Source organism: Diuraphis noxia, unplaced genomic scaffold (assembly GCF_037042655.1).
Source record: "Diuraphis noxia isolate RWA-SAM2 unplaced genomic scaffold, SU_Dnox_SAM2 contig0002, whole genome shotgun sequence".
NCBI classification, from domain to species: Eukaryota; Metazoa; Arthropoda; class Insecta; order Hemiptera; family Aphididae; genus Diuraphis; species Diuraphis noxia.
The window spans coordinates 28,998,569-29,142,747 of record NW_028301712.1 but is presented as its reverse complement, the minus strand read 5'-3'; the positions used below and the strand labels follow the sequence as shown (position 1 = coordinate 29,142,747).

Genomic DNA, 144,179 nt, shown 5'->3' with positions numbered 1-144,179 from the left:
TTGAGAAGAAGATTAGAATCGGGAGAAATATAGCCAAAAGAAGAAAGAAAAGAGAAAAGGAGTTGTCTACAGTCTACTAGTTATGAGAGAAGGGCATTTGAAAAGGATGTGATCAAAATCGCATATCGATTCGCCGTGATGTAGTGTACAGAGATGGGAAGAGTTTAGATTAAGTTTAGAAGAATGGTGAGGAAGTATGCTATGACCAATGCGAAGACGAGTGTAGGATACGATCTATAATCGTACCTAGAAATCTCGAGGCCTTTAAACCGTGGATGTTTGGAAATAGAGGAAACTATATGTCTATACCATACAGCATAAGTCAGGTGGTAGAGAGACCCAATTTAATATTTTATATACATATAATACAATATACATATTTAATGTTCACGTTATGTTTATCAGTTTTATTTGATTTTTTATATTGATTTAAAGATTTATGATTGTACAAATGTAATTTACATGTATAATAGCTAACATAAATTTTAAAAATGTCATCCGAGAAATTTACCAAATTAATCAAATAGTTTAATTATGCAAATTAAAACACATTTATGTTATGTTTATGTGTATACCTTATTGGGTGTGTATGTAATACCGTAGAATTATACTGTTATAACATAATTATTTATCTAACTGACAAATTGAAACAACAAAATTACATATATTATTATCATAATAATGTAAATATTTTAATTTATTATGTTGAATGTTTTTAGCATTAAATAATATGACGTAAGTACTTTTTAATTAGCTTTTATGCCTACTCAAAATTAAATTTTAAACAACTGTAAAAACATAACATAAAAGTATTATACTATTATATTTAACCACGTAGGTATTATTATATTACGCGTCTATGCGATGTAACTGGTATTTGACAAAAATTAATAACCGTGTGCGGAGTCGATTGTCGATGTATAACATTTTTTAATGTTTTAAACACAGAGGATGTTCTGCCGGAATCAATAAATCCTCTCTGAAATATATTTTTATAGTTGTAAAGCCGTTAAGGTAGCAGATAATGATATATGTTTATTATTTATGATTATGATACAAAAAACACTTCGTGAATATTGTAAATATAGGAATCAAGTAAAACCAATAACCCAAATAGCCAAATTTTGTTACAAAACTAGGCGTAGTTTGGAATAATTATCTGTGGGGCCAAATATTACTTATAAGAAAACTCCCTGTGTTTAACTTGAATTAAAGGAAAACAAAACATTTTCAAGAAAAAACTTCTTATCGTGACATATTTTTGTACGGTATATAAAAAATTAAACAATTAAAATTGTTGATCTATAAATAAACATGTTTATGATAAAAATAAATAAATAAATATATTAGTACAATAATTGTCAATAAACATTATACAACTAATATTAGAAGCCTTGATGAATTTTAAGAAAAGTTATAAAAACATTTAAAATTATAATTTCGGATAAAATGTTTTAAATAAATTAAACACCGTGAGCAGACTTCATAAGTATTTCTGACTGTAGTCCCATAACCCCTGAAAACTACGCCAATGGTTCGTAGTTACAATTATTCAGCTACATATACGCGTGTTGCAATAATTAATCAAATAATCAAGTCTTTAATACATCGACACCTACTAAATTGAAAACTTATCTTCTCGGTTTTACTTAAAACTCAAATGGCGGTGTTAAATAATACGCAATTTTTCTCGAAACTAAAAAAAATATTAAAAATCAGGAAATTAAAATTTTGAATCGTCAATATTTTCAGAAAAATAAACTCAACAAAATGGCTATCTTTAATTTTTTTTTGAAATAATTAAAAAAAATAATATATTTTTTAACTTTTTTACCAAAACATTAAAATAAATTAAAATTTGAAATAATTGTAGTTCTTATCCCTGTGAGTCTTATTACAAAACCAGAATTTCGATATCACCATTATTTCGGGAGATATCGCAATGGGTAAATCCTCACGGGACACCCTGTATAGTCTGATACGGCTCTTTTTACCGTGATGGCATTTTATGATGAAAGAAATTATAGGTAGACAAATTTAAGTTTGCGTCAGTCTTTAACAATGTATAATAAATAACACCATATACCAGTGTCACCACTATTATCGCACAGATCTAATATAATCATCATGGTTTGATTGCTCGTTGTTTCATACTGGGCGGTACTTCGGTTAAATGGATGGTGCCTTTGTAAAGAGCTAATAAGGTTAGTTGTGACAAATTTCACTAGGATCGCTAGAAATATTCTTGTTGGGATCTGCAGGAAATGAGTTTGAACTAGTTCACATCGACAAATTCAACTGATATCTAGCCTTTGTAAACCATATTCATACCAAGTATTTATGAAAAAATATCATTTGTTTTTAGTTTAACAACAAATAATATAAAATGAATCTCTTAAAAAAAGCTTATTTTGTTTATTTTATTTTTATATTTTCGTTATTGTATGGAGATTCTTATGAAAGTGATGAGAAGAGGGCCAAGTATAATGATGAGGATAAAAATAGCGAAAAGACTTGCAACGTTCCATGGTCCACTTCTGTCTTTCCAGAACCGATGACATCCTGTTACTTTTTTTGTAAAAAAAGATGCCAGGCGCTTAGTTTTACCTCTCAATGGCGTTGTGAAGAAATAGTATCATTTGCAATTACAAAATGCCAGTGTTGTAAAGGTGAGTTTTCAAATTATATATATAATATGTACTGTGTACAAATCAAAGTTTAATGAATACTTTTTTCCCTTTTTTTTCAATAGATGATTACTGAACGGGTCGGATGAATTTTATATTTCATAGCGGATACCGGTTAACAATTAAAATTTTCAACTCATACAATATTTTACATGCTGATAATATAAATATAATATGTAACTTATAGGTATTTATTTAAGCCTGGGTTTATAGACTTTGTTTCCAATTAAATTCAGGTACATTATTATTATATAATTAATATTATGTTTACAGTACTCGGATTCACTTATTTTTATTCATGTGTTTTAGGTATACCTTCTTTTTACTACCTAACCATTATAATTTTAAATATTTGTCAAACTAATATTAATATACTTAAGTTTATATTATGTTATATTATCTTATATCATATTAAGATTAACTTAAATGGTTATTGCCGATTGGCGTTTATTATTCTCAATATATAAAAAATATATTATTAATGTATTTCATGCAACAATTGTATCCCAAATTTAAAATATTATCCAACTTATTATCCACTTACATATTAAATAAATTGTACTATTATTATTATTATTTTTTTTTTAAATATAGATATTAGATAACCCATACTCGTATGGTCATTAATCATTAGGAAGGCGGAAAAAAAGCCCATAGAAAAAAGTCCACGGCCGCAACTCGTACGTACCTCTTATAAACCCGGGCTGCAACTCGTACGTTATTTAGGGTTTGGGCCACAACTCACCAACACTGATACTTACTGACTAAGCTTAAAATTATACTAATTGTTATTGTATTACGCCATTACTTAATTGTTTACCAGTTACATATGATTGTTTACTTAACCTAGTTAATAGTTCTAATTGTAATATTTCTTATATATTATATTATTATGCATGATACAACACACCCCTATCTTACATAAAATATGTCCTCATATTTTTAAATCATAATTTCAGTTGAGAATGAAATTTTAATGATAGGTATGGGTTTTGTATATAAAATTAATAGAAGTTAGATGGAGTTGCGTGGTACACAAAAATAAATGATTTTATGTTTATTTCTCTTATTCTTTCAAAGAATAGTGGTCGCTGGATATAGATTTAGAAGTCTTCATTCCAGTTTTATTTTAGAATAAAAATTCTTACTTTAAATTTGAATTTACATATCTATACCTATATTATTTAATAAAAAACGAAGGGGGGACCTTTTTTTAGTTTTGCACACAGGCCCATCTTTGGGATAAACCGCCACGATATCGTCTGACCAGTAATATGATTGTGTTATTTTGATAACAGCAATCTCGGCGTCTTTCTTCAGGTTGAATTGGACCAAAAAATTTAAGTTTTTTGACACGAATTTTAATAAAGCGTATAGAATGGGCAAATATCCGTAATAATTTATTCTACGATGAATATTTTTTAATTAGGTTTTCATTTATAGGATCTACTATAATAGAACAATTTTCTCTTTAGCTTCCGGTATCGCACTATATTAACGTTAATTTTTGATTTGGGCCACTTATCGGAATTGTCAGTGAGCCAGTGAAGGCCCTCCCATCATAACTTATTATTTATTATTTGATTGGGACGATGACAACCGCGAGATATTAGATCGGCTGGATTATCTTGCGTGCTCACGTGATTTCCATTCATTTAAACTGGTAATATCCTGTATTTCACATACTCGGTGAGCTACGAAAGTTTTCCATTTTGAGGAAGGAGATTTGATCCAAGCTAATGTTATAGAGTAGTCCGTCCAGAAATATTTATTTTTTATATTTAATTTTAATTTAGGTAAAACTTTAGTTGCAAAATGCGCGAGTATTAAGGCGGCACATAATTCGAGTCAAGGTAGTAATATTATTTTTAAAGGTGCTATTTTTGATTTTGCACAAATAAGTTTAGTAACGTGTACATTATCTCTACTAGAACAACGAATATATAAACACGCCCCGTATGCTAATAAACTAGCGTCAGCAAAACCGTGTATTTGTAGTTCGTAGTCAATTTCGGTACCGAGCACTATGTAGATAACTGTGGTACCGAGATATCTAGGTACTTCTAACTCACGCAAATAATTTAATGAATTTAAATAATTTTTCCACTCATTTTTTACTTCAATAGTCACAGGTTTATCCCAATCGCATTGCAATTGCCATAATTTTTACATTAATATTTTTGCGCGTATTACTATTGGTCCAACGAGACGTAGTGGGTCAAACAACGAAGCGATTTGTGATAATATATTTTTTTTTTGTAACTGGTAGATCGTTTAGCTTAATGGTTTCGATTTTGTATTTAAAAACTTTGCGTTCTGGATACCATAATAAACCTAAAATTTTATTTTCAAGTTCCATTATGGTCATTGATTTATTTCCTATATCTGGCATATTGTTAGGTAGTTCGGCACTATTTGACATCAATTTTCTTAATGGAAAACCACCGCGTAACATAACTTCCATTAGAGAATTACGTAACTTTAACGCTTTATCTTTAGTGTCCCAACCTCCAAACCACCCAAATAATCGTCCATGTAAAAATCAGATTTAATGGCGTCGCATGCCTCGGGAAATATGTGGTATTCTTCCTCTGCTAATTTAAATATGCACCCTGAATTTTAAAAGTGGGCATGAAGTTCCCTTCAGCAATTTCGTTTGATCCAAACGACGTCATTTGAAACAGAGTATTATACCGTCTAGAATATTATCAAAGAAATGTTTTGATATAGGGTGAGAATTATCAATTAAACTTTCAATTAGGTCTGGAAGATGATCCTCAAATTGGTGTAAGACAACTCTACCGTCACGGCAGCAAAGTCCATGGGTTTCATCTTTAAATTTTTTTGCATGGCACTTATATTGCATGACATAATATAGTCTGTAGCCACGGTCAGCTCTTATTTTTTCTTTGTAAATAAGTAGTGCCTTCACAGCTGAATAGGTAGGCAACATAAACTGATGCACTAAGTATATGAGTATAATTATATTATATATTAGAAAAAAAAAAGGTATAGAAAAATATGATATAAGTTCAATGTTGTATAAATGTGTGTGCTTTATTAGCAATAATCATAATAACAATAATATTTTTTTGTATGGTTTTATAATAAATATTGTAACGGTAATGACAACAACTCAAGTTTATATTGTCATATACATTTACTTTATTAAGGTATTCATAATATATTACATTTTCTTTTTTTTTATAGATTATAGGTATTAATTGCTTTTTGGAGCATACAAGTAAAACATGAATATATTTACAATAACACAAGCCAATAGTACAATATAATTATATTAGTAATACTATAATAGTTCGTAGCCCGTGCATAATAAAAGGATAGGGACAGTGGGTATAGTTGTGCCGGTATTACTACGATAGCTCGTAGTCGTGCACAATAAAAGGATAGGGACAGTGGATATAGTTGTGCCGGTATTACTACGATAGCTCCAGTGTTGCCATCCTATTTTATAAGTATATCGTACAATATCCATAAAATTATCGTACCCAGCGTAAAAATTATCGTATAAAAAATTTTTTTCTCGCTACGCTCGAAATGTTACAGAGAGGGTAACACCGTCATAACAATAAACAACATTTTAACATTTCACACATAGATAAGAATATACTATGTGAATATGTGATTTTTTGTGATTGCATAAATGCATAATGCACATTAGCACTTCACGTCTTCAACAGTTAAACTTGAACGTTATAATTTTTAATTTTATTTTCATTGTTGACACATTCAACGTTTGAATGAAAAATGAGTGATGAAGATAATACACCTAGACCAGGGTGCAGTACGCCAAAAAAAAAATGGATATAGTTGTGCCGGTATTACTACGATAGTTCGTAGTCCGTGCACAATAAAAACTTACAGTTTTCTGCTTCCTGGGCACTGGTCCTCCGGCACTGCCGATGATTCCTCAGTGATGTCGTTGTACTGGGCGCTGGTGTTGTGGGAAGTACTGCTATTGACGGTTCCTCGACGACTCTGTTATGACTGCGGTCCTTGGTGGCACGGCGTGGTTTCGTCACTAACTGTGATATCTTGTAGACACGGGTACAGGGCGTTAATACAGTTAACCTGTATTCCTCTGTACCGTCTATTCAATATCACGGCAGGAGCGGTGTGTCTGAGTAGTCGTCGACCAGCCGTACTTATGTACTTCTCGACTCTAATGTTTTTGTAGAATCGGGAGTGTGCATCGTGTTACTTTTATGATTTTCTCATAACCCGTCTTTATTAATGGTGCCGTTGACATTAGTATGATATTAGAGACCTCGTTTAGTTACTGATTATGTATTGTTAAGTCCTTTTTCGTGACTTTAAACCGTATAATTCGCGCTGGCCACACCGTGGTTTTAATACTGTTGCCGGGTAGCGCGCTCTGTTGCGTCCACTGAGCGTTATCTTTTCGTTCCTCGACAATATTAACTCTGCGATACACCGCTATTAAAAAAAGTGCGGCCAGCGAAACTAGGCGGGTGATCGCCGCGCGCCTGGTGGCTGTTTTCATGTGAACCAGGGGTTCTAAAAGTATTGCTTATTAAATGAATAGCTGATGCAGTTGTGTTTCAGCTGTTTTATAAAAAATTTTGGGTGTCCTTACAACACAAATATTTTATTAGCGTATAAGCATTGAACAGTGAACACTATATAATGTAGTGTTCCATGGTATGAGGTACATCGTTTATACAATATATATAATATAATAATATGGGTACTACATACTGCCGAGGGTGAGGGTAACCGTCTAGCGCGCCTTTTTTCTATTGAAACTGGACATCTGGCACTGGTGACCACATTCCATTGACTTTATTGTACCTATTGTAATTTTATTGAAACCAAATTGTGTACAAGAACCATTTTTTTCTTCATAATGTGTTAGTCTTCGATCCTCTGCCCTTCGTGTATCTGTTGATTGCTATCGTTTAAGTTTAATGTGATTTTTTTACACGGCTGTTTTAATATTTTACAATATTTGAATTTTTTTTTGTGTTTGTTTTTTTTACTGATCGTTTGTGTAAATTATTTTTTCAAAATGTCAATTAGACCCGATATACATTCCCAAACGAAAAAAACAATATACAACGTATATACATTTTTTAAAACCTTAGCCAACTGCAAAGATAAGCCGGAATTAGCAGATTATTTTCGACAATCACAGGAGAGGACGGCCGAAGCTTGTGCGGTGAGTCTGAGAACTGTACAACGGATATGTCATGAAAGTAAAGTAACTGGAAATCGAGAAGAACCATTATGTGTCGGAAGTTCTAATGACCTTAAATTTCAATCGCCACGAAAAAAATACTGTCGCGAGAAATCTGTCACTGAACTTGATGATTTTGACAATGAAGTGGTCAGAAGAGTTGTCCATAGCTTTTACGACAAAGGTGAATTTCCAACGAGTGCTAAAATATTATCGGAACTGCGTGAAAAATTAAATTACCGTGGATCAAAATCGTCGGTAAAAATAATTTTAAAACAACTTCATTTTAAGTACAAAAAATGTAACGACGGTCGCAAATTCTTGATGGAACGGTCCGATATAGTAGCTGCGCGCGTTAAATTTCTTAGAAAAATGAACGAGTTTCGTAGGAACGGTGATACTCGGCCGGTAATCTACTTAGATGAAACCTGGGTTAATCAAAATCATACGCGTGGACGTATTTGGCAAAATGAAGAAAATACGGAAGGCTTAAAAGTACCTACAGGCAAAGGCAGCCGCCTCATAGTATGCCACGCCGGATCTCCTTCCTTCGGATTCATTAAAGAATCAAAACTTATTTTTCGATGTAATTCTGGTGACAAGGATTATCATTCACAAATGAACGCCACAATTTTTGAAAGTTGGTTTTCACAAATGTTACTTAACTTAGAAGAGCCGAGTATTATTGTCATGGATAACGCTTCATATCACTCTTCTTTGGCCGAGAACTATCCGAAGTCCAACAGTAGAAAGTCAGATGTTCAACAGTGGTTACGGGATAAAAATATAGATTTTTCTCCTGTAGAAACACTTGACGAGTTACGGGAAAAGGTGAAACTTTCGATGCCGCGCGGAAAAAAATATAAACTGGATGAACTAACTTCCGAAATGGGTCATGAAGTGGTAAGGCTTCCCCCTTACCACTGTCAGTATAACCCAATAGAACTTATTTGGGCGCAAGTTAAAGGCAGAGTGGCTGAAAAAAATTCAACTTTCAAAATTGCAGATGTCGAGAAACTTGTGCATAAAGAGATCGATGCAGTTACTTCGAACGATTGGGCCAAATGTGGTGAGCATTGCGTCAAGATCCAGGAAGAGGACTACGTCAAGGCGGGACTAAGGGATGAGATATTAGAACCAATAATATTGACCATTAATCCTGACGAAAGCAGCTCAAGTGAAGATGAAGACGACAGCTGTGAGGACTAGAATATTTCAATTCGGAAAACCATTTTTCTATGTAAATATTATTATAATAGTTTTAAGTTTCATTACTTAGTTATTAGTTTTTAAATGTACATACATATTATATAATTGCGTAAAAAATAATGATATTAATATTATAACTTATTAGCGAATGTGATAATTAATAAATAATAAGTTTTACGTATAGAAATATCGAACGTTTGTCGTTTAGTTTTTATTACAACTCCAGAGCTTTTTTAAAATTATTTTACGCGGGAATGAAGTCTTGGAAACACTGACGAAAATTGGCCACCAGGCGCGCGGCGATCACCCGCCTAGTTTCGCTGGCCGCACTATAGTAACGCGTGACTGCATTTACAGGCGGTCGATGCTAACCGCTATATTCAGAAGTAACAATATCTCGTTACATTGTCCCCTTTTGGTTTTGTAGTTTTTGTTTTGTGGAACATTTTGAAATAAAACAAATAAATATAAAATCAAAACATCGAAAGAAACAAAATGGTGTGTCGACTTGACTGGCGTGGGGTATCCTTCCTCCACGGTAATAATAATAATAAAAAAAAAACATACAATTAATTTTTTTCCTCTACTCTATTTGCTACGGTGAGCCCTCATTCGGACCATATTCCGGCGGGTCTTCCATTCCTCTTTCTTGCGTTTGCGGTTGCTGATCTGCAGAATGGTTTTTTCGGCAACTGCAATAGTGTCCTTGGTAGCCATAATTTCTGTGACCTCTGCAGGATCAATATTCAATTCGAGGCCCTCCTCCGGATCTGGAGCTCTAACACACTGCATCGTGGGTGGGAAACTAACTGTAGACCCGGTTCGATATTGTGTTACTTCAGCCTCTAGCTCACGCCTATACTCGGCCATGGCCTTCTCGTACTGAATGCTTATAGGTATGCTGGATACGTTGAGCTTGTTAATTTTCTCTGTACGTAGTTCACGCATGTCTTCATATATATATTCGTCACCGAATAATTCGCGATATCGAGTTTCGAGTAATTCGTCGAGCCAACGGCCTGACTCTGGGGTGTTCGTTGGTGTGCGGCTGGAGCGAGGAGTGTCATCATTGCCCATATTTGTTATGCTCTAAAACAGATGTTGATAAAAATACAGATAACACATGTTGATTTTAACAGTTAGATCTACCACCGGCACAACACGAAACGAGGAGGGTTAGTTAGTTTTGCGACTCTTCAAATTTTACTCTACTCTTTCCGGGATCAGGAGGGATGTAGAGTTTAATATTTTTGAAGTTATGCGTGACTGGATCCCCAATTCTATTTGTGATCACGGCCGTGTTGTTTTTCCCAACTTCACTGATAGTGTATGGTCCGTGGTATAGCAAAAAGAATTTGTGAATTTCCGTGTCTGGTGCTGACGACAGTCGATGCTCTCGAACTAATATCTGTTGGCCGACTTGATATGATGGAAACCGTTTTCCCTTGTCCTTGGCCTGAGTTCTTTGTTTTGCTCGCTTCCGGAGTCGACTTCTTGCCAATCTTCCCCATCTTTTTCTGGAGTCTGTATAGGTAATGGAATTAATTTATCAATGGATAGACTACATTTCTTCCCTGTCATGATTTGCATAGGAGTGAATCCGGTCGATTGGTGTGTGGTGTTGTTCAACCAAAACTCGATATTATCGAGCCATTTAACCCAAGTGGTGTGTTTCTTGTTACAATAGGTCCGTAGGAGGTGTCCTATTTCCCGGTTAGCCCTTTCCACCGGGTTACTTTCTGGATGATACGTGGTGGTGTAGACGGCTTGGATGCCCAGTAGTTGTAATTTGTTGGTCCATTTGTGGCAGACAAACTGAGTACCGTTGTCGGTCAATATTCTTCGTATTGGCCCGTACGTTGGTAAGTAATCATTGATTAATTTGTTAAGAATAGCATCTGTAGTTGCTCGGCGCAGTGCATAGATTTTGATATGCTTTGAAAAGGTATCAATGAGCGCAAAAATATATTTCATACCTAACTGTCCCCTTGGTAACGGCCCCATAAGGTCCAATGATATGGTATCTTGCGGTTCTTCGGGTTCTGACGATATCGTTGGTCCCCTTGCTCTTTGTGTGTTAACCTTGCTTTTTTGGCAAAGTTCACAAGATCGTGTGAACCTTTTTATTGCTCGGTACATGTCATTCATTCGGTAATTACTTCGGAGTACGTGGTAAGTCTTGTAAGCCCCAACGTGTCCAAAATTTTCATGGGTTTCTTTGATTAACTGATCCCTTGTTTCATCCGGAATCATAACCCGGTAAACGTTATCTTTGCCAATGGAGAACAACAGACCTTCGTATATTGTGAAGTATTTGTTCGGTTCACTCCGTATTCTGTTAATAATTTTGTTTAATTTTGGATCTTGATACTGTAACTTTTGTAACTGTGTTAACTGTTTTCGTAAGTCTTTGCTATATTCGTCTAACATGAGTTTATTAATAGTAATGTTCGTTAGATTTTGTTGGGGAATATCCCGTTCAGTTTGTGGATATCTGGTGAGTGTGTCGGCCACAATGTGTTGTTTCCAGGAATGTGGATTACTTCGAGCGAGTATTCTTGCAATGTGATTGACCATCGGGTAAGCCGAGCATTCAATAGCTGACATTGATTTAAGAAAACAAGCGCTTGGTGGTCCGTCAGCACCTTGGTAGTTTATCCCAAAATGTAGTTCCTAAATTTCTTACATGCGTATACAATTGCTAACAGCTCTAACTCCGTAGTATTGTAATTTCTTTCGGCGGCGCTCAGTGTTCTACTTATAAACCCTAAGGTCTGGTGTTTTCCATCCTTATTGATCTGGTAAAGTTCTGCCCCGATTGCGGTACATGATGCACCCGAGTTTATATAAAAACATTCTTGAAAGTCTGGATACCGGATTATTATGTCTTCCAAAAATAGTTGTTTAATTTCGGTGAATGCTATGTGATGCTGTTGTTCCCAACTCCAGGTAGTCCCCTTCTTCAATAATTGGCTTAGCTTTGCTGTCCGTCCTGATCACGTATGTGCTTTCGATAAAAGTTTATAAATCCTAAAAAAGATTGTAGTTGTTTGCGATTTTTAGGTGGTTGAATGTTTTGTATCACCTGTTCCTTTTCTGGGTCCATTTTTATACCATCTCTAGATATGATATGTCCCAAGAATAATATTTGTGACCTAAAAAAGTGTGATTTTGACATATTGATAGTTAAATTATAATCACTAAATCTCTGAAAGATTTGTGTTAAATGTTGCATGTGTTCTTCGAAGGTTTTTGACATTATGTGAATGTCATCCACGTATATTGCAATACCGTAGAGTAGTTCCGGTCCTAAAACCTTGTCGAGTATTTTTTGAAATTCTGCAACTGAATTTACAAGTCCAAATGGTAATACTTGGTATTGATAATTCCTACCCTGGTACAAAAATGCTGTGATCTCCCTGCAGTCTTGGCGAAGCGGACACTGCCAGTATCTAGCCGTGAGGTCGATTGAGCTGAGGTATCGGGCCCCTTCAAATTTCATTAAGATTTCTTCGATGTTCATTGGACATTCGCGATCCGGTATTATACGCTGGTTGATTTTTCTCGCGTGAATACAGATACGTACGTCTCCGTTTTTTTTTCAACTCCAACGATTGGTGAGGACCATGGCGATGTGGATTTTTCAATGATTCCTAGGTCCAACATCCGTTGTATTTCCATGTCCATTTTGGCTATACGTGATATCGGTACAGGGTATGGCCTCTGGTATATAGGGTCCCCTTCTTTAACTCGGATTTGACATTGATAACCTTTGATTCTTCCAGGGTTATCTGAAAATATGTGTTTGTAATTTTCTATAAGTTTCGCGAACCTTTGTTTTTACTGCTCGTTCATCTGTTGTTCATCTTCTTCTTCATTATCCATTAGTTGTATTCTATGCATCTGTTGGTCTTCCGTGGTGATCTTCGGATCCGTGTCTGTGAATGATGTAGTATAAATGACTTTATCAATGTTCCATATTATCGTTCGATCATTAAAGTTGATTTGTGCATTATATTGTTGTAAAACATCTGCTCCGATGATGCCTTTCTCATTCAAGTTCTCTACTTGCACAAAATGTGCGTATATTGTTGCTGGACCAATTTTGCATGCGCAGAAAATTTGTTTTGATACTTTACAAATCTTTTTGCCCACCGCGTTGCTGATTTGTACTCCGTGGACCGGTAATACTGGAACTCGGCTGTTGTTCTGTAGGATTCTATCTATGATTTCTTTTGTCAACACACTGATTGTCGCTCCTGTATCTACTAGTAGTTGCACAGACTCACCTTCGATTTTACACTGTATGTAAGGACTGACTGTCTTACCATTAACTGGTATGTTATTTACTGCATGCATTACTTTATTACTGTCTTCACTCGTTTTTTCTGGTGCTTCTTCAACTACTTCTACATTGACTTGATTGATTTGTTGGTTGGTCTCCCGTGGTTGTTGTTGGTTATCTTGCCCATTGTTCCATCGGTTGTTTTGAGGTTGGTTGTTGTTTCGAGTTGTCCTCTGATTCGTATTGTTGTGTTGTCGATTATTATCTTGTTGGTTGCTTCGCCAATCACTAGCTTGACCGCTGCTTCTCACGTTCTGAAAGTTCCAATTATTGTTTCTTTGTGATTGGTTGTTTATACTATGATCACTAATTGGTGATTCAGTTTTTTCTCTACGGCCTTCTTCTGTGCTGAGGACTTTCATGGCATTGACTATAGACTTTTCTGGTAAGGATATTAATATTGCTCGGAGATACCCTGGATAATGGCTCGCTATGTTTTTCACAATTTCCTCTTCCGATAACTGCGGAACTTGCAAATGACGTAGTTTCGATGCCCATTGCGAAAAATGTTCTCGGTATGTAATATTACTTGGTACCTGAGACGTATTGAGACAGTTGCTCCACATCTGAATTTGTATCTCTCTGGACCAAAATTCGTCAATGAATGCGTCCCTGAATTCTGAATAGTTTCTAATTTGAAACTTAATTGTTGAAAACCAATTGTTCGCAGCGTTTTTTAGACAGTCCCGGACAATTATTAGTTTTTCTTCCCGATTAATTTGCTTGACTTTCTTCTACGTTTTGCAGAAAATCAATGGGGTGCTGATCTTTATGATTTCCATAGAACGTTGGTTTAGATATTTCTATGTTGGAACTCCTATGGTCGTTACTCTTCATACTTTGATCTGGGTCAAAGAATATTTTCTTCAGATTGTCTATGCTATTCTGGTGTTGTTGTTCCATATCTCTTATCATTTTGGTACAGTTTTCCGAAATTTTCTCCATTTCTTTTCTGTGATCTTCTTTGATATCTTCAATTTTCCGTTCGTTATCATTAATCTTTTGTAGTAGTTGATTAACCAGGAATTGACTGTTTCTTTCTACCTCTCCTCGGAAAAGCCGAAATTCTTCTTCACTAACCATAGGCTTCTTTGGCGGCATTTTGTAAAGATGTAGTTCTGCATAAAAGCAAGTAGTCTTTTGATGTGTGGTTGTTTCTAAAATCGAGCCTTGTAGTTGGGCGCCAATTGTAACGGTAATGACAACAACTCAAGTTTATATTGTCATATACATTTACTTTATTAAGGTATTCATAATATATTACATTTTCTTTTTTTTTATAGATTATAGGTATTAATTGCTTCTTGGAGCATACAAGTAAAACATGAATATATTTACAATAACACAAGCCAATAGTACAATATAATTATATTAGTCATACTATGATAGTTCGTAGCCCGTGCATAATAAAAGGATAGGGACAGTGGATATAGTTGTGCCGGTATTAGTACGATAGTTCGTAGTCCGTGCACAATAAAAACTTACAGTTTTCTGTTTCCTGGGCACTGGTCCTCCGGGAGATACTGCCGATGATTCCTCAGTGAAGTCGTTGTACTGGGCGCTGGTGTTGTGGGAAGTACTGCTATTGACGGTTCCTCGACGACTCTGTTATGATTGCGGTCCTTGGTGGCACGGCGTGGTTTCGTCACTAACCGTGATATCTTGTAGATTTCGGGTACAGGGCGTTAATACAGTTAACCTGTATTCCTCTGTACCGTCTATTCAATATCACGGCAGGAGCGGTGTGTCTGAGTAGTCGTCGACCAGCCGTACTTATGTACTTCTCGACTCTAATGTTTTTGTAGAATCGGGAGTGTGCATCGTGTTACTTTTATGATTTTCTCATAACCCGTCTTTATTAATGGTGCCGTTGACATTAGTATGATATTAGAGACCTCGTTTAGTTACTGATTATGTATTGTTAAGTCCTTTTCCGTGACTTTAAACCGTATAATTCGCGCTGGCCACACCGTGGTTTTAATACTGTTGCCGGGTAGCGCGCTCTGTTGCGTCCACTGAGCGTTATCTTTTCGTTCCTCGACAATATTAACTCTGCGATACATCGCTAGTAACGCGTGACTGCATTTACAGGCGGTCGATACTAACCGCTATATTTAGAAGTAACAATTTCTCGTTACAATATGTATAAGGTATTGCCAGGTAAGTTTACAATTGCCTGATGGCATATAATATAAAAATAAAAAATGTTTTCTTTTAACAATAATAGTAAATATATAAGACTAGATTAAGGCCCGTCGGTCATGTTAACACAAAAATTTGTTCGAACAATACTCATAGAACAGTTGGGACACACACCTGGTTTTACACCTACTCTACCGCACCAGGGCCTGTAAGTATATCAAAAGTAATACAAATAAAACAAGTTGACCCTGCGTACGTGCGAATGTGTGCACTGTGCCTACAACTGTTTACGAAGACTTCACAATACTATAACAATGAATGCAGCCAGGACAGGAGCACGAAGTAAGTGCTGAACACCACTGTCCCCACTAGGTACACCACACCACGTTGAATCACAAAGACAAGTCGCTGGTAAACTTCGAGCACCCTAGACTAAATAATAAATATGAATTTAAGCAATTGATGGCACACCTGTAGATTCGCCTATATATATATATATTAATTACAAATTACAATATATATAATATTAACAAAACTCGCCAGGCGGCCAAGCTCAGCTCTTGGATCGACGAGCAGTATACATACACGCACATTTTTTTTTAAACATTTTTAAATTTTTAGAAAATAGTGTACGTGAGTAGCAATTTTAACATTCAATGTCAGTTTACGAAAACCGTATTTTTATAACTGTTCATACACAGTGTAAGATCTATGTTAGTAAAACTATGGTGGTTCAGTAAAAGTGTAGATGTAAAATGTTTAACCAAATATTTTGTTGTGGTGCAGAGTAGGCGTTTCTGACATTGAACGGTGCAAAGCAAGTGTTAATGCACTGACAGAAATTTAACAGTTCAAGAAAATTTTTTTAACACTTTTGTGAAGTTCAGAGACAGTGTTCAAAACACCTTGTTATAAAACATTATGTGAACCATATAGGTAGTCATTTTTTTAGCAAATTATTCCTATATTCATAAAAACAAATTGTTTTAAATTTTATTTTATATTATTTGACTAATGTTTGTGCAATAAATTTTGTGATATTATTATACTACTAACGTAATTTATACATTTAGGAGTTAATTTTATTACAAAGTAAAGTGTAATCTACTAATTTACGTAAAATTTGGATATTTTGTCCGTGGACATTTTGACCGATTACCATCATTACAAAACATTATTCAGCCAATACGCCATAGATATGATGACAAAAATGATTTCTGAAAGACTAAACTTTATTCGTAACCATCAAAAACAACTACGTGCGGATAATTATGTTCACCTCCGAGATATGATGTTAACAATGATGCAGATATTAATGCTAATAACGTGGGGCAACAAGTAATTCTTCCCTCCCCTTTTACTGGCTCCCCACGTTACATACATGAAAAAAATCAGGATGCCATGACTTATGTTCGTAAATTTGGCCGTCCAGATTCATTTACCTATTACCTTCAAATGCAACCCGGAATGGACGGAAATAAAAAATGAATTATTTCAAGACCAAAAGTCGTTTTATATATAATTAAAGTTAAATATTACTCATAACAATGATAAGAATGGTATGCTAGGCTATCTAGTAAATACTACACTATTTATTATAACTAACAATTAATAATAATGATTAGAATCGCGGCAAAAAACCCGAGGAAAAAAATCCCGATGAAAAAAAGTATAACAAATATAGGTAATTTTATATACGGATTACATAATATTATAGTCATATAGTATAATAATAATAATAGTCACAGCAGGTCAGTCGACTAAAAATATAACAATAATATTATAGCATAAATATTTTGTTGGGTATAGTGTAATATGATATTAAATATAAAATTAAATTAAAACTCAAAGCTATGTTGTCATTCAAAAAAGTAAAAAACTTAAAAAATTATAAGGATAAAATGGTAAAAGTGTAAAACGGTATATAAGTGTTCACATTTATATTTATATTTCTGGCCTTTTTTTCCGTTAGGTTTTTTCTGGGGTTTTTTTCCGTGGGCTTTTTTCTATGGGCTTTTTTTCCGCCTTCCTAATGATTAATGACCATACGAGTATGGGTTATCTAATATCTATACTAAAAAAAAATAATAATAATAATAGTACAATTTGTTTTGTTTAATATGTAAGTGGATAATAAGTTGGATAATATTTTAAATTTGGGATACAATTGTTGCATGAAATACATTAATAATATATTTTTTATATATTTATAATAATAAACGCCAATCGGCAATAACAATTTAAGTTAATCTTAATATGATATAAGATAATATAACATAATATAAACTTAAGTATAGTAATATTAGTTTGACAAATATTTAAAATTATAATGGTTAGGTAATAAAAAGAAGGTATACCTAAAACACATGAATAAAAATAAGTGAATCCGAGTACTGTAAACATAATATTAATTATATAATAATAATGTACCTGAATTTAATTGGAAACAAAGTCTATAAACCCAGGCTTAAATAAATACCTATAAGTTACATATTATATTTATATTATCAGCATGTAAAATATTGTATGAGTTGAAAATTTTAATTGTTAACCGGTATCCGCTATGAAATATAAAATTCATCCGACCCGTTCAGTAATCATCTATTGAAAAAAAAGGGAAAAAAGTATTCATTAAACTTTGATTTGTACACAGTACATATTATATATATAATTTGAAAACTCACCTTTACAACACTGGCATTTTGTAATTGCAAATGATACTATTTCTTCACAACGCCATTGAGAGGTAAAACTAAGCGCCTGGCATCTTTTTTTACAAAAAAAGTAACAGGATGTCATCGGTTCTGGAAAGACAGAAGTGGACCATGGAACGTTGCAAGTCTTTTCGCTATTTTTATCCTCATCATTATACTTGGCCCTCTTCTCATCACTTTCATAAGAATCTCCATACAATAACGAAAATATAAAAATAAAATAAACAAAATAAGCTTTTTTTAAGAGATTCATTTTATATTATTTGTTGTTAAACTAAAAACAAATGATATTTTTTCATAAATACTTGGTATGAATATGGTTTACAAAGGCTAGATATCAGTTGAATTTGTCGATGTGAACTAGTTCAAACTCATTTCCTGCAGATCCCAACAAGAATATTTCTAGCGATCCTAGTGAAATTTGTCACAACTAACCTTATTAGCTCTTTACAAAGGCACCATCCATTTAACCGAAGTACCGCCCAGTATGAAACAACGAGCAATCAAACCATGATGATTATATTAGATCTGTGCGATAATAGTGGTGACACTGGTATATGGTGTTATTTATTATACATTGTTAAAGACTGACGCAAACTTAAATTTGTCTACCTATAATTTCTTTCATCATAAAATGCCATCACGGTAAAAAGAGCCGTATCAGACTATACAGGGTGTCCCGTGAGGATTTACCCATTGCGATATCTCCCGAAATAATGGTGATATCGAAATTCTGGTTTTGTAATAAGACTCACAGGGATAAGAACTACAATTATTTCAAATTTTAATTTATTTTAATGTTTTGGTAAAAAAGTTAAAAAATATATTATTTTTTTTAATTATTTCAAAAAAAAATTAAAGATAGCCATTTTGTTGAGTTTATTTTTCTGAAAATATTGACGATTCAAAATTTTAATTTCCTGATTTTTAATATTTTTTTTAGTTTCGAGAAAAATTGCGTATTATTTAACACCGCCATTTGAGTTTTAAGTAAAACCGAGAAGATAAGTTTTCAATTTAGTAGGTGTCGATGTATTAAAGACTTGATTATTTGATTAATTATTGCAACACGCGTATATGTAGCTGAATAATTGTAACTACGAACCATTGGCGTAGTTTTCAGGGGTTATGGGACTACAGTCAGAAATACTTATGAAGTCTGCTCACGGTGTTTAATTTATTTAAAACATTTTATCCGAAATTATAATTTTAAATGTTTTTATAACTTTTCTTAAAATTCATCAAGGCTTCTAATATTAGTTGTATAATGTTTATTGACAATTATTGTACTAATATATTTATTTATTTATTTTTATCATAAACATGTTTATTTATAGATCAACAATTTTAATTGTTTAATTTTTTATATACCGTACAAAAATATGTCACGATAAGAAGTTTTTTCTTGAAAATGTTTTGTTTTCCTTTAATTCAAGTTAAACACAGGGAGTTTTCTTATAAGTAATATTTGGCCCCACAGATAATTATTCCAAACTACGCCTAGTTTTGTAACAAAATTTGGCTATTTGGGTTATTGGTTTTACTTGATTCCTATATTTACAATATTCACGAAGTGTTTTTTGTATCATAATCATAAATAATAAACATATATCATTATCTGCTACCTTAACGGCTTTACAACTATAAAAATATATTTCAGAGAGGATTTATTGATTCCGGCAGAACATCCTCTGTGTTTAAAACATTGAAAAATGTTATACATCGACAATCGACTCCGCACACGGTTATTAATTTTTGTCAAATACCAGTTACATCGCATGGACGCGTAATATAATAATACCTACGTGGTTAAATATAATAGTATAATACTTTTATGTTATGTTTTTACAGTTGTTTAAAATTTAATTTTGAGTAGGCATAAAAGCTAATTAAAAAGTACTTACGTCATATTATTTAATGCTAAAATCATTCAACATAATAAATTAAAATATTTACATTATTATGATAATAATATATGTAATTTTGTTGTTTCAATTTGTCAGTTAGATAAATAATTATGTTATAACAGTATAATTCTACGGTATTACATACACACCCAATAAGGTATACACATAAACATAACATAAATGTGTTTTAATTTGCATAATTAATCTATTTGATTAATTTGGTAAATTTCTCGGATGACATTTTTAAAATTTATGTTAGCTATATTACATGTAAATTACATTTGTACAATCATAAATCTTTAGATCAATATAAAAAATCAAATAAAACTGATAAACATAACGTGAACATTAAATATGTATATTGTATTATATGTATATAAAATATTAAATTGGGTCTCTCTACCACCTGACTTATGCTGTATGGTATAGACATATAGTTTCCTCTATTTCCAAACATCCATGGTTTAAAGGCCTCGAGATTTCTAGGTACGATTATAGATCGTATCCTACACTCGTCTTCGCATTGGTCATAGCATACTTCCTCACCATTCTTCTAAACTTAATCTAAACTCTTCCCATCTCTGTACACTACATCACGGCGAATCGATATGCGATTTTGATCACATCCTTTTCAAATGCCCTTCTCTCATAACTAGTAGACTGTAGACAACTCCTTTTCTCTTTTCTTTCTTCTTTTGGCTATATTTCTCCCGATTCTAATCTTCTTCTCAACTACTATTCACTATTCATTCATATGTATGTCTGTTTTTTGTTTTGATACATCATTATATTGTAATCGCTTTGCCATAATTATTTTCTAATAAAAAGCAAATAAAAAAAAATATTTAATATTCGGACAAGGTTTATCTGTAAAATAAATAGATTAAACATTCATGAGTACAGAACATATATTGTATATATACATCACATACCTAATAAATATTAATAAATAATAAGTACCTATACATACTTAATCACATTTTAAATTGTTTACAGTTTTTACGTTGTTATGAAACCATTAACTAATATTATGATTAAACGCACTATACCTAGGTCAAATTAAATATGGTTACTTGAGAACCTGGAGAGGCTTGCAATACTCCAAAAAACAATATTTTAGCTGTTATCTAGTATATAATGCAAATCATTACATTATGCAAGTTCCTGAATATTGTAAAAAAAAAATAAAAAAACTGCATATTTGAGCTGAGTTATTATAAAAATATCAAACAGATCAAGTTTAGTTTCGTTAGTTTAAAAATCACAGATAATTGACCTATACCTACAGTGTGTTTACGTCTTCACGATATGAGGTACCACTTAATATTTCCTCTGGATGACCTTGGGTTGAAATGGGATTTTCAGGAGGTAATAGGGAGGATAAGGGGTTATGAGTTCGAAAATGATATGTTCGAATAAAATGTGTTCGAATGAAAAGTGTTCGAAAAAGCATATGTTCGGATGAATTTTTGTTCGAAAAAGCATATGTTCGGATGAATTTTTGTTCGAATAGTTAAACTCAGTCTTAAGAACAAGCATATTATATTAAAATATTATTTATATAGTGAAAAAAATTATTAAATGTATAGGTTTATGTATATCGTCAAATAAAATAAATAAATGTATATACGAGTATATTCAAGTTAAAAGTTTAAATTGTACGCAATTCGGTGCGTAAATAATGTTAATTGTTAAATTGTCTTAAATAACCGTCTTTCCCTGGTTAACGGTATAATAGTTGGATTATACTATAGATAATAGATATCTTTATATCTATAATTTCAAAATAATAAATACAAAGTTTTCGAACAAAAATTCATCCGAACATATGCTTTTTCGAACACTTTTCATTCGAACACATTTTATTCGAACATATCATTTTCGAACACGTAACCTGACACCATAGGGAGTACCTAAATACACATTGTCAGCCAAAATTCAAATTTGTAACTCTCTCGGTACGCGCATGCGCAATACAACTTACTTTTTTTTAATGACAACACCAATTTTTTTATACGGATTCAGGTAGAGTATTTTTTTCCAAACCATTTTTGTACAAAAAGTTTTTTTCTAATTATAAAATTGGCAAATTTACAGTATGGTTAATTTTAATATTTATTCTTGTACTATTAATTTTTTATTTTCTTTACCTTCAGTATGTCTACAATATTAGTCTTCTTTGTATGTAAGTAGCAATTAAACATATCAAAAATAGGTAGCTCAATTATAAAATTAATATTATTAAAATGTCATTAAAAGCAGATTATAGGTACCTACATAAATATTAAATTTGACCATACTGTGATAACTCATATCGTGAACACACTATAGATATATATATATATTATATATATATTAAAATAGAATATTTACAATCTGTAACATAAGTACAATAAACAAATAGGATTTTTTTTTTACAATATATTTACATGATGATAAAATATGAGGGGGGCTATCTAAATATAGGTATTTAATTCAATTCAATGATGTTTAAAATAGTAGCTTTGATTGTTGAAATAACTATATAACCGTCAACAAATGTGCATTCGTGTACATGTGTAGGTATGCGATGTACGCAAGAAGGTGCACTTAGGTACTGTAAGTAGTGCCGTACTGCCGTGTACTACTCGAGTAGATCGATGTGTAATACGTATGTATTTAATATTTTCTTGTGTTCGTATTATAATTTATAAGTATACGGTTTACCAGCTCTATTATGTTACTTGAAAGCTGTGTAGATTTTTCATTTGAAATATACGCAACGTTTAAGAGTTGTTCGTGTGGGAACGATTGTGTTGGCGAAAGGGGGGGAGGATAGATGTGTGCAACTTACCGGCGACCATCTATCTATATCTTCAAGGTAGGGCGCATGCGCATATCATCATCCCTCCAGTCCGAGGCCCAACCAGAACAACTGCACCCCTTGTAATATACGCCTGCACCGTGCAGCAGTGTTCGCGTCTCCGTTGAGGCATTATCGAGTAACCTGGTCGCGTTTACGGAGATATCCATCACACATGCATCACCCACACTTAGGTACCTATATAATCCCACAGATGATGATTTTTATCTTCGTTCCCTGTCTTGACGGAAAGAGATTTGCTGATTTGCCACACTTGCGGGATCTGCAATGAGACGGCGACGTATTGAAGTTTCCTCGGTTGCGAAATAAGCACTACGTGTACAGTATAACTACGCGCGTTTATATATGTATATAATATATATATATATATATTAGATAGGTATACTGCTACTTTAGATATATTGCGGTCACTTGTACATATCTTGTGCTTTTCGCCTTGCGGAAACATTATACCACCATTCAATAATGGCTTTTGATATATAGGAAGGGGGCCCTATACAATAATAATATTGAATATAACCTGAAGAAAATTTAGAAAATGTTAGGGCGAGCTTAGCCCCTAACACCTATTTGCGCCAATATGCAGTCATTATAAACGATTTTTATTATAATAAATAATAATTACTGACTACAGTTGTTATATAGTATATCTATCTATTCATGGACGCCCATTGTGGGGGTAAGACGGGGCACTTTTATCCCCCTGGAAAAATTATATGAACTTATAATTTAATAAATATTAGCATGATATTGACAGCATAAAATAAATTTTTTAGAATTTTGTTATTTTTCCCCCTCCTGAAAAGTGACCCATACATATTGGCAACCGTATGTATCTATTTTATTATTATATGTAATTGAAAATTGTAATCGATTTGATCTTTCATGCCACTATATTAAAGTACACGTGATATGGAGTTAAGGGATGATGCTTGCATGCTTTTTACATTATCTGTTGTTATAGTCAAATATCTAATTATATTAAGATGATGTTAGCGCACTATTTGTTTTCTCTTATTGGCCCACGCTCAAAATAAACAAAACGCATTTACACAGATTCATTTTCCCATGATTTTGAGAAATCTTAAAGTAGAATCACCTAGCTATTACAAAAAAAAAAAAAAAGATAAAGAATAGTAGTTTTGAGAGAATAACATATCGATATTATATTTTATTGCTATTTAATTTTATATCTGACTTTCAAAATAAACAAAATAATTTAAATTTAAAGGATGTTTAAATTGTTTTGATACAATATTTAGACGAATCAATATGTCATTCCCTCAAAAATATATTAATATCAATCTTTTTTTGTAATGGGTGATTTTATTTTAAGATTACTTAAAGACATAGAAAAAATGATTCTGCGTAAATGTTATACATGTTGAGCGGGGGCCAGAGAGAGAAGACAAAAAGTGTGCTGAGTGCTGACATTCTCTTAAATGGATGCGCAGTTCAGTGTATATACTCGTATATTATATTGTTAGAAAATTATCAAAATCTTTTGATTTTTATACAATTGTATGAGAGAAAACACAGTTGTATTAAAGGTTGATTGTGTACGTATAATAATTGGCAAGAAACTGCAGGTTACACGGGAAAACATTTTGAAAAGTGACTTTTTGATAAACTTGTTAAAAATTAAATGGTTATCTAAATAATATAAGAAAAACGAATAAATAATATATTAACCTAATCTGAAGTATAATAATTATACTGTCTAACTTTTTCGTTTATAAAATGTAAAGTTTTATATCCCCTTGATTCGCCGATTTCTCCACCGTATATAGTCGTTCTGGGTGATTTATTACAGAATTTTTGAAAACAAGACTGTAATATCATTCCCATCACAACGTATCTTAAATTAATACAAAATGTGTTTTTATAAAATATATATTTTTATCAAAACCTCCGGTTAGGTTTTTTTTTTTTTTAAGAAAAAATAAGTTGGTTTTGGTACTTATAACCAAATTAAGAATAGGAGTTTACGGGTTTACAGTATAATATATAGCGATCTAAAAAATGTATGTTCAAGAAAATTAAAGATGTATAGTGGAACAGCCTACTCAACTCAACTCATAATAATAAGTCATTGTAAAATTTAATTCCATAACTTACGATATTGTAAGTACTTAAGTTATTATTTATTATTATGAACTAAAATATCTGCAGATTTTAATGCAATTCATGATAAATTGACAACTAATAAACGTCTCATACTCTCATTAGATTAAATATAAATCAGTAGGTATTACCATTGAGTATAGATAGTATCTATACTATTACTAAAAAAAATAAATATTTTCATTATATTGTAACGTGGTCAGGATATTGTATTGGTCAGCAGTTCATCGTACATAATGTTAAGTGTGTAGACGTGTAGTACATATATATATATATTTAGGTATCATGTAACATATTATAATTGTTACATTACTCCCTCCCTTAAAAAAAATTTAAAAAAAAAATGACTGAACATGGTGAAGTTTTTCGTGATTTTCCATGTTTTTTTTTTTTACATTTTTATACATTTTTAATCTAATCTACATATGTATACATTATCAAATTTAATTGGTTTTGTAATTTCTAATCTCTATAACTTTAATTAACTTTCTTATATTGTCAATTATGACCATTAACAATTTATTTTAATTGGATGCTTTTCAAAAGTTTCTAGAACCATATTTCTTTTTAACCATGTGTAGACTATTTGTGTATTATAAGTATTTGCTTGCGAGTATTTCTACCCCGCCAGAGGCAAATTATACTTTTTATTTATACAAATAGTGTTGGTTTTACGTATTATAAATACGATTATGTTTTATTGTTATTATTTTTTATAATTTAATAATATTCCTATTTAATAGCAATAATCGACAATATAAGTATTTCTGATGATATAAAAATATAGTACTCAAAAATGAACATTACAAAAAAAAAAAAAAAATTATAATTTAATACAATAACCTTAATCTATAAATAATTTGAATATTGTTGGTTCTTTTAGGTTGATTAACCCAACTAAATTGGTGTTTGACATCTGCTATATCTGAAACTCGACTTTTATGTTAACATTATAAAGAGAAAAAAAATTAATATATATATATAAATGTATAGGTATTACATAATTTAGTTAATTATAAACCGGTACCAAGTTGCACTGATTTTTACTATAATTTTTCGTCTATCAATTATCACGTAGTATATTTAAGTTTCGACAATTTCTTCAACTGTTATATTGTTATCTTTTTGTATTTTATTCTTATCCACGTGATATACTACATTGACTTTATCCTTGGTTTTGCTATTAGTTTTTTTACCCCTATTTTTTACATATTTAATTATTTTATATGTTATTACCACTATTGTTATTATTATTAATGCTGTAATTCCGGTAGAGTGAATATTTGTTGTTTTTTCTTTAGCATTATCTCTTAAAAGATTTTCTATTTCTCTATTTAAAACTGAAAGTGATTTAGCATGAAGTTTTAAGTCATTGAATTTTCTGGGTATTTCAATCGTATCTACGTTATCGTGTGGTACATTTTGTTTCATGATTATCTTATTTAAGTTTTTGGTAAAGTTAGGTAGATGGAAAGGAGGTAAGTAGTCTTTTGAAAAATGACTTTGGTTTTTATATTTTGAAATTATGAGAGTGTTTTTTGTAAATGCTTTGCAATTAGTTTTTAGGGACAATAGGCCTGTTTGATTAATAATCGTGTTTTCCGTTTCTTCTCCACAACTAATAACTATTTCCATCGGTTCGGGAGTGGCATATAACCATTGGTTATTATTTTTTAAGTGGTACCAAATATCGTGGACCATGTTGATCGTCTTAACCTCACAGTTGGATGGTATAATGTTACCCTTTTTAAACATTTGGAATTCACAATTCGGCTTAATTGCGTTAGATAACGGGATGCTTACACTGCAAATCGTATTCATTCTAATATATTTACACTTGTCCGCCTGATCTTGAGAAAAAAATGTATAGTATTGTTTATTATTTTCTACGACTAAATATTCTTCAGGGGATTGTATAAAAATAAACCTATTCTTATTGATGTTTACCGGTAAGCTAATAATACGATATAAATTAAAATTTAGATTTTCTATTAGTGGTACATTTATTGAATAAATAATTAAATTATTCTGATAAAATATATTTAAATCTATAATTTTCATATAATCAAAGTAATTTTTAATGTTTATTTCAATTGGCATGTTTAAATTTGAAGGTAAATTTATTTTTACGTCTTTAAATTGATCTAATAACTCAGTTGGTTTTAATATCTGTGGATTTATCTGCCCTCTGTGGGCTGTTATTACTGTGTTTTATAAAATTGAAGTTTCTTTTGAAAATTGATTGATGAGCTCATTGTATATTGAGTTATATAACATAATATATTCCTTTATATTTACTATCTTTAATTCTTCCTTTTGACTATTTACTTCAAAATTTATTTTATTTATATAGCCATTCAAATTATTTTTGATTTTAGTAAAATCTGATGAAATTGTTGTCACTGAATCAAGAGTACTTTCAAAAATTTTAATTTGATCTTTCTGTATTAAAAGTGTTTTTAATTGTTTTTCTTCCAAAATTCTAATTTTATTTTGGTATTCTTCACCCTCTTCCTCAGTCAAAACTCCAAATAGGGCTCGTTGTAATTTTCCAATCCCCCCGAAAAATGAGCTTCGTTTTGTTCTATAGTCCTTAGGGTTTACATTATATTTTTTATCGATATTTAAATATTGTTGTAGAACATCTCTTTCCTCATTAATTTTGTCTAATAGTACTGCGTTAATTTTTTTTAAATTTATACATATATCATTAATGTCTGTTGATTTATTTTCAAATTTTTGGCAAATTAGTTTAAATCTATTAAAATATATATTTATGAACTCATAACTACTTTCGTAATTCGAAATATTATAAAACGTCAAAAAATTCCATTGAGAAATAGCTATGTGTAGTGGGGATATATTCTCGAAATAAATACCTGGGTTGGTAGTGAATTGTTTATTTTCAAAAAAATTTTGATCTCCCTTAGTTAACTCAAATACTATAAATGTAATTATTATTAATTTCATGTTAATTGCTTTAACTTTTTCTGGTCGGTAAATCATGCTTAACACCGTAACAAAGAATAGATAGGTAAGTAACTAAATAAAACCCTGAATAAATAGAGAAATATACTAGTATTTATGATAAGCTATTTTACTCACCCAGTTATCGAAATGTGATTATTCTATGTTGCTTGTATGGGTGTGTAGTTTGAAGACTTTGTTGTATGACCGTTTCTATACTATTCATTATTAAGACTGATTCTTGTCTATACTATTAAAATGCTTCAGTAATCGGTAGTATGTTTTTTTTGCTGTGTTTTTTTTTTTTTTTTTTTTTTTTTTAAATATTGAGCCTACGTTTGTTAATTATTATTATTATTCTCATTCATTTACATATAACAGTTCATATTACTATATTAGTCATATTATTAAATATTAATTTGATATTTTATAGTCCTAAATCGTGACCTCTTTAGCATTATGATGTATTGTGAATTCTTGGATATTACATTTCAGTTGGCAAACAACAAAAAAAAAATTATTAATATATCAAGTGCAATCTCCTTATATTCTAAACCATTCTGTGGTTATATATTATATATCTAATATTAATTACTATATACCCAAAATATATATTTATACTAATATGCAATATATCAAACTTATAATATATATAATGCGTTTAACTGTACTTTCTTACCTATGTTATTTCTTTATTTTCTCGACTTTTAAATTTTTTTAGTTGACTAACGTGTTTATAGTCATGAACTAACTGTCCATTCTTGGTTATTTCCACTATATATGTAACCTCTGATATTTGTCGTATAATTTTGAATGGCCCCCCGTATCTATATGCAAATTTCGATCCTTTATTTTCTATCTTAACTAAGACTTTTTCCCCTATTACAAATTTTATTTGTTTTTTTATGTGAATCATAATGTTTTTTATTTTTTAGAAACTTTTCCTCCAGTAATTTTGGTAACTCGTCTCTTATGTTATTTAATTTTTCTAATTCGTTTAAAATTTCTGGTGCTGTATCTGTGCTAATAAGATTATAATCGAAAATTGATTTTGGGTGATAACCGTGCAATAGATAAAATGGAGACTGATTTGTTGTTTCATTGACCGATGTGTTGTATCCGAAGAGTACATATTTTAAATATTGATTCCAGTGATTTGTTTTTTCCTGTACAAAATGACTTATCATATCGATTAAAGTACCATTAAATTTTTCGGTTTGTCCCTGACTCTGGGGGCGGTAAGCTATGGAATTAGTATTTTGTATATTAAGTGCTTTTAACAGGTCTTTTACCAATTTATTTGTAAAGTGAAGCCCTCTATCTGAATGCACTTCCCCTATCGCCCCGAATTGTAGTATTACATCTATGAGAAAAGCTACCGTTGATTTTGAGTCGGCATGTTTATATGCCTTCGCTATGGCATATTTCGTAGTTGCGCAGGTGCCTACTAGAATGTAATAATATCCATTACTCGGCGGATTGATTGGCCCTATATAGTCAATAATGAACCTCTCGAAGGGCCTTCCTGTCATTTTTGGTGATGTTAACATATGACCGTATGTAGCTCTTTTATCAGCCTTTCGTTTTTGGCAACTTAAACATGAAGTTACAAATATGCGGATATCTTTATACATGGTTGGCCAGAAATAACGTTCTATGATCTTTTTGTATGTTTTGTCTACTCCAAGATGGGACGCGAGTGGATGTTCGTGAAAGTTACATAAAATTTCGTTTTTACGACAATTGGGTAACGCTATTAACTGTACTGTGTTCCCTTTGGACGTATGATTGTACATAAGAATATTTTCTTGATTTAAAAAGTAATTTTTCGATTTTCTTATCCATACTTGGTCCGATATATCCGGGTTGTCTAATGCTTGTATTATTTTATTAAGTATTGGGTCATTACGTTGTTCTATCGGTAAATTAATAACTGTAACGTGGCAAATGGTTAGGTCATTATCCTTTTGCAGTTCTTTTTCATACTAGGGTGGATCGAATACCGGGTTTCTTGACATCGCGTCACACACTTGATTTAAAAGTCCTTTTCGATATTTTATTATGAAGTCAAAATCAATTATTTTACTTTTTAGTCGTTGAATTCGCACTGATAGAGTTTTAATGCTGTCTAGATATCTAAGTGGGGCGTGGTCTGTCCAAATTTCTACTTCGACACCATATACATATGTGCGGAATGTTTCTAACGTAAATACTATTGCTAGCAATTCTAGTTCTATTGCACTATATTTTTCTTCTGTTGTGGTTAACCGCCGGGATACGAAATAAACAGGGTGTAGTTGCTTATCTTCTTCTGTTTTTTGCAATAAAGTTCCTGCTATACCGATTTTGCTTGCATCTGTCCATATTATTATAGGTAACCCCGGGTTAAAGTGTTTTAGAAGGGGTGGACTGGTTAGTTTGTTTTTTAGATTTTCAAATGCATTTTGATGTAATATAGACCATTTTATGGGTGATTTTTTGGTGGGATAATGTCCCCGAGTTAGATCAGTTATCGGTGAAATTAATTCTGCAAATCGAGGGATAAATTTTCTAAAAAAATTGCACAAACCCAAGAAACTTCTTGTTTGTTTTATTGTTTTGGGGGTCGGAAAATTTTTTATTGCAGCTAGACCATCAGGATTTGGTTTAACTCCGTCCTGATTTACTATTTGCCCGAGTATCTTAAGTTCAAAATATCCAAATTTGCACTTTGTAGCTTTTAATTTAAATCCTGTTTCTCTTATTCGCTGTAATAATTTCTCTAGTACTATTAATAGGTCATCAAATGTTTTTGCGTAATTTATTATATCGCCAACATAGTTAATTGTTCCAACATATAATAATCCAGCGAGAGCCTTTGTTACTGCTTTTGAAAACTGTCGTGGTGAATTTTTATAACCAAACGGAAATCGTGTCCATTCGTACAGCCCAAATGGTGTTATAAATGCTAATTTGTACCTATCTGTTGTTCCTAATAGAATATTCAGAAATCCCTGTTGCATGTCCATTATATTAAAATACTTTGCCCCTTCTAAACAATCGAAAACCGTTTGCATATGAGTTATTGGGAAATTTTGATGTGGTACCTGTTTATTCAACCGTCTATAATCTATCACTAATCTCTTCGAACCGTCTGCTTTGTTCACTAGAAATGCCGGACTGGCGTATGAGGAAATAGATGGAGTTATAAGACCAGATTTTAGTAATTCATTAATTTGTCTCTGTAGTTCCTGTTGTTCTGTCAACGCTAATCTATATGGTGGTAAGTTAACAGGTTCTGTTGTTATTGTTGGTATAGGTACATCTCCTACGTCTATTGCCCCTAAGTCCATGGAATGTTTGGCAAAGCAATCTGTATATTTATTTAAAATTATTTTTAATTGTGTCTGTTGTGTTTGGGTTAGCTCCGGGTTTATATCAAATTTTAATTCGTCCGTGTTTTGTTTATCTATATATTGTGTACTGTTATATTTTTATATTTCATTATCGTTGTTCAGGTTACTTTGTTTTAAGTTGTTTATATGATGAAATCTTGTTTTTTTGTGTCTATCTAGTAATTTTTCTTCTTTTTCATTCATTGGTATATTACGATATTCTCTAATATAGCTTCTGCACACCTCGCAAAACATTACCTCTACCCCCTCGGTCCAGTAAGGATGGTTCGTATATTCATGAGATTTTAATGCTGATTCAGATGTTGACAGATGTTCACAATCCTGGCAAAACTGAGTGTACCACATAATAGGTGTTTTGTTTACATCGTTATTTTTTATTTCTACGGGATTGTTTATAATGTTAATGTTGTCTAATGAGTATTTTTTTTCATTAAGATTAGATAAATTTAATCGATTGTAGCATTCGTCTAAGTACCGATTTGTATGTTTTGTAATAATATTTACATCGGGTATAACTGTATACATGCATGTGTTATGTAAGGTGAGTGGTGATGACTCTTGATTTATTAATGCTGGAGTCCAATGATTATTTTCATGAATTACTCCTATCGTCGGTCGGTTTTTTTTCCAGTATATTATAGCGGTGTTTAATACGTTATTATCTGTGTTTTTGTGTTTAGAGATTATTGTTAAATTTTTATTAAATTGGTCTGCTAAATATGCCAAGTCGTCTTCTGTCATATAATATCCCGATTTCGTATTTGGTATATTAATTTTTCTTAGTATTTCTATTGTGGATACCTCTAGCCCTTCTTCCCTCAAACATACACGTATTGCATGTGCACCACAATCACCGTCGGAAGGTACTTCTTCGATTTTGTTTAAGTGTGACGCATCAAATAAAATACTCTCCATCAGTTTGTGGTCAATAATGTCGGTAAAAACAAGTTCCATTCCATTATTATTAATTTTTTTGGTAGACTCATCGTTATTTAATATTGACTTATTTGTGTTGGTGGTTTCGTTATAATTCAATATTGGCTTTTTTATGTCATGAATAGATATTGTTATGCATGTATTGCGAAATATGAACCTCAGCATACCGGAAATAATGGGCCATTCTTTTCCGTCTTGTCCCGTGCATATTTTTGGTAATGCTATTCTTTTAATTTGTTGTTCTAAGCAAAATGTCCTCAGGTTTTGTAATGTCGCAAATATGTTATCATACGTTGGTTTTTCGTAATAGTATTTTTTTGTAATTAAGTATAATAGCCATCGTTTTTCTGTTTTAATGAATGCGATTTCCCTTACACCTTTTTTTTGTAAAATTAAATTGTCGATGTTATTAAATTTTTTACGAAACTGTAAAGCGATACCGCGATTCATTGTTAGGCATTCGCTAACGCAATGAGCGATGGCGTCACTTGACTGATCACTGAACAAATCGCCATTTATTTCCTGATATTTATGGTTAAAGTTTTGTTCATTATTGTTAAGCAATAAAAATTGTTGATACTCGTTTCGTATTTCGTGGGAAACGTATTGTGGTTTGGTTTCCTGTATATCCTTTTTTACTTCTTGAGTTTTTATTGGTAATTTAACTTCTTGATTTTCATATCTGAGTAGTATTATATTGTCTTTTAAATTCATGACTATTTGTGTTTTTACCATAAAATCTAAACCTAATAAGATTGGGGCGCATAAATTATCTACTACCACTGCATGATGGTGTACTATGACTGATGCAATTTGTATTTTAATTATCGTAGAGCCTAAAATGTTTAATTTTGAATTATTGGCTGCTTCCAAGTATATATCGTTAATTGGTTTAATATTGTCAATTAATGTAGTTTTTTTATCTATAACTGTCACGCTAGCTCCTGTATCTAACAGTAGCAATGTCGGTTTATCGTTAATTTTTCCTAATATTTCAATTTTATATTTTATTTGTTCATTTATTTTATGCAACTATATAATACTTGGTTTATTTTATTGGTTATAATACTATTGTTATTCCTGGTATTTTGAGGTATATCCTTTACAGACCCAGGTGCCTGCAGGAGTTTTAGTTTTTTTGGCCATGACAGTTTCTTTTAATATGTCCAACTTTTCCACATCCATAACACGTCGGTATCTGCCTTGGAGTATTCCCGTGTTGATAGTTTTGATACCGATTTTGTTGTTGTGTAAATGTATTTGGTATACTTTGGCTAGTTTGATTGTATGTGAATCTAGGGTTTTGATGGTTCGGATTAAAATACGGTGGGAAATATTGACTTGGAAATTGTTGATTATAAAATTCGCCATTGTAATTAGTTCTATTTGTATAATTTGGTGTATAATTTTGTACTGATATTTCCCTTTTATCTATGGTTAATTGTTGAATGTGTTTTTTTTAAATGTTTATCTCTTCATTTAATCTATCTGTACTTGAATTTTGTTTTACATCAGTTTTTCTAACCATTTTTGCTAATTCGTATCTTTTTAAATTTTCTGATATTTTAGTTATGTTAGTGTTATCTAATATTTCGATTTTATTGTATATTTCATCTGGTAAGCCCGCCAATATTTTCTCGCAAATTTCTTCCTCTATCATATTTGGATTAATTTTATAGCAAAGTTCCATCATATTTATTATAAATTCATTTAAAGTTTCATTCTCCATTAACTTTCTTTGGTTTAATTGTATTCTAAGTAGTTTATCATTCCCAATATTAGTAAATTTTTCTTTGATTTGTTTTTTTGTCTGGTCCCAGTTTATATTTGGTGTTTTGGTTTTTATTAATTTAAAAAATTTTGATGCCGAATCTTTCAAATATAATGGTAATAACGTAATTTTTTCTGTTTCACCCCAGTTATTTATTATTGCGGCCAAATCAAAATTTTCTATAAAAGAATCAACGTCTTCTCCCATTTTCCCTGAAAAAGTTTGTGGTTGATGGATAATTGGTTTAAATTCCATTTTTGATTCCGGTTCAGTTTTATTGTTATAATTATTATTTAATTTAGTCGGTTCTATGCAATTTGTTTGATTTATATTGAAGTTTTTACTATCTATTGTTTTGTCTAGAATAGATGTTGTATCATCGGGAATTAAATTATCTTGATCGTCTTTGTTCTCTAGATTTCCTAAGTTTTCAACTAGTTTATTGGTTAGTATCTGTAACGATTCGTTATTAACTTTAATATTTTACCGTATGATATTACGTGCTAAATCTCTTAATTGTTCCTGAGTGTGGACGTCTGTTACTATGCCAAATTGATCATGTAAAATCGTTTGCAGTCTATCTTTCTTTATGTAAGGTAGTTGTCCTAATTTACCGTTAAAAAATATGTCAAATTCGTCTTGTGATAAGGTAGATTCGAAAATATTTAATTTTTTGTTGTTTAAATTTTTTATGTTACCCCTAAAATGTTCTACTCGAATTGCGTTACTAGCATTAAATAAAATCTGTACTTGTTCTAATGTCAAATTATTGAGGAATTCTATTAATTCTTCCCTATCAGCTTTCAATAAATTAAAGCTCTGAGAAACCAATTTAATATTTTCTGTATTTAAATTTATAGTTAGATTATTATCGTTATTTTTTAAATACCACATTCCCTTATTTATCTACCATTACTAATTATAAACATGCTATATCTAAATAGATTATCTAGTTCTTAATTTTGTATTTATTTATTTATTTATATTTTACACCGTTTGTTATATATTCTCCCTTATATCTAAATTTTTATCTTAAAGCTTAACATTTATGTTGAGTATAATTACTTAAAAGTCCGTTATTTAAAATTGTATTCTACTTATAACTAAAATTTTCCTTTCAAATCCGTTTATCTTTTTTAAAACTTAAAATTTCTCTTAAAACTTATAATCCGTATTCATCACCACAAAATCCGTTATTCAAACTTAATCTCACTTATTAAAAAAAAAAAATTTTCTTTCACTTTTTATTTTATCTCTCTTAAAACTTAAATTTTCTCTTAAAACCTATAATCCGTATTCATCACCACAAAATTTCAAAGCTGTATCTCACTTATTATTATATTTTTACTCGTAAAAAAGAAATCACTTAAAATTATAAATTAATTAAAACTGAAACAGACTCCCTGTATTTAAATACAACTGTAATTATAACAGGCTTCGGCGCCTCCACCAATATGTAACGTGGTCGGGGGAACGACCAGTTAAATATAAGATATCCAGTGAGAGTCGTAGGACTCTATAGATATAATTACCGTAGCCAGGGGTATATATATATATATATATATATATATATATATATATATATAATAGGATATTTAATATATTTAAATAACTAGGATTCCGTTTCAGTTATCATTAAGTTTTATTATAGATTAAACACTTACAAATAATAATACTCACAAGCTATATAAATTATATTCTATCCAACTATCTGACTGTATCGTAGTTATACGGAGTTCGATGTTTGTTGAGTGTTGAGGTCTAAGGTACACAGTGAACTAACTTACTTCATACATGGTGTGTATTGACCATAGGTCTTACAGTTATGAGTGTGTGTTAATATTATTGTATTGGTCAGCAGTTCATCGTACATAATGTTAAGTGTGTAGACGTGTAGTACATATATATATATATTTAGGTATCATGTAACATATTATAATTGTTACAATATTATTAATCATCGTATTATTCATACTTTTATTCATTTATCGGTTATATATTTATAGACTTGTGTAATTAAAAACTACAAAGTACAGATTATAAAATAACATGAACACTTTATTTCTTTTTTTGTAATTTATGAAGATACACTTAATTACTAACTACCAAATACGAGTAATACGTTCTATAAAATATATAATATGTAAATATTAAATATTCTAGTTCAGCAAGATGCTTCCGCTCATTATATTACAGTAATATTTATTGAAATTTAAACCGATAACAGCGATAACGTAATATTTTATAAATTGAGAAATTATATTTTTTAACGGATCTATATTATAGGTATACGTCTTACGCTTAAAAATGTTATTTGTTATTCGTTTGTATATAAACACGTAATATTATTCTATTAATTTATTATAATATACGGCAGCAATAATAATTTATCAATGTAGACTTAAAAATATGTGTTATTTTTAATACGAAGATGAAAATTTTCGAGCTCATTCACTATTCGGTTTCATGAACATAATGAAAAGAATTATTATCAGTGAAATATTTTATAAAGCATCATAAATATATTATATGTATAGTATTAAAGGTACGCATTATGCATAATATGCAAAACCATCAAACCAATTTATTGCATACGGTTGGCTGGTTTATTGGGTAAAATGGGTAATAAAAATATAACACGTCTTAAATAACAAACAAAACACCTTATATATATATATATAAAAATGGTAATTAAGTAATTGTGTTTAATTAATAATTATTAATCTGAACGTTGCAGCATATAGACACATATAAATAGTACGCCGCTGTGTACCAACCAATTAAATATTTTCTCAAAATAATCTTCAATCTAATAATACTTGGTATATTCAGCAATAACCTATGAATAATTTATTGTAAAAACAATACCTAATCTAAGTACCTACCTATAATATATGATTTCATATTTTTATATCATCGTTAAGTTTTTACAATCTTGTGTTAATCGTAATTAGTTATTAAAAACAATCCAGAATACGTATATACACTACGGGATCAGTGCACGTTGGGATTAATTATTTTTCAGACATTCTTAAACATCTTATTATATATAGGTATAGTATATATGTTACAGTTGAAATGCGTCCCAGGCTGTCAAATCGAATCGAAATATTATCGATTTCGGGCGGCGGCGGTGGCGTTCGTTTTAATTCGTCAAGGGTCATTTGGCACCGACTTTGAAAGCGTGCGCGTGTACCACCTATTTGTACGCCCGACATAATATTAATATATACCCAACAACGACGGTATAATATAATAATAATAATATTCCCCTATGACTAATTGCCGTTTGACTACGGTCCGCGGATGTGTTTAAATACGGATATGATACAATATTTAAAAAAAAAATAATAACGCACACGCGTCGTCGTCGTATATATTATACCGAAGTGCACCTAAACAAATCGTATATACATTATAATATTATGTGTATATATTGTTCGTAGGAATATTATTATTTATTATCATATACGAGAAAATATACAATCAGACGTATAGCCGCCGTGAAAATAATTTGTCGTGCACGCGACCGGCATTGCGATAAAAATACAATTTGTATTTAACATAATATATTGTTATTATACATTATACGCGCGTACATATTTTTTTAATACGATAATAATAATAAAACGTTTTACTATATAGACAGCGTATAATATCAATGTGTATATAAATATTAAATTTATATATATATGCACGGATATGTAGGTATATAGATCGACGACGGTCCTCCCTTATTTTATATAATATTATACAATTAGTATTGTTTCGCCATTATAATGTTATTATCATCACTCGAGTATAATATACAGACGCTGTCCACCCCACCACCAACCCCAACGGTTGTCGGCCGTATGCCTCTGCGTGCAGTAGTCGTTTGTGTATAATAAATGGAGAACTGACCCTAGCGCCGAATAAAATAATAGTTTTTAATATTTTATTAAAAACGCTAATCGTTTTCGAACGCATCGAAACGCCTACGGTTGTTAAGTCATGACGAAACGGGTCCGTTTGAAATTCGGTTCCCACGTTGTGGAGACCATACGAACCGTGGATACGTGCAGATATTATTATTTATTATTTTTATATTATAGAATAGAAAATCAATTTGTGATTTTCCTCGAAGTTATCATAAATTAATCTCTGAATTTGTATTCAATTACGGTCGCCAACATGTCAATGTATTTTAAACAGGCATAGTGAATAATATTATTATTATTTATTAACCTTCGATTAAATAGGTGTATATTTTCTTAGAAATACATGCTTTAATAAAACAATTCTATATTATCCATATCGTACGTACCTACTGTTAGAAATAGTTACAAATGAGTTACGAAATATTGGCATAGGTCCGGTGTCGATCGGACTATGTCGGGGGCCCAACTTTACGCAAGTACTATAAAGACAATTGAAAACGTAAAACATCAAATTTCAATTATCTTGAGTTAATTTGAATTTCAACAGGGCTACAGCCTATTACCGCCCCAGAGTAGTACATTTGCGCACCGAGAGATATGGAACGAGCGGATCAAAACCACCCTGATCCGTGCACAATATTATCAATTCTCAGTTATCACTGATACTCTTATCATTTTTCGGATGACTGCCTCCTACCCATATTATAAAAAAACGCACAGTGCCCTCTGGAACCCAAAAAATAGTACAAAAAATAATTTTATTATTTTTATTATTATTACCATTTATTACTGTTTTATACAATTTATTATTTTTAACCTTTTATTGTGCAATATGGATAAAAATACAAAACAAAAGGGTGAAAACTGTTGCCATATATGTAACAAAAATTTTGCTAGAACCACAATACATTACACAGACATATCGACGATATACATAAAATACCTAGAACTTGTTCAAAGTAAGTTATTAATACCTACTGTTGTGGATATATTAATTTAGAATACCTACCTAATATTATTAAAAAATTAAGTGATATGTCGTTTTTTAGTAATTTATATTGTATATTGTTTTGTAAAAGAAAATAAAGTTTTACCTGGATACCTATTTGTCTATGAGAATAACATTTACTCACAATATTAAACAATTTGATTTTTCAACATCACATACATAATGATTCATGTTTAATAAAATAAAACAAATATACCTGCAGTCAACATTTTTTTAGTAATTTTGTCAAAAACTTAATATATTATTAATAACTTGTCAAATAACATGTATTTTTTTTTTTATTAGAAAAGATAAAATATACAATCTGTAATTAATATTTACAATAAGTAATTTTGATGGTTTTGGATTTGTACAAGGCTTAATGTCATGATAGAAGAGGGTGGCCAGTGACACTACTTCAAACTTGAAATGAATAACATATTAACATGTATTATATTAATATTATATAAAAAACCAATAAAACCAATACTAAAATGTAATTAATAATAACTAATTTAATATTATCTTGTAAATATGACAGTTATTTTTGTAACATAATTATATATTAAATATTAAGAGAAAATAATAAAACAAATTAAAAAAAAACAATTATGTTATTTACACTCAGTGGTATATGAAACACAAATAATATTTTGAAATAAATGAAAAATAATTAAATAATTTATATCATAGTATTGGTTTATTAATAAATAAATACAAATAAAAGTAACATTCATAAATATATAATAAAGACATTTATTAAAATTACCAAATTATAAATTAATCGAATTACAATAGTATAGTATATTAATTGTGTTTCATATTAATCATCTTTAATTGGTATATTATAAATAATCATTGTATCATCATTTTAATATTGTGTTAAACTGCTTAATATACTCACCAAACCTAAGTTTCTAACTGTAGAGTGGGTATTTGTGATCATATATTTCATTATAATAATAAACTATAGTTTTTAATGTTTTTATTATAAAGAAAAATAGATTTTTATCATATCTCCATTATAGTGATAACGGAGAATTGATAATAATGTGCACATATCAGGGTGGTTTTGATCCGCTCGTGATATGGACAGATGCGCCCGAAAGATAAGGTACCTGCCGATTTTTATGATTTCGGGCACAAGTGGGTTATAAAAAAGGTATGATGGGCGCAAATAGTTTGCACTGTTCAACAGAATAAGAAAATCGTTTCATAAGGAACGCCTATCGTTGATCAACGAGGTAACAGCCAGATATTAAAACTTCAAACACACTTAAAAAAAAAGTAAATTTCCACAGAATTTTATTTTTATTTTTTTTTGTTAAAGGTAGAAAAAACACTTGTGAGTAATCTCGTATTATATTTAATAATCTTAGATATATAAAAACAATTTTATGAATTCTTAATATTTCCTGATATTATTCCTTCATAATTTGCAAATTTCTCGTGTTTTATCGTTGGGCGGAGTATAGATATAAATCTATCGTGATGCTGATTATTAATCAGTTAATCAGCTAGTGATTAATAATAATTTATAAAAGATCTATTGTTAGATATTATTTTCTGAAAAATAAACCCATGGTGTAACTAAATAGCCTATCCAGAACGCCGTGTGATCATAATTTAATTATAATTAAAATGCATATTATCTAATAAAAATATCAGTATGTAACAATGGAATATTTTCTGCAGCCATAGAGGGGGTTATTTAATTTACCATCATTGTGTAAAAAACGCATATTATAGTGGTTATTTTCCACCCATAGAAAGTAATAATTAAAGCTTGAAACTGCGGTATAGTGCAGTTATAGTATAATATACATATTTGGCATTTGTTGTGAATTATATAATAATATAAATACAATTTGACATTGTTTTATTCACATTATTATTCACTTCATTTAAGAATATGTTAAAACTATTTTTTACTTTCCTTTCAATATTTAAAAGTGGTAGATGGTAAACAATCTGTGCTCAGCTTTCTCTTTTAGACCTACATTTTGTTGGTTAACTACGGTGTACACTCTGTATTGATAAAACGTTATCACGTTGATGATAGATTGATAAATTACATAATTACATGACAAAGATCTAGATACTCAATGGTTGGGTTATGCTTATGTGAGTAATTATTTTACTATTTTTAAAGATTCAATCAAGATAGTATTATTTAAAACAAGTGTATTTTGTATTTTTTTTTTTTTGGCATACACTCGGCCACATGGGCCCCATGTTTTGTATTATAAACTTCAACTACCTACTTGCATTATATTGATAATATTACATATCATAAAGATATTGTTCAAAATAAATTGACACTTAACAACTGCTCGTTGAATTTTGTAATTGAAACTTTATTGCACATGGTAGCGCATAGTGCAAATCACAATCACCTGAAAAATACGTTTTAATTTTTTCTCGATTACGGTTAGCATTGGTGACCACCATAGCTGATTACTTCATATACCTGTGACTTCTCGGGCATATTCCTCACGCACCGAGAGTCATGTGGCCGCCTTAAACATTTCTCACGGTCGCCAACCACGGACCGAGGCTCGAGAGCCGGAGTGCCGTGGATTTTTTGTAATTTTAAAAAATATAACGTCATGTGCTTGGACCAGGAACATGGGTGACCGGCAATAAAATACGAATCTCAATTTAAGGAAAAACTGTTGCATATTCAGCATTTATATTATATGATATTACACCTATACTGTTTATACTAACAATAATCATAAGTATCATATTACGATCGGTGGGGACTGTCCATCGGTTATTAGCGAGTAGAAATATATTGTACGTCATTACGATTTATACTGTCAACAATAAATGTCTATATAATACGTTTATGTTATTATTTATATTTATAATACATAACAAATTGGCGACGAAGAAAATAATAATTTAATCGTAATCACTAGTGCATTAGAAGTTTCAAGTATTGTATTCATACTAATACAAAATGGCAACTCCTAAGACAGAATCCATAACGAACTTCAATCAAGTTATTGGGTCACCTGGAAACTTTGAAACAGGTATGGATATCACAATTTTTGAGTCAAAATTGACAAATTTTTTTTTGGCAAATGCCATCGAAAATAATATTCAAAAAAGAGCCATTCTATTATCATCAGTCAGTGAGGAAATTCACAAAGTACTTTTTAGTTTATGTGTTCCTAGCACGTCAAACGATGTTGAGTATGAAACTCTAATGAAAAGTTTGAACAAATATTTCAAACCAATAAAATCGTACTTCGCGGCTAAACAAAGACAAGATGAATCGGTGTGCCAATGGGGTGCAGGTGTCAAAAATCTTGCTTCAAAATGTGGGTTTTCTTCGGAACTAACAACAGTCATTAGAGACATATTTGTTGTCGGAATGGGTTCAGGACCAATCCAAGATCGTCTGTTAGAAGAGGATGCCTCAAAAATTGGAGTTACATATTCAAATCTAATGGAAATCGCGACAGCCAAAGAAGCTGCAATAAATGACAAGAGTGGCTGGAAAAAAGAAGAATACGCAGACTTGATGTACCAACAAAAAAATAATGGACATACTGCCAAGAAGGGGTTCAACACATACAAGGAGTCAAAAATCAAATGCGGGATTTGTGGCCGTTCCAATCATTTTCAAAAAGACTGCAGATACAAGGACTTCGAGTGCAACAATTGTGGTGAAAAAGGTCATTTGTCCACCGTATGTAAAAAGGGTATGAAAGAAAAGAAAAATATAAAAACACAAAATAAATTTTTGTATGATAATAATGATGATGACGAAACAGTTAATTATGATCTTTCGAATACTTTTTTTTCCATAATTGATCAAAATTTTCAAAATAAAGCGGTAAAACCGTTTACAGTTAATTTAATTGTACAAAACAATAATGTAAGCTTCGAAATTGATACCGGTTCACAACATAGCGTAATTTCAAAAAGATTATATCATCAACTGTTTAGTCATATCAAATTAAAAAAAAAATGACATTTCGCTATCTGATTACGTCGGCAACGACATTAAACCGATAGGAAAAATATTTATCGATTCGGTGTACCAAAATAAAAAATTTACAATGTGCCTTTATGTTATCGACAATGGTGGTCCTCCATTAATAGGTCGAAATGATATAAAAAACATAAAATGTTTTACCTTGTTTAGTATTGAAAATGACGTAAGTGTCGATAGTATTATAAAAAAATATAACAATGTTTTTAAAGATGAAATAGGCACTTTTAACAAATACGAAATTTCATTAAATATCAAAGCGGGGGCAGTACCTAAATTTTACAAACATAGGTCTATTCCATTAGCATTAAAGGGAAAAGTTGAAACCGAAATTGAGCGTTTAATCAAAAGCAACATTTTAGTTTCCGTCGACCACAGCGAATGGGCAACTCCAATAGTACCAATATTAATACCAGACGGCACGGTTAGAATTTGCGGTGATTTTAAAATAACAATAAATCCGGTATTAGAAGGGACTGAATACCCTCTTCCAAAAATAGAACATTTATATGCAAATATTAGTGGTTCAAAATATTTTTCGAAAATAGATTTAAAAGACGCATACCTACCAACAAATGGTTATTAAAGAATCTGATCGCAAATATACCACTATTAACACACATAAAGGTTTATTTAGCTATACACGCAACCCTTTTGGAATAAAGTCGTCAGCAGGGGAGTTTCAAAAAGCTATGGAAACTTCAACAGCAGGTCTTGAGGGCATAGGTATATTCCAAGACGACATTATTGTTGCAGGTTCCACTATCACAGAGCACAATGCTCGTTTAGACAAATTACTAAATGTATTGTCAAATGCAGGTTTAAGAGTAAAGTTGAATAAATGCAAATTTATGCAAAAGTCAATTGAATATTTGGGTCACAGGTTAGATGAAAATGGTTTACACACACTAACAAAACACACAGATGTTATAAACGATGCCATTGTCCCAGAAAATAAAACATTGCTAAAATCATTTTTAGGTTTAGTTACGTATTATATAAAATTTATTCCAAACGCTGCAAATATTTTAAAACCATTGTACACTCTTTTACGTAACGGCAGTGAATGGAATTGGACACCAAAATGTGACCAAGCATTCAATAAAGTCAAACAAATTTTAATTTCGAAACCCGTATTGGCACATTATGATCATAATATTCCGATTAAACTCGTTGTAGACTCATCATCTTATGCACTAGGCGCAGTTCTTTCCCATGTGTACCTAGATCGTACTGAAAAACCTATAGCATATGCATCAAGAGTTCTATCTGAGTCAGAATGTAAATTTCCACAAATTGAAAAAGAAGCTTTAGCAATTATTTACGGGGTTACGAAATTTTATGACTATTTATATGGTAGGCATTTTCTATTAGAAACCGACCATAAACCGTTAATATATATTTTCGGTGATAAGAAAGGTATCCCAATTTACGCGGCTAATAGATTACAACGATGGGCCTATGTTTTATCATCATTCGATTTCGACATAAAATATGTAAAATCCGAAGATAATACAGCCGATTTTTTATCACGAATAAAAAGTTCAAAATTAAAAATTGAAAATCATAATGAAGAATGTATTAGTCTTAATTTTATTCACGAACAATCACCTTTCACATTAGACTGGTCTAAAATAAAAATTGAAACAAGTAGAGACACAATTCTCGCCAAAGTATTAAGCGCAGTCAAAACAGGAGAATGGAATAGTGATTTTTCTAAAAATTTAGAACTTAATTCATATAATTTACGAAAAACTCAAATTGCAGTGGAACAGGGATGTCTATTATGGGGTTACCGTGTTATTATACCAGCTAAATTTCGAAATAATATACTCAAGGAACTTCATTCGTGTCATATGGGTTCTTCCAGTATGAAAAGTTTAGCGAGATCATACTTTTGGTGGCCAGGAATGGACAAAGAAATCGAAAATATCACACAAAGTTGCGACAATTGTATTAATGTCAGGCAAAATCCGCCAAAATCTGTAACATCACCTTGGAAATGGCCAGAAAAACCGTGGACTAGAGTGCATTGCGATTTTCTTGGTCCATTTCAAAATAAATATTTTTTTGTCATTGTTGACGCAACCACAAAATGGTTAGAAGTATTTCAAATAAATTCTATGACAGCAGAAATTGTTATTCAAAAATTTTCAGAAACGATAGCACGATTTGGAATTCCAAAAACAATTACATCAGATGGTGCAAAATGTTTCACTGGTTTTGAATTTCAAGCATATTGCAAAAATCTAGGTATAAGGCATATGACAGGCGCTCCATTTCACCCAGAATCAAACGGCTGTGCGGAATCAGCAGTCAAAACAATAAAAAAATTTTTTTTTAATGCTCGACTGCACAATCCCAATTAAATAAATTTCTTTTGATGTATCGTAATACACCTCATTCAACAACACGAGAAACGCCAGCTAAACTAATGTTAGGTCGATCAACAAGTTTACAATTTGACGCGTTAATGCCGAATACAAGTGAAGTGGTTATTGAACGACAAATATCACAAATAAACAATGGTGGTAATAGGATAGTATCATTTAATACAGGTGATAATGTTTTAGCTAGAGATTATAGGAATAATAACAATAAATGGCAAAAGGGTAAAATTATCAAATCCATTAGTTGTAATACACACGATGTAGAGCTCGATGACGGAACTATTTGGAAGAGACACAATGATCAATTACTCATTGATAAATCGCTGACACCAGCGAATAATTCAATTTCACTTACACCCACTAGACAAATAAATGAAAATACTGAAAATATCGAAACCGTAGGTGCAAAACAAAATCCTGATACTATAATAATAAATAAAACACCCAGACCAATTAGATCTAGAAAACCACCTCAGCGATATTCTCCAAGTGATTATAATTAATGTAATTAAACTTACTAACACACTAACATAGCGATTAAGCAATACACAAAATACTACTTATATATATATATTTTTTTTTTAAGGAAAAAGATGTTGCATATTCAGCATTTATATTATATGATATTACACCTATACTGTTTATACTAACAATAATCATAAGTATCATATTACGATCGGTGGGGACTGTCCATCGGTTATTAGCGAGTAGAAATATATTGTACGTCATTACGATTTATACTGTCAACAATAAATGTCTATATAATACGTTTATGTTATTATTTATATTTATAATACATAGAATTTAATTTTGTTTTTTTAATTTACAAGTTGGCCGCCGAGAAAGCCCATGGCATAAAACTCGGTCAGAAAGAAATGAATACAATAATACTAATAATTGACACACAATAAAATATGACAATCAATAATAATAAGAACAATAATAATAATAATTGTAGATATTAAAGGCCAGCCGGTTCCGACATAGCGGTTACCGGTGGTTGATAGAACATAAAACCAATATAATACACATTGTAATATAAATACCTAGTACCAGCCACGGTGAAATCATAATATAAATAATAATCAGAAAAGTAAAATATTACCAATACTTCGGTCTGCTCATGTGCCGCCCTTCGGCGCACCAGCGAAAGCGGGATCTACTCGTCGCTCATGTTGCCGCCGAGCCGGAAAAAAATGGAGTGTCGTCTCGTTGCTCTGTCGGCCGATACCAAGCTATGTTGGTTGGCACGAACAGGCGAACGGCGACAGAGGGGGTCAATTGAGCATAGGTTTGATAATCGTTTAATTAGAGTGGCTGATACTGTGGGTGACAAGGTATGGTGATCGCCTGTGTGAACTAACCTTTGTAGTTCGGACCTAGATCATGGGTACAAGGAGGGAGCGTGCGTGCGACCGCCGCACAGGTGGTGCGGTGTTGGATCGGCGGAGACTGGGGCACGCGGGATAAGTTGTCTTGTCGTACACCGCGCTCAATGTACCTGCGATACTTATATAATAATATGATAACGGATCGGGTGTTTGGGTTGGACGTCACATACCACCAGATGGAATAAATTTATCAATATTTTTATCAACATTAAATATTTTTGTTATAATTAATTAAATATGCCATACATCTGCGGCATCAGCGTAACTAGGGGGACAGGGACTTAGCCACATTGTATTGAAATTTAGCCCACCTACAAGGTTTTAATTTTTAAACCATTCTCTGGCTCGTAATTAGAACCCAAATTCTTGGGAAGAAAACAAATATAACTTATAGTTAATAATTAAGTAATAATATGTACGTTTATACTGATATATAACATATTAATATCGTAATTGCGCCATTGTAGATGTACCAAGTATAAATTTAATATAATTAGTTCTAATTTTCGTAGAAGAAATTAATTGTATAGAAAATTGGTACATTACAACATTAAATTATTAAGTATTGATTTCCTTAAGGCTAATAATGGAATTTTGGGTACAGTGTAAGAAATAATTTATTATTATTATTTATCAAAATATAAAGTCATAGTTTTATATAATTATATATATATATATGGGTCGTGCGTCAGATCTGAGTCCCGAACGCAACTAAATTATAAGTTGTTAATATTTTAATTTGTCATGCATGAGAAGGATTAAAACTTACATCAAGCCAACTATGATTTAAAGCAGATTCAACGTGCCTTTTTAATTATGTACATTTTGTTTTTTAATAACGAAGTTACTCTTTGATTCTATGGTTTACTATTAATTTAGATTTTTGAGAACTTCTCGCATGACTTCTGAACTCCGATGACGACGGGGGGTTGTGAGGGGCTGTGTCCTCCTAGTAGTTTTTTAGCTCTATGTTTTCGAGGACTCTAGCCCATGTTAACTTTTCAATCCTATAGTTATGTCCATTACCTAAAGTGCAATTTTCATTTGCCACTATCATATGCTGGAAAGAGTTTAATAGTATTTTATTTAAAATATAAAAAATTGTTGAAAATTGTGGTGTATTAATTTTAATCAATGTCGTTTTAAATTGCCTTTACAGAATGTGAGGTAAACACTTATAACAATTAAAACCAAATATTTGTTTTTAAGTATTTAAAATAGAAAGTTAATCTCATACACTATTTTTGTATTAAATATTTATCACGACTACGCCCAACACATAAGTAGTAGACTATGTGGACAACAAAGTTATAATATTATCCAGCCCAGATCCTATTATAGCCTCCAAAAACCTCCAAAACCATCTTTCATTAATGGAAGACTGATATAAAAGGTAGGGTTTTAAAATAAACATACTATATACTACATATAAATAAAATATATAAATAAACATACTACATTTAAACTTAAATCAGCACCATGCCCAGAAGTAACGCTTTTTTGGTAATCAGATCCCAACATCCCTAAGTGTTAAATATCTCGGACTAACTCTCAACCGCCATCTCACCTGGGTTCACCACATCAAAGCCAAAACATCACAATTAAACTCTCGCTTAGAAATGCCCAAAACCCCAATCGTCAACAACAAATACTCAAAACTAAACATTAAATTAAGCCTCTACAAATCACACTTAAAATCAATTTGAACATACGACCAACAGCTATGGGGCAATGTAAAAGTTTCTAATTTAAATAAAATTCAACGGTTCCAAAATAAAACACTAAGAGAAATTACAAATTCTCCGCCATACGTATCAAATCACACACTGCATAAAGACTTACACATGAAAACAATTCAGAAAGAGGCAAAAAATTATTATAAACGATTCCACCTACGCCTTAACTCTCTTCCAAACGAACTTATAAAAAATCTAGCTGCATTAACCATTCCTGGTAACCCTCCTCGTCGCTTTAAGAGAAAATGGTGTAGAGACATACTAAACCCTTAATTCAAATAACAACAAAAAAAACCGGGTAAGTCGTGGATGTCGCTCTGCTCTACAGTAGGTTACAAGTGGGTTACTGTAATGGATGAATTTAAATTTGAATCCTGCAATGATATTATATCATTGTATACGAAAAATGATTCTGAGTGGAGACGATTTATCTGTCTAGGATATATTATAGATTATTAAAAATTTTCAAAACTTAGATTTAAAAAGAAAAATTTTTATGAATTTCTATCTGAGATAATTTGAACACTGCCGTAAGTTTTACGTATTTAGTCAAAATTTTAACTTTAAATGCTTATAAAAAAAATTATGCCTATGTATTTTTAATATTTTGCAACTGCTATTGTGACAATGTATTTTAAGTGTCTTGAATTACATTTTCAAGCTTTTCTACCCAACAAATAAATTTTTATCGATATTAATAGAAAAAAAAACTAAAAAAGTTGAAAAATTAAAATGTCAGTTAACAGCTCAAAACAAATCAAAATATTTGGAAAATTTTATCAAATATAGAAATTGCCTATATAAATATTCAGTGAAAATTTCAAGTATCTGCGGTAATTTGTTTTAGAGTTACAACAAATTAAGAAAATCGCTAAATGGGAAATCTAGTGATTGACAAACTTGTAAGGAATCTTGTATTAAACGTTTAAATCTAAGATTTAAAAAAAAATTTTAATGAATTTCTATCTTAAAATAATTTGCGAATTTTTGTGATTATTACGTATTTTGTCAAAATTCAAATGTTGAATGCTTATAAAAAAATGTTGACTATGAATTTCTGTTAATTTTCAACTGCTATTGTAACAATATGTTAGGCGCTTTGTATTAAATTTTCAAGCTTTTCTGTCCAACAAATAAATTTTTATCGATATTAATTTCAAAAAACTAATAATGGTCGATTTTCAAAGTACCAACTAAATTCACTTTCTGATTGAACGAGATACTGAAGTCGAAAATCGAAGCACTTTTATTGTCCCAAAACGTGATGACAGACACAAAAAAAATAAAAATAAAACACACATAATGGTAAAATCAATTCATTCCTCGATCCGCTTAGAATCAAAAATTTACTCTAAATTATAAATAATTTACATGTCTTGATAAGACACGATGCGACTACTTCTACAAAAGCAGATTGTTTGCACAAAATTTGTATTTTGTCTGATTGTTGTTCACTGAAGTCAAATACAAGTGAATAGTGATAGGTTGTGCCTATTAGGTACACGATACATGATAAAGTGTTAACATCCTCTTTTGAAATTTTGGCTTCTTTAGTAAACACAGATAATATTGTTGATGATTTACTTTTATTTTATGTTCTGTACGAACAAGCAAGTTATCGACATTTTAATAATTTTTTTATTAACCACGCAAAAATTCATAAATTGAGTGTTTAACTCATAAATTTAATTATGTATATTACGATAAAATTCAATTCATGGTCCATTTCATTAGATTCACTTTAATATTTTTCAACTCATTGTAAATATTTTTCACTATATCTATTTGTTTTTTTTAATTAATTTTTAGATTTTTTTAAGATAATTAACTTAACTCAAATCTGTTCTAAATGTTGGTCTTAAAAAAGTACCTTACCAAAAAATATCAATTAAACGTACAATTACATGAGGAAAAAAATAACCTAGGATAAAATTAAAAAGACAATTACTAATAATTATATCATTAGTTAAACGATTATGTCATACTAAATAATTGTTTTGAAAGCATGTGAAAAACACCTGAAACACCTGTCACCGTGTATTTTGACAATAGCTAAATTCTACATGCTTTGCAATAATGAATAATTTGTTTAATAAATATAGGTCATAGACACAGTCACATAGTTATAAAACTTTGGTTTTACATGACATATTTAACAATGTTAAACTAAATTTTACAATCCTTGTCAAGTGTCTGCAACTAGGAAATAGTCTTAACATCCCCCTAAAATACATGTAAATTTCATTCTATCTTTCTATCATAACGTTTTATACTTAAGTATACTTTAAGTTTAGTTTATACTTAAAGTGCATACTATGTTCAACTGTTTATCTTATGTAGGCATGTAAAAATTATAATAATAAAAAAAGATTGTATGTGTTAAAGTGACCAGATATATTTTTATAGCAATAAATTAATTACTGGCATTTTGTGATTAATACTTTATAGTAACAATGGATAAACAACTCATTTTTTTTTTTTATATATAAATGCTACAATCTCATTCTGTATATACATAGTATATATCAACATTATTGATGTTTATTACAATCATAAACCTGTTAACAAATTACGAAGACGCGAGTATCAGCTGAAGCGTTCCATCTGTTGATATAGGTATATGATTACAATCATATTTCCGATCTGCTTTAAGTTTTCTTAAACATTGTTATTATTAAACAGTAATTTCATATGACATTTTATTGCACATCAATCTAACAAACTTACAAAAACAGCTAATTATTAATAAATATTTATTGTTTGACTGGGAGAGGAGAGTAAAATTGATGTTGATGGTGCCAGCATAAAAATTTATGTTGTACATAGCGCATTTTCAATAGTAAAAACATCAATATTCAATAATCATTTTGCCATATCATATGCATTTCATCACATAAGTCGAACCATAATTTATATGAATATATTTTTATCAATATCAATAGATACCTAGTTAAAAAATAAAAATAAACAATTGTGTGAATTCTGATAAATGAATTGTGTGTTTAACGAACAATTAAACTGAAAAATTATTGAAATTCATAGTTCAATTATTATTACTTTTGATTGTAGTATAATTTAAGTTATTAGTTCATATTTCACCTATTGAGTAACTTTGAAGTCGAGATATATAACTTTGATATTTATAAACACTCAATTATTAATGCTCAGATATAACTTTTATATTACACATTAATTATATTAAAAATGTCAGAGGCAACATAATATAAAATAAATTATAATGTATGAAAAAGTGATTGAAATTGCAACCAAAATCAAAACATTTTACAGATCTAAACATATTTTTAATTCCACATTTTGTACATTTTATGGGTTAAAATGTTAAAATTATTTTTAAATGTATGTATCAATAAAAATCGCATGATGAAAATAAAAAAATTATAAAAAATATACTTCAGAAAACTGCAATAAATAAAATGTGATAAATTACTTAAAAATAAATAATTTACTTAATATTAAAAATTAAAAGATTATCATTCCTGTCGAAACACATTACACAGACATAATAAATAATAATAAGTGACTACTAAATCACATTTTTAATTATTTACAGTTGTTATTATGAAACCATTGAATTATATTATTTTAAATTATAAACTAACAAACTCAATGTTCATATAATAAAGTAGTTGATAAAGGATACCTATATCATCATTTTTACTCAAAGAAATTATTAAGCAAATTTGAATGAGTCACAACAAGTAAACAAATTATGAGTTGAATTAAATATTATGGAGTGCTCTCTTAATCATCATAAATAAAAAATTAATTATTTATTGTAGTACATAGAAAAATAAATTATACATTTTTAGTTTAAACGCAATAAGAAGCAACATTATTACATTTGTATTTCTATTTAAAAAAAAACGGTTGATTCACCATTTATTGAACAAAATAAATATTTTTATTTTAAAATTTAACTTAACGATAATATTATATTTCTTTAAAAATACAATTTATTCTCCGCGGTATGTGAACGCAGCATCGACGACGAATACAACTCCGTTGAGGATGGACAACCAAGCCTTTGTCAGACCAGTGTTGACGTAGGATGATTTCAATGCGAAACCATTGTAATAGTTGTACGACATAACCCCGGATGCAATGAATAGAGCAGCGCCAATCAACACGAAGAACATGTCCTAAAATATAATCACGATCATTAATAATAATGATTATTATGTATTATATTATTATAGTCACATATACCAGATTTCTCTCTCGCCTGACTTTCTAGGGGATAAAATATATTTCTAAATCGTGGTAAAGCAGATGGCGACACGGCTCAATTCCTATTTCACCGTTCATATTTTATAAGAAATGGGACTTGGGAGTTATTCGGCGTACTATTGATTTTTTAATAATATAGTATTATAGTACATTATAAAATCAATGATCGTGTAACTATATTACATTATATTATAGCCTATATTTTCTTTTGAGAAATTACTTATTTACGCATTTAAATCGAGTCAGTATTTAGTATTTACAAAGTTAATAATATACAAAAAAAGAATACCAGACGACTTGCTTAATGAAAAAAGAAATATTGTGTACAAACGTGTGGAACATATAAAACAAATTGACTATAAAATGTTCTAAATCACACTTAACAAAATATAACAAAACAAAGTACAACAGTATATAATATCTTACTATGTAAGGAACTTTAATTCTTTGATCTTTCTACAACTATCCCTTCATACGGCAGATGGTTATATCTATACAAGTAATGACTACTAATACTGAATCTATAAATGTCTAACCATCAGTTCTTTCTCACAAATGTATGCAAAAATATCAAATTAATTTGTCTCAACTTACCAGTCTAGAGCTTATCGGCGTTCCCGTGAAAAGTCCGATGAAAATTCCAGCCAAAATAATCACATAACCTACGTAAGTTCCGGTAGTGATCATGATCGATGTGATATCACCACCTGGGAAACTGTTGTAATGCAAGACGAAAATGATGATAGTTAAAGCCTGTGAAAATATAAGAGCCGTACAATTACTATTATTATTATAAATTATTAGACATGCGATGTTCGCATTAAATCTTCTGAATTCTAAGTGAATTTTTTTAATTAAAAGCCATGGACATAAAATAATGAATGATGGAAATTTAAAAAAACACTCAAGTAATGAAAATTTTATTAATACCTAGTTAGTATTCACATCGGATGATTCTTTTAACACTTTAATAGCAACCCATCATCATATTGAAAGTATTAAACTAATAACATTTTAAATCACGAGGGGATCGATGAATGTATTTTATTTTATTTTTATTTTATTTTAAATTAAACGGGCACAGGCCCAAATACATATAGTAATAATAATAACAATCGTTCTTCAGAATATTTATATTCAGATCAATATATACTGATTATATTTATATTACGTGTTTTTAATTTTTTTATCATCGCTTTTTGAAAGAGTAAAAATCATAGGCGCCCGCAGAAATTTTTCTAGGGGGGGGGGGGGGGGGGAATGTTAGGATTTGAGGATAAATATTATAATTTTACTAGGTGTTTTAAAATAATAACCTTTTTTACTATACTCGTATACAATATATTATATTTTATTATATAATAGCATACCTACATAGGTATAAGTAAAAGATAAAGGTAACTAATTCTCAAAAAGAAATTGTAATCGTCTCACATCTCTTCCGAAACGATCAACAATTTCTTCATAATATTTATTATTATTAATTAGATCAATTAAATCTAATCTTATGTTTTTATAATGGTATCCTACTATTTTTATAACCACTTTAAATTTGTTGTATAGTATAATATAGTAATTTATCTTAAAACATTCAATTAAAAATAATATTTTGAAAAAGCCCGGGGGGAGCAAATGCCCCAGCTTGCCCCCCCTTCGGGCGCTTATGGTAAAAATGCTTTGACATTTCTTAAGAATCAGGAAAACTCTAACCATGTGCTTAATGTTTGTATAAGTAATTTCTATATTATACGTGTATAATGTTCAAATTATTTGAATCTTTTTGAGCTCTTTATAGACATGTAAAATATTCGATTCTTTTTGGGTTTTATTTTCAATGACTCGATTAAGTTTACGATTTTAACTCTTTATCTTGGAAACATTATTATGTTAACACAAACATCAAGAGAAAGATTTAAATAGTACTTAAAATCCAACATCGCTAAGATTGATATTCATCCAAATTTATTTTATCTGTTTTTACTTCAAAAACACGTTCAGAATTAATAGAAAGCGAACCAAAAAAGTTATCATGGTTATTGTATTAATAAAAAGTTGATTATAAGATTTTTTTTTAATTTATTACTTGTAAAAATGTTAAGTTTATATGGTATATATATTTCTACTATAATAATTATACCTATTATAGTGATGGATCTGTAATTCTGTAACCAATGGCAACCATTTAAACAAACAAAAAAAGATTCATCCAAGTTTTAATAAACAAGATATGGGTCCATAAATCTATATGGATTAACTCATTAACAGTATACAAATACTGAAATAGGTACTAAACATTTGCATATTTTATAAGTTATATAAATTATTATGTCGGAAAAAACACAAAAAATAATGTAATTGTATAGCCGGATGAAAAATATAGCTATATATTATACAGTCAACTATTATGTAAAAAAAAAGTAGATTGTATGTAGGTAGATACTCGTTAATGTTTGAATTGAACAACACATTGTTTTTATTTGAACACATTTAAAAAATTAGTTTTAACTGAACATGGAGGGGAAACAATTTATTTAAAACATTTACTTATCTGTAATTTCACTCATAATATTATTTAAAACACTGCTACAGAATAAGAGCTTAAAATTATTTACTATACTGTCGATATATTATATTTAACGTATTAAATCTATTTTTATGTACAATTATAATAAAATACAAACATTAATTTAAAGTTATAATTTTTTTTTCAATTCAAAACAACGTTTGATGAACAAAAAAAGTAACTATTATTGTGTTTAATTTTTGTACTACTGTGCGAGAATTTAAAGATGTTTATTTAGATGTTTTAGTCGTAAAAATTATTAATGATAATTGATGATAGCCTATCTAAGTCTTCCCTGACGCGTCTCCAATTCTCCATACTAAAGTTAAATACGTAGAGAAATTATTTTCATTAAGAAACGATTCCAAAATGGTCGTCGAAAGTACATAAAATAATTCAGTGCGTTCACTGAAGCAATGGCGGTGTGTTTCTATTTCCATACATAGGCTTTTAGACGCGGATCCGGTGCAAGCATGGCAAAATAAGTATTTGTGTCAACGATAAAATGTCTTAAATGCGAGTAGAATAAACTAAGAAAATAAATAGAATAGTGTCAAGGATCCATCCGCAATTCAATTCATACCACGCAGCTTTCACAAAAAAAAAAAAAAAAAACATAAATAAAAATACACGTACATATTGTGTCGGCGGCGATAATAATAATTATACTTCCAGCGGTACATATAGATAAGTACATAACATAAAAAAAAAACAATGTGCCGAAACTATTCAGGGTCATTGATATGTGTGTTTGAAAATTGATTCGTGTAAACCTATTTTGCATTTAATTTACAGAGTTTCGTAATCGAAACGATTATTATAACACTGGTTCACATAATCATAATATCATATTAACAGTGACGGGGCACAGTCCGGCACACGATAATTTACAAGCATTAGTCATTACTGTTTACTGAAATAGTAATATTAGTAATATTATATATATATATATAATAGGTAAATAGGAAGGTGTCTCATTTTTACATTCTTCGGATGAATCATTGTAAAGACGTGCCCTTGAATAAAATGAAACGATTCCTCGGAGAAAATATACATAATACATATTATATTATAATGCATACCCACGTTTTAAATTGTCTTTAGGCGTAATAATAGTGTATACTCTACAAGTATATTAAAATTAAAACGTGGTCCGAATCGCAATTTTATTATACCCTACAATTCAACACACGGAATTCTTATATGATGTTTTTTATTTTTTGAAATTTGTATTATCGTTGAGGTTATCATCGATCGGCAAGGACTTTCTGTAGGCGTTTTTCGACTAATTTGGAATACATTAAAATGTCAAAAAAAACCTCCCACTGCCTATGTGGAGGGGGGAGAAGATCACATTATATGAGTATTGCTGGGTCACACCATCAAGTCTTGCCGTATATGTACAAAGACAATCAGCTAAATTTTTTGATAAAATAGTTAATATTGTATAGTCAACAACTCCGTTGAGTTATCATTTTTAACTATAAAACTAATGCACACAATAATGTAATGTGAAATGGCTATAATAGTGAATGATAAAATTTTCTTCTTCTTCTTTGGTTTCGGCCATTCAAGACCATACCTCTAGATAAACATACTGCCACCTTTCTCTATCCTCTGCTAATTCCTGCCAATAACTGTTTCAGCGTCTCTCTTAACGCAATCCTCCCATCTTAAACGCGGTCTTCCAAGATGTCTCCTCCCTACTGGGTTTTCCTCTATTACTCTTCTTATTAATGAGTCATGCTTCCTCCAGCCATGTCCTGCCCAGGACAATAATTACTATTATTCCTAATTTTAATTTATGTTTGCTAACATTTTGAACAAAAAAACACCCCGCCTACTTAACATTTCACAGTGAAATAATGAGGTTCTCATTTGAAGAAAAAAAATTTTTATCTTCATAGGATATTTCTCAAATGGCAAAATATCAATAAATGAAATAATAATAAATGCATAATCGAAAGTTGGACCTTATTAGTAGTGAGTAATTATGAATATTATTATAATAATTATGTATAATGGCTCATGTTCTGATAAAATTTACTATTACTTTAAACTACTAGTACTAATACTACTACTACCTATTAATTTAACTACTAAAACTACTACTACTACTACTACTACTACTACTACTACTATTAATTTCAATTAACTATTTTTTACAACATCTTTCATAATAGTTTGAAAACTAAAAGATTTTGCACATATATTTTCTTGGTGGATAATGCAGTGATATTGCTTCAGTTGTAAATCACAACATGTACTCGTTTCTTTTTATAATTAGCGCTACGAGCCCTTCATTTTTTCCAACCATTGATAGGATTCCGACTGTTATAACTCCAGGAAGATTATTTAATTTGATGTCAAAATGGTTAAGTGTCGTTTTTAATGCATTTTAAATATCATAACTTTTTGCTGTGTCTTTCATGAAAAAAACGCGGCTAATTCTTCTGTGATATTAAAATTAGAATCGATACCCCAAACAAAAATTAATAATTGATCAGTATCTGATAACTCTGTATTTTCGTCAAGGGCCAGCAAATAAAGATTCTAAAGAGAAGAGTAGGGCAACACATAATGGTTGTACCACTCAACAAATCCAATATTATAATAATGAACTGACCGGATAAGACTGAACAGGAAACATCAATTATCAATATACAAACAGATAAATATATAGTTTCCAACAGACAACCACCAAACTGTCTAATAATTTCTTTAATTACTGGAGTTAAATAAATACTTTGTTTACCCGTCGGTTTGAAGTCTCGTAAGACCTATACCAATCAATTTAAAATTCAACCCAAATCCTGTTCTCTCACGAGCTTTCTTTGAGAAGTAATACTAATAACGAATGTTTATTTTTTGTGAAAGGTCATCCCCATCGAAACCGCAGTTCCACAATTGGCGCACTGTCGGAATAAATAAAAAACGTAAGCCTTCATTTACCGGATTCATCAATTTCAATAAAAAAAATGTTCAACTAATCAGGCTTTAAAGACCAGATCACTTTTCAAGCTATAAGTAAAATATGTATACACTATACATGTAGTCCCACGCAGTGGCTTGAATGGACATCATAAATAATGTGATATACGAGCGTCATTAGCGCAAACCATTCACTGTAGACTTAAGTCACTACATAGCACGCTACAGCTTGTTCTTAATCACTTGACACTAACGTGATAATTGTTATTGTGTTAGTATTATGGCGACACGGTCCAGAATAATCATAATACATATTTTTCCGAATCCTAGAAAAATCATCTAACCGTACAAATTATTTGTCCATTTTCCTTTTATTATTATCAATATGATTATTGATTATTATTGATACAGCATGTCGGTATATTATATTTAAAATATTATATAGCCTCAGCGTATAAAAACCGAACGCGAAATTATTTTAACTAGATATCTAGTTATTATATTAGTCACATCATCACTCATGATTATTATTAATTTCCTTTCTGCTGTTATGCTTTAACGCGTTCGTATTTTCCTCCACCACAACAAAGTCAGTGTATATGAAATTTTTTTTTTATTATGATCATTCACATTCGTTATTAACACCTCACCGTTTCTAAACAAAAATATAAAATCCATATATTCCGTTCCAAATGGGTCTCGGAATGTGGAAGAGTGCTATAAATTTAACGCCCTGCTTGACCAGCGTTACCGCTGTGAAGTTGAAAGGTTAATCTTTTGTCGTTAGGCGTACAGATCAGTAAAGTACGGTGAATTAGAAGATTATATACAGAACATAATAAATAGATATATCGTAGGTATATATAAAGTATTATTACTCTCTACATGGAATTATTAAATACTATAACATACCATCATACCTATACAGTATACATAGGTCTAAAAATAAAAATAAATACAATAAAATCTTAATTATAGCCCCACGCAATTTTCATTTAACTACCACTCACTACTAAGTACTAGTACAACACGCGTGTCTTCTGGTGTAATTTCAATAATACGTGTCTACCAATTAACGTCACTTTTATTATACATAGTTATTATTTAAACACAATACTATGTTATGCTGGCTACAATTGGCCAAGCAAAACTGTTTTTACGATCTTGTTGATTTCATATTTTCATATACACAATATTCGTAGATGACGATTTTTGATATCTCTAAAAGGAATTAAGAAGGACGACTCGCTATTTAGAATTTAGAATTTAGAAAGTAACAACGCGGGGTCGACGGATTTGAATAGGTTAAAACGTTTTCGGATAGGTATATACCAGGTATCGTAGTTACGTGTTTACAAAACATCATAAAAACCATCATTTCGCTATAAAAAATAAATTACCATTGACCTGAACGCGTTTCAATTATAATCATACATAATATTAGTTATTACAGGTACAATACACATAGATACTTGCAATTTGACAGGTTTAAAAAAGTAGGTAAGTGTACCTACTTTCTTCGAACAAATAATACAATTTTCGACCATTGATCACACTTACTAGTGCAGTCAGTATACATTATATATTATCACCGTGCCACCGGTACTAAATAATACCTTTGTGGCCATAACAAAAAAAAATAACGTAATAACAGCACCTAATAGACAATATTAATGGAACGTGTGCATGCTATTCAAACGGTGTTAAAAACGCAGCGGGCCTATAATAAAAATCAATTATTTAAAAAAAAATTTAAAAAATACTAAATCGTATTTACGATATATGTTTAAAAAGCTGCTGCTTATTATATGTTACAACACTCTAAGTAATAAGTAGTAGGTATACGGTAAAATTCATTATAATATAATTTATGAACATGTGTATTGTGTATGGTTTATACTCACGAGTTCCAAAAATTTAATCATAGTAATTTTCGTGATTGCCATTTTGATGATTTGGTGGAGTCTTGTTTTTTAATTTTATTTTTATTCTAAGCAACTGAAAACAAAAAAAAATGTTGACAAATAATTAATATATTAGATAGTTAAATAAAAATATAATAACATATTTTGGTAGGTTTCAGAGTAATAAGGCCACGTTCATGTAGGTAGGCAACTTTGGCTATGATGTGCCACAAATATGGGAGTGGTAGCCGTGACCTTCGTGCAGCACAGATTAGATCATTGTTATTAAAATTAATATTAATAACAATAATGATGAAGAAAACCGTAAATTAATTTATGGAATGCCCAATCCCAAATTTTATATTTTATTCTGAAGGAGTAAATTTTTGTTTTGATGATTCTAAATAACAATTAATATCTTTTTAACTCCCTATTGGCATCAAAGAAAGGAAATTAATAATACTTTTGTTCAGCATTTGGGTCATCGCGACTCCCGAGTGAAGGACAACCAGGTGCGGTTGCTTCCATCTTGAGGCTATACTCCTATATTGTGATAAATCATAATATTTACCATGTAGGTACCGACCGATTTGTTATTATTTTTACAACGCAACAACTGTTTTTTCACGGGCATTACATCATCGTTGTAAAGGTGATATTTTATAGCCAACTACTAAAATAATTTCATATATAAATAGTATTAGGTAGGTACATAATAAGAAAAAAGACATGAATTCAACTATTTAACAATTTTGTCGATTATATTAAAAAATACTTTAATCTAAGAAAACACTATTTGTTTAATTGACCTAATTTCCTGGACGACGTTAGATAAAAAAATATCTGAATGTATTGTACACTAAATTATTCTTCGTATTTACCTAATAAAAATATCATAATAAACACATTTAACGATTAAAGTTGATTTTTAATATTTTTATGACAAACTATACAATGTATATAATTAGTTTATTATGTACGTATTTAATTATAGTCTGGAAATCATTAAATAAAAACTGTGTTATATATTTATTTATATTTAAATTTACGAATTTAGTTGGTACTTAAATGAATATTAATATATTATGTAGATTGTAGGTCAATTTAAATGGCTGATCTTAGCTAGAACGCATTTTTGTGTAGGCATGTAATCTTCTATGATTGTACAACATCCTTTTTTAGTATTTAATACATAATAATACCATTATAGTATAACATTTTATTTTGAAACAAAAATAAGAATAATGGAATAAACAAAATATGTGCCGGAAAATATACACATGTTATAATATTATAACCATCTAAATAGTAGGTAAAGTTATTACAAAGTATAAAACTTATTTTAGAATAACAAGATAATATAAGAAAAATATAAAAGAAAATAATAGAATTAGTAGTCATTGTTTAAAAATTGTATACATAGTTCAAATATTTTATTAGTGTTTTATTTTATATTATTTTGTTTAAACAGTGGGTAAATTTTCCAATTATTATATTTTAGCCCACAAATATATTAGTAATAATAACGAATTTAACTTAATAAAAGAACATTAAAATAATATTTTTTTTAAAAACATTCCAACATTTGAACTAGTAACATAAAATATTCAAAGTTAAAGTTATTTTTTACATGAACTGAATCATTTTAATTTTGAAAGTTGAAGTAAACTATAAAAGTAAGTAATATTGGTAATGATTAACGTTTTGAGAAATGTAGGATTTTATAAATAATTTGAATTTAACTTTGCACTTGTAAATGTATACCTACATGGCTATATTAATGTTTATAATGCTTAAAAATGTGTATGGTTATCATTAGATGGATAAAAATACAAACCATGTTATAAATAAACAATGTCTATGAAGATTTATTAATTATTATTCACTTGAAAGTTGAAATAAAAAATCGTTTGGAAAATAAATAAATAAATTTTTTATGTACCCATATGGTTAAATATTATTATTATTATTATTAAAAAATATCCCTTGGCCTGTCGCAATAACCATGAAAAAATTATTGAAGTCGTTAATTAATATCTGATTTCGATAAAAATATTTTTTATTTTGTAAACAAATAAACCGGTTACTAAAGGGTCATGGGTTCGCATAGTTTAAAATTTAAATCATAAAAATTCCCGCATTAGGTTTGGATTCATTTGACTACATTATATTCTATTTACTTTGCTATACATAATTATTATTTATACATATTTTAAAGTATGCAGAATTTATAAAGTTATCTTCTCACAATTTATAAATTTCTTAAAACGGCATTCGGCGAAATGATAGCCGTATATGTAACAACATAACGTATTAACGGAAATAAAAATATTTTATATTTAAAATAAATTAATTCCTACATATTTGTATAAATTTTAATTTTAATGGATTAACGACATAAATGTACCAATTATATTTTCAACAAAATATTGCTTAAGAGGATGTCAGCGCACTATTTGTTTTCTCTCTCTGATCCACGCGTAACATAGACAAACCGCATTTACGAAGAATCATTTTTTCTGTGTCTTTAAGTAATTTTAGAGTAAAACCTTCCATTACAAAAAAGATAAAGAATAATATTTTTGAGGGAATGACATATCGATTTTATATTTATTGATATTTGACTTTGTATTCGACTTTCAAAATAAACAAAAAAATACTGTACATTTAGATTATTTAGAAACAATATTTAAACAAATCGATATGTCATTCCCTCATAAATATTATTCTCTATTTTTTTGTAATGGGAATTTTTACTCTAAATTATTTCAAGACATAGAAAAAATGATTCTGCGTATATGCGTTTTGTCTATGTTACGAGTGAGCCAGAAAGAGAAAACAAATAGTGCGCTGACATCCTCTTAATATTTAATAACTATAAAGTTTGAAAGTGACATGATTTAAGCGACTTCGGTATTATAGAATAAAATAATATTCAGAAATTATGAAGGTGCAGTTATGTCTTATGCAAGGCACGAGCTCGTCGTACATGTGTATATAATAAACGTCCATTATATACGCATGTGTATAAATAAGCAAACACTATATTATACTGCTTATTGCAAATTTCAATCGATATTTTAAGTGAAACAATATGAAACTTGTTAAATTCTACCGTTAAAATAGATTATATTAGAATACAAACAACTGTAGTAATTGCTAAAATTTAGCATTTTATCCAATACAAATCTATTATCATATTTTTTTATGACAGTTTGATATGATAGCCAATATAGGTATAATGGGTATATTTAGTTAATTTTAATACATAGGTCATAGATACACAAATACATTAACAGGAATAATTTATGATTAAACACGATTAGGTTAATTTACTCGCGTCTTCTAGTACTATATTTTAATGATCGTAATACTTGCTGAAATAATTATTGGTATTTAGTACCTACATAATAAACCATCTCTAATAGTGAGGTTTTACATAGGCTCTCAAAACTGTTAATAAGGTCAAACGAATGTTGAATTATTAGATACTAAAATATATTTAATAATGCATTAAAAATATGAGAATTTAAAAAAACTATTCGATAACTTCTAAATTCTACGAACATAAGAAATGGATAATAATAAAAACTATTAACCATTAAAGATAACGTGCAAAATAGAATACACATTTTTTTTACTATGTTTATAATATTTCTTTTATTTGTGTAAGCATAACATTTTTTTAAGTTAATAGTATCCAGAATATAAAGTAATAATACCTTAAGACGAATAGACAAAAATAGGAATACAATTATGTAACTTGGAATACTATTTAAAATGTTGTAAAACATATAATTACATTATTTAAGTGCTCTAGTCTCTAGTCCCAAAACGAATAGCCATAAAAAAAAAAAAACTCTACAGATTCTAAAACATGCAGGATATTTATATATTTTACTGAAAAAAATAATAGTAATAAAACTATATTTTTGTAAATCACGCTAGTTTAAAAAAAAAGCTCTGGCACACTCTTAAAATGAAGTTTATAGGTATGCTTGCAGTAAGTAAAAAATAAAAATACATCTCAAAATTACTCAAATTTATTATTACCAGTTAATAACATGCTAGTAGTTCTAAAACAACAATCAAATTTGCACTATAGGTACCTACCTATATAATATTATGATACTGTACTCAGTACCTTCGAAGAGTTAAATTTATACCCCTGAGACCCACAATAGGGCCACTAAACTGCTAATACGAAGAAGTCTACAATTTAAAGGACTGCGTTGTCGTGTTATTACACCTATTATAAGATGCAGACAATATGAAATAATAATTTGAACAGTAACACTAACGGGGGCGAATTCAAAACATTTCAACAGTGTTTAATTTCAATCATCATTATTTTTACGTGTACATGCAGTAATCCAGACAATGTATTTTTTTAATTTTCAAATCGAAATTTGGAAAATAAAACATAGCGAATCGAAATGATCTCATTACGCGATTGAATGTATACGAACACCACCATATAAATCGAGTAGATCACTTACGCAATATGACATTATTACGATTATTATAAATATTATTAAATATTAGTTGTGTATTTTGAATTTCGTTTGAAAAAAAAAATTGACTTACCGGTACAAACGTTGACGGGGAGAAGGTCTGCGTTAAAGTGTTGGACTGGCGACGACCGTCGGAGCTTATAATATGTTACTATGGTAGTGACAGTGAGGTTGCGTTATTGTTGACTGTTGTTATTGTTGTTGTTATTTTCGATGAGTGTGCGTGCGCCGCGCCGCTGGTAGCCGTTTGTACCAACTGCCATTGCTCTCTATCGGACGATCACGTTTGAATACGGCGTCCTTGGTGGGAGTAATTCCAAAACCGTGAGTGTCGTATTTTTAAGTCCATCATCATAAAATAATACGTCCAAAACTGAATTATAAATATTGTTATAAGCACTGCAGATTGTCCACGGTGATTAGGTGCTCCAATGGATATACGGATATACCTCATCTACAGTTTTCACAAGGTTTTTGATGCAATTACGTAAATTTCTGGGACACGGGACATAACTTAGGTCATCCCCTGACCCCTGTGTTCCAAAGAGACTGCTCACCTCCTCGGGTTGAAATATAGTGTTCGAATAATACAGTTTTTATTTTTTATAAAAAAAAACTTCTCATAAAAAATTGCATCGATTGCAAAATACTTGAAAATAAAATTATGCTACTTTTAATTATAATATACGTACCTATACGTAATGAAGCCGGGTTTAAAGTCACCTATGTCGTCCAGTCATTTGGCTCTAATCGTATTCTGATTGACCGTGGTATTTATGGTACGACTATGGTACGACTACGACTATGATTATCAGGAAATTTTCAGAGTTGGGTCGTGCTGTACTATTGGCCGCGGTCGACGACATACGTCATGGCCGAGAACCTGACTCAAACTGTGACATTCCTAAGTTCGAATAATACTAAACTATATAAAGTATAATCGTATAGGAACCCTATGGACATAATGTATCATACTTATAGTAACATACTATTATGTATTTAATATTTATTTCAATGTAGAGTGTTGACCGTAGTCAGTGATGGCACAAAATGTTTGATGCTTTGAAACGAATTATTGTATACTTTAAATGTTTTACCTTTATTCCACCAAAGTGAATAGCAAAGAGAGAGAGCTAATTCTAAGCTCCGTAATATCTATTAATTATATAATATAATTAGTTGTTGACTGTTTCAGAAATTTGGGTCTGTATAGTTTGTTCGGTTTTTAACGGTTTTGTTAATAATATGAATCCACTCTGGCACTCAGCCAAAATCTAACAATATCATTCTATTAGTAATGTTTTATTTTATTTACATTTATTTAATGTTTTATTTATTTCATTTTTCGTGTACTCTTATTACAATAATTTTTTGACTCCACTTGACTTTAAGTGTCGCCTAAAATTAATATTTCATACTCATTAATACTGAACCATAATAGTATTGTAAATCTCAAAATATTATTCAGTGTTAGTAGACAGCGACGGATTGGCTAAAAATGTCAACCCTGTAAATTATCGTGTGACAGGCCTACCCAATGGCCAATATAATACGTAATTATTAATAATTTATTAATTTTCCATGAAAACCTTCTTTTTTTTTAATAATAATTTTCTGGTTTATAATTTGGTATAATATACGTTTAACTTTTAAAATGTGAGTATATAACTTATTTTTATGACCACCCAAATTACTAACAAGATTCACTTTCTTCCAGAAAAGGTATGAAATAGAAAATCGAAGCATTTTAACTGCTTCAAAAAGTGATGGCACTATATAGTAGACATAAACAATTTTTTTTTATTACCTTAAAATCAATACATGTGTCGCTTCGCTCAGAGTATAAAATATTAAAACATAGTAATAAGAATGTTCACTAATAAATGAACTCTTGTAGTCTTGTGTACTACTTAGACTTAGTACAACCATAATGACTTCCAAAATCGTGATATGACTATAGTATACGACAACAATCAATGTAGTAATGTAGACACGTGGTTAAATATTATTAAATAATTTGTAATCCAAGTACATCGGCTCAGAGTTTTTATAATAGCATCGGTCTACTTTCTCAGTATCTCGGTGGACTAATCTGCCATGAAAATAGATACCTACTTGTATGTGTCGTAACGAATCCCGGAAAAAAACCATACAAAAAAAAAATACCAAAGGAAAAAACAAAATTTTTTTATGATCTTATCATATTCCCACAACTTCAACTATAAATCTTTACGAATTAAGAGTTTAACTTGTCAGACTTGTCTGATTAAATATTATATTATTGAGTAATTTTTAATTTTTGAAAGCAATAGTAAATCTACAGGGAATTTATTAAACTAAAATTTAGGCAATAGTAATTTAAACCAATTTTTACACATTGATCATAAGTCATAACTTTTATTCTATGACATCATTTACTTATTATGCTCATTTGTATTTTTCTCACTAAAAGTATGTATCATTTATATTTTTTTACATATATAATAATATAGGCAATATATCATAGACCATAGACCTTATGCTAGGTATATTTCTGAAACATGATTTATAAGAATACTAGCTGACCCGGCAATGCTTTGCTATTGCTAGATTTCAGTACATTTATATAATATGTTTAGGAATATGTGAAAAGTTTGATATGAATTATATCAGATATTTAATTTGATTAATTTGTTTAGTATAATTTTATATATACGTGTGGAATATATTTGTTTCGTTATGATGTATGATGTATGATTTTTATTTTTTTTGTTAATTATATCAATTTGTCTTAAGCATTAAATATTTCTGGATACACCACGTTAAGTGTCTCACCTTCTGGGGCCATCACAAATAGATTTTGTTTGCATGTGACACGTGACAGAGCTACGTACAATTGACCATGGGAAAAACACTGGACGGTTAAGTCTAAACCTGCAACGTTTAATGTTTGACCTTGTGCCTTATTAATAGTCATTTCAAAACTTAATTTCATGGGAAATTGGAGCCGTTTGAACTGGAATGGCAAATTGGTTGGTATCATTGGTATTCTAGGAACCAAGACCATTTCCCCACCTCCGCAGCCAGTAAGGATTAGGTATACACTCAAGCAGACAGTTTTTTAAAGACTTTATTTGTAATCTTGTACCGTTGCATAATTTAGGTGGACTTAAGTTACGAAGTAAAATTATAGGAGACCCTATTTTTAGAATTAATTTGTGTGGTGGGGTCCCTGAAGGTGATAAAGAATTTAAAAATTCAGTTGGATTATGTATCGCCTGCTCTGCATCTAAAACAGTGGAAATGGAATAGTAAACTTTTGTTGGTGCGTTGAATTTTAACAGTATCATGTCATTTATTTTATTGACTTGATCGTTAGTTGGTGACAATATTGCTCTTTCTTGAAACCGACTTGGCGTTTTAGTCGAATTATTAGGTAAATCTGGGTAAACATTTTCAATTAGGTCCATCAAATTAGACATCAAAAAACAAAGCTCAGACAGATCAATTTTACCATTTCTAGTCAGTGACTGACCATATACAAAGCATCAGCATCAGCAAATTTCTACAAACAAAACTAAGATAAGTTGAGTGAAAAGTGGGGAAAAAAAGTGTCTGATACCGTGGTTTGAACTCGAGTCGCTGTCTTTGAAATCTTATAAAAGTGCCACTGCGCAAGAGAAATCTGTGCACGGGGTGATAATTTTATGCTATTTATGTATATTCGGATGTATGGAACAAATATTTTTTTAATTTTTTAATTTTATTAATTAAGTTATACGAATAAATTGTATATTAAAACCTTCCCTGAATCTAGACCTATTGATTAGTGAAAACTGTACTAAAATCCGTTGGGTACTTTTTGAGTTATGCGCGTACATACAAAAAAGGGGGTTCTATTTTATATAGTAGTATAGAAGTATAGATAAAACTATAATATATTATAATTACTAATTCTTTCATATTATACAACCTATTTAGTAGCTATACTAGCTATATATAAATTGGAAAAATAAATAAATATCTTTATAATAAATTGGACAAAAAAATAATATATAATTGTATTATATTTAAATGTAGGCATATAATGAATTTATAACATTTATAATATTGATAATATAAAATATATTATATTATATTTTGTTGTATAATAATATAATTCTCCGAGTATTATATTATTATTCTGTTTTTTTCTTAGTTTTCCTTTGGTATACCGTCGACACGCGTTAATCTTGACGCCGAACATACTAGAGTTTTGACTGAATTTTAGGGCGGGCTTAAATCTTTATTTACAAATAAAAATTGGGGCTTCGAAGGATGTTCAATAATTTTAGGGGCAAGCCCCTCATCAAGCACCTACCAATATCCACCTATGGTTGTCTCGAACGTTTGTTATTATGAGTTGTCGAAAACAACAGCTAATTAAACGCCTTTTATTTTATTGTGTATGATATAAATATATAATAATCGATATTTCCTTTTTAGTACTAAGACATTCGTTAACTTGGTGAACCGGTTCAAGAAAAGCTTTAGCCCGCTGCAGTCATAATTCTAGGCCATAGGTTGGAAAGTAGACTGTAAATTAGTATTAGTTAGTTTTAACATTTAAGTATAATATATTTTGGTAGGTATCTACTACCTTTCTAGCATAAATTATATATTGCATAATTTGTTAGTGATTTAATTGGATATATTATATTTGTTTGTTACCTACTTTACTAGAAACAGTAGAAACCTATAAGATTAAATTAGTTTGCTTATGTAGTTCGGTATTGGTACTTAGATAAGTACCTACCGAAAACAAAGGTTAAGTCAGAATTTTTCAGTTTTAAAGTTATATTAATACCATTTATTATATAAACAATAAATAATCATAATACATTTATAATCAATAAAACAACATACTTGGAGTTTGTCATTTTTACTACACTGCTAATAATAGTTATCTTTACTTTTATCGTAAACTAATAATGACGAAACTTAAACGATTGCTAATCAATGTTCATGTTTGTTTAAGGACTTAAGGTACAAAGTTCAAAAATTACACTATTTGACGAATTGACTTATTTTCGTTTTTTTCATATTATATTATTATAATACCCTTAGTAGGTCGTATTATGTAAACAAAATTTTAACTTTCAGCCATGGACGTCCCAAATATTTTCTTAAGGAAGGGCAAAATTAATTTCAAAAAAATAAATGAAGATTTTTTATACATTTTAAAAGTAATCTATGTTTACAAAATTGGCACATTACAGAATATAAAGCTTTGGAAAACAAATTTAAAATTCTAGGCGGAAGTGCTCCGTCCTGCCACCCCCCCCCCTGGGGACGACAATACTTTCAGCACTCGCGTGTTATTACAAAATATTTAAATATATATTATATGACATACATATCTCTAACCTTCTCTATACCATATCGATTTTATTATATATAGCTAAAAATAATAGACACTTTTTCAGCAGCTGCACAATGAGAATTATTCCAGTCCACCCTTGACCTACCTAGACCAACGCTGTCTTGCTCTTATATATTGGAATAATTTTTTGTTCAATCGTTGACACAGTTATACCCAATTGGGATAGAAGACGACAGCTATGCGAACAACGACTTCGCTGTGTATTATAGATACATGTAGATTTTGTAAATCGTATTCTGCATAAGGAGCTTTTCTCCGGTTCTCGACGGTTTTAATTTTCAGGTACAATTGTTGGCAACAGTTAAGTGTTAGTCCAATCTTAAACCGGCAGCAATGACTGTTGTAGAAACTCGCCCATCACGTTTCTCGTAATACCGATACGGCGGTGATGTCATCGTTTTATTATATGCGCGCACGCTCCTTCGAAAAAATAACATAAATATATCGCGATGACGCGATGAACATGTATATTATTATAATAAATTAATACGACACGCGCTTGTAGTCTAGAGACATCATGACGTCGTCATGTGCAATCTGACGCATTCCAACGAGATTTTGGTACTATTTATATTTTATAATGACAATATCGAGCGTTCGCATTTTTTGGTTCGAAATTTAGGCATAAACCTACATCAGAGTTGGGCATTATTCGAATAAAATTTTATTTAGATGATCATCGAGAAAATATTTTATTCGAATAAATTATTATTCCGATGAAACCCCTACAAAACTACGCCATACGCCACTGTACTCATACGATCAAATCACTATCAATAGGATCACAATACAATCAATAAATTAGCCAAAAATGTACATAGATATGTGATAAAAGTTGTTCCTACTTAATAGGTACTGTGTTGCAAATACAATTTAGTTTATGATACGGAACAGGTTTGATAATATATTGATTATATTATCTCAATAAATAATTTAATAATACAATTAATTTAATTATAATAATAGTAATATACTAACATTAGGTACAGTAATAAAATTATGTAAAATTTCACTTGCTGCATATTTTCAATTTTACATTAGTACTTACTACTTAAATAATAATAATAAATAACTTTGGTTAACATTTTTGGACTTTTACTAACACTGATTGTTTATCCTAAGATTTACCAAATCTCGTTTGTAAAAGTCCGAACTAAAAAAATCATTCGGGGTTTGACCAAACAATGTTATGTATCTTAGGTTTTACCAACAGTAGTCGGCGTTAAAATAAAATAAACTTGACTCAGTAAAAAATTGTATTAATTTTTTTTTCAAGTCATAATATTCATAAGTCATAAATTGAACGAGTATTTTGGTTCGTATAAACATTTACCAAGTTAAACTTTACTGTTGTAAGCATACAACTTATTATATGATAGTAAATACTACATTATTACTATTTACTAGAAAGTTATAGGCCACATCTATACAATAATGATAATAATTATTAAAACGCCTTATTAAAATAAAATACAATATATTCAGTACCGGTGGAAGGCGTGTGCGACCGACACTGATAATATTACCGCGGACCCAATTCGAGTATTATCAAATAATACCGAGGACACAACTCGGGTTTTTTTTAAGGGATCAAATATCTCGGGACCCAACTCGCATTTTCCCTATTGTACTCATAATACAGGTGGGGTCGTATTTTTATACATACAATATTATAATTTTCAAACGTCGCTAACATGTACCTATATTTTATTAAGTGATTTGTTCAGAAACGTCAATTTTAACCCATTCCTCGATTGTATAGAAATTTTAACAACAGGTGTTAACTTACTATTGTGGGCCTGGTACATAACGATAACACATAGGTACAAAGATATACAAATACCAAAATATTATAAATATTATGTGATAATACTACAGAATACTTGTGAGAATTAAGATTACTGTTAGTAAAACTCAAACCTATAAGGGTATAACCAACACAACAATATACAATTATATAGATTATATTTATATACAATACACATTATAAGTAGGTACCTATAATTATGATAAAGCATAAAATATTAAAATTCAAAAACGTATTTGTCAGCCAAGACAGCGTAGGTATTGTACTGTACCTCGTACAGTTTTCATAAATCACAATATTGAATATTATGATACCAATACATTGTCAGATCTACCATCCACTACCTATACCTAAGCTAAAATAAATAACATAGTTTGAACTTTTATACCGAAGCTTACCAAATACCTATACAAGTCATAGTTTTACAATGATTTATACAGGATGATTTACTAAGCATTATTCTCATCCCATTTTTTTTTAAACAATCAAATTTCCCAAAATCTGATTTCTGAAACTTTTAAGAATACTTACAAAAAAGACAGTATTTTCAAATTCTTGAGATTAACTAACTATACTGATACTAACTATATAAGAAATGTCTTGCAGAGATACAAACTTCTATTTCACAAATGGGAACCTCCCATTTCTACTGCGAATTATTTAGTTGATGATTTTTTATATTTCAAAAATTCGAATAATTAGTTTTTTAGTTATTTACCTATAACATTGTATAGGTACTATTGTACTAATAATAGGTCCATGAAAATTGGTTTGAAAAAGATATGAAGGCTGTGCTGATTTAAAAATTTTAGTAATTATTATACTAGGTAATCTATCAAGTATCGACATTCGACATTCGTCATTTATAAAAGTAGTCCAATAAGTAGGTATCTTAAATATTAGATCTAATGATTAATATTATAGGTATCTACTTCATATTTTTGTAAAACCATTTTAAGTACAATAATTATCCTTATCAGTAGGTATAAACATTTTAATAACTGAGAAACTACTGTCCAACTAGTTGGAATGAAAAATGGGTGTGACCATGCTTAAAGAATCAGTAATCACCCTGTATAAATTATTATGATATAAATGTGTACATTTAATGAAAATTCCGATTGCCTAGCGCAATCGGAATGATACGAGTATTATGTTGTTAATCAATTTCATTTAATCATAAATTCATACCGTAATAATAACAAATCAGAACACACATATTGTGATGTAGGAATCTCAACTCGATGAAACAATTTGATATAAGAATAATAATGTATTATAGAAATTAGTAGATTAAAAATGCAGCTGTATGATTTAAATATTTAATATTCATCGGTCATCAACAAACGAATTTTAATGAATTAAAAATAGAAAAATAGGCACCTATGGACTTTAATATATAATTTAACGTGATTACCTACCTACTAAACAAATCATTTAAAATTTTAAAATATATTATACGTATAATTCAAAAACAAAATAGTATTATATTAAAATAAATAATAATAATTGATTTGTTATTACTCGAAGAGAAAACGAGTTTTAATGATTTCGGCAGTTTGGATAGATGCTCCTCATAAGAAAAGCAACATTTTTTTCACCAATGTCATTTAAACATGAGAACAAGTTTTGTATTTTTATTTCATACAAATAAAATATACCTACAATATAATTTTTATTTAGAAAATGAAAAACTTGATAAAAAAACTTTTGTACCTAATACAATTTATTATCTACGTAAGAAAACATTGAGAAACTCGTAACGTTTTTACACAATTTTACACAATTATTATTATACTTATTTTACAACATAGCAAAACACAGAAAGCTTAAAAAAAATCAAGTTTTCACTTTATATATTATAAGGTATCAATAAGTATTTTTTTTACTAACACGACTATAAGGTTTAGTATTAGGACGTAGCCTATATATAAGTTTAAGAAATGTACTCGTAACTGTCGTAAGTACCTATATGTACCTAATGAATTGGTTTATCAATAACCTTAGGTCCTTAGATAAAATATTAAAATTATCATAAAATATGCTGTATAGGTCCTGCTAAAATTAAGGTTTGTATATTATAAATAAATAATAAAAGATTACTTGAATAGGAGTATCGTGCCTAATTTTTTATCCCATCTAAATGACTCACTCAATGACTCAATGCATACAAATCTAGATATCATTTTTACAAATTAAATATTTACAATAATTAATATTTATTATTTAATACCTAATAAATAATAATAGTTATTAATTAATAGTTGGTATTATACCTAATAATTAAAGTAACTCATGAAAAAAAACATCTTCTATATTATATGCTATTAGCTATTATAGTATAGTAGGATAATCATATATGAGTTACATTAATTTTAATGACTTAAATGCCTATTTCGGATTTCCAACATGCTCATCTGTACACAAATATGAATTACTAAATTGGTATATAGTAGGATGAACGACAATATTATTTATAAATTTATAACTATACAATTTGTTTATTTGTATTTTTTTTATTATATTTTATTTTAACTACCTGTAATATTCTAATATTTTATCATGATAATCAACTAAGTTTCATTGCCGATAATACTTATGTCTAATAATAATATGCAATAAACATCCTAAATATATATAATATATAAATATATATATATAATTACAGCCCTGTTATAAATACAATATTTATATTATTTTGTTGGGTGACCATTGAATTGGCTCCCAATATAATTTTCAACAAGTAGTTCTCAAAAAGTACGTGAATTTAATTAAAATAAATTCAGTTATACATTAAAATAATTTATAATACAAATATTCCATCAAAAATGTTTTTACATCCGTGGTTTGTAAAATATCGTGCACTTCTTGTCTGTTTTTGGGTTACTTTGGACGTACTGAAGCTCGAGCTTGGAGCATATTGTGTTTGTTGAATTTCAACATCTTGCGTAGTTATTGAATTTGTTGAATTTTCCCTTAAGTATGAATGCAACAATTTGGAAGGGCGTTCACATAAACTTTCAGCAGCTTTTCTTTCCAGTCAGTTACTAATAATTTGGCATTCAAGTTTGTTTTCTTCATCTGGATTGTGGTTATGGTTAAGATTGGACCATTCCCATATGACATTTTCTTGGTTACAAATTCTCAAATAAGCTTTGCATCCTCGTTAAGTACATTTGAATCGTTTAAATGCCGAATGGAGAAACTTATGGTAGCCCAATTTAAACTTATTAACTATTAAAATTAATTCTCCCTTTTCATTTGTTACTTTTTCTACCAAATTCATTTTATATTCTATGTATAGGTACGAATTACGAAAAATTGCAACGAACTGCGGCGGATACGAACTGCGAGTATTGCGATTACTGCGTTTCATAATATCAGTGAAATACTATACTATACCTGTATAGGTTGTATAAATACGTTATCGGATTAACGAATAGATAATTTCAAGACTAACCGGCACTGTGTCGCTAAAAATATTACAGTCGCGTACTTTTTCAACTTATATATTTTTAACGTATAGACATTAGACGTACCCATAGTTGAATTTATTTTCAAACAATTTTGATAACCAATTGTTTTATAAAATAAATGTGTAGGGAGCCAACTCAATGGATAAATCTTGGGAGCCAATTAAATATGTAAAAATGACGATTACCTGAGTTAGGGAGCCAATTCAATACCTCTGGTAATTTCAACATAATTAGAATTCATAATAAAAATATATAATGGAGTCATCCTTAAGTACTAATAATTAAATCAAATAAATTTATTATTATTATCTTTACAACTTTAAAAATAATATGAGGAAAATATTTAAAATGTATTTAAATAGCTTCATAAATAAAAAAATATTTTTGAAAGTATTTATGCAAAATAATCTTTTTATAAAATATATTATATTAGTATAGAAGTAAAAAAAATAAAATTGTTTTTAAAAAAAGCAGGTAAGTGGATGTCGCTCTGCTGTACATTAGGTGGTGGGGTGGACCTCTGACTAGGGTAGGTTAGATTTGAATGCAATGATAGGTATCATTGTATACGAAAAACGATTCTGAACGGAGATGATTTGTCAGTCTAGGATATATTATAGATAATAAAAAATTTTTAAATCTTTGATTTAAAAAGAAAATTTTGTATAAATTTTTAGCTTAAAATAATTTGCGAATTTTCGTAATTTTTACGTATTTAGTCAATATTTGAACTTCAAATGCTAATAAAAAAATATTGTGCCTACGTATTTTTATAATTTTTTAATTACTATAAGAATAACTTATGATGAACTTTGTATTCCATTTTCAAGTATTTTGATAGGGCCGAAAAAATTTTATCAACCCTTCAAAAAAAATTTTCAGAAAAATTGAAAATTTCAGTTGTCTATAAATAACTCAAAAAAAGTCAAAACATTTTGAATATTAAACTGTATATAGATATCACTAACATTAACATTTGGTGAAAATTTCAAGTATTTACAGTGATTAGTTTTTGAATTACAACCATATAAAAATTTAGTTTAAATATCGATTTGGTCGAAAACTGGTTTTGCGTAAAAATTCCAGTTTTTCTGTCATTTTTTTTTTGTTTTTCTCGATTTTTTTGAAAACTGTTGGAAAATGTTTGCTTTTAACCTGTATAATGCACCAAGGATCTTCAATTTTACATTGGAAACCACCCCCAATATTTGAAATCGAAGCATTATTTCGACTAGTTATGCTGTACACAGACACAAAAAAAAAAAAAAAAAACACACACATCATTGTAACATCAATACATTCATCACTTCGTTCAGAATCTATAACCTGTTATTTGCATTTATAGTCCTATGGCATAGAAATATGCAAAATTAAATTTCCTATTTAGTGATTATATCTTGAATCAAATTTGTATCTATAAATTTTGAATTAAAAACAAAATTCTTTGGTATGAAAAATAATTCAATTAAGTCTTAATTATAAATATTAAAATACCTCATAAACTTTACTATTTTGTAAGTGATGCACAGATTGCACAGATGCAAATCTTGCACAGATTGTTGTCATGGCGTTGAACATTTATAATTATAATAAATAATTTAATATTTTTATTAAAATAAATATAACCATTCATTAAATTAATTTTATTTTTTTAATTGTACTCAAAGTCTTTTAATAATGGAACACTAAAAATGATTCTAAAATATTATCAAAAAGTCAAGTTTATTAATAGAAACATAAATGTAAATTATTAGAAGTACTAACTTCCTGTACTTGTTACACGTCCACATCTATAATTAAGAATTATTAAGTAATTGAATTCTCACTAGTTGTTCACATTCCAATAGTTTACCAACATAAGATCAAACATTTTAATATGTTAACATTCAATGGCGAGAGGTTGTGGTATATATGTAATTTGCCAATATATGTTATGGACATAATCTAATCAATAATTATTTATTTTTAGCTACTAACAAAACTTTTAAAGACATAATATTACTCTTAGTTTTAGGTACCAGAAAATGAAATATAGCTAGTTTATTTAAAGGTCTTGAATTGCATTGGACCAAATTTCACACTTAACAGAACAAATTTAAGTGCATGCTCTTAAATTGTGTTAAATATATAACAAAAATATCTTAAAGCAAAAAGCATATAGATCAGTTGTCTCAAAAGAAAAAATAATATAAAAAAATTACACAACAATTAATATACAGACATTTTTCTTCTTTAATTTTTATTTTTTTAACTTAATAATTCTAAACTACATTTAATTCTATCATTTTCTAATTTCATTCACAGTTGGCAAACAAATTTTAAACACAGAATAAATAAATTGAGAAGAGAAAAATTATACCCAAGGCAAATCATTTTTTTTTAAATTTGTTTCTTTTAAGTCAAAATGTATAGTTGGTACTATTCATCAGTAGTAAACAACAACTGTACGATCATTGGGAATAATATACTTATTATTATATTAATAATGTATTTCTGGTATATTTAATTGGGAGGTCCTTCGTTATTATCATACCGAATTTGGCCATTGTTTAATGTGGTAATGCCCAAGCCATACAAATGACCACAATATTTCTTGCTGTCAATCATTCCTTCGAAATACATGTCCCTGATTTTAAAAAAAGCCATGCCTGTTAGTAGAGAATCGCTACCAGCCTGGTGTTGTGGTCCAATCCGCTTTAGTTCCAATTGATCTGCAACTTCTTGCAGACCACCTTTCAAATTTTTACAGCTCTTCATCAGATATTTGATGTCATACACACAAGGAAAGTATAGAGAGAACATATCAAAAAAATCTGACTCCTCTTGTGGTAATTTTTCGTCTGTCAACACCTTCACTAAGTAGCCAAAATCAAAACTGCTGTGAAATGTCATCCATTTTATATTATCCATCAATACCAAGCCAGATGTAATTATACATTCAGCAAAAACTATAGGTTCGATTCCATTCTCTTCATGCTTCTTAAACTGTATTCTGAAAAATAAAGACAATTTATATGCAAATCTTGACAATTAAAGAAATCTACTATTACCTGGAATTTGTCAATAATTCTATACTGTCTTGGGCATACATATCTTCTGACAAATTGAATTTAAAATTGAATTGCCAAGTAGTATATGGACCAGTGGGAGTTTTACCATCTTCGTCAAAAAATGAAAGCCCCAATTGAATGATCCTTAACAGATCAACATTACACCGCAACAATTGGTACAGATAATCAGCAGTTGTTTTAAAATCCCCAATAGGTCGGGCTACAACACCTGGGAATTCTGTATCCATAGCCACATAACAATATTTTGGTAAAAGTTTTCTTATTGACGTAAACTCTTCTTCTAAATTATGAGCCCAAACGTCCTTAATGCCACAATCAGGTCCGACTGCAGTTTGTACTTCCGGTTCCCTCTCTTTTACCTCTTTGGCTGGTGGTGTTTGACTATTACCAGGCATAGTTTTCGTATCTTCACTTAACCTCTGTAATACGTACGATAGCCACTTAGGATTTTTTTCGTTAGTATCCGTTAAAATGTTATCATTGCTTTCTAATTTAGTGGACGGCTCAACAAACAATGTTCTTCGTACTGTGTTCCGTGCGTCTGCACTCAACTCTGTTTGTTGTTCACCTCTACTTTTCCCCCAGGTTGTGTTCAACTGACGTAAATTTTCTGATGTACCGTCAACAGCTACACTTTTCATTGGGAATGCTTGGAGATTGTCCACTGAATAAACTCAAAGTTTAATGATCACAGGCAATTTCACTACCTTGAACTGTAAGATAAAAATAATAAATATTCAGTATTGACAATTAATTATTAAAACAATAAATAAATCAACTCAATAAGACTTTATAGAATGATATTTTGATTTTATAACAGACCATTTTAGAAGTCAATAATTTTCTATTAATAAATTAATGTAAATAATTTAAATGAAGATATTAAATGTATAAATGGTTCAATGAAAATGTTATATTATTGAACTAATAAATAACTAATGGTGAATATTCTCATTACTTTCAAATTTTTTTTATAAAATTTATTGCATTCAATATTTATTAATTATTTCATTTTTTTTTATAACATATCAATATAAAATTAATTTATATTATCAATTGTTATTTATTTGTTTTATTACATTTTTTTTAGAATCTTAAATAATTTATTTTCAAGTTGTAAAATCAATATTTGTTAATCAACGCAAGCCTTTGAGTACTTCATATATGAAATATCTAGTTTTAAAATAAAATATTTTTATACAATTTTTAATTACTTTACATACATTATTATTTAAAAAACAAATTCTGAGTATGGTAAGGTGATTTTTGAGTTATTTAACTGCCGTTAAACTTACGTTTAAATTTTTTTTTTTTTGAGGTAGAATAGCTTCAAAAATTTTATGTTATAACTCAAGAGCGAATCCATCCTACATTAACGGGAGCGGATTATAAATATCTAACTATATTTACTATTTACCTACTGGTAAATACGAGTATATATAATAATTGCTAATATATTATAATGAATAATTTTTTTCTTAAACTGAATTGAATTATTTACAATTTAAAATTACCCTTCTATTATCAAATACCTGTTTAAAATTTCACAATTTCACATTATTCTATTAGTCGTCAGTCACCACAACAATTTTGGTATTATGCAAGTTGTAATGAACAGATAACTAATAATAATTAATTATATAAATCAGTTGGTCATAATATTGTTATCAATAATTTATAAATGTATGTTATTAAAATAAAATATGACGATTTGTGACCAGTGCCGCAACTAGAATTTTTGAGCCCTAGGACAAAAGATTATTTATAGGGGCCATCTATATATAGGCCATCACTACACCAGGGTTGAAATTAGTCAACAAATTTATGGGGGTCAATTAGACAAAATTCAACAAACAAACATAATCTTCATTAAAAAGTATTTCATACATGTACAACATACATTTAAGTAATGAACAACACTTTTCAATATCTATCTTATAAATTTATTATAAATAAAAACACATGAAAGAATAAGTTCATTATAATAGAATAAAGTACCTAATACATTTTATAAAAATAATATGATGTTGATATTTTAAACAAATTTCATCTTTCTTGCTTTCAAATTAGAGAAATCTTTAATTAATTTGTCTGTTTTTAATTCTGAAGTCCGTTTTTGTTCTATATTGAGTATATCAATGTTTAAAATTTGATTTTGGTTACAAGAATTTCTTAAATTATTTTTTATAATTTTTAATTTTGAGAATGACGTTTCAGCCGTTGCTACTGCAACTGGCAGTGTTAAAAATATTGTACAAGCTACTAGAATTTCCGAGTAACTTGTTGCTATATCATTGGTAAGTATAAAATTGGCCATTTCATTTATAGTTTTAAAATTTTTATTTTTTATTAATTCTTTTAATGATAAAATCTGACCAGTAAGATCCGAACTAATGTCATCTTTATATGTTTGAATAAAGTCATATGACTCCTTTACAATATTATCTTCACTTAAACATAAGAGATTGATTGGATTAAGAAAATCAAATGTAGTATATACATTGTCCATTGCTTTAAAACGAATATTAAGTTGCATTAAAACAGTATCTATAATAGGATAAAATACTTTAATTTTAAAGTTTTCTGTTGTTATAGTTAAGAGGACGCCACACTCGCATGTGTTGTCTTCGTCTTTCAAGTGCGTAACATGGCAAATTTTATGCTCAGCAGTTCCAATTTAGCTCCGTTAGTTTACAACTTAGAGTAAATTGACCTCTTATAAGAATTAAAGGTAACATTATAATCTAGGTTTTCACAGAGGCTTTTTATTATATTTCAATTTTGAAGCAACTTATGAGTATTTTTAAAACTGTGAACTGCTTGTATATCTTAAAATACTCATAACTCGCTTCAAAATTTAAATATAATAAAAAGCCTCAGTGAAAACCTAGATAATAATGTTACCTTTAATTCTTATAAGAGGTCAATTTACTCTAAGTTGTAAACTAACGGAGCTAAATTGGAACTGCTGAGCATAAAATTTGCCATGTTACACACTTGAAAGACGAAGACAACACATGCGGGTGTGTCCTCTTAATCGCCTATCTCCATCGACTTCATCAAAATGTTTTTTTGCATAAATCTGACGAGGTTCAGTAGGTTCATATTCCTATATGTAACTGGTAAGCTCCATCTCAAACACAATGACTTGGCATTATTTACTATATCTTCGTAATTATTTCTCAATCAATTTATGAAATAATAAACATCTTTTAATCTGTCTCGTGCATTTTGTAGATTCATATTTTGTTGTAGTAACATTTTTGAAGCACCAAAACAAACAAATCGCTAGATAGGCCGTAGAGGTGACGTTAATAGCGGGATTCCCGTTAAAATTCCAACAAACGATAATAATAAATCAATGCGGGACTACAACTACAATATTTTGATAATTAGGACAATTAGGTACTGTTATAGTACAAACATTTTTCAGATTCATTTTATCTTACACAGTATACACAATTGTCACTAATTCTCACAATACAGTAAATATTGGGTATATAAAAATTAAAAATTGTGAAAATTATAAATAGGGGCCACAAAATAGCAAAGGAGGCCGTTCCCAGGGGCATTGCCCCGGTGGATGTTGGGATGTTGCAGCACTGTTTGTGACTGATTAATATAACAATACATTTACATAGGATAGAACAAAATGTTAAATTTAAATAATACATTTTGAGATACATCCAATGGAGGGAGGGGGGTCCCTACTGCCCCCACTTGATCCGCGCCAGTTATAACTGTTATAAAATTATTTAAATTATTAAACAGTAAAAATGGAAAAGTATTTGTTTAAACATAAATTACATTATAAAAGGATGTAATACACACACATCATGTCATTGTCTTACAATTTCACATCACTGCAAATTTTACTTTTAGCATATCTGTCTTACAAAATTAATTTTTATAAAAGAACAGATTGTCCAATTGACAATTTTAAAGGAAAAAATATTATCTAGGGGCCTGTGTTAGCTTTTTTATATTTTAATTTTAAAGAAAGTTATGGAAATTTTAAAATTTAAAATTGTAATATGTATTCAAAAACATTACTTTAAAAAGACACAACACATACACCTAAGTTACTTAAAAAATTAATTTACCTGATGAAAACATAGCTTTAAACTAATTTTGAAGTTGTTGAGTATCTGCAGAAATTATTATTCATCACCCATTATCAATAATCGAATAACCTAGATCAAAAAAAAATTTGATTAATTTTATAATACATTTTTACAGTAACCATTCAATGAGCCTATGAGGCGTATGATGCATAATGCCAATTTGGAACCCACTTTCTCTTTTAGTTAGCTCTGTCATATCTATTATTTTTGAAATGCCCATAAACTGTATTATCCCATTGCTACTTAATAACTACTATTCACTTTAACATCTTCATGTATCTATATCTTTAATTGCATACCTATGTATATTATTATGACTATTATTTTTTTTTCTCTCTCGCTTTGTAAACCATATTACCTGTTTTATCTATGTATAAAAGGGCTTAGCCCGTGTATTCTAATAAAATAAAAATAAAATAAAATAAAATAAATTCATGTCAATGATTTACATTGACATATGTATAAATTTACATATATACCTGCAGTCTACTAGAAAATAGATTAAAATGATTAATCCATGTTTTATAGCAAAAAGTAATAAAAATTGCTAAGTAATTGACTTAAATGAAATTTGGTTCTATTTAACCTAGTATTTAACTACCCTTGTGCATCATTTCTATTAATTAGACTAAATTAAATTCATATATTAGTTTTTTAGATTATGAAAGAAATTTATCGATTTACAGAGCAAAATGATTGAGCCGAAAAGCACGGAAAACAGTATTAAACAGAGAATATTAACTTTTGGAAAAACAATGGCAAAAATTTCATTAAATAATAGTGAATCACTAATTATCAACTGGCACTTGTTGCATTACATAGAGTGCTGAAAATACTGCTGTAATGAAAAACTATGACATATAGGAAATGGGATGGATAAAAATTGATATTGGCATTTGAAATAAATATATTACATAACATTTTAGAATGCAAGTTGCATCAATATATTATTATAAATAAGTGCATAGAAAATAAATTACTGCACAAGAAGAATGTTGTGGAAACAGAAATGATGCGATTTGAAAGTCGGATCAACGCTTTAGTAGAATCAATAATACAGTGATAACTAGCAATAAAACAGAATGTATATAACTGAAAATTATGAGAAAATAATGACACAGAAAGTATAATTGTACACAGAAAGAGAAAACACAACACAAATTATGTCTGTCAACAAACCAATTGCATTGGTCATTATTGAATAAGTAAATGATTGTCGATTATATACCGCAAATCACCAATAATATAAATATAAAAACATAGCCGTTGCTGTGAAATCTAACTTACTAACAAAAGGTTATTTGTTTTTCAACGCACCATAATGCACTTGTCAACAGTGTCAAACAGCGCAAAAACATCATGTCTTTGTGACCATCGAATCATTTTACCATTAAAATTTGCACTCAAAAGGTTTCCAACCGATTCTGATACACAAAACGTTCACATCCCGAAGACATATGTTACGGTTTCTCGGACAGTAGCGTCGTCGGCGAGACAACAGTGTAAGCGGCTCTAAGAAAGTGTACTTACGTTTAAGTGGTCGCCTTCGATCAGTCTTCAAATACAGATTTGGATTCAAAAAAAAGTTTTTAAAATGAAATACAAACAGACAAACTTATCGTCTAGACAAAACTGTTAAAAAATAATAATATTGCGGTACACAATATTTTGTTCGGATCACGATTCACGGCTGCAGTCATGTAAATAGTAAATACCAAAACAATGGGCTTGATAACGGCCATGATAACGACGAGCATGGATACGAAAATCTGTCCATGTCTCCATGAAAAAAAAGTACGACAGTATGCCACACGGACTACAAGATGTCTACAGAGTACTGACTACAACGAGTCAACGACTATTACGTCTCAGCGTTTCTCCATTTTACATTTCGTCGAGTTTCCAGTTTTCTACGTAATTTCACATTAAAATAATTGGAAAACGTCTAGAACCTATATTATAGGATTTGGTGTCATAAGCTCGATAATGATGCACTGTTTTGTCCGTCTTAAACCATATCGAAAGGACAAAATATATTATGATGTTTTAACGTTTAATATTAATAATATGTCATACAATGTTACTTGAACGTACGCTATAGTATTCGCCCGATTCGGTCTAATGTCATTAACTTTTTAAGTGCCGACAATCGAAGAGCACACTAAATATAATGTGACCTACATGCGTATTTAAATTAATATTTAATAACTGCTCAATTAATTAGGTATAGCTATCAATAGCTTATATATGGCTTGTGAATCAAATTAAATAATAATAATACAGAAAAATTTTTATATTATTATTCATATAAGACATAAATGTACCTTTTGATGGTTGTAGGATTATAATATTATGCAAACCGCGAACGCCTAGAAATTTTCATAATTCTCACCATGGCGATGCCTGTCTGAAACCAAATAGTTATAATATTAATCTGTGCTGAAACTTAACGTCGATACTTGATATGGACGGACGAATGATTTTTGATCACGAGTCAAAAACTCGTTATTAATTAGGAATTGGAAGACGATGAAATATTTTTATTGTAATGCTCACCGGAAAAAATATCTTAAATCATTAATACCCTTATACCCACAACCCATCTAGGTACCGACAAAACAGTGTGCTACTTGTTCTACAGCTGTGTGTGCAATAGGTATTAGGTGGGATTCTACCTAATAGTCCGGCGAAAGAAAGTCCGACGAAAAAAAGTCCGATGTCATAAAAGTCCCGCGAAAAAAAGTCCGGTTTATTTATTTACGAGGGGTAAACCACTATCGAAAATTTTGTACACCAGATTATAAAGAATAAGTTTAAGGTACAGCTGCTCTAGTACAGTTCTGCGCTTATATATGACCCGTAAACTTATAAATATGCACTAAAAATAAAAAAAAGCACTTAAAAAGGTCATTAAAAAAAGGATTTATTCGTATAAATATAAAAAATTGTCATTTATTTATAATTATTTGGTACTTAATTAATAAAAATGATAATAAAAATAATAATATAAAAATATAACTACATGGTTTTCGATTTATTGGGTATCTTTAAGCCGGACTTTTTTTCGCGAGACTTTTATGACATCGGACTTTTTTTCGTGGGACTTTTGTAACCGGACTTTTTTTCGCCGGACTTTTGTTCGGTGATTCGTATTAGGTTTATGGGACTATTGTCTAAATTGGTTAAATCATGCCTTTACAATATGATCATCGATTTGTGTGGATGTAAACGATGTAGTATTGTGAGTAGGTATATGATTTAAAGGCTATATAGTATATAATTGTGGCATTTAGAGGAATTATAATTTATATCTAATGCAAGAATATTGGTCCAGAGACATGACCCAAAAACGAGTTGCCACGTGGATGCTTGTAAAATATATAGTGTGGGTATACCTATATAGTTTCAGTAGCGGATCCAGAGGTCACCTAAGGGGGTAGCGAATTTTTCAAAATTAAATGACCTTTTTATATGATCTGTAAATTATTGGAGGCTAATATTATTTAAATTATTTCACCTATAAAATTAAATAAATATGAAATTAATAAACTTCATAAGTCATAACGTAGTTATTATAGTAGTACGCCTATCAAAAAAATAAAAATATCAGTTTTCAGCCCAATTTTTTAATATAAAAATACGGTTCAAGGGGGGGGGGGGCGATCCCGCATCGTCACCCCCTCGTATCCACCACTGTATACTTGTATAGTTTATACTATACTTTTTCGGCTTGTCGGATTCGGGTAAGTATCTATCAATTATTCAATTATCAAAACCTCACATCCTCATTACACAGTCGCCAGTACACCGCGGGCGCCGGGCAGTGTACACTTTTTACGTTAAGCCAACGAAAATTACTGACTACATATATAATAGATAATATTTACCAGATCAATATAATGTTACATGTGTGAGTTTTAAGAGGATATCAGTTAGATGTTGTCTGTTTCACTGTTTGCTATGAATATTTGACTCTAGTCTCTGGCCAACGCAACATGGACACAACGCGTTTTTTGTTTTTGAGTGGTTTAGCTGTTTAGGGTAAACACTAAACAATAAAATGATTCGTTAAAAAATTATATAAAATATTGTTATTGAACAGTATAACATAACGATAATTTAATAATTAATATCCGTATAAATTTAGGTATTTAATAATTTTTTTTTAAATTTATTTTAAGTTTAATATATAAAGTCAAATAATAATGAAATATAAAGCCGACAAGTCGGACCCTCAAAAATATTATTCTCAAGTATTTTTGTAATAGGTGATTTTAGACTGAGGTAACACTAAAATCATCTATAAATTATTTTACGCAATAGCGTTTTATCTATACCTACTGTGCTTAAGGGTCTCAGAAAGAAAAGAAAATTAGCGCTGGCATCCTCCACTCGTAGAGTAAAAAATGGAAGAAATTTTAAATTAATAACTGTGTCTCGAATTCGAATACATATTTTTCATATTTCATGGTCCAAAGTTTAACATACAATTCTATTTAAGGAGGGACTATTGAAATGTTTAGGGGTTAAGTTTCACCAACTTATAATTATAGGTTGGAAGGTTCAAATCTTCTTATTACAGATTGTTTATATATTTTTGTTTATTCTTATCAAAAAAACTGTGTTAGGTGTCTACAATACTTGATAGTTGCTGGTCTTGATAAAAATTGATATGGCATGGTTGTAACTCGTAAGTAGCAGTGACATCAATCGAGGCATTGCTGTGTATGGTTAATACATACCCAATATTTTGACCACACTATAATTTTTCTGTGCCTGGCAGATATAATCGTTCTAATTAAATTGGTTTTAAGCATCGGCAAATATGGCCATGTGATATATTTCTTATATATTATTTAAATGAAATATAAAAATGTTTGATTTATGATTAACAGCTCATGTGTGAGTATGACTGAAGATTTCATTATTTAATTTATACACCATGTTTATAGGTACAATAGTATCTATAAATAATTAAATTTAAATAATTTAAGTACTAACTTGGTACTCAAATGTCAGAGGAACACAATATTAAAAAGCGGGTAAGTCGTGGATAGAATTGACGAGAATTTCTATAATGTAGTCACCAACAATGAATACAAGAATAGAGAAATTTCCTTATTGATTAAAGAACAGTTCAATATTCCCGTCAGTAAACAAAAGCGGGTATGTCGCTCTGCTGTACAGTAGGTTACTGTAATGGATGGGATTAAATTTGAATGCAATGAAAGGTATCATTGTATACGAAAAACGATTCTGAACGGAGATGATTTGTCAGTCTAGGATATATTATATTTAAATATTGTCATCATATATTCTATTTTGAAACAAATATTTTATTTTTCAATTAAGACTCATTTTGCATATGGCATGGTTAATCAATTATAGTAGTTAGCATGTAGATATCATAATTCATAATACCTTATATTATCATAGATATACATATAGGTACCTGGTTTGAGGATAAATCGTTATCATTACGCGATTTCATAAAAATTTAAAACACAAACGCTCAAAACATTTTTCCTATAATGACGCTTCAAATTTTCTCTATAGCTATTTGAAGCAAAACTTGTGGAAAACTTGATGTTAAATTTTATAACCTTAGATATAAATACAAACAATATTATGAATTTTGAACTACAAAATAATTTGCAAATATTCATGGTTTTGACGAATTTTTGTCAATATTTGAAATTCAAATGCTAATAAAAATTTAATTTGAATTTCCGGTGGACATTTTTTTTGTGATAAAGATTGAAAAATTTGTAAGGAATCTTATATTAAATTATCAAAGCTTAGATTTAAAAAGAAAATTTTTTATGAATTTCTAGCTTATAATAATTTGCGAATTTTCGTAATTTTTACGTATTTAGACAAAATTTGAACTTTAAATGCTTATAAAAAAAAAATGTGACTATACATTTCTTGATTTTTCAACTGCTATTGTAAAAATATTTTAGGAGCCTTGTATTAAATTCTCAAATCTTAGAATTAAAAAGAAAAACTTTTATGAATTTCGATCTAAGGTAATTTTAAAATTGCCGTAATTTTTACGTATTAAGTCAATATTTGAACTTCAAATCCTAATAAAAAAAATCGTGCCTATGTATTTTTATAATTTTTTAATCACTATAAGAATAACTTATGAGGAACTTTGCATTAAATTTTCAAGTATTTTGATAGGGCCATAAAAATTTTGTCGACACTTCAAAAAAAAATTTTCAGAAAAATTTCAGTTGTTTATAAATTATAAATACCTCAAAAAAGTCAAAATATTTTGAAAATTAAATCATGTAAAGAAAATGCCAATCTAAATAACTGGTAAAATTTTTCAAGTATCTACGACTTATACTTTTTGAATAATAACAAATGTTTAAAATCGTTTGAGGATAAATCGTTATCGTTACGTTATTTTGTAAAAATTTAACGCACATAGATATCACTGACATTAACATTTGGTGAAAATTTCAAGTATTTACAGTGATTAGTTTTTGAATTACAATCATATAGAAATATCGATTTGGTCGAAAACTGGTTTTGCGTAAAAATTCCAGTTTTTCTGTCATTTTTTTTTTTGTTTTTCTCGATTTTTTTGAAAACTGTTGGAAAATGTTTACTTTTAACCTCTATAACGCACCAAGGCTATTCACTTTTACATTGGAAACCACCCCCAAAGTTTGAAATTGAAGCATTATTTCGACTAGTTATGCTGTACACAGACACAAAAAAAAAACACACACACATCATTGTAAAATCAATACATTCATCACTTCATTCAGAATCTAAAATAATATTAAGATGAAAAAAATAAATATTCTAATTTGTTTGTTATAATTGTAAGGGTAGGATAGAATAATATATTGGCCAAAGAAAATTTTTATGGATTCCTAGTTGTTAGATTACATCTTATAAAACTGAAAAGATATCCCTAATAGTTAATAGATACTGACAGAGCCAGACTGATTAGGTTTCCATATTATGAACTACTCATAAAAAAACCTGTTTTAAATTTTTAATTCTTAGCTATTATTAACTACATATTACAATTTTTTAACTACAAAGTAATTTACACATGTTCCTGACTTTGATGAACTTAGTCAACATTTGACTTTAATTGCTCAAAAAAAAAAAACTAACTTCACCAACAAGGATTAAAAACAAACTTTTTTTATTTGAAAAAATGTAACGACATTGGAAGTGATTATAAGAAATACCTTTGCATCAGGGTCTTAGCTTTCAATTTAGTAGTAACTAAATATTTTTTTCACGTCTTCTAATTCCTAAACGAACAATGATTTAAAGCATAATGACTGGAAAATAATCTTTACATTAAAACAATTATTTATTATTATTTAATATTTATTATATTCACGACAATTTACAATAATAATATGTATAATTAACAACAATAATAATAATAATAATAAGGTATTGGTAGTCTAAGTATCTACTGCCATTATCGTTTATGTTTAATTATACTTAATGATTAAAAAAGATACCTAGACTAGCTTAGCTAAAAATAAGTAAACTATCGTTTTTTCAAGGAACAATAATTTATGAAATACAAACAAAGATAACATAGCAAGCCATTCACAAATGTCTATAAGATAAACTCTGTAGCATGAACATTTATTTGTTTATGTGCCTTCTTGGTTTTAAAGCTGTTAGTGTGATACACTTTTATAAATTGTTCATTATGTAATTTAAGGAAACTTTTAAACAGCAATAATACTTTCTTTTTTCGTTCTAAAATTAATACCATACAATGAATTAGTTTGAAAGTATTAATTGAACTATGTCACAAATTTAAATCAATAGTAACACTTAATCATAAAGGTAACTATCATACAAAAGAACATTAGTAGTATAACTTTTTAAAAGTATAAATTATAGGGTTAAGTTATTTATTATATTAAATAAAACAATTAATCTGACAAAAACAACAAAAGAAAGATATAATTAAAACAATTAGCTATACTTATCATGAATTTTAAATAGTATAAGAAACCAAATATCATTTTAAGGGTGTCCAACAACAAATAAAATAATAAAAGAGAAACGTTAAAGCACATCTTTGTCTCCTTTAAATAATTTATTTAAGATTTGTGTAAGAATAAAAATAGTATTTTACTTATCTGCATTGTGTAATGATTAAAAGACAAACAAGCAATAGAATTTTTAGAACAAGTATTAGTTAATATAATATTAATGATTACTGTTAAATTATTTCATTTATTTTAGATGGGCATTTCAAAGTTGACACCCAAGTGTTGTTCACGAGCCAGATTCACAATTTCTGACAATTTAACCGCCAAACGAGCAGCTTCATCTAAATTGTCAACTGGCAAAATTTTCATACCAGAGTTTGCAATGCGAAGTTTGGCTTCATCTACATTTGTACCCTATAAGTAAAAAAAAAACAAACAGTAAATACCTTTTACATATAACATTAATAGTATCTATTAATTATAATTTATGATTATACCTGTAAACGACAAATGATTGGTACATTAAGATTCAACTCTTGAGCTGCCGCAATAATTCCATCAGCAATGATATCACATCTCATTATTCCACCAAAAATATTGACCATAATAGCACACACCTATTATAATTCGAAAATTAAAAATAAATTCTATTTCAAACTTTAGAGCAAATATTATTATTAGCTATTAATTCTATAATAGTTTAATTTTATTGAATAAAGCTTTATTTATAATTGGTAGTTAATTTCATACTTTAGGGTCTGATGTAATAATTTTAAAAGCTTCTTTCACTTGAGCAGCAGTAGCACCACCTCCAACATCTAAGAAGTTAGCAGGGAATCCACCGTGCAAGTTAATTATATCCATAGTAGCCATTGCCAAACCAGCACCATTTACCAAACAACCAATGGTACCTGACATAATTAAAGTTGAAAATTGTACAGCAAATGTTGATGAATGTATAAACGTATATATATATATATTAATTAATTACCATCTAGTGCAATATAGTTGAGATTAGATTTTGAAGCCTCTACTTCTTTTTCATCTTCTTGAGTCCAATCACGCAAATCAAACAATTCTTTTTGCCTATACTCTGCATTATCATCAAATCGGAATTTAGCATCCAAACAATAATCTTTAAAAAAAATAATTTAACAAAATATTTGTAAAGAAAAAAAAATAGATACTTAATTGAGTTAAAAATATTATACTTACATCCCCCGGTAGAAATACTTTCAGCATACGGATTAACTTCAATTAATAGAGCATCTTTGGTAAGAAATAAGTCATATAACTTCAAAATAACATCTGCAGTTTCATCTTTTTTTTTGGTTAATCCAACTTTGGTGATTACATCTAAGGCCAGTTCTCTAGATATACCTAATAAAAATAAATATATTATTTAAAAATATAAGTAAATTACTAGATTTAGCCTAATTACTGAACATTAACATTGTAATAATATGGCTATGATATTAAGACTGTTTTTCATTTTACTAAAGCTAAGATATCTACACTCATTAAAACTATAAATTTACTTAAAAAACCCATATCCTACGTTTAAGAACATAATATTTTTTAATTTAAATCATATTTAATTAATTTCTAGTACAAATAATAAATACATAAAACATGAATAAAATAATCTATTAGATTCTGAACGGAGTGATGTTACACTTTGAACTTAAATACAAAATGTATACTAAAAAAACGCTGATTCATAATTATGATTATTATCTTCATTCTACATAAATAATGTTAATAGTAATTTTGTTAATAAATTTACCAAATAATATTGTTTTAATTTAATTAAAATGCTATTTTATATATATATTCAGGTTTGCATTTGTCCTGGTTTGATTGGGACAGCCCCGGTTTTAATAGCAGTCCCTATATCCTGGCCGTTCATTAATTTTGTCCTAGTTAATGAAATCCGAGAGAAAATAACTTTAATATTGTATTATTTAATAATAAAACTTAGAATAATATTGTACATAGTATCATTATATTATTAAGAATAATAGATTTGTGTTGAAAAAGATTCATTCAACAGAAATGTAAATTGGTTAATACATTTTTAAATAAAATAAAAAAAATTATTATTTCTATATAACTATAAAAAAAAATTATTCAATATGATCTCCGGGTTTGACAACAATCTGGCAATCATATACATATACAGGGTGATTCATTTAAATGGGTACACTAATTATCTAGAAAAGTATTTACATTTTTCAAAATATTTTTTTACATGGTTTCAGTTGTTAAAAAACCAACGTTTTTATTAAAAAATTATATTTTTAAATATTTTTTATCCCTATCATTTTTTAAGTTTTTTACATTTTTGAATGACAACATAGAGTTTTAATTTCATATTCTAAAGCAGAATATTTTTCTAAGTATTATGATTCATAAAAATCGAATCTAGGACGAGTAGTTTTTGAGTTATAAGTATTTAAAGTTTAGATTGGCAAAGTGGAGTGGTACGGGTTTCCCCTAAAAATGTTTATCCACTACTCCGCTTGTCTAAAATTTAAATACATATAACTCATAAACTACTTGTCCTAAATTCAATTTTTAAGAATCAAAATACTTAGAAAAATATTCTGCTTTAGAATATGAAATTAAAACTCTATGTTGTCATTCAAAAAAGTAAAAACTTAAAAAAATTATAAGGATAAAAAATATTTAAAAATATAATTTTTTAATAAAAACATAGGTTTTTTAACAACTTGAAACCATGTAAAAAAATATTTTGAAAAAATTAAATACCTTTCGAGATAATTAGTGTACCCACTTAAAAGAATCGCCTTGTATATATGAAATAGATAACATTTAATGACTAATTTTTAAATGTCTTAGTACGCAATACACACAAATTAATGTTAATAACAGGAAAGAAATACATATCAACTGATGAATTTAATAACAAATGATTACCTTTTGTAATATCAATGGGCATGTATAAAATTGCTTCAGGATTGTCTTCAGCAACTTTTTCTATGTTTACACCACCCTGAGAAGAGGCTATTAAAACTGGGCCCTATTAAAAATACAACATTTCATCAGTATCAATAGGTAGTAAATAATTCTAATGACAATTTAATTATTTAAATGGTTTGCTTACGCCGAATGCTCTTTCCATCATAACAGCAAAATAAAATTCTTTTCTAGCATATACACGTTCAGCTACCATAACTGCATTACAAATAAGGCCTTTCTCTCCAGTTTGTTTAGTGATCAAAAAATCTCCCAACATCTGATCTGACACATATTCAGCTTCTTCTGCCCTGAATTCATAAAATGTATTGAATACATACACATCAATAATAATATCATTGGGTATAATTGTAACTAACGTGTCAACCATTTTAACACCGCCTTTGTATCCTTTTTTGAAATGACCTAATCCTCGACCCCCAGCCAACACCTGAGCCTTGACTGCAATATCTGTTAATCCCAGACTTCGTACAAGTTCGGCTGCTTCCTTACCAGTCTTAGCTACACCAAACTTAGGTACAGGTATGCCAGCACCTTTTAGCAACGAATAGCTGACATTTTCATGTACATTGAGGTTGCGACGCTGCTGGCTGTTACTCCATAGAGGGCATGCAGGCAATGATGCTGCAAAAAGCTATTGAAACAAATTAAAAGTAAAGACATTGATATCGCTAAATCTTATTTGTGCGAGATGCCAACTCAGTCACTCCGGCAGTACAGAAAATCTCATATATTTACATCTGGGCTGAATTTTAAGGAATATTGACTTTAAGTGTTCTGTGTTCATTGCAAATCGTGCCAGAAAACCAATATTGCAGTACACACTAAGTCACTATTGTTGATGCACTTACCTTGGGGCTCTTCTTGCCCAACTTTTCCAGCATATACGAACTTTTGGTGACTAAGTTAGTCATGGTAGCTTTAGGTCAGCGTCGAATGCAGAAGTGACAGACTTTAACTTTACAGCACAAAACGACAAAGCCTCTTGCCCTTCACTATATTCAGTAGGTGAATGATTTTTTTTTTCATCGATTGGCTCAAACGGAAAACACCACTACACTCGTGATAAGAACTAGACAGTGTGCTCGTAATAAGAAAAAAAAACAAACGTTGACAATCACTATAGTAGAAGTAGCAGCGGGAAATTACGAAAATTGTATCTTAACATTTCATTGTGTCCGCAGTTTAATCAAAACGACACGCTCAGTGCTCAGACCATAAGCGGCATAAGCCCATAGCTGTTCAAACTTACTTTACAAGCATAGTCAATTTTGGTTAAAATTTCCGAAATTCTATCAAGCCTAGTACGATTTTTAAACACCAAGAAAGCACATGGGTGCTTATCGTGTATAATTATAATACTATAATGTAATGTAATAATCTATCATATATCCTGGAGACCTAGACAGATAAACAGTCTCCGTTCAGAATCCTTTTTGGTATACAATGATACCTATTATTGCATTCAAATTTAACCTACCCTAGTCAGAGGTCCACCCCACCCCTTAATGTACAGCAGAGCGATACCCACTTACCCGCTTTCTCAAGTTGTATGTTACAATAATATTTAATATAAAAATCAAGATTATTATAAAAGAGGTTGTTATGCTGATATTTCTTAAATTCTATGACAGAAAAAACATAGAAACTTTTATGCTCAGCAGTTCTCATTTAGTTCGGTTAATTAGAATAAGAGAGTTGACCTCTTACAAAATTTAAATGCAATATTATTATCTAGGCTATGCTAGGGTTGCCAAAATGTCATCAAACAAAACCGGGACAGACAGCAAAATAGTAAATACATTTAGAAATAAATATTAAACTATATAAGTCATTGGGTATGTATTAAAAATATGACACAATAGGTTATAGTGTTATAACTTTTACACCTTATTACTGTAACAAATTAACAATGTTAACTTTTTTTTAAATTTATTGTTTGTTAATAATATTTAACAATATTAAATTCGTCACGAAAATGAAATTTTCTTTTTGGTGCCATAATAACAAATAAAATATTAAAAACAAACAATCTAGGCTACGACCTATGTTCTACTGATAATTTATATAAAAGTCATTATAGTCTGCCTCTGTATCACCATTCACCCGTATGGAGTTTGTACGTGTAAGGGTACGGTGTACCTGCACAGTGCACACGACTCGTTTGTTCTCGAATATTCCCGAAATTATTGTTTTATATTTAGCTTATGGATTTATCAATTATTCGTTATCTCTAACAATAACATTTTTTCCTAAAACCGGGACATATGTATAGGCGTCCCGAAAACATTTTTCGGGACACAAAGTCGAAAACCCGTAACAGTCCCGGTTTTCCGGGACGTATGGCAACCCTACCATAGGCTTTTAATATTGTATTTTATTTAAAGTATTTAAAGATGTACAACCAATTCACTATTTTAACGTTACTATCTTAATTATGTATTGTTGTAGGGCAAGGAAAGGGGTGGAGATTTTACCTCTGTTACAGGCACTTTGCAAAAATACTGTGATAGAACGAATTGAAAAATTAAATCAATAATAATTTGATGATTAAAGACATGCATATTTATGTGTAAAAATCGCATTGAACAATTTCTACAACTTAGTACCAACACGGTTACATGCTCAACATTAGAACATTACACATATTTAAAATAAAACCAGAATAAAAAAAAAGTACATTGAATATTTTTAGGCAGGTACTAATTAATTAAGTATCAAAAGTAATATTTAAAACTAATCTACATGAATCATGTTTTAAGAAAAACCTTAACTCAGCAGTAGTTACTAAATAATAAACACTAACTGTTAACAAGTATTTGAATTGTTTTTAATAGTTTTTTTATTTTTCATAAACCATAAATGTATGTAACCGTTGTAAATAATGTCCTACAGAACATAGCTCATAATTAGCACCTTCTGAATAAACTTTGGTTTCAACTTCACAGATAAAACAAAAATACATTCTAGAATGTTATGTGATGTTATTACAATCAATTAGCTTTCTAATAAATATATTTATTTTTTTGTGATTTGCAGTTTCCTACAATATCTTAAACATCTTGTTACACTCTATTGTCAATCTTACTTAAAAAATTAATTGCTTCCATTAAAACATATACACCTAACTAAAACTTTTGAATATTTTTTCATAATTTAAATATGTTAAGATTCAAACTTATTAATTTAAGAAAAGAAACAAAATTTTTTTTTAAATCTTTGTATATTACGTTTTATAGAAAACATGTAACATTGGTACCTAGAGCCAAAACTGATAACAGCAAAAAATATTTTTATTTTTAAATTGAGATAAATTCACCAACAAATTCTTAGTCAGTAAAAAAAAAAGGAATAAATAAATGGATTCTACAATAAGTATTTATTCTATTTATATATCTGTGAAATATACAAAATAGGAAAAACCAAAAAAAAAAAAAAAACAGTATTCCAACCTAGGCATTTATACGTCTACAATATGAGGCAGTTTCATAAACACCTAAGTGCTGTCTTAAAGTTATTATCTATTTCATTACAGGTAAATTCCCTATCAAAGTGTATTTCACAGACAACAGTCTTTCGCAATTCCTTCGGTCGTGCCAATTTTGAACAGAATTAAAAAAATTCCTTGTTGGTTTTATGTAATGAGATGTTTTTTATTTTTTGCTTAATGAATGACGAAAGACATCGTGAGACGACTTAGAAAGCGAACAACAATAAGAAAGCCATCATGAGACAGAAGAGACCCATGGCTTCAGACAGAGCAAATCCCAAAATGGCGTAAGAGAAAAGTTGTTGTTTGAGTGATGGGTTACGTGCGTAACCAATGATTAGGGAACCGAATACTGTTCCAATTCCAGCTCCTGAAAACATAAAAAGAATCAAAAATTAATAACTAATTATATAAAAATATAACAATATATACACTCAGTCTAGTGAGAGTATTAACACAGTAGAACCAATATTTGTTGTACTGCATCTCTTACTAGACAGAGTATAAGTAGATTGAATTGTAACAAAAAAACAAGTGCATTGATCAAGCCTTACATAACTCCCATATCCACAAAATATTTACCAATTAAAAGCAATAATTCCAAAATATAAAAAAAAAAGCAAGCAATAATGATATTGAGATAATTTATATCAAATTTTATGTGATTAAATTGAGTAAGATTAAAGTAAAATATTGAGCCAACGATTAGTATGTTTAAAGCCACAACAATGCGACCACACTTGCTTTTATTCTCAAATAATTTAAAGAAGTAAAAGAGAAAAATTGAATTATTACTGAATGCTGTGATCAATAGACATTTTTTTACAAGTTTTAATGACTCAAAGTAAAATATTGTCTATAATCATTGTAAAATATTTAACTGATAAATTATATTTATATTTAAGTTTCATAAAAAAAAAACGAAACAGTATCACATAAAAAAAAATTTGTAACTTACATTTCCTGCACCATGCTTCAATTCCTTGTACTAATAAAACAATCACAATTTCAAAACTTAAATATCATGCAATAGCTTGAAAATAAAATAGCAACTTGTTTGCAAAATAGTAAGATCATAGTAATGATTGATAAGTAATTGAACTTCTTAATGACAAAAATAGTTAACAATAAATAAGTTCATAAAATGTAATGTTTAACCCAACAATTAAACTAAAACAATGATAAATAAGATGAAAACTATTTTATTGTGAAAAAATAGCATATGAAATACAATATAATCAATGAAACATAATTATGATTTTTAGAATGGAAATATATTATTAAAATTAATTTATTATATGCAGTCTTATTCTTTTAAATAACACATAAAAAAACTGGTTCCATCTTACAACTATTTAATAGTTAATATTAAATTAATCTTAACATACATTTTCAAAAGAAAATCTTTAGTTATTTGGTGAACAAATAACTCATGAAATATTAAACCACATTTCCATTAAACACCAAATAACAATAAAAAAGTAACCATGATACACATGAGGCCCATTGCTTCAGCCAGAGCAAATCCTAAAATTGCATATGAAAAAAGCTGCTGTTTTAATGACGGGTTACGTGCATAGGCTAACATTAAGCAACCAAAAACCACTCCGATTCCCATACCTGTGAGGATGAAAAAGTGACAAATGTTAGGGGAAGACAAAAAGGGAAAAGATGGTTGCACTTTATTATGTAGTTGGAAAGTAGGACCAATAAAAATTATAAATCTTTACATTAAGCAATGCATAATGCAATTAATAGCATATTAATCATTTAAAAAAAAATTGAATTAATAATAAATATAGAATGTTATTGAGCATTCCATACTTTTTATTAAACTATATAAATAATAAAATTGTAATAAAAAAATATAGGTTCGGTTAAACTCACACAAGCGCAAACACCAATTTAAAGCAGTTTAAGTGCATATTAAAAAATAGTTTATAATTGTTAATCTAAATACCGGATCCAGCAATTCCTACTGTAGCTGCACCAGCACCAATGAATTTGGCAGCAGAGTCAATATCTCTTGACACAGCAGATGTTTGGAATCCTCTGACAGCGTTTACCTGATATATTGAATAGAGATATTACTTGTTAAAAATATGATCCAAACTTAATCTTAAGGCTCATTAAAAATAATTTTACCAAGCTTCCATTGGAAATAATGGAACTGGGAGTTTGTTGGTTTTGTGTACTGGGTCCATTTGAAACAATGCTGCTGATTGGCCTGGCAATGGATGCTCTGGAGTTGGAGAGGATCTATAAATGAAAATTTTAGTTCGTTTTTTTAAGGCAATGTTAAAGAATGATCAATGTGTAATATACTAAATACTAATTAATAAGCTACTTCAAATCACTTGGATAATATGAAATATTATGTTCAACTCTATTAAGAAATAAAATACCTACAGCACTGTATTTTTAAATACAAATTCAATATTCACCAATATTTTTAATTATTAATAGTATCATAAAACAATTATTAATGTACTACTTATATTGTTTTACTATATACATGTGTCATTGTATTCAACTTAATTTTCAAGTAAATCTTCATAGTTTTTTTTAACTAAATTAAATTAACTTGGTACCTAGTTATTTATAATGGCAACTAAATCAATAACTAAATTCATAGAAAAAGTCAATATCTGCACATACATTATGTACCTCAAAAATATACAAAGAAATAAAAAATAATAAGCTAAAATTATTAAGAACCAAAATCTTCACATCCAAGTTAGACTTGAGAAAAATAAAATCATAAAGTACCTATTACACATTAGTTTTTATTAAAAGTTGACTATAAGTGAACAAAAATATGTATGTAGTTATATAAAAATTGAGAAGGTAGCTATAACACATCAAAACCCATGATGGAAATAGCTAAAAGAGCAAAATATTTAATAAAAGTATGATATTAAGGTATCGATGAAAACTATGCTATAGATACGAGTTATAAATTTTGTTTTGAAGACTATCGCCCTTGTAATCACCTTCAACCAATTTACAACTCTTTAACCTCAAACCAACCCTTTTTGAGTTAAACGAAACACAATGTCTCTGACACACTGGAGTAACTTAAAATCAATCGATCTATAATTATTTAACTCCTAATACATTATACTTACGGCGGAACGGACAGCAGGTGCGACGACTTTGGCAAAGGAATACATGTTTGTATGTTGCTTATTTGTTTCGGGCTAATGGAGTGTTAGAACTAAAATAACAAAAAAAAACACGGGTACACGATTAATGAAAATTACCAATTAACCTCGTGCCACGGCAGATTTAACCTTTGGCAAGGGCAAATTTGTAGGGAATGGCGGTTAAGGTAAAACTATCGGGGTGAAAAGAAACGGCGAAAATCCGACAAACTGGATCCTAGAAAGTGCGAGAATAATCTCGTTACAACAAATCGAAAATTGAAAAAATGAAGATAAAGTTCGGTTTTCGACGTCTGAGGCGTGACCCGACTGGTAAAGATGGCGGACAGCGCGGATCGGTCGCCGCCTCACACGTTGGGATTAGGCAACGATAGACGCGACAACCACACTACGATGTCCATCAGTTAAGCTAGGGATGCGTTTTTAAAATTTAAAATATGAACAAAGTTGAATTTGATGTTTTACTTACCGATCACAGAGCCGAACAGACCGGGATGGATGTGAGACAAGCGGCGGCGAGAAAGAATGACAGACAAACGGGACGAATGGACACGACGTCACGGATACTATGTGAATATGCGACCGGGTCGTGCGGCATTGCGGCGGCCGGGAATACAGCTCTATGGCCGACCAATGGGAAGCAAGGGCTCCAGTGAGTGCGGCAACATCGGAGATTCGACTACACGAAGTCCCGACGGCCAATCGAACAGCTGATTACAGTCGTTACCAAAACTTGGGATTACAGGCCAGCCATCGAGCTTTAGTATCCGCGCGCCATGGAACAAGTCCCGCCATTTTTCAAATCACGACTCTCAGACTATAAAAGTCGATACTTTTTATTTTTAGTTTTGTTTTGTGAAATAACGACTAACAATGTAATGTACCAATCTCGTTAATCATAGACGAAGTCCAGATTTGATAATTTATACGCATTTTTAAACTAAAACAAATAACTTGCATACGCATCGCGTATTCGCTTATGTAGTCTATAGATTATAGTAAGTTTTTATTTTTTAATAAAAAATATTTATTTCCTAACTCTCATCTTTTTTGAAGTAACTCTAGTTTAAATCATAATAAGTAATAAAATTATGTCAATTTTTATGTTGAGATAAAAATTACTTTAATAAATGAGTCCTCATATTATACTTTATATCTTTACTATCGTGATTACTGTTTAGCCATTTTAATAATTTCATCTTACGGACCTGAATGCCTGATGACTTGTTGTTTGTAAAATTATACTTCTAAATATATTGATTAGGTTAATAATAAATTTAAAAAAATATATATATTGGAACCTCAATAACTCGGATCGGTTCGGGACGAAAAAAAATTCGAGTTATCGAAAATTCGACTTATAGAAGTTTGAGTTATCGAGGTTCCTCTGTTTTTAGTTTAGAGAGAATACACATTTTATAAATTCACATACGGTACACTATTAATAAGTATACCTATAAGACAATCCAATACAACTATAACTTTGATAAATTTAAACAAAAAACTAAATATTAATTAAACATAATTATTGTATAATTAATTATAATAATAATTTTTTTTTATCGATACGTATTTTATTAAAGCGTCGAAAAGTTATTTAATTTAATACAAGTCGAAATACTATCCTATTAATATCCTATCATTGTTGGATTGGATAAATTTCTAAAGTAATGTTATAATGTAAATAAATGTATCTAACTACTAAATAGATAGGTATTATCTAACCTATTCTATGCCTGGAAAGTATTATAACCAATGGGTACAAATAAGAACACAGCTAGGATTACACAATTTACTCCTCATGAAATATAGCAGAATAATAAGTATGCATATAGTACAATATTTCAGATTTTTTTGAAATATTCTTAAGGTATATTATAATTTATAGTAATAAAAATGAATAAGATGTCAATATGAGGTGACGGTGACAACACAATCACAACCGTCAACTTAGTACCTACTACCTAGGCACTGAAAAAAATAATATATACCTATAGGCTATAATAGACATAATATTACATATTTATTAATTAGTTAAAAGTATGCATGATAGTTAAAATCATTTAATAACAACTAACATAGTAGAAGTTTTAAAATATAGCGTTTAACTTTTTTTACTTTAACTCAATTATTTTAGTCTTGGATGTTTTGACAATATAAATTAGCTGGAATATATATATAGGCAGTTAAAGTTTTGGATAATTTTTGTCTATAAGTATAATATACATAATATTACTATAAGTTATAACTTTATAAGTTAATCATTTTCGACGCTAAGCTTATTAACTAATAATTTCTTTTTTATAAAACTAATTTTGGATAATTCCATATATGATTTATGAGGAGCAAATACAATTAATTTATGACATATAATAGTACTATACATAATACTATACTACATATAATAAATACTCGTATATTTTTCGATATTTATCCTTTCGTATTCTTTATTAATAAAAAAAATACAATATAATACTATATAATTCATAAAAATTAAGATTTAACATTAATACAAGTAAAAAGGGAATTATAATACGCTGTAGACACATGTTGTGTTATGAGACTTGTGAGTTAGAAAAGTTTATTTAATTAATTTTTATCTGAAATAATAAACAACATATGCTATTGATTTTATTCGATTTATAATATAGTAAATACATATTTGTAAAATGTTTGTATTTTAATTAAATACTTAATTGTTATGACAAATTCACGGTAGCTATCTTTAATTATTTTTCTTTTTAAAATTTTAAAAATATAATAAAAATTTATTGTAGTTATTATACTAATTTAATTTAATTTAATTTAACTAATTATACATACCTACTACACGTGCATGTATAAATATAAAAGTCCATATAGGTATAAATATAAATAATAATGAGAAGTATAATATTGGCCATTGGATGTACCTAATGGACAATTTATTATATTATTTTTAAAAGTGAACATAACCTATTTTTTCCTGGTTAGAACCGACAGCAGAGGAAGATCTGTTTGCACAATACTACTCCTCTGGTGCCGTCGTTTATTGATGAATAACACTAAAACATAAACATTTAATATAAAGTGGATATAACCTAACCTATCCGTTCTGTTATTATTATTAAAATAATATGCATTTTAAATGTAATGATTTCTAAAATATGTGTACATTTAAGATGTTTTAGACCTACTGACGACTATATATTTTAATTTACACTCATGTCCATCCTCCATGTATGTGATGTGACTATATAGCATTTTATTATATTATCTAGTATCAGCAGTTGTAGCTATATAGTAACTATTGCAATAAAGTTGTACAACTGTACAAGTACCTTTTATATATATATAAACACCTATCTACTATATAATAGTACCAGAACAATATATTATTATACCTGTAATATAATAAATAGATAAAAAGGGTCACATTTATTGCTATCTATAGTAAGTAGTAACGTCATATTATGCATTGAGATAAGATAAGACATAAACTCACAAGCATACAGGGTGATTCTTGTATCAAACAACACTCATTATTTGAAAAAGTATTGACTTTTTTCAAATTTATTTTTTTCCAAAATTGTAGATTTACACTCTTCTTGAATTGTTTATTTTTTTTATATTTTTCACCCTCATATTTATTAGATAAACCACTATCAACTTTTGATTTTCAAATGGTAACCTATACTTAAAATTTCATAAATTAATAAAGCTTTTTTTTTATTAATTATTACGTTAAAATTTTGAATTTAGCGCTAGTAGTTTATGAGTTATAGGTATTTAAGGTATAGATTGGCAGAGTAGAGTGGTACGGGGTTACCCCGCAAAATGTTCGTCCACTACTCCGCTTGTCAAAACTTTAAATACTTATAAGTTATAACTCATAAACTACTCGTCCTAAATTCGATTTTTATGTATCAACATTTTTAATAAAATATTCTGCTTTGGAATATGAAATTAAAAAACTATGTTGCCATTCAAAAAAGTAAAAAACTTAAAAAAATGATAAGGATAAAAAATATTTAAAAATAAAATTTTTTAATAAAAGCGTTGGTTTTTTAACAACTTGAAACTATGTAAAAAAATATTTTGAAAAAAGTCAATACTTTTTTAAATAATGAGTGTTGTTTGATAAAAGAATCACCCTGTATATTTTCTACTGATATAAGTCTGAATCTAAATAAATAAATTGGCCTAAATTATTCGTACAAACCATCATAAAATGATATACCTTTACTAAGCAGCTTTATCTATAATCATTAGTCACTAATGAAAGAAATATAGTATATACGATGATAGGATTGAGTAGTTCAGCAACCGAGGTCATAGGACCACTTATATAGACCATAGGGGGCACTGCAATTTTTAAATCATATTTTTGTTAATATTAATTATATAATATATATATATTCTATTGTTGCAAATAAATAAATAATCTACAGTCTACACACAGAAATGTTATATTATTTAGTTATACACAATTGCGATTAAAGAAGTTTCCAAAACTCGTGGTCGCATACTCGCATATCGATTCGATAAATACCTAGTTTATACATATATAGCATGTAATATGTATATTATAATATATGGGTCCTTAAGTACAAGTTGTTTACATGTAGCCACAGTATCAGAATAAAAATAAAAATAAAAATACTAAAATAACATAATTATGTAAGCGCGTTGGCAAATAGCAATAATAAAAATAATTAAAGTAGGCATTCGATTCGACTGCCGCCCACCCAGTCCCCGGCCAGTTCCCCACCGACTGCGCGGGATAGCGGTTGCGGTACACGTTTCAGCAAAGTATCGGTTGAGGTCACCGCGACCACCAGTGAGGCCTAAACTGCGGTTACGGTAGTTTGACGTTTCGACAGCGAACGGTTTTCGTAGGCTCAAAAAGAATTCTGAGTTATGTGCTGTGCATTAAACCATTAAGTTCCCGTCGTGAGAAGAGAGTTGCGTCGCTGGACAGTCACAACCATGAACGCCGACGATCATCGACCCATCCGCGCGAACGGCAACGATTTTCTAACATTCTAACTACAGACGAGTCAGACGACAATATCGCCGTACAAATATAGATTTCTGTAGAACTTTGGCGCGGACGACGATCGACGACCGCTGTGCACTGCACGGGCGTTTACGCGGCAGGGCTACATTGTAAAACAGCTGCAGCCGCCGCCTCGCGTGATTCTATGGTGGGCGGGGGGACCGCGCGTACAGTCGGCCAGTCGCGATCAGCTGATAATCACGCAACTCTGTTAACACCCAGAGACCCTTGTGACTTTCGTTCAGCTGCTGGATATAAATGGCCGTATTCCTGTTAAACGAATGTAAATTCAACAACTGCGGTTTGTGCTTCAAAAACCTATACGATCTCATCCAGCACATCGAAGACAATCACATAGGTAAAAATACAAAACCATTTTCTTCACGTTCCGCCGTCGGCGCGGCGAACGTGGTTCCCTAGGCCGGCGACCTTTTTATTATATTTTTCGCCTCGACACCCGTGTTCCTTTCCCTTCCAACTATCCGGCCGTCGCGGTGACCTTTCCGCACCGAGTGCCGCACCTCCATGTCGATAAACTTCTATGACCCAATTGTGCATAGATTTAAATTTAGATCCTCCACCCCACCTTTAAAAAATTAAAATTCTAGGTTCCCCTCCCCAGTTTATTGTATGACACGAGAGTTTTTTTTGACTTGGCCGAGGTCCCTATTTTTTTTTTGTTATGCACTTTTTCGCATGTAACCCAAAATATGAGTTTCCGTCTACTGTTCTCTATGAAGAAATTCATTAAATTCTTAGATCATTCTGTCACCTTGCTTTTACTAATTGCAAAATGAAGTACCTTTTGAAAGATATTTTCAGACATTTATTTATTTGCAAATTATTTGAGGTAATTAATTTCTGAAGGCCATTTCTCAGTTAAATGTATCAAATTCAATTTAATTGATAGTTCTTGTTAATTTAATCTAATGTTTTAATGTTTATTGATAGCTGATCACTTCATATTATTTGTATTTCTTAATCTTGCAGACATCTTATTATTTTACACTATTACCAAACTACATAGGTATTTCTAAATGATTTGTACCATAATTTAGTTAGTCTAATTGTGGTAAACCATAATAAATTAATCAATAATTACAATTTCTTACTTTTAGTTTTATTATAGGTACTTAAATCTATTATTTTTAAATTGCTTATTTTAATCCGTTAAATCCATATCAAAAAAGTATTTATTCAATTAATTAAATATTTTATAGCTAAATGTTTTAAAATCAATAAATTTTGTATACGTTTATTAGCCTATGATCAAATGTTAGTTTTTTTTAATTATATTAAATTTTTTTTTTTTTTATTTTAAATGAGCCTCAAAAACAAAGGTTATTGGCCTTTATCATTAATATTTTTTTTTCACAAGAATCAGTCATTGACAATAATATATACAAAACAAAGGTAATAGTATAAACAAAAATGATTGAGATATATCTAGGTTAAATAATTTGATATAGTTTAGTTGGTTTTAAATAACTAATTAATTTTTCAATGTTGCTTGACCTGGGGACTTAGAGCTTTTTCCAGATTGTCTTCTATGTTGAGCTTGGTTCTGTTGTCGGTGAATTTACGGCAGTAGCATATTAGATGTTCAACCGTGGAAGTTTCACCGCAAGTTTGACATTGGTCAGGATCTGATCTGTTCATAAGGTGTTTATGGGTCACCCATGTGTGACCTATCCGTAATCTGTTTAAAATTACTTCCTGGCGTCTTGGTAATGAGAAGAATGGCCATGGAGAAATTATATATTTTATTTTATTTGCCTAGCTTGGTATGAAGTGATGACCACGAGATCTACCATTGAGTTAAAATGTGTTTGTCGATGACGGATTTTAGATCGTGAAGAGTATAGGTGTGAATTTTGTAAGAGAGATGGGAGGAGATGGCTTCTTTGGCATACGTATCAGCCAATTCATTTCCCCGGATTCCGACGTGGCTGGGTATCCAGCAGAGAGATATATTTAAATTATATGATCTTATAAATTTAGGTTTAGCAATGGTAATCATTAGGCACTGTTAAAGCAATAATGAATCTACCTATTTTATGTAAAAATTTATATTATTTCCTTGTAATTTTTGGCCGTCTAATAATTGTTAAGTTTGTAACAGCTTTACATTAGCTAAAGCTATTGTTTATTAGAATAGGAAAACAATATTAAATACCTCAAATTATATATGTAACAAAGAATAATAAGTAAATTTTTTAATATTCTCAAGGATGTCATATAGGTATAATATGTGTAAAGCACTGGTGTACCTGTATATATTTATATGCAATCTCAAACTGAAACATACTTAGTACCTACATGCCATTTAAGTATATTAGCTGTTTTAGTATTTCACTTATAACAGTGATATTAACTTATTAAAAACAACTATCCAATGTCCATAGACAATCAAGTAGATTTTTAATAAAACAATGCAATGACTATGTTAATAGGTTGTCAGTTTAATGCACCTAAAAAGTATCTTATATAATTTAAATCCTATCTTAAAATTGTATAAATTCTGTATAAACTTATACCTATAACTACTTAATCCTAATGATTATATACTATACATATTTTAATTCAATGCCAATTATTTTTTATATCAAACTCAACATTCCCAAGCAATAACTTATATGAGATATTATGTAACAATTCGAGTATTTTTTTTTTCTTTTGTGTATGTTTGTGAATTTATATTTTTTATTTTTTATTGATCTTATCATAACTTGGCAGCAGAGACATTTAGTATTGGTTACTGATGATAAACATAAAAAGGTATTTTATTATTGCTAAATTTAAAAGATTATATTAAGAATTCTAAAAATATTAATATTGACAACTTACGATGATCAATGGTTAATGTTTTTTAGCTAATTTAATAATAGAGGGGCACAATTACTTTGTACAAATATAAATTAGGTGGTTTGAATTTTATTCAAATTTATTCTCACATGGAAAACTAGTCAACTACTGTAGAATTCTTAGTTGTGTACTGTAATACTAGCACTATCGGTACGGATTATCTATTGGCCATTAGTAACTAGTCTTAGGTTTAATTTTTCAATCACGTTTTTGAAACTCCTGTGGTCTAGGCTTAACTAGCTGCTATCTGAAGAGTTGTAATTTTGTATTTAACTAATTTAAAAAAAAAGCAATCATAATTATTTGCATGAGGCAAGCTAATCAACCCTTGACTATCACATCAAAGAGTATAAAAATTGTTTAGAAACATTCATGAAACTTACTATAATATTATCTACTATTGTTTAGAGAATGTTTATATTAAATTCATTGGCACAATTAGAGGAGAAGGCAGCTATTGAATCATATATTAGTTTAAAATATTAATTATCTAAATTTGTGCTGCTAATACGATTTCAGCCTTCTCCTCGCCCAAGAAAAATGTGCCTAATTGTGTCTATGAATCAATTATTAAAATTCCTAATAAACTACAACAATGTTGTAGTAACCAATTTATTTCAATCAATGGCTAACAATTCGAAGCATACTACACATTAGTTAATATTTACTAAATTATTATCATTGCCATAATACCATACACAAACATTGCTTTAAATAAATATAACATTAATAACTAAGTTAATTTTTATATAGAATTTGTCTACCAAATTATGACAAATCTCCAGACCAAAAAATACGCTAAACATTTAATTTAAATTGTAGTTAAAATAAATATTAATTGTATTAGGGGGAAAGTCCATTTATCAGTTAAATATGTACTATCATAATGTTATACTTATTTGTTATGACAGCGTTAATTGGAAGTTAAATAAATAAAGAACTTAAAGTTTTATAACTGTACAACCATCAACTAATGTATTATTAATATTTCGGATGTTTAGATTTGTATAATATTCATTTGGATTTAAAACATAATAGATACTGATCCTAAACCGATTGAGCTGATTGATCGCACTGAACAACAATGCCTGCCGCTCAGTTGTGTTATGCGGTTTTTCAGCGAGAATGTACAAAAAACCGACATCGAACCAGCAGAACCTGTCATTCAGCCCAAAACCAGTATTTTACCACCAGCACCCAATATATTCCATCGACCATCACGAACTGGTAATTTGAATAACTAACAATATCTTAACTGTATGAAATGTATAATTTAACTTTGTACTATTTCTTAGGTTATGAATCTGATAAAGGGGAAGCTGAAAACCTTGATCATATTGGTGACAGCAGTGACTCTTGGTCTACTACATCAGATGCAATTGATGATGCTCATAAAAATGGTTCCAAGTAAGAGTTGACTAAATAGCAATCATCGGAACAATTTTGAGCAATTTTTGATATAAAAATGATTTGTTGTAGTTCACAACAGAAAGTTAAAACTGAGCAGCCAATAAGACCATTTGCTTGTCCAATTCCTGGCTGTACTAAAAGATATAAAAATGTTAATGGAATAAAGTATCATGTTAAAAATGGGCATACAAACGGCAAGTGAGTTGTGTTAATTTTTAACAAATTCCGTTTTACAGATTGAAAAAAAAATTATCTTATTCAAAATGTAAATTGTTCTAGAGTTCATAAGAAGTACAAATGTCACTGCGGTAAAAGTTACGTGTCTATTCAAGGACTCAAATCGCATGCAAATGGTATGCATGCTGGCACCAAGATGACATGGCTAACAATGCACAATGGCGAAACTATTCAGGTTCCTGCCACACCACTTTCGCCAGATACTGTGCCCATACGTGCTGTCACTTTGAAACACGTGCCACGCACCACTGCGGATGCAAACCTTCCGCCTAAAACATTAGTCATCACTAAACCTCCTCCGTCCAACATTGAACCTCCCATTGTTGAATCATAATAATAATGCAGGGGAAGTTTATGAAAACCATATTCCTATATAGTAAAAATTACCAGGAGTTCCAAAAGTCAGTCGTCATATTTAATGTCTTGTCTTGTCGCTTGATTTTTTTTTTAATTTGAAGTAATTATTTTAGTTTATTATACTTAAACAAACATTGATTGTTAATAAATAAATAAATAAAAACGAATGTTTAAGAGTGTAATATTCAGAAAATATGTTTAGTACTGTTATCTGTAGTAGGATGTCTAGAACTAAAGCATTTTTGAAGCTTGTGCATTCGTATTTTATGTTTCATGTCGAGCTGTGTATAGTGTATGATACCTTAAAGACTTGATTTCTGTTAAAAGAATCAAATATTGTTTACAACAAAGTTATATATTTGAAAAAAAATAAATTAACTGTTATTTTAAATTTGTGTTCTTCTTAAAAAAAATTTTTGATTTTAAAATTAAAAATTCAGTCAATGTGTTCAGTAGAGATTTATCCCTATGCGTCTCCTGTTAGTTATTTTTACACATCAACATTTTAATATTAACGTTAAAAGATTCCATTATTAAATGCTTAATATCTACTTGAATTTCATGGCTCGATGCCAATTTGTAAAATACTGAAGTTTTTCAGTAGATTGTTTTTTGAAATATTTCATGTAATATCCAAAAAAACCCTTCAATCAATGAATATGTTATACAGTTATTGACAAATGTTTGTTATAAACCTTATTTTATACACCGAGTCATTAGCTGTAGTTGCACTACATTAATCTTCAGTCCAAAAATTAACCTTGTGAGCAACAATTTTTAAATAATATACCTATTATTTCATCACATAATGAAATTAATTTACTTTAATATTTACATACTACGTATTCTGTAAATAAAAATCATATTTATTTAATTGCCTTGATGAGTTACGAAGATGTCACACCCACATGTCAGTGGCGTCATTTCAGGTTTTGAAAGGGGGGGGGGGGCAAAAATTTTGACCGGCCCATAGGCCATAATTTAAAAAAAAACCACTCGCTAACAACTACATTTTTATCTCAGTATAAACAGTCTTCTTACATCTTACACAATTGTATACATACATTACATACTAGTTAGTTATCACTTATCTGTGATAACTGTGGTTACTTTAGGCATAAATAACACATTTTTTTTGAAAGATAACAATGACTAATTAATACATAGGTATATAAAATATAATATGTAGAGGGATACCCTATATTACCTATTAGTATATTTTAGCATTGAGTAATTAATTTTAATATATGCTCAATGCTATTAGCTACTATATGATGACATATTCTAAGGGGAATTTCACCCCAATTTATGTCTTATTTGCACCAAATATGAGTTAATGGTATTAACAAAAAATAAAATAAAACATACAATACTTTATTGTATATTTATTATTAATAAAAGTTTTTTAAAAGTTGCTTAAATGCTAGGCAGTGACAGGTTCTTATTATTCTGTTAAATACCAACTTTGATAGTTTGATAACATAAGGCCCATGTAATAATTATTTTCAATTCTATTTTTAAACTTGTAACAATGAGTTAACAACAAGCCCTAATCTAACCTAACCCTTACCGGCCGAACACAAGGTTAGGTCCCGCCACAGCTATTGATAATAATAAAATACATACGATAATATTATTATCTATACTCTATAGCCGTGGGTCCCGCCCACGGATAATAGATAATAATAATAGATAATATATCTATTATCCGTGGGTCCCGCCTCCCGCATTTTAAATTAATCAGAAATTTGGATTTTTATGTTTAATAATATTATATACTTATTACTTATTCCGTTATTCGATAACGACGATAACATTTTAATTTATTATTTCACAATAATATTAATAAGTAAATATTTTATACATATTAATAAGTAAATATTTTATACGAGTAGCGGCCTACAGGGAAGGCGGGAAACCCGGTTTCCCACTCGTCCAGTCCACCACTGCACATACAGAATACAGATGTCAGATCCCTTATAATTATTTACGTGTCAGTAGGAGCCACGAATCATGGTTATATTCTATTTAGCAATGACATGAATGTTATGAATCATTTTTGCGGGCTTGTGGCCCAAAACTAGCACCATATACCCGGCCCGATAGTAGCCCACTAATGACAAGGGGGGCAAATGCCCACCTTGCCCCCCCCCAAATTACGCCACTGCCACATGCTCAGTTCATTAGTTTAAAGTTTTAATAGTGTACAATTAGTTTTGGTATTAGAATGAATTGAATTTTATTTATATTATTTATAAGTAAAGTCATGATTATTTTAAAATCTACAATTCAAAAAGGCTATAACTTACTTAAAAATAATAACATCAATAAAAGCCTACGTGGCTACGAGCGACTCTAGATAAAATTCTTACATTTCAATTTTATAATAGGTATATTCATTCAAGTATCAAGACTAACAGCACACTATTGAAACTGGTGAACAAAAATTTGACATATTGTATGTGTGTATGACAGAGACAACACTTGTAGGGTGTGACGTCCTCTTAAAATATAATAACAAATATTGTAATTGTAATATTATTATATAGCACGAGTACCTACAAAATATTCAAACTCTTGCTGATTATGAACCATAAACATTTTTCAGATGGTGAAATATGTGAAAAAAAAATTATATTTAAGTATTAAAACAAGAATATTAAAGACATGAAAGCCACAAAAAATGGGTCTAGATTACTTTTGTTTTATCAATTAAAACAAATTCTATTTAACATACGTATTATTACGATGGAAGAGACTGAAATTCCAACGATAAATTGAATTCACTGTGATTTTTTCTTTTTTCTTTTTATATTACTTTTCTACAGTTGTCTACATTTAGTTCACGAATATAATAAAATAAGTTCATCAAACATCATTGGAATCTGATTCAGAACTTAAATTTATTAAATTTTTGACTATCAAATGATCACTCATGCTCATGACTGACAATAGACGGTGGATCGCTGAAATATCAAAACTGCGTAGTAATATGCACTCAATTAAGTAATGTAGTTTATCTTATGCTGTGCTGCATGTCTTAATGTGCGCCTGGTCTAAGTTTATTTGTCTATGGTTAGTGTAAAAAATTAACTGATAAGATATTTGCATTTTCCATCAAGCCATCAAGAGTTTAATATTTGTACAACAACAATTTTTAATAACAGTCCTACATAAGTACAGGGTATAATAAAAAAAAACAATAATAAATGCATAATGTACCACGATCCAAAATTAAAATTATATTTTACTAGTTCTAAGATATTGAAAAAAAATAAATTATATTTAGATTCAAAAAGTAAAAGATAAATAAATATAATTATTAATACTACTGTAATTCAAAACTTAATTGTTATCTTATATACTTTCATGGAATTATATATTATAATTTTATGCAATGAGATGTTTACAAAATAAGCAGACAGATAATATGTAAAATAAATATGTATTACGAGCCTGAGATTAATATTATCAGCGTAAATAAGAGGTTAATAGATGAATTATTTAAAAATATTATTTATTTTTTCTTTGTCATCATTTTTAATAAAGCTTGTCTCATATCGTTGACCATTTTCTCCAGTTCTTCAGCTTTGATAGTCAACCTTCTGTTGGTAGCTTCCAATTGACTAGCGCTGTCATTTAGCTCATTTTCTCTGGCTTTTCTTGTGGCCCTAGACTTTCGAGATGCTTCATTATTACGGTCCCTCAGTTGTCTATACTTATCATCAGATGAATGATAATCTTCATTAGGCTTTCTGTGCTTAGGATATTCATCATCGTCAGTTTGTATTGAAGCTGATGAATTACTACTACGTCGTTTTCTAGACCACTGTGAGGTTGGTGATACTATTACATCTTTGGGTGTAGGTATTTCAGCCAAATTGTCAGTTTTTTTTTCCTAAAAAAATAAAAATTATAAATTTTAACTGAATAACATTAAGTAAGAATATATGTACTTACATCAAAGACATAAGCTAGAAGATTAAAAGCAGACTCTTGTTCAGTCAGCGTTTTCACAACTTCTGGTGTGTTTAAAATGTCACCATAACTAGTTGACTGAACTTGTTGTAGCCCAACATCTAATCTGAGAGTTGAGTTTTTTCTCATAGATATGGGTTGTTTAAAAGCTGTATCTTCTAAAGGTATATTTAGCTCTATATCTGGTTTGTTTATCTTTTGAAATTCATCATCGATTGTGAAAACGTTTTGAGATGTTGAGAACGGCGCCATCAAAGCAGGCGCGCCCATTTGAAACATGTCTAAATACGGCTCGTCTTCTCTGTATATAGTTATCTCATTAGTGCTGTTACTTGAATTTATAATCCCGGGTGCTTGTCTATCGCATTTATTTTTTCCTACAAAGAAACACACACAAGTTGAACAACTCGGACAACAATTTAATGAATAATAATTGATACCGTTTGCACACATATTTAAGAATTCATCCACTAAGCCCTCCATTCTGGTGGGTGCATCGTACATTTGTGAACTTGAACTGGTTTCCAAGACCGTTTGATGTGTTAATGGCTGGAGCAATTGAGCGTTCACGTTTGGGGTGCCGGTTTTCTCGGCAGGACATGAAGATAACACAGTTTTGGATGCAGTAGAACATGATGGCTTGGTCTAGATAAAACAATATCATTTAGTTATACATCAAACATAAGTCAAATCTGTGTTTCATAAATTAGTACTTACTTTTGAGTTTGCTTTGGTGCTTACAAAAGTAATGGTGCTTTTGATTCACAACAGTAATTACCTCCCTTTTACAGGAGACAGTAATTCAGAGCTCACCTGTAAAACAAACATAACTTTATTAGTAACATTGAATTATGTTTTTTTTTAATTGTTAAAAACTATAATTAATTATTTTCTTAAGATGAATTCATATTATCATATAAACCCTTTATGTTTATAAAGCACAATTAACACATTCAAAAATTTTACAAATTATTATCGATAGATTTAAGAAAGCATTAATGACCTTGAGTATGTTCATTTTACATAATAATATTTTTAGTAAGCACACCTACATTTTTAAATTTTTTATTTTATAAAATACATACTTATGAATACTGGAGATAATACGTTTATATCATGTGTCCTTTAAGGTATTCAGATTCTGTTTAAATGTTATAATTTATTTTAATGAATATTGAAGTCTCAAATAGATATTTTTATGCACTATTGCTCCTAAAATATTTTTCTATTGGGGTAGTAGGGTGGGTAGCTTAGAACATTTTACAACAAGCACGGATATTCATGTCATATGTGGTCTGCTGCACACTTAGTCATCTACCACGTATGTTTCTACATGTCATATGTATTCTAATGCCGCGTATCAATATACATTTTTTTGGTCATTATTTTGGTTTAAAACTTTGAATTATTAAAAAAATGCATGGTACATCTCCATCATTGCTGCCCTCGTATTTGGCGGAACAATGGTGGCATCTAAAAAACAAGAATGACAACACATTTGATTGTTTTTTAAGAGATGTGAAATTATATTGTACCTAATTTAAATTGACTAATGCCTATTTTTATATAATTTTACATTTTTTGTCAGTTAGTTTTTAATACATATACTAATTAAATTTACCTACATACCTATTATAATGAATTAATGCATATTTTTATATATATTTTTGTATTATTAAATATTATATTGATATTCTGCATTCATAGTTTTAACATGTGGTAGACGACAAATGCATAAGACATGAATATCCAAGCATGACTATACATTCTATTGATCTGATAAGTTGATGCTAAACACATGTTCGTTTAAAACAAGTTACTATGAACAATAATTGCGTTAAGTACCTACATCTGGATAAAAACGAATAATCTTATAAAGAAATAATAATATATAATTGCAAGCATAGTGATTGCCAATTAGTGTTTATTATTGCTGTTTGGGTAATTTTTAAATATTGAAAAACCTATAGGTTACACCAAATAACATTTTTAGTTTAGTGATAGGTAGTTATTAGGTATATTTTATAATTATATAAACCAAGGTATACCTACCACTTACCTAGTAAATACTAAATATTCATAAATCTATGTTACATAATCTCATCTATGTAAAAAATAAACTAGTTATGTTTAATTATAATTTATATTGATATTAGGTATATGTACAAAGTACATAATTGTTAGAATTCCATTTTGGCCTTGAAAATAATTTCAAGGTTATTTAATGTCACTTAGTGTTGAACATAGTAGTCACTCTATCTATGTGATCTCTAAAACTACCTAATAAACATCCATATCACCAAAGTCTACTTAAAAAAGGGATTTAAATATTTAATTCATGTTTGATAGATTTATGGTAAGGTCCAAAGTCTCAACAGGTTCGTTAAAAACATGTTTTCATATGTTGGTTAAAGCTTTTACTCTAGTAAGGATAATAGACCATGAATAAAGTAGAGAAAGCTTAGATTAAGGAACAAACAGAGAAGGATTGGCATTAACTAATTACAATTATTATACTTCTTGTAGAGCCCAATGAAGTATAAAATGTCGAATCTTCAATATAATATATTGACAAACCTGGACACGTCTATCCAAGTCACAAAAATAATATGTCAGTATCGAATAAGACACAACAAAATAAATGTCGTGGAGACAAAACAAAACAAAAAGGGGAAAGCGATATAAATTACAATAGTATAACAGTAAAATTATATATAAACTTACCAAATGTGCATGCAAATTGCGACGCAAATCGGTGAACGTTTGACGCGTTGGTAGGGGGAAATTCACGGAGAATATTATATCCTCTGAAAATAAAAACACCACCGGAACCGCAAATGTTCTAGAAGACCGTTTGTGTTGGCAGGCGATTTCTCTTGGTTGAAGTCTGAGTGAAAAATTGGCGGAGCGGCGAACGTTGGCGGCAAAGGATTAATGACGGGCGGTCGGTTTGTGGAAAACTGTGCTGACGTACTGAGTTTGTGACTGTTGTGAGCGGACGCGGGTTCGGGCTCCGGCGTATCGAAAACAGCGCGGTGGAATTTCACGGGAACACGGCGCCCGTCCAAGTTGCGACGCACCATTGGTCGACTGTTCACAGTGACGTCATCGACCGCCAATCGGGGTCGCCGAGACGGCCGTCAGTCGTGTCGCCCCACCGGCGCGACAATTATCAGTCCGGGCAACACGTAATAATTTCGTACCACCGCCACCCACCCGCCGATAACTAAGCACCGTAAAACCGTCACCGTGCGTATTCGTCAACGGCGCGGCGCCCACCGTACGTAGGTACGTAAACTCGCTCAGATTATTATTCTTACATAGGGTATAGGTGTACTTACGGGCACGGCGTTTCTACGACATATTATTAAAATAAGTGTACCTAATGATATTATAATCTACGAATTCGCCAGACTAAACCGGTTTTAAAATTATCTCACGTTATCCTACATCGTGATGATGACCCATCATCACCCATTTAACCGAATGATAATAAAACGATCCCGGTACGTTATTTTTCACACCAGCTTAGTCTAGCGAATTTTTATAGTTTTTGTTTAGAAGCGGATTGCCGCGTATTCGTTTCTTTGGACGTTCCACATCAGTTCTCCCTCTCGGATTTAACGAGGTCTCGGCGACCGGCGTAATATAAATTATAATGCGTATATTATTATGATATTTAACATTGTATACGACCTCCAGACGGAACCTCATTCGCACGTGAATGGAATTTCAATCGACGATCCTCAAGGACACTGGACAGGCTTTATATTATTATATAATATATATTATATATCGTTTTAGATACCAGTTGACCACTTTTCACGAATAGCAACCGCCTATATTGGATGTTAATAAATATAATTCGTTCCTACATAAAGTTCTTACTAGGTCTTATTGGTGTATTGGCATACAGGCATATAATATTATTAAAGAATAATATAAGCTAGCTAATTATGTATCTACCTACTATAGGCCAAGTACGTACTAGATAATATATTAAAAATAGGAACAAACGAATATCACACGCATTTCGTACTGCAGAGAAAAAATATTTCGATTCTGTAGTCTTACTGTCTTAAAATCTTAAATCATTTACGATACTGTATAGTGTATAGTACTACAATATTATGATGATGATCTAAGTTAGGTAATATTACGGTACCATACCTAGTCGGCACACCGCACACGCATAAGCTAATAATTGGTTAAAAAAAGTCCAGTAAAAAATGCAATATTTATTTTTATATAATTTATTATTACGCAATTGGTACTACTCTGGTGCTATTATTTTTTTTAATTTTCACAGGCACAAATTAACTTTTTACTTGTATTTTACTTTGTTTAAATACCTACTGATAAACAATTTTATAAAATCATATTAAAATTATTAAAAATAAAAATGTATATGAATATTTCTTATCAAATTAAAAAATACACAGTGTAGTACATTTATTACATATTATACATATATTTGTATTTAATAATTATCTAATCTAATTAATTATCTTAATTATCTTATTAATATGATCACTGCTATAATATTACATTAAATTTATAAAATCAATATAATAAATTTGTCCAAAAGAGAGGGGGTAAAAATATAAAAATACTGGACAATTTATAGTATAGTTAAATAATTTAAGATAAATAAAATATTAAATATATCCTGATCACGCCAATAACTATCTAACTTCTGCTCTTATCAGTGCCGGCGCCAGATATTTTTTATGGGGGGGAGACGATATGTAGAGATTTGTTTATACCATATTTTCAGGAAAGTATTAATTAAACTGTTTTACGTATAATATGCTATATTTCTAATTAATAATGTATCAAAAAATTTACCAAGTATATTTATATTATCACAAATGTACTACAGACAAAATTTCAAATTGCATCTGTTCTTTTTTTTTATTTGTAAATAACTGAAGTAACAATACATAACTTTATTTGGTACTGGTCTAGTTGACCCCCGCCCCGAAGGCGATTCCCCCGCCATACAGGTTTAGTTGATGCCCGCCACTTACATCTCTCGTATTTGTATTGCTATAAAATTACTTTTATAATATATATAACGATGATATTATACTGATAGACTGTAGAGTGCAGATAAAAAAGGCACGAGATCATAATATATAGTACTCGTGTGAAATTCTCTAATTAGATATTTTAAGAATAATGTTAGGAAAATCCGTGCTGTAAAATTGATGTTAGAAGATATAGGTATAGCGGGTGCCCTATATCAGGATGGCCAACAGGTCGATCGCGACACCATTTGGAATTTTTTTAAATTTTCGAATGTTTTTTAGAAAAAAAATTATTATTTAATTTTTCTTTTATAAATGTATGTATCTTAAATCTTTGTATACTTATCCCACTAATATAAAAATAAGGTTCAGAAAAAGGTAATAAATAATTCTGAAAATTGAGTCTATATACAGTGATATAGAGTTATATCGTGTAGGTATTAAATTATGTGTTGTGTGAAATTGTGAAAATTAAACGTGTTAATAATACTTATGTACAATAATAATATAACGATACTTCTATGTAATTAATAATTAATTTTTGTTTTGTTTATTGACCTTTTTTTTTGGTCGATCGCGACAACCTTTAAAAACTCAGAGATCGACCCCTAGTCTTTTAAAGTTGGCCACCCCTGCCCTATATAACATTATGGAGCACTTACCTCAGTCGTCGACATCTGAATAACAAAAAAAAAAAAATGAATTTCCCACAAATTTATGGCGACGTGCATGATGTATTGATGTTTCATCGGCAATAATTAATAATTAAATAAAACGAAAATATTATCCACAAGAATACGATCTGTAACCTGTTTATACATTATTATATTATTCGATGCACGTATGTAAAATATATTGACCCTATTAAAATAAACTTAATTTAAAGTAGATGCTTAAATTCTACAAAAACAATAAAAATTAAATAAAAAAATGAACTTCATTGTAAAACTATAAGATCTTTTACTTACATCAGAATTTAAAATTATCTAGTCTTGAAATAATATTAACTAATCTGTCGTTGGGCGCACGGGACAAACAATTACCACAGGCGTATTTAATTCAGCATATTAATCAATATAATAATTTATAAAAATCAATGATATCCCAACAAAAACACTTCGCCAACTCCGTGTAAAAAACGCTAAGTAAAAAATAAATAAAAATGCTATAAACTGTGTGGTATAAGGTGGAATATAAGTAAATGGTCTAATGTGTAAAATGTATATAAGTAATTGATTCAAATTTAATAACATTGGTTATTTATATTGATAAAATTGATAACATGAATTATTTTAACTAAAATTGATCTAAATTTAGTTTACTTTGCCGGAAAGTTCAGTCTAAAAATGTATAGCCAAGTACCTACTACGTTTATGTAATAACTATTAAAATTAATAAATTTGTTTCCGGCCAAGTAAACCAAATTTCGATCAATTTTAGTTAAAATAATTCATGATATAAATTAATATAAATAACCAATGTTATTAAATTTGAATCAATTACTTATACATATATTTTACACATTTTACCATTTACTTAGATTCCATTCATATTAAATCACACAGTTTATAGCATTTTTTTTTTTTTACTTAGCGTTTTTTTACACGGAGTTGGTGGAGTGTTTCTGTTGGGATTATTATTTACGTAAAATGAAACAAAATAAAATTATCCTCGATTTATTGCGCTGCTAGCCACCGTCCTTTGCATTACCGTATTGACGTGACAGCCGCGGCTGTGAGTAAAAACTTATATTTTTGTTCCAAAAACACAGCTGACTGACAGGTTTTAGATCAAAAAACCTCTTAAAGTTGAAGAGGAGAATTGAATCTGTTAACGTATAGGACTAGATATCTAATATTTATTTTTTTTTTTTATTTAGAACTTTCAGTATAAATATTATAGTTCAACAATATTACAATATTGATAGATACAGTGATGCAATAAGTAATAATTGGTAATTAATAATAATGAGCATATGATATAATGATAAATATAAGATAATGATGTCAGATAAGAGTAAACAGAACGGAATATTAGTGTATATAGTAACAGAAATAATATTAAATGTAAATATCATAATCATAATTAATTGGCTGTTATTATAGCGGAAAGAAAATAATTGATTATGGAAGTTAAATCTGATAGGAATTTTGATATAGCTAATTTTAAATTAGAGTTTTGCGGATTAATGTTCGGTTTTGAACCCGAAGTAGCAGCCGCATATGACGGGATGGATTGAGAGGGGTCAATGGTAAGGGACTCGGAGGATATGTTTTTTGTAAATGTGATATTTTTTTTGGAATTTGAAGACTTTAATTTGTAGCGATTTAGAATGGTTTGATAGAACTGGCACCCCTTGAAGCTGGCCGTATGATTTTCGGAACAGTGGACGCATTTAGCTGGGCTGGAGTGATCCTTGATGCAGCTTTCTGATTCATGAGCCTCGCCGCATTTAACGCAACGCGATGGATGATGGCAGTAATTTTGCGTGTGACCATAGTCTTGACAATTGAAACATTGCGGGGGACCGTGTGTCGTTTTGTTCGGTTTTTCAATCACTACTTTCGTGTTTAGTAATCAAGTGATGTTGTGTAGATATGTTTATTGTTAACATTGGGTTCGATGTCGACAAAAAAGATAGGGAGAGGACGTTTATTTTTACTAATATTGCGGACTTGCCTCACTATGTGCCCATTTTCCGACAATGCGGACGAAATGTCAGCACTGAGAGTAGAATGATGGAGGTTTCTGATAACGATCCTAAAAGGACGTTGAGAGCGAGGACGAAAAATATTTTAATTTATTATACCAATTATTCCCAAGTAAAAAGTGAAAACAAAAAAACAAGAAATGCAAAACGATATTATGGATTTTGAAAATATCGAAAATCGAGTCCTCTAATTTTATATAAAACATTCATAACAACCCCTTCAAAAACATATAAACATAATTTGTATATAAGTAATGTACATTATTTATTGCGTAAAAAATATAAGAATTTATAAAAATTAAAACTTATCTCATAAAATAACTAGTTTATTAGAATTATTAGATACCTATAAAATACAACTATAAAAATGAGTAAGTAATTACTTTAAAAGTAACAAATAAAATTGAATTTATAAAGGTGATTTATTTCAATACAATTATACATTCGATTATTTGAATTATTTTATTATTAATAACCATGTTATAAAATAAAAAATATTTATACAAGAATATGTATACAAATATACAATACATCAGTCTAGAAAAAAGTAAGATAAATAAAATACATACATACTATTTATTGATTTCTGAAAAATAATATAATTGTTGTGAATTTGACAATTATATAATATATAATATAAAATAATAATACATAATATATGGTATATAAATATATACGTATTACGTACTAAGAACTTTTAACAAATACGTTTTTAGAACTTATAGGATTATAATTTTTAATTAATGTTTTCTATATCTGATTTTTTTGCTTTCCTATAAAAATAAAATTTTGCTAGGTACTGAGTTGAATAATTGTGATGTTAACACCTAACATATTAGTAAAGATTTAAATTTTATTTTATAAATATTCCTTCCAAGTAAATAATTACTTTATCTATTGAGTAAGTGCCTACTGAGTAGGAAGAAATAGGTGGTAATACTAATATTTTTTGCGTACTCAGTGCAATGTTATAATATAAAATGTAATATATAACAAATTTAAAGTGCTTAGATTTTTTTTGTACACCAAACAGCGCTATTGTTTCTGTTGTGATTTTATTTATTTTTTCCAAATATGTATCACATCAATAAACTACGAATATCGATTATAGGTTTATGGTAGTAATTTTGTTCTTCAGCAGGTTAAAACCAACTCTCAAGTCTAGAACACGGCCATTTACTATTTAGTCGACTATTGCCGTGGCCTAGACTAGAACTTCGAAGTATCGACTCTCCAATAAACAACGCCACCAAGCGGGCCAAGTTTGTACTCACATCCCCACTACTGAATTACACTAATGAAATGTTGAAATATACTATATAATATTATAATAAGATATATCTTAAGGGACAAAGTATAGTATCCAATCATCAAAATATCCTATAAAATAATCTGCAAAATCGTATTAGGTACATAACATATACTTGATACAAATGATACAATATAAAGTAATTCTGTTGAAAGTAAGTTAGATAAGTTAAATAACTGTTAAAACTAGTTTAACTTTATGAACTTTATGTATCTAATATTAGCGTACATAAAACAACAATAATAATCATAGGTTCATCAACACTTCTTTCGTAAATGGTTCACAAACAGTGGTTTATGGGAAAAAAATAGTATAGGTACCACCTAACTATGCAAAATAATAAATATTATAATATTACTGGCTGTTAATTGTTACTGCCCTAGGTATGTAGTATGTAATGGAAAAAAAGATGCCGAAAAAAATGAAAAAAAAAATAGAACACGTAGGTAATTACTAATTATAGCCAATACAGAATTTTTATGAAAATGATTCTGTTTTATTAAAGTAATTATTATACTCTACCTATACTTATATTTTATTTATTATTATTACAATTAGCAGCTACTGAGCCACGTTTCTAAATAACATACGTTTTATGATTTAAATACAATAATAGATGTTAAATAGTGTATTATTATTTATTATTTATAGTTAAATGATATCTCGTTCTTTATTTATAAGATATTCAGTAAATGTTAAATTCTATTGTAAAAAAATTGATAAAAAAATGTTACATCGATTACTAACAAATACCCAACATATGACCTATGACCGTTTGCCATCGCTATTATTTATTACATTTTATTGTTGTTGTTATCATTCATATCATGACAAATTAGATAGGTACCATCACAGATTTTGATATGCATTCTCTGTTCTTTATTTTAGCTATATCGTAGTTCTCTACTCCTTATTGGCTGTCAATCTTATACACACATATACAGTATGTCCCATAAGTCTCGTATCACCCTAAATATATCCAAGGGAAATCAATATATTTAAACGCGGTTTTTTTTTACAATACTAAGTATGGAAATTCCGATTAAATGGCATAAAATTGAATTTTTTTTTTTAAATATTTAAAAAAAAATTTGTATGCATTTAAGAATTAAAAATGTGTAAGATAGTCATTTTACGTTCATCTTACATATAATTTAATCAATAATCCCTTATTGTAGCTACGAACCTATTTTCGTGTGTTGTTTCGTCTACGATTTATGTTGTTTCCCTCGTATTTACTCAACGCTATTTTATTTGTCTTTTCTTAAGACTATAAAAATGAGTTTCTCCCTAAGCCTATAATGGACTATGGTGCATTCTAGTATTCTACTAGTTTTTTACTCGAGATCATTACTTAATGGGTCCTTCTAAAATGTCATATGGTGTTATATAAACATTTAAATCATATATAATAATATATTATATTTATGTTATAATATGTATGATGTATCTAGGCGGAACGTGAGTACATGGCAACATAATCGGGCAAAAAAAATTTCGAAGATTGTTAAAATTATTGTGATATTATTATTAAAATAATTGTTCTTTTATTGTAATAGGTATATAGGTACGAAAAAAATTGACTGACTCCGCTCAGTATAGAAAATTATGTGTTACATTTTTAGTATCTACCAGTACCTACAATCCAAAGTTATTTGTTTTATAATTACAACAAAATAAGGAAGTCGTCCGATGAGAATTAATTTTTTCCGAACCTGAGCGAAAGATAAATTTTAACGATAAATAAATACCTACGTATAATATACAGAGTATAGCTTAAGATAATATAACATCATTTCCATTAGTCAGAAACTCACAGTCGCAGAAGTCAACAAGTATGAGATATTCAGATACGAGTTAAATAAAAATAAAATACACTAAACAAACGATAAAGGTCTATTTACACATAACCGTTCTACAGTAGTCACCGCTTATTGGACTCACTTTGGGACCCGAAAATTTGAGTCAATTAACCGAATGAGTCAATAAGGCGAATGACTTAAAAAAATTTAAAAAGCTTCAATTTAAAAAATTAAAAATATGTATTGAAATTCAAGGTATCAAAAATGTAAAAATCTAGCTATACATAATTAAAAATAAAATAAAATAAATAAAATACATACATAATTAATAAAATTAATTAATTTTTTGATAAAAATACGTCTAATGTTGATTGGATTTTCGCTTCTTTGGCCAACTTCATAATCATATCTTCATAAGATATATGTGTCTCGAATACGTCAAAATCGCCTCTTTGCTGAATCCTTCTACGTAAAATTTGAAGCGCTTCTAGCATTTCTTTAGTTGATGGTGGTTTCTCATCAGGTTCCTCTTCTTCGCTATCACCAACCACATTCTCTTTAAACCGTTTTGACTGTATTACCCCACATATATCTTCCTCGGTAACGAGTTCGGTAGTTTGGACTTCTTCGTCAATATTTATCCATTCATTATAAAGTTCAGTTGATATCAGTCAGTAGATGTCAGTGGGTCTTTCGACAACAGCTTCAGCTTATTTTGGACAGAGAATGAAACCATCGTGTTGGAAATAATTACGTATTGTTATTTTACTGACGATATTCCACGCTTCGTAGGCTAAATGTAAACCTTCAAGTACAGTTATTTTTTTGGCGATTTCATGAGCACGTAAGGTACATAATTCTTGTTCCAAGTTAGCATCAATCACACTGATCACATTCTTTCTCATGCCTGTTCTGCAATAAGCTTTAAAAGTGCATATAAATCCCTCGATCACACGGTTGTATGATTGATGTAGTGTTAGAGGGTAAAAATACGAGTTTAATATGTTTGAATTTCACTGTAACCACACGAGCCGTGCAATTATCGACTAGCAATAAAACGTCATGACGAAGTTCATTATCCCACTTGGTCAGCCATTCGGTGAAAATTTCTTTTGTCATCCATGCATTACTGTTTGCAGTATAGTCTACCGGTAGATTCTTAACACCCTTGAAACACCGGGGATTTTTACTTTTACCAATCGCGAGCAGTTTTCTTTTTTCACAATTCATACTTGCACAACATAATATGGTTAGACGTTCTTTACTAGTTTTAGTTCCTCTAGATTTTTTCATTTTTAAACACGTAAGTGTGCTCAGGTAATGCCCTGAAATAAAGTCCAGTTTCATCCGCATTAAACACAAGACGGAGGATATTTGGCGATAAAAGATGGCCATTCTGAATTAATCCACGATCGTGCAGCTCCTTGGTCTGTTTCTCCCTGTTCTACATGTGGCTTAACGAATGGAATGTTTTCACGTTTCTTCCATCGGTGAAACCAACCTTCTGTTTCCACAAAATCATCTTTACCCATTTTTTTCGCGAGATCTTCAGCTTTTTGACGCAACAGTGGTCCTGTAACTCGGGCATCTTTTTCTCTGACTTTTGTGAACCATTGTTTCAAAGCTTCTTCAACTTCTTCTTTACCGGGCTCTTTTTCTTTTACGGTTTGAATTAAAATGTTCTAATGATGCATTTTCGATTTCCTGCCAACTTTTCAGCATCCTACCTAGTAAACTTTGAGACACGTTTAACTTACATGCTGCTTGTCGCTGGCTCATTTTCGGGAGCTAGTCATATTACCGCCCGTTCCGTATCCGTCGTTTTATGTTCGTTTATTTGTTATGAAATAGGCATATGTTATAAAATTATACTGTCCGTCAATCATGGGCATAGCATGAGGGAGGTCTAAGGGGACTATAGTCCCCCCCCCCCAATTAGTGGTTCAGTTCCCTTAGGTAAGGTTAGTTCTCTTTTATCTAAGTCTAATAGTCTATGCTTTTAAATTAACATAAAATAGTATTTACTTTAATATTACAAACATATATATTTTTGTTACACGTTACACTAACTATCGGCCATCATTGATTATCGAAAACAGATGATGCTCGGCGCCGTGCAGTGAAAAGAATGTTATCGCCGAATCATTGAATCTAACCTAACAACCCAGCAGCTCCAATAATTCATTGGTTCATCGTCCAATAATTATTATTCCCGGTTTCATTTCTTCTCTGCATCACGAGAACGATCTTTTTCAGTTATGAAGAGCATAAATACATATACATAGATCAGAAGTACAATGACAAATGAGATCGGTTCAAACCCCTCTATTCTACAAATTGAACGAGAATTATATTCAGAAATAAAAATTGAAGATATTTTAAATACATTCAGTACAAATAAACGTAGGATTGACTTGCATTTATCATAATTCATAAGAGTAGGTACTTACATTAAAATAAAATGTTTTTTATTTGAAAGCTTAGGTCAATTTTATTAATCCTACGTCTATTTGTATTAAGAGTATTGATATATAATGTAATAATAAAATAAAACTTTTAAAATTTTTTTTTTTTTTTTTTAATGTAGGCTGGTACTCGCAACTCACTTTTCAGTCATAATTCAATAAATATACCTACATTTCATATTAATTGATTGACTATGTACATTTATATACGTAAATAACTGTAATGGCTATTGATGTTGTATTTCAATACATTTCATTTTAACATAGTTTAATAAAAATAATCAAGAACTCAAGTCCCCTTGTTAATTAGGGCATGCTACGCCCATGGCGTCTACTAATGGAAGTAACACAACAGAATTTTTTTTTATAGTTGAAAAAAAAATGATCCAGTATTTGATGGTGCCTGAATAGTGGCGTATTTTTCGTCCAATGTACCTAGACATTCTAGAGAAACGATAATAAGAATCCTAAGAAAATATTTTAATTTATCACCATATATATATACATCATATATAAATAACCTGAACACGTCTGTCAATGTATTTGGATTAAAAAAAGAAAAGAATAAAAAACATATTATTTTCCCACTTAAGTTGTGGATGAAGAAAAAAAAGATCATTTCGATCTCTTACTAATTACCAACGGAGATAAAAGCCACTACACCTATGTATTACATACATGTATATCCGTATGTGTAATATAAATATATTATATATCTAAAAGCAAAAACAAAAATGATATAGAACTCTCAGTTATAGCAGTAATACCTACCTATCTACACATCATTATTTTGTGCAATAATAGTAATAATAAGATGTATATACGCTGGCGTTCGTTATAATAATAGTAATAACTAATTATAACTTTAAATATGTTTATTTGAAATATCATCAGATTATTTTAGATATATATTATGTACTTTTGTACACTATGAAATAATAGTACTGGTAAATATGTATATATGAGGGGTGTTCATAAAATTATTTTATTATACATATATTTATATTATTGTTATATCATAGGAGGTGAATAAACATATGAATGATATATTTACCATTATAATCGTAAATATGTTCAGCTGGTTTAAAGAAATCTTGAATTTCTCGCTTGGTGATGGTTGGTTCTTGTTGAATTACAATGCTTGAACCTGAAAATAGTTTTATTATTACCTAATTAGATACTTGAAAAAAATTATTCATTGAATAAATTACACTTTTTTTTTTTAAAACACCTTTATTATATATTTATTACCTTTAGATATCACATAATATGTTTTAATATCATAATGATATGCCATATATGTATACTTGATTAGGAATATTAGGTATTATAGTTTATCTAATAAATCTGTATGTAATTAAAAATTACTTAATATGTTTTTCTTTACTATGTCTTATGAGGTTATCTCTTCGTGTGAATATTTCTGAGCATAAACTTCGTGAAATCGTATTGGATACATCGTGTGACTTGGTATGTCTGTGTAGACTACCGATCCTAGTAAATGTCTTATCACAAATACTACACGAGAACATGATTGCGTTTAATGAAAACTGAAGAATACTAGTTGAACTCGCGAAACAAGACTTTATCCTTCAACGAATAGATAGGTAATGAAATATAGTGAAATATATTGTTCATTAAATATCAGTGTGAAATGATTAATTTATTTAAGCGATTTATTAGCGCATGCGCACAATACTAGAAATATCAGTAGAAAACCAAACTATGGTGTTAGCTAGAGTAAAATAAATAGTTGAATTTTTATAAAATATTTGTATACACTTTAGAACACAGAATTGACACGATAATAGCCATAGACGGTATTACACGCCGTACACGGACTGATTTCGTTTTACTTAATTCACTAATTTCTTGCTAGAATCACCAACAATATTCGGACATGTCTTTACATGTATGTAGTCAAACAGACGGTTAGTGAGGTAAAGGCGTGAGAAAGGGTGGTAGGGATATAATGGAATGTTTAAATGTGATAATTTGTGTGTGCCATGAACGAACAAAGGACTGGTTCTACCTCTAAATTATAATGTACTAAATGGAAAACTAATGTGTAGGTACTATATGTTATCGTGCATATGCATCTGCTTGTTGACTATAAATTAATGATCATGATACTTATATGTTTAGGTAAAACTATCTATATGTAGCTTTAACGATCTATCTTATTGCTATGTAAGTATTAATGTAAATTGTATGCGTATGATGTGGGGTATGTATTGTATTTAAGTAAATATTATGTATATATTTAGGTGATGATCTATATTTTTTACGCTTGTTGGGCTTGTGTGTGTGTGTTGTTGTTGGTATATCGGCGGCGGTGGGTCGAAGTGAGGTTGAGGCGGGTTAAGGTTGATGCTCGATTCCCGGTCAGTTATTTTACAGTTTTTTCCACTGCGTTAATATATGAGTTGGGATTGTTTAATAAAATGTATATGATATCTGACAACACGATGAGTGATAACGGGAAAACTGTAATAATATGATAATATATGTCGCGCACGTACCCGACAGTCGTGATAGGTTAATGTGTGTTGCGCGTTGTCTATATTGAGTAATGAATACAAGTTTGGGAGGTGCATGTACTACGAATTGCCTATACTGAGAGGCCTATCCTATAACATGTAAAATTTAAGGGGGAGGTGCTGCTGAATTCCCCAAAACATTCTACTCTGGTTATACAGTTGAACAGTTCCTAGTAGACAAGTGTTTGCTGATACTAAAATCCCTGCTATTTATGCTGATGTGAAAATGTGAATCGCAAATGATCTTCAGACTATACAGTATGTAGCCTCAACGTTCGATTGTTGGACTTCAAACACATTACACCTTTATATTGCAATTACTGCTCATGGGATTAATGAAATTTGGGAGTTAAAAACATTTTGCCTAAGTTGTACAAGCTTAGACATAGAACATACATTTTACGTACCCATTTCAAAATGTAGATCTAAAAATACGATTTTCAGCTTGTTTTTGTAATGTTGTTATTAAATGTACTATCTACATATATTTTTGGCAGGCCAACCGGTCAGTGGAATGTTTTCGGTTAATTAACTAATTAAAAAAGTTAAATTCACTATGTATATATTATGATTTAAAATATGACTGATGCAAAAATAGGAATGAAGAACTGTCTAAAGAATTGTTTATTTTAAAAATATCTATAACAAATGAACAAACTAGATATTGTTTTTTGTTTATAATGTGACACAAAGCGGCAAACATAACTATTGAAGATTTAATAATGTTATCAATTTTTTATTCATCAATTTTTAAATCTTATAAATTAAACTTAAACAATCAATTATTGAGCTATAATAATATATTAATACGAATGGGTACCTATAGCTATTTGGTATTGGTGTATAGACTATCTAAGTATAGATATACAATATAATTGAAATTTTGTGTATAGGGCTCAACATATTTATACTAATTAGTGATTACAAAACTATTAACCAAATATAGTATAATATTATATATTACCAGTCCTATATACGGCTATAGGCTATACATAATGGTTTTAAGTTTGTGTTTAATTATAAAATATGTTGGTTGAATTGAGATGAGTGCTCGGGTCGTCGATACCAGATACTACAATCTGTTTTTTAAATTATGTCTGAAGCATGAATGTTGGTTTTATGCAATCATATTTTATTGTGTTTGGCGTCTGGCTCTCTGGCTTTGAGCCTTTTCTGGTAAAATTTTTTATCTAATTAGTGTCTTAAGCTAAACTATATTTGGTTTAAAAATAATAATTATATATCTATGTTTTGTCGATAAAGTAGAGAGCGATTTATATAGATTTAGCGATTTATATATATTTTGTTATATTTAAATTAATTGTAACAAACATAACGTGCATACCTGTTATTGAAAATGTTTTTTTTAGCATTATGAACTGTACAATACAAACAAATCATATAATCTGTCATACATCTAATAATAAAACAAGCCAATTGATTGACATATTATAGGTAGGTACATATAATTAAAATTAAATGTTACTTATAACAATGATAAGAATGGTATGCTAAGCTATCTAGTTAATACTATACTATTTATTATAACTATAACAATAAATAATAATGATTAATGACTATTCGAGTATGGGTTATCTATACTAAAAAAATAAAAAAATAATAGTACAATACAATTTGTTTAATATGTAAGTGGATAATAAATTGGATAATATTTTAAATATGGAATACAATTGTTGCATGAAATACATTAATAATATATTTTTTATATATTTATAATAATAAACGCCAATCGGCAATAACACTTTAAGTTATTCTTAATATGATATAACATAATATAAATTTAAGTATAGTAATATTAGTTTGACAAATATTTAAAATTATAATGGTTAGTATATAGAAGGTATAATACACATGAATAAAAATAAGTGAATCTGATTACTATATACATTATACATAATACATACCTAATATTAATTATATAATAATAATAATAATAATGTGCCTGAAATTAATTTGGAAAAAAGTCTATAAACCTAGGTTTAAATAAATATTAGTTGTATATTATATTTATATTATCTGCATCTAAAAGTAAAATATTGTATAAGTTGAAAATTGTAATTGTTGGCCGGTATCCGTCATGAATTATAAAATTCATCCGACCAGTTCAGTAATTATTATAAATCAAAATAAACATTTAAAGTATCATCTATTGAAAAAAAAAAATAAGTATTCATTAAACTTTGCTTTGTACACAGTATATGTAATATATATACGTCATTTGAAAACTCACCATTACAGCAGTGGCAATTTCCTAATAAATCGTATTTTGATTTTTTACAACGCCATTGAGTGGTTCTACTCAAAAAAATGCATCTCCCTTTACACATTACCCAACAGGATGAATACGGTTCTGAAAACAAGGAAGTTTTCCACGGAATGTTGCAAGTCCTATTGTCATTTGGAGCATCACCATTATACTTGGCCCTCTTCTCACCATCTTCGAAGGAATCCACAAACAATAACGACAATACCAAAATAAAATAAACAAAACAAGCTTTTTTTAAGAGATTCATTTTATATTATATGTTGTTAAACTAAAATCAAATGATATTTTTTCATAAATACTTGTTATAAATATGATGGTTTACAATGGCTAGATATCAGTTGAATTTTTCGATGCAAACTAGTTCAAACATCGCTCTGCAGATCCCATAAAGAAAATTCTTTGCGATCCTAGTGAAATCTGTCTCAACTAGCCTTATTAACACTTTACAAATGCACCCACCATGTAACCGAAGTACCGGCCAATATCGAACAGCGAGCAATCAATCCATGATAATTATATTTGACCAGTGATAATAATGGTGACACCGTTTTATGGTGTTATTTTTCCACATTATTATAGCTGACGCAAACTTAAAATTGTCTACCTATAATTTCATTCATTATAAAATGCCACCACGGCAAAAAGAGTCGCCTTAGATTACTTATAATTATGTCTTCGAGTAGATGATAAATCAACTTAGTAGGTGTTGTTTAGACTTCACAAAATGAAATTAATTACTGCTCATAATTTCATTCATCATAAAATGCCATCACGGTAAAAAGAGCCGTATCAGACTATATATAATTGAGTTTTAAGTAAAACCGAGAAGATAAGTTATCAAATTAGTAGGTGCAGGGCTTATAAAGTATTTTCGTTAAGCTTACTCGAGTATAATGTAATACCAGTATATATGTAGACATATATATATATATATATATATATTAAACGTGTGAATCGTACGCGTGGTTGATTGTTATTATTTATTATTATCTTCATGTTGGCCGGGAGAGTTTTTAATAACGATGGCTAGGTAGATATTATTATATAGACATAAAGTATAGACGTATAGTATAGATAAGTACGCTATAACTATACACACAACACACTGCAATTGTGGCTGTCAGACAATTTGCTTCAATTTTTCTAGTTGTTATTCTACTTGTATTAAAAAAAAAATTAAATAACGATGTTTCTCACGTTTTTTTAACACTGCAGGGCCTGTGCCTAATGTGGCCAGTGATTGTTGTTGCCAAAATTAAATAAAAAACTTCGTTCATAATAATATTGAACAAATATTATTCACGATGAGCACATCGATAGTAAATTTAGTGTGAAAATACTGTCGGCCAAAATACAGCTCTGGTAAATTGTGTTTACACATGTAATATAGAAAAATACAAAATAATAAAATAAAAATAGTTGTCGGGCGTATATTATTTTTGTATAGTTTTATGAAATAAAAAGATGCGATAAGCGATCATTATCTGCGGAATACTGTATTATATATTTCTGATGCTGCTAAAACTTCACGAAAAATTGTTTCATTTTTTAGTATAGTGCAAGATGTTTTTAATTTCTTTGGGTCTAGTGCACCAAGGTGGGCATTATTAGCTCTTGGTGATGAACAAGCATGTAAAGTTTCTAAGAAAACATTAAAACAAGATGGGAAGCAAGGCATGATGCAGTATTCAGTTTACAAGAGAGGTTCATGGATGTTGTTAAGTGCTTAACTAAAATATCATTGACTACCAAGAGAACAGATGAAAGAAACTCAAGTTTAACTTTTAAAAAAAAAGTTGGAATCAAGTGAATTTATTTCAATTTTATATTTATGGGAAAATATTTTGAGAATCTTAAATGTTGTGTCAAAATTATTACAAGGAGTTAATTATTCCATTGAGATGGCTTCTACACTTATGAATCAATCAATTAGTCAAATCAATAAATTAAGGAACAATTAATATGATGGGCTATTAAGTAAATCAAAATAATGATGTGCTAAATGGAACATAACAGTGCCATTCCATTTAGTACGTAAACAATTTTCAAATAAAAGGTTTGATGATTTTGATGGTGACTTTCGATTTGATATTAAGAAAAAATTTTAAAATAAAAGTATTTTTACCTGTCTTGGATACTATACTGTTTAAATTGCATAGTCGATTTGAAGGAATGGTTACTATAGTTAATAATTTTAAATTTCTATCGCCATTAACCATTATTGAACAAAATGAAGATTATATTATAAAACCATCATATGATTTTATAAATTTATATACAGAAGATGTTTCATAATATGAACTTACAAGACAATTATTATGTCTTAAGCTACATATTACAAAAATTGATAAAACTATTATATCGGAACTTAAGACCATACAGAATTTGGCTTTTTATATAATTGATATGGATTTATCAACAAGTTTTCCTAATGTTTTAGCTGCATGTCTTATATTTTTAACCATTCCTGTTACGGTAGCATCGGCAGAAAGGAGTTTTTCTAAGCTTAAATTAATTTAAAATTATTTGCGCAATTCCATAGGTCAAAAACGGCTCAGTGGAATTTCCATACTTGACATAGAAAGGAGAAGAACTTCAGATATGGATATAGAGAAAATCATTGACAACTTCGCATATGCAAAAGCGAGAAAAAAACAATTCTGTTAGATTCTTATTAAGTTTCAAATGTGTTAAAATTATACTATAATTTTACAAATGTTTTATGTTTATAACCATTATAAATGTAATTATACAACATTATATACAACCATTATCTTTATCTGTGTAATTTAATAATTTCCATAATATTCCTCATAATATTAACCTTTCATAATATAAACGCCGGCTATCGTATTTTATTTTATTAATAATAGGTAAATTCATTTAAAAAAAAATATTTAGGCCCCCAAATTACGATTTGCACACCAGCCCCGTAATGTGTAGTTGCGACACTGGCTGTATATTTTTCTCGTTTAATATATAATAACATAAATGTAGATAATTTAATTATTGTGTCTGCAGTGTTTACGACATATTATATTGTGCCCATGATATTTAGTTAATAGTTAACGTAGCTCACTTAAGTTCGTAACAGTGACCGCACGTTTAATTTATCGTTTTTAAGCTTTAAAAGTCCCGCTGTGATGTTTTTAATTATATTGGAAAAATATAAAAAGAAAACATAAAGGAAATGCTGTGAAATTAAGAGAGAAAAAAAAAGAAATTGCTCAACATTGATGCATCCAAATATAAGTCTTTAGATGCTAAGTTTCAAATTCAATCTAAAAATAAGGATATTGACAAAAGTGTTGAATCAAGTTGTATAATATTAACGTTACTGAGAGTACTCTAAATCGGATGCATCTATTACCACATCTAATTTTGGAATTCAAATTGTTCTCCCTAAAAAATTTGAAAAAAAGTCCATGTCATCAGTAATCAGTAAAAGTACCGAAAATAATTTACAATCCGAAATTCAAGACGGCTACTGTGAGTATAATTATTGGCTTAATAAACCAAATCAAAAAGAACTTAAAATTTTTACGTAATTTTTTTACGTTTAAATTAAAACCAAAATTTGATGACTCAAACTGTACGAAATTGTATAAACGAAAAGATGGTGTATTAAGAAACTGGTTAAGTTTTAATAGTGTAAAGTTTACACTGTAAACAATTCAATGAGAAAGATGATTCGAAAGAAGAACAAGGTTCTTTAAAAAGTATTTGCAGTCTATTATAAAATAGATACAAATATATTTATTTTGAAAATCATTATTATTTTATTTTAGTTAAAGTTTAAAACTTACATAGTTCGGCCAAATGGCCTTGGAAAGCCAGCGGCCCAGTAGCACTATTCCCACTATCCCACCTGGGCCAGTCCGCATCTGTCTATCGTATAATATAATATGTGTTATAATAATTATAATACATAATATTAACTTTTCGTTACACATAATAGAGATCGACCTAATAATAACAAGTCAAGACGATTAAATCTAAGTTATGTGTGTATTTGTAAACATTTTGTGTAGGAAAATAGGCAATACAGTATAGTTTAACCCTTATAACTTATATATCTTTTGTAAGAGGAGATGGTTAGTTTCATAATGAGATGGAGATTAATGTATTATAGAAATGACTTCAATCAATCATTCATGTTTTAATATTTAAACAGCAGTGCGAAAAGAGACAATATCACTTTCTATTTATTTTTTTGTTAATATGATGATACAGTTAACGAAAGTACAATTATGTTAGGTCGGGGTAAAAAGTCGTTTAGAAAGTGCGCTTGACCTAAAAATTATTTACGTCTGAATCATCGTTTACCACGTAGGTAAAACGATGATTTTTATTAGATGTCTACCTACTATAAGCAATAATAGCATATACCTATTACCTATTATATCAGTATGGTCTACAAATCTGGAAATAGTACAGATCTTTTAGACCAAATCGAACTGAATACAAATAAATCACAACAAAGAATGAAAAATAAAAGTAGGTCCGGGTGTGTTCAAGGGTGACAGTGAGTTTAGGTTAGTGGTATTTTTTTTTTTAAATATTAACTTAGGACAACATTCAACAGGTAAATCGACAAGGGCTATTCAGAAACTAGAACGAATAAGATCCGTTATTTAGATCCACCGGTTCCACGTTAGGTAGGTACTACATTGGGACTAGGTAAATTGAGTCCGAGATAAGTTTGGTACATTTTGAAAGCGGTAAATTGAGTCCCGGGTAAAAATAGGTAATTCATTGACTGCATGTATAAGATTTTGAAAATAGCAACATGCATTTTTATTGCATAAAAAATAATTATATAATTAATAAAAATGCATATTGCTATTTTCAAAATCATGTACATGCAGTCAATGAATGTCCACAAATCACAAATTAAATATTTTATAGTGCATATTTTTAAATTTTAAATGCATATAAATCGTTTTTCCCTGGGACTCAAATTACCTACTACCTTATTTTTTCTGGGACTCAACTTACTTACTACCTATTTTTACCCGGGACTCAATTTACCGAGTTAGGGTCATTTGGGACTCAATTTACCAACCCCAACTACATTGTGGTTTAAACATTGAACGACAACCGTAGAAATAATTTAAGATATACTAAGGTAGTAAGGTTTATAATCATAATTTATGATTTATGATTATTATATAATTTAATAATTTAATGTATTTAGCACTATGCATTGCAGTGAAAATTATCAATTATGTTATGATCATCCAATATAATATTTGATATTTCTAAGCTTTTTGTAACTTGCGAGTTGCATATGTTATGTATCTATTTAATATAATCATATACAAATAATCTATGATATTTTCATAAACATTTTATGATGAAAAACAAATTTTATATTTATCTTTAATCATCACAATTATATAAGTTCCTATGCTATCACGAATTAATTTTCATTATCTTTAATCTCTTGTTGTGTATGTCTAACGTACCTATGTGTTAAGCGTTTAGTATTTATAAGATATGATTATAGGTACAAAAATTTCAAATTCATAATTAACAACATCAAAATCATATTAATAATAGTTAGACGGTGCCGGGTGCACCATAAATATTATTCGAAAATTAATAGCCTTTTATTTATTAGATATTAAATAAAATAAAGGTACATCATAATTTATACTTTATAGTATATATATATATATTATATATATCGAAGACAACAAATCCAAATTTGACATTATTTTTTTAAATTCAACTTAGTATCGTAGGTGTCAAAAATGTTGAAATTATTTGATAAGAATTCATATTTTAAAAACTTATAATATATTGTTATATTTATTATTTTTATATAACTTTAATATTGTTATATTGAATATTCTGTAACTTAACTATATGTTTCTATTTCTAATTCTGATATAAAATTTGTAAATAATGTAAATATAACGCAGATTTCTTTCAATATTAAATATTAAATTTTTTTATTAAATTTTAATACATTGATATCTAAAATTATTATTTTCTTAAAAAATACTATGAGCATCGATAAATTTTGTTAAGGAAAAAAATTTTTTACTCCATACATGTTTAAAAAAGGATGGTTTTGTATAATTTGATGAATAATTTATGGTTATCTAATATAAGTTAATATAATATAATATAATATAACAATGTAATAAAACTTGTTAATTTTTAGTTATTTGCTATATAATTTAAAATAAAATGAGTATTTACTAACAATTTTGCTTTATTAAAATGTAAACATATTGTATAAATAAACTTTAAAATTTCACCTAAATTTATAATATTATTGTATAGATAAAATATATAAAATTGTATCTATAAATAAGTTATATAATATATACCTCCCCCCCTTTTATATACCGGGAACGGGTGGGAACTGTTTAGCACAATACTGCCACCCGAACCCGTATCGTTTATTCACCGTAACAAATAACAACATACATAAAACATAACAGCTACGTAACAAGCCAACTTTCTTCAGATAAGTAACGCTTTATTTCATTGATTGCTATTGCCTTATCTAAAACTGCATTTGAAACCTTTTCAGGTATTGTTTCAACATCTTCTACATCTATTATTTTATTTTGATATACAACAGATTTAGCAATAGTGTCATGTACAATCCAACATAATATTTCATACTGCCTTATATCTGCTGGAAGTTTTTCAAAAGAAATTAAGTTTGTCTTGAGTTTTCTTTTCTTAGGTACACCAATCACAGTTTTGTCTTTACCTACATTTAATAATAGTTAAAATATGTACCTATATTAAAACTATAGAAAGGTAATGTTACCTTTTGGTCGACCTCTTTTAGGAACTCTTGGTGATATAGATGGTAAAGTATCTTCTGAATTGCGGTGATCTATTTAAAAATTTCGGGGGGTCCGATCCCCATGGACCCCTCCCCCTGGTTACGTAATTATTGTATTAATTAAATAAAATCAATAATTCAAAATTACGTGGGTTTCCTTATCAATATTACGACCAATCACAGAGCAGGACGTGAAAACAAATACTTTCACGTCGGACGTGAAAATAACAACTGCCTCTAACAGCAGCTATACATACGTGGGGGCCTCTAACCACCCTAGGTATTTGGCCTTCAGCCCATGGTTGAAATATACAAGGTTATTGCATATCGACAAAAATTGTTATCATCAGATACAAAATGGCTGCGTAAAGGGATATCACAAATTACAATTATATCAATTTTTCATATCATAGAAATTGGAAAATAGGCTATATTAAAAATTTGGACTTGTACTTTGTAGCTTGTTAAAATGTTGAAGTTTATTAGAATTTATTACAGACTACACTACTACAGTACAATTACACAGTAGGTAAATACACTATAGACATACTTAAAACTAAATCATTCTTACTACTATTCGTATTATACATTTATAAGACAATTTTTACTCAAGTTATTATATTTACACGTGATATTTTTGTTTATTGTAGAGGTTGATTTAAAGTTTTTTGAATACTTTGAGGTACTATATTTATTACTTTTGATAGTTTTTTTAATTTCTTTTTTGTTGAATATAGTTTTGCTTAAAATTTTGACAAATTCAAAATTACCGCGCATATATCTTAAACGCCATCCAGCAGTGATAGAGGCCTATAGCTTGAAGACTCGGCCGGTGGTTTGGTGTTCCCTTGTATAATAGTACCAGCATCGCTACCTTCCACCTGGCCAGGAAAATTATTGAACAAATCCAGTAGCATAGCTGGTCTCGCCATCGCCAGTTCCGTGATCAGCTCGTTAGGGACGTAATCGGGACCTGGAGCCTTGGCTACCTTAGCCCCCTTGGCTACCTGGAAGCCATCAAGGCCAACTCGTCCATGTTAAAAAGCTCAGCTTAGAGCGCAGGATGCGTCGGAGCGACTCCAACCGGCTATGTCACCGGCGGACGAGAAGGAAATAACACGGCTGCGATAGCTAGTAACCTAGGAAAGCGAGTCTTGGCACCTAGTTTCTTCATAACTACCCTGTAGGGAAGTCCCCAGGGATCCTCGTCTACCAGAAGGCAGAGTTTTTTCCAAGATTTAACCTGAGCCAGACGAATCGACCTTCTCAACTCCTTCCTGGCAGAGGAGTAGGCTTCCCGCTCGCTGGCCCTCTCCTCAGCGTCGTTTCTCCGACTTGCGCGCTAGTGCCTTCTTCGCGCCCTGCAGCTAGTCCGGCGTAGTGCTACTATCTCGTCCGACCACCAGTGCACCGTTTTACGACCTCGTAGCACGGCGCGACGAGGCATGGAGTGGTCGCACAGATCTACCAAGATATCGTTGAGTGCACCAGCCATCACATCCGGGTCTGACCCATCTGGGAGAGTAAGCTCTTGTGGAGCATTGGTGAGCCGTGTTCGTAACTCCGTCTAATCCCAGCTTCCTGACCGCCCAACCACGAGACACGTGAGGTCAATTTAACTCAAATTGGGGCCCTCTAGCCAACTCATAGGTAATATAACGGTGGTCACTCTCCGAATTCAGGTCCGATCGAACTCGCCAATTCCTGATCTCTGTACCTGGCTCCAGCCGAGCAAAGGTAACATCGACAATCGACCGAGCATTGTACCCAACGTAGGTGGGGGAAAAACCGATATTGCAAGACATTAAGTCGAGTGAGGCGACAAAGTCTACCAGGAGATCACCCCTCGCGTCGTCCCTCAAGCAGCCCCACATAGCTGAGTGTGCATTAAAGCCCCCCCCCCCCCACCACGACTTGGCAATTCTGTTGGACACGGATCGAATCGTCCAAACGGCCAAGATATTCTTCAAACTCAGCTGCACTACAATTAGGAGTATAGCAGCAGCTGTATATCACCAGGCTCCCCAGCTTGATCCAAGCAAATCCCGTTCCACTACCCCTGTCCTCGAAGTTATATATATATATATATACCTATTATGTATATGCTATACATTAATACATTTAATATATTAACATGTATAATTGTCAACTATTTGAATAATGGAAATTTTGTAATTACCTAAGTATTTTAAATTTAAATTAAATAATTAACTAACCCGACTCCAGGACTTCCAGTCTTTTATAGGGCCCGGAATCGAATTTAAAACCCCCGATAATTCTTCCCACTGCTGCTTTTCTATTGCTTGCGTGAATGTGGAGGAATGTTTCCCAATTGTGGCCAATTCATCGTGGTTTTTTAAAAAGTTGACCCTAGCTGCCTTTTGGTCTTGTGTTACATACTTGCATTTATATTTTTTACGATCGAAATTTTTAGAAATATTATATTATAATATAAAGGTATATATAAGTAAGGTACAGCAATATAAATTTGAATATTTTATTCAAAAATCAAAATTAACAAATGATGAACTATCCAAACAAATGCAATGGTTTTATAAAACGCGGGAAATATTACGTATGTATAATAATATAAACAGTTTTCTTTTCCATGAAAAAACAACAATTTGCGATGTTACCGCTATTCATCATGTGGAGTGGATATCATTCCCATACGGATTATATAGGGAACGCGGATTCGTAAACGAATATTAATGTTTTGTGAATACTATTTTTCGTTCATATACGAAAACGAATCGTGTGAACCGTCCGTGTACGGATCTTTTATTATTTTTATTATGATATCCTGCAATATTCTGAAACTAGGCTACATTAAAATGATTGTTAAAAAAAAATGTACAACATAAAATAATATTATTTATGGGTAGTGCAATTAAAAGAGAGGGATAAACTTCGAGACTTTATGAGGTCATTCGTTTCTATAGAAACCACAAAACTAGTATGCGTAAACATTACACAAAGTAAAAATGTCTGAACCCAAAAGAGGCAAAAGAGCACCAGTGGATTTCTTCATAAAAGTAATAAGTACTCTGTAATAATAATACTAATCATAATTAAGTCACCATCAAATTAAGAAAATTTATTAGTAGAACATTATTCATTATTTAATAATATTACAGATGCATGGTGCGCTGGTCGCTAAAAACTATAGTACTGCATTGGATTACTGTAACAAAAGTAAAATATTAAAATGCACAAATGTACATATTTGGATTTTGCTTTATGTTATTTATTTTTAGTTTTGAAGTTTGAACAGACTAATGAGACAATGATGATATTTCAGGAATTACTTACAAAAAAAATGAATATAAGTGAGTACCTACACTACATTTTATTTTTTTAAATATTTATAAATATTTCAATATTTGGACCATGCAACATCTAACACAGTTACTACCTACGTTTACATGATAACACACTACATATTCGAGCGTCTTTAAAATAAAAACGGTTTATATTATTAAAATCCCTTTTAGAGGACGTCACAACGGTATTTGTTATCTCCAGGGCTCGGATTTTATAGCACTAGGAAGAAATAAATTAAATATGCGCTAAATAAGACCTAAAAAATCTTAAAATAATCTTTATAATATGCCCTTAAACGGCTTAAACCATGAAAAATAGTAAAAAGCGGGTAAGTCGTGGATGTCGCTCTGCTGTACAGTAGGTTACTGGATGGGATTAAATTTGAATGCAATGATAGGTATCATTGTATACGAAAAACGATTCTGAACGGAGATGATTTGTCAGTCTAGGATATATTATATTTAAATATTGTCATATATTCTATTTTGAAACAAATATTTTATTTTTCAATTAAGACGCATTTTGCATAAGGCATGGTTAATCAATTAATGTAGTTATCATAATTCATAATACCTTATATATGCGAATACCTGGTTTGAAGATAAATCGTTATCATTACGCGATTTCATAAAAATTTAAAACTTGAACGCTCAAAACATTTTTCCTATAATGACGCTTCAAATTTTCTCTATAGCTATTTGAAGCAAAACTTGTGGAAAACTTGGTGTTAAATTTTATAACCTTAGATATAACTACAAACAAAATTATGAATTTTGAACTACAAAATAATTTGCAAATATTCATGGTTTTGACGAATTTTTGTCAATATTTGAAATTCAAATGCTAATAAAAATTTAATTTGAATTTCCGGTGGAAATTTTTTTTGTGATAAAGATTGACAAATTTGTAAGAAATCTTGTATTAAATTTTCAAATATTAGATTTAAAAAGAAAATTTTTTATGAATTTCTAACTTATAATAAGTTGCGAATTTACGTGATTTTTACGTATGTTGTCAAAATTTAAATTTAAATGCTTGTAAAAAAAAATGTGACTATACATTTCTTGTATTTTTCAACTGATATTGTAAAAATATTTTAGGAGCCTTGTATTAAATTTTCAAATCTTAGGTATAAAAGGAAAATTTTTTATGAATTTCTAGAATAAAATAATTTACGAATTTTCGTGATTCTTACGATGTTGTCAAAATTAAAATTTGAATGCATGTAAAAACAAAATGTTGCTATATATTTCTTTTATTTTTCAACTGCAATTGTAAAAATATATTATGAGCCTTGTATTAAATTCTCAAATCTTAGAATTAAAAAGAAAAACTTTTATGAATTTCTATCTAAGATAATTTGAACATTGCCGTAATTTTAATGTATTTAGTCAAAATTTGAACTGTAAAATCTTATAAAAAAAATTTGTGACAATATATTTCTTTTATTTTTCAACTGCTATTGTAAAAATATGATAGGAGCCTTGTATTAAATTCACAAATCTTAGATTTAAAAAGAAAAACTTTTATGAATTTCTATCTAAGATAATTTGAACATTGCCGTATTTTTTACGTATTTAGTCAAAATTTGAATTTTAAATGCTTATAAAAAAAATTTGTGAA

The 144,179-nt window shown here is 29.6% G+C and overlaps 10 protein-coding genes and 2 long non-coding RNA genes across 13 annotated transcripts in view; 4 read left to right on the top strand and 8 right to left on the bottom strand.

The window, feature by feature from the left end:
- The first annotated feature begins 2,265 nt into the window (after positions 1 to 2,265).
- On the top strand, positions 2,266 to 3,358 carry LOC149058317 (uncharacterized). The gene is made up of 2 exons (XR_016190524.1): positions 2,266 to 2,669; positions 2,753 to 3,358. It is a non-coding gene; the product is annotated as an uncharacterized LOC149058317 (long non-coding RNA).
- Positions 3,359 to 7,480: 4,122 nt separating this feature from the next.
- LOC149058316 (uncharacterized) lies at positions 7,481 to 9,219 on the top strand. Its single transcript, XM_089221019.1, has one exon. The coding sequence runs from the start codon at positions 7,738 to 7,740 to the stop codon at positions 9,112 to 9,114; it is 1,377 nt and encodes a 458-aa protein (XP_089077145.1). The 5' UTR covers positions 7,481 to 7,737; the 3' UTR covers positions 9,115 to 9,219.
- Positions 9,220 to 17,312: 8,093 nt separating this feature from the next.
- Positions 17,313 to 18,694, bottom strand: LOC149058315 (uncharacterized). The gene is made up of 2 exons (XR_016190447.1): positions 18,286 to 18,694; positions 17,313 to 18,202 (listed from the first exon to the last, which is right to left on the bottom strand). It is a non-coding gene; the product is annotated as an uncharacterized LOC149058315 (long non-coding RNA).
- A 33,787-nt stretch (positions 18,695 to 52,481) lies between these two features.
- Positions 52,482 to 65,102, bottom strand: LOC107173969 (uncharacterized). Its single transcript, XM_015524750.2, has 4 exons — positions 64,943 to 65,102; positions 60,356 to 60,449; positions 53,552 to 53,710; positions 52,482 to 52,869 (listed from the first exon to the last, which is right to left on the bottom strand). Exons 2-4 carry the CDS (start codon positions 60,395 to 60,397, stop codon positions 52,684 to 52,686), a joined length of 387 nt encoding a protein of 128 aa, XP_015380236.1. The 5' UTR covers positions 60,398 to 60,449; positions 64,943 to 65,102; the 3' UTR covers positions 52,482 to 52,683.
- A 2,796-nt stretch (positions 65,103 to 67,898) lies between these two features.
- Positions 67,899 to 68,318, bottom strand: LOC149058314 (uncharacterized). Its single transcript, XM_089218357.1, has one exon. It carries the CDS (start codon positions 68,316 to 68,318, stop codon positions 67,899 to 67,901), a length of 420 nt encoding a protein of 139 aa, XP_089074483.1.
- Positions 68,319 to 77,256: 8,938 nt separating this feature from the next.
- LOC107173921 (CCR4-NOT transcription complex subunit 7-like) lies at positions 77,257 to 84,455 on the bottom strand. The gene is made up of 4 exons (XM_015524661.2): positions 84,279 to 84,455; positions 82,728 to 82,817; positions 78,604 to 79,337; positions 77,257 to 78,545 (listed from the first exon to the last, which is right to left on the bottom strand). The coding sequence occupies exons 3-4, from the start codon at positions 79,263 to 79,265 to the stop codon at positions 78,056 to 78,058; spliced, it is 1,152 nt and encodes a 383-aa protein (XP_015380147.1). The 5' UTR covers positions 79,266 to 79,337; positions 82,728 to 82,817; positions 84,279 to 84,455; the 3' UTR covers positions 77,257 to 78,055.
- A 5,634-nt stretch (positions 84,456 to 90,089) lies between these two features.
- On the bottom strand, positions 90,090 to 94,771 carry ScsbetaA (Succinyl-coenzyme A synthetase beta subunit, ADP-forming). Its single transcript, XM_015524663.2, has 9 exons — positions 94,591 to 94,771; positions 94,099 to 94,373; positions 93,867 to 94,029; positions 93,680 to 93,782; positions 91,955 to 92,119; positions 91,731 to 91,874; positions 91,490 to 91,650; positions 91,237 to 91,356; positions 90,090 to 91,153 (listed from the first exon to the last, which is right to left on the bottom strand). Exons 1-9 carry the CDS (start codon positions 94,651 to 94,653, stop codon positions 90,989 to 90,991), a joined length of 1,359 nt encoding a protein of 452 aa, XP_015380149.1. The 5' UTR covers positions 94,654 to 94,771; the 3' UTR covers positions 90,090 to 90,988.
- Positions 94,772 to 97,099: 2,328 nt separating this feature from the next.
- On the bottom strand, positions 97,100 to 101,022 carry ATPsynC (ATP synthase, subunit C). The gene is made up of 5 exons (XM_015524728.2): positions 100,863 to 101,022; positions 100,358 to 100,446; positions 99,375 to 99,488; positions 99,190 to 99,295; positions 97,100 to 97,599 (listed from the first exon to the last, which is right to left on the bottom strand). Exons 2-5 carry the CDS (start codon positions 100,400 to 100,402, stop codon positions 97,436 to 97,438), a joined length of 429 nt encoding a protein of 142 aa, XP_015380214.1. The 5' UTR covers positions 100,403 to 100,446; positions 100,863 to 101,022; the 3' UTR covers positions 97,100 to 97,435.
- A 4,122-nt stretch (positions 101,023 to 105,144) lies between these two features.
- On the top strand, positions 105,145 to 110,691 carry LOC107173965 (juxtaposed with another zinc finger protein 1). The gene is made up of 5 exons (XM_015524740.2): positions 105,145 to 105,789; positions 109,335 to 109,523; positions 109,592 to 109,703; positions 109,776 to 109,904; positions 109,986 to 110,691. Exons 1-5 carry the CDS (start codon positions 105,690 to 105,692, stop codon positions 110,275 to 110,277), a joined length of 822 nt encoding a protein of 273 aa, XP_015380226.1. The 5' UTR covers positions 105,145 to 105,689; the 3' UTR covers positions 110,278 to 110,691.
- Positions 110,692 to 113,519: 2,828 nt separating this feature from the next.
- LOC107173927 (uncharacterized) lies at positions 113,520 to 117,298 on the bottom strand. The gene is made up of 5 exons (XM_015524670.2): positions 117,003 to 117,298; positions 114,996 to 115,091; positions 114,719 to 114,923; positions 114,261 to 114,655; positions 113,520 to 114,198 (listed from the first exon to the last, which is right to left on the bottom strand). The coding sequence occupies exons 3-5, from the start codon at positions 114,780 to 114,782 to the stop codon at positions 113,818 to 113,820; spliced, it is 840 nt and encodes a 279-aa protein (XP_015380156.1). The 5' UTR covers positions 114,783 to 114,923; positions 114,996 to 115,091; positions 117,003 to 117,298; the 3' UTR covers positions 113,520 to 113,817.
- A 5,193-nt stretch (positions 117,299 to 122,491) lies between these two features.
- On the bottom strand, positions 122,492 to 129,436 carry LOC107173956 (uncharacterized). Of its 2 annotated transcripts, XM_089220707.1 has the most exons (3): positions 128,982 to 129,436; positions 128,649 to 128,741; positions 122,492 to 122,604 (listed from the first exon to the last, which is right to left on the bottom strand). In XM_089220707.1, exons 1-3 carry the CDS (start codon positions 129,124 to 129,126, stop codon positions 122,591 to 122,593), a joined length of 252 nt encoding a protein of 83 aa, XP_089076833.1. In that variant the 5' UTR covers positions 129,127 to 129,436; the 3' UTR covers positions 122,492 to 122,590. The 2 variants fall into 2 exon arrangements, with proteins under 2 accessions (XP_089076833.1, XP_015380212.2); XM_015524726.2 differs by lacking the exon at positions 122,492 to 122,604 and having other exon boundaries at positions 128,452 to 128,741; positions 128,982 to 129,432.
- A 12,477-nt stretch (positions 129,437 to 141,913) lies between these two features.
- The window catches only part of LOC149058313 (uncharacterized), a 7,028-nt gene continuing 4,762 nt past the window's right edge, over positions 141,914 to 144,179 (top strand). Inside the window, exons 1-3 of the mRNA XM_089221739.1 lie at positions 141,914 to 142,267; positions 142,370 to 142,427; positions 142,490 to 142,561. Of these exons, the coding sequence (XP_089077865.1) occupies positions 142,217 to 142,267; positions 142,370 to 142,427; positions 142,490 to 142,561 (181 nt within the window). The 5' untranslated portion in view covers positions 141,914 to 142,216. The remainder of the gene's footprint in view (positions 142,268 to 142,369; positions 142,428 to 142,489; positions 142,562 to 144,179) is intronic.

What these genes read in the sequence shown, in the direction of transcription:
- LOC149058314 (XM_089218357.1), bottom strand. Translation starts at nt 68,318, where the DNA reads ATGGACCTAATTGAAAATGTTTACCCAGATTTACCTAATAATTCGACT.
- LOC149058316 (XM_089221019.1), top strand. Translation starts at nt 7,738, where the DNA reads ATGTCAATTAGACCCGATATACATTCCCAAACGAAAAAAACAATATAC.
- ScsbetaA (XM_015524663.2), bottom strand. Translation starts at nt 94,653, where the DNA reads ATGACTAACTTAGTCACCAAAAGTTCGTATATGCTGGAAAAGTTGGGC. An exon ending in GGTGTTAAAATGGTTGACAC is followed by an intron (nt 94,030 to 94,098) that starts GTTAGTTACAAT and finishes TTATGAATTCAG; the next exon opens with GGCAGAAGAAGCTGAATATG. An exon ending in CAATCATTTGTCGTTTACAG is followed by an intron (nt 91,154 to 91,236) that starts GTATAATCATAA and finishes TTTTACTTATAG; the next exon opens with GGTACAAATGTAGATGAAGC.
- LOC107173921 (XM_015524661.2), bottom strand. Translation starts at nt 79,265, where the DNA reads ATGAAAAGTGTAGCTGTTGACGGTACATCAGAAAATTTACGTCAGTTG. An exon ending in GAATTATTGACAAATTCCAG is followed by an intron (nt 78,546 to 78,603) that starts GTAATAGTAGAT and finishes TTTATTTTTCAG; the next exon opens with AATACAGTTTAAGAAGCATG.
- LOC107173965 (XM_015524740.2), top strand. Translation starts at nt 105,690, where the DNA reads ATGGCCGTATTCCTGTTAAACGAATGTAAATTCAACAACTGCGGTTTG. An exon ending in CCATCGACCATCACGAACTG is followed by an intron (nt 109,524 to 109,591) that starts GTAATTTGAATA and finishes ACTATTTCTTAG; the next exon opens with GTTATGAATCTGATAAAGGG. An exon ending in AATGGGCATACAAACGGCAA is followed by an intron (nt 109,905 to 109,985) that starts GTGAGTTGTGTT and finishes AAATTGTTCTAG; the next exon opens with AGTTCATAAGAAGTACAAAT.
- LOC107173927 (XM_015524670.2), bottom strand. Translation starts at nt 114,782, where the DNA reads ATGTACGATGCACCCACCAGAATGGAGGGCTTAGTGGATGAATTCTTA. An exon ending in CTTAAATATGTGTGCAAACG is followed by an intron (nt 114,656 to 114,718) that starts GTATCAATTATT and finishes GTTTCTTTGTAG; the next exon opens with GAAAAAATAAATGCGATAGA. An exon ending in TTCTAGCTTATGTCTTTGAT is followed by an intron (nt 114,199 to 114,260) that starts GTAAGTACATAT and finishes TTATTTTTTTAG; the next exon opens with GAAAAAAAAACTGACAATTT.
- LOC107173956 (XM_015524726.2), bottom strand. Translation starts at nt 129,126, where the DNA reads ATGTTCTCGTGTAGTATTTGTGATAAGACATTTACTAGGATCGGTAGT. An exon ending in AGATAACCTCATAAGACATA is followed by an intron (nt 128,742 to 128,981) that starts GTAAAGAAAAAC and finishes AACTATTTTCAG; the next exon opens with GTTCAAGCATTGTAATTCAA.
- LOC107173969 (XM_015524750.2), bottom strand. Translation starts at nt 60,397, where the DNA reads ATGGCAATCACGAAAATTACTATGATTAAATTTTTGGAACTC. An exon ending in TGATTAAATTTTTGGAACTC is followed by an intron (nt 53,711 to 60,355) that starts GTGAGTATAAAC and finishes ATATTTTCACAG; the next exon opens with GCTTTAACTATCATCATTTT. An exon ending in CGCCGATAAGCTCTAGACTG is followed by an intron (nt 52,870 to 53,551) that starts GTAAGTTGAGAC and finishes ATTATATTTTAG; the next exon opens with GACATGTTCTTCGTGTTGAT.
- ATPsynC (XM_015524728.2), bottom strand. Translation starts at nt 100,402, where the DNA reads ATGTATTCCTTTGCCAAAGTCGTCGCACCTGCTGTCCGTTCCGCC. An exon ending in CACCTGCTGTCCGTTCCGCC is followed by an intron (nt 99,489 to 100,357) that starts GTAAGTATAATG and finishes TTTCATTTATAG; the next exon opens with ATCCTCTCCAACTCCAGAGC. An exon ending in TTATTTCCAATGGAAGCTTG is followed by an intron (nt 99,296 to 99,374) that starts GTAAAATTATTT and finishes TCAATATATCAG; the next exon opens with GTAAACGCTGTCAGAGGATT.